The sequence below is a fragment of the Phaenicophaeus curvirostris genome, chromosome 18 (genome assembly GCF_032191515.1).
Source record: "Phaenicophaeus curvirostris isolate KB17595 chromosome 18, BPBGC_Pcur_1.0, whole genome shotgun sequence".
NCBI lineage: Eukaryota > Metazoa > Chordata > Aves > Cuculiformes > Cuculidae > Phaenicophaeus > Phaenicophaeus curvirostris.
This window is the reverse complement of record NC_091409.1, coordinates 1,793,741-1,902,757: the sequence shown is the minus strand read 5'-3', so window position 1 is coordinate 1,902,757 and position 109,017 is coordinate 1,793,741. Positions and strand designations below refer to the sequence as shown.

At 43.9% G+C, this 109,017-nt stretch overlaps 1 protein-coding gene across 5 annotated transcripts; it reads left to right on the top strand.

Annotated features, from left to right (window-relative positions):
• The first annotated feature begins 11,805 nt into the window (after positions 1-11,805).
• On the top strand, positions 11,806-106,432 carry NFATC2 (nuclear factor of activated T cells 2). 5 transcript variants are annotated; one of them, XM_069872095.1, is made up of 11 exons: positions 19,878-20,102; positions 28,205-29,231; positions 30,559-30,727; positions 46,014-46,216; positions 47,680-47,852; positions 58,276-58,416; positions 71,595-71,650; positions 72,557-72,683; positions 74,259-74,954; positions 97,008-97,095; positions 100,386-106,432. In XM_069872095.1, the coding sequence occupies exons 1-10, from the start codon at positions 19,964-19,966 to the stop codon at positions 97,049-97,051; spliced, it is 2,775 nt and encodes a 924-aa protein (XP_069728196.1). In that variant the 5' UTR covers positions 19,878-19,963; the 3' UTR covers positions 97,052-97,095; positions 100,386-106,432. The 5 variants fall into 5 exon arrangements, with proteins under 5 accessions (XP_069728198.1, XP_069728196.1, XP_069728195.1 ...); XM_069872097.1 differs by lacking the exons at positions 19,878-20,102; positions 97,008-97,095 and adding an exon at positions 11,806-11,875 and having other exon boundaries at positions 28,722-29,231; XM_069872094.1 differs by lacking the exon at positions 97,008-97,095 and having other exon boundaries at positions 28,208-29,231.
• The last annotated feature ends 2,585 nt before the right edge of the window (positions 106,433-109,017 follow it).

The following is a 109,017-nucleotide window of genomic DNA, read 5'->3' as shown; positions in this document are numbered from 1 at the left end:
TAAACTATCCCTTTTTTGTTATTAACTTTTTAAATATAAAATAATGCAATTATTAAATAAACACTTCTGTGATGTTGCACACATAAAAAAAGGCTGTAGACTGCAGAAATTACAGTAACAGACTTCACTCCCAAGTGTTACCAATTTCCCATTCTAAATGGGTTACATAAGCCCTAGTTAGTGGTTCTTTTAATTTATGGATGGTTTCTTTTTAATGGTGAAATGTGTAATTAAAAAAAGCTAGAAATAGTTTTTCTAAACTCACTCTGGAAAGGGAAGGAGAATTTCTGCTATTTTTTTTCACCCAAACATTGCATAATAGTAGAAATGTCAAAGATTTCCATGGGGTTTAATTTCGTTCTTCATGGGGCTGTGGTCATACAAGAAGTTTGAACACTGCAGGGGTTGGCAGATTTTTGGAAGATCATGCATCCTGGGATAAGTTTTCAGCCTAGGCTTTACCAAAGAATGACTGGCTTTATTTTTCAAATTGTGGTTGTATTAGACACTAGTGTGTGTCTTTTTTCCCTTTTTTGCTTCTTAAAAAGAAAAAAGGATAGGTGCTGGCTGGTCATTTGGTGTCTTACTATGGCCCTGAGCTATTGTATGCAGATGTACAGAATAGTCCCTTTACCTTAAACTGTTTGGAGAGAAGAAAGCCTTGTTGACCTGCCCTCTGTCTTTGCCTTCTGAAGGCTGAAGTCACAGCAGCCTCTTCTCTGTTGCATTGCCAAGGCATTAAATATTGTCATGATAAATCTTCACTAGGGTAAGGCAACTGCTCCTGTTCCCATTTCACAGGTAGGAGGTGGGGGCAAAGTGGATCTGTGGGCTCCAAGCTGCACCCAAAGTCCATGACAGAGCATGGATGCAGAACAGTATTCTTGTTTTATTATACACTCTCCCCACCTTAAACATTGGTGTCAGGCTGTAGGAAAGTTACTTATTCCACAGAGTACTCAGCTGTCTGGTTTGAAACTAGGAATGTGGTTTCAGGCTTTAAAAAACTGCCCTTATTATATGGAGTATTAATAAATCTCAATCTAAAAATTTTGCAGGGTTCTTCCATCTTAAACCTGGTACTGCAGGTCCAAACTACGTCTGTGCTAAATGTCTTGCAGCTGCATGTGAAAGCGGTGAGTTTCCGAGAGTGTGAGCAGCAGTTGGCCGCAGAAATAGCTTCGCTGCAACTGCAGAAAGGTAATGCTAGGAGAAACTTTTGAGTGTGACAGCACTGAGTCCTTGTCTAGCACCTATTTCAGGTCAATATCAAAACTGATGCTGTGGTTTCCTAGGGCCACAAGCTAGCGTTTCCTGGCCTTAAAACTCTCTGGGTGGTGTGGGGCCTTCTAGGTTACGTGGTGAATCTCTGAATCTTTCCTGCTTGTTATTAAAGTTATACATGATCAGTATCTTGCAGGATCTGGCCTTCAGAAGAACATCCCTCCCTCGGCTGCTCTTCCTTTCTGGCCTAAGACCTAACTTATTGAGTGGGTTACAGGAAAAGGCTTTAAAATCATTTCTTTCCCACTTTAAAGCCTTCCTCTCTTGGCTTGCTGTAATTGTGCACGTAAGGAGGAATATTGTGTGCTGTTCAGATTCTCTCACAGAAAGAAGTAACAAGAACAATCTGTGCAAAAGAATTTAGCGCATTAAGGATGGGGGTAATAGTCATTCTCATTTGTCCTTTTATGTAAAACAGATTTTATTTTAAATGTACACTCTGAGTAGCTTAACCATATCCAGAAACTTGTTTACCAGGGTAAAAGTAGAATTACCCACAATATAAATTAAGAGCATGAGTAGAGGTGAATTGTTTGTCCTGCGTGATTCTGCTTAGTCAGCCCAGAAGCACGCGCAGGGCGCACCGGGGTGGGCACGTGGGAACGGGCATCTCCTGGGCTTGAGATTTCATCAGACAGGAGATTTACTCATGTGTCGCACATCTGCTTCAAAAAAAGCTGTATTGTAGTTCCACTGTGATGTTTCTGTGCCGTTAGGCACGGGTCTGTCCTGTGCTGACTCTTCTGTTTTTAGGACACGTCACTTCAGATGCATTTTGTGCGCTGGCATTTTTCACCAATGTGGGACTTCTCAAAAAGTGGTGCAAACTGCTGTTGATCAGGATTCCTATTTAAAACAGGAACGAAGCATTTGCTAGTGATACCATTAGGTAAAATGCTGTGTAATTGTCTTGATAAACTGTTTACCTGCTCCAGCAGCATTGGTGTAACTGCCACAGCAAGAAATGCAGCTGGGCACCAAGCCGGTGGGAAACGCAAGGGATGCTGATCCCAGAGGCAGAACTCCTCTGCACCCTTTGTAAATTTGAGATTAAGATTTTGAATGAAAAGCTCATCTATAGGGACCAGCATTTCCTCTGTGAGACAGCGTCTTTGCTCCAATGTGGTGATTTCCAGTGAATCACTGCATCTTCCATCTGCCAATGCTCTGACTGCTGTCCTGGACCAGCGCAGGCAGAGATGTTGCTGTCACTTTGGAATGTGAATTGGCTCTCCTGGGTAGGCTGGGTTGCTGATTTGGGCTGGGAGCTCGAATGGTCACACTTAGGATGTTTTTATTACCTTTGGCTTTGATATTGTTCCATGTTGTTGAAGGATAGGACCTTTGAGGGAGAGACCTCTGGACCCTGCAGCAGATGGTGAAGCAGCTTATCCTCTTGATGCAAGGACAGTAGCACTGCCAGTGGTCCTCTCTGCCCCTGCAAGGTAGGGGCTTTGCCCTGGAGGTGTTGCTGGAAATGTTTATTGTTCTCCGGCTTCACTTCTGTTAGGCTGAATCCTGTTCTCCTTATGTTTGACAACTAGCACACCACGAGCTGTAAAATTTCAGAGCCCTTGTGAAGAGCAGCCAGCATTTTAACTGCTGTCTTGCCAAGGTGCCTTTGGCATGAGCCTACAATGCGAGTGAGGAGCTCTCTTGCTGCTGGAGCTGCACTGGTGGTTGGCAAGCCCAGGGAAACCCAAGGAACAGCCTGCCTGGCTGGGGTTCACCTCCTGAATTCCCCTCGGGCATCATTGTGGGTGTCAGCCGTCGCACTGCTTGTGCCTGATTTCCATGTGTGCGCGTTGCCTTTGCATGTACAACTAGTTACAAATGGCTTCATTTGCGCATAAGAGCCTTTCCTTAATTTAATTTTTAAACATAACTGGAGCAATTACATTCTGCTGTTTATTAACATAGCTTTAATTATTTAGTATGCCATCTTGGCTTCATTGTAGCCTGGAACAATTACTGGTCTGGACAAACAGAAGAGAGTTTTTGACATTGAAGGTGAATAAAATTAAACAAGAGCAAGGAAATTTTTTTGCCTGAAGTGTGAGCTAGAAACTTGTGTCCAAGGTAAGTAAAATACCCAGAAAAGGGGAGACTAGTCTTAAACAGGATCTGCACTATCACTGTCTGCTGTGAGCTACCTCTAAGAAGCATTTATCAATTATTATTGGCAGTGTGGTAGTAGGGACCTGGACCTTCTCCACCCTGACAGCTAGGCTGTGAAATAAAAAAGAAATGTCTAAAAGACCAAGGTTAGATGTTACCAACCCCTCATCTATCTTGCTTTATCCAGACATGCCTCTTTCCAGTCTTTGATACTCTTTTATTTATTTGTCAAGATGCATTGCTCCCTTTTAGCTGGATCCAGATAAAGTAACCAAAGTCACAGTTTACATTTGAGGCTGAAACCAGTGCCAGAATTTCTCAGGCAACTTTCTCTAAAGTTTGATTCAAAGCTGCCCAGTTTTGCTTCTAGAAAGTCTTAAGCCTCCTGCTGATCAGATTTTGATATCTTATCTTTCCCATATACAAGGAGAAATGAGCCAGAAAACAAATTTTCTAAGTGAAATTTCTATTTGCAACACTAACCCATAAGGAGAAAATCTTTCTAAAATCAGATGAAAGAGAGTGCGTTGTATTGGTATCTCAGAGGGAGAACTGTGGCTGGTGTAAACGAACAGGTCATGCTCATCCACACATTCACACAATCCTTGGGTTTTGTCAAAGTCCGAGTTGAATTCTTGCTAGTCCTTGTTACTGAACTGTGGAACCAATCTTTACAGGTGCGTATTCACCATAAATAGCCTCCAACAGAAAGAAACATCTTGTATTTCACACGTGAATGACAGCTGTTTCCTTCAACAGCCTCGGTGCCTTTTGTGATCTTTCACTGTCAGGACACCGAGCAGGGCGGTGATTTATAGGGGCTCTCACTCTCCTTTCTTTCAGCTCCTGTTGCCATTCCAGCTACGAAGAACATAATGCCACAAAGCCTTCAGTAAAACCAGAGCCTGGAGGAAATATCAGGTGTTAACATCCAATAAAAAGCTAACACGCTTGAATGAACTGAGATTGCGAGGTACCTCTGGTACAGCCCGAGCAAGGACTGAGCTAATGCAGCAGTTTTATGATGGTGGCAGGTAAGGACTAATTATAGACCCTGGACTCCATCATGAACTGACTTGTCAAGTTAACTTACTGACTGAAGTACCTACAACTACATTTTGGGGGCTTTCTGCTCCTTTGTATTAACTGAATGCAGTTGCTCCTGAAGAAAAGGGGCAAGTAAATCTGAGGTGCTGAAAGAAATACTGCGCTAGAAATTACGCTGTAGGGAACATTTTATATGCTTTGGGGTAAATTAATGGTTGGGTTTGGGTTTTTTAGGGAAAAAAAGCCCAGCAAACTTTGTGCACAAATACATACTTTAAAATATCTTTTCTTTCGAACATCAAGTATTTTAACAACGGTGTAAATCAGATTTTACAGACCACATATTTCAAGCATGAAGTTCATTAAATGTGTGAAATTCTAGATTAGCTGCTGGGTGTGGCCAGAGCCCCAGTAATGAATCATAAATTGTGTTCAGGATATAACAGCAGATTGCCTTGCCCTGGCGATGATATTAAAGGGATAAAAACCCCAACATTTCAGAATAGTCAGAACCTTTATTATCTTTATTTATTTTAGCCATCATATGATATAGTGAATGAATGCATCACTGTTTCCATCCTGAACCTAATGTACAGATGTCTAATTGAATGAGTTCATTGTTATTGTTGTTATTAATAAAGCAACATATACCCTAATGTAATTGAAACTAATGCTATCTAGTTATACCTGCATCTTTGCCAGTGCCCTGATAGTGGGTGGTAGTCTGTCTTTATGTACAAGAATATCACTCTGAACTGTGATTCACTCTGAATTGGAGGAAAGAAAAATCACTCTATACAATGAGAAAGAAGCGTGACTTTGATTTGACATGTTTTGGAGTTACTCATCAGCAGAGCTTTATTGTCTAGCTGAGCTCAGGAGTTGATAGGTGTGAGTTTTTGAGTGCAACTAGCCTGTGACCGTGGTGGGTTTCATAGTGATGGCCTCAATCTGGGTTTGCTGAGTCCTTTCTGGACTGGCTTTCAACCATGAAAGCTTTCCCTTTTCAAAAGCTTGATGAACAGAGGCACAGTCCCACTGGAGAGGCCCTTGCTGCTGTGTGGGGCTTGGAGGAAGGTCTGTGTTGAGGACTGTGAAGCCAGTGGTGTGTGGACATGTGCATTTAGGGGTTATTCTACACCCCCCTGAAAGGGACAGCTGTGGGAAAATGGTCTTAATCACCTGCAATCAGAAGGATCTCTTCAAATCCTAACTTGGTTCTCTACAGTGACCCCTTGGTAGGGGAAGGCGAGTTTAATAGCTGATAATGAGAATTAATTCATGATGCTATTCTTATTCCGCAAACTCTTCTGTGAGCTGGGAGCAGTGTGCAAAAGCGATGAGGTGTTTCCTTGTACTGTTGAAACAACTGTAACTTAGGGGACAAGTTCTCTGTCGTATCCAGCTTCACTGAACAGACCAGGCAGGAGAGGATTCCCCCAGGAAGGGCACTGGACGGAGCAGCTCGGGGGCTGCAGGCTCAGCTGGCAGGCTCCTGCGATTCCACACTGCCTGGTCTTAGCCAGCACATGTAGTTTCTTCCTCTACCTTTTTTTCTGGTGTTATGCAAAGGGAAGGAGGTTCACAAGCCAATTCTAATCCTGATATGACCGATAATAGGACTTTCCCGGGTAAGCGCTTTTGATGGGGCTAAAAATGCAGGGTTAAGAAGCTGAAGAATTGACATTTCTCATGCACAGCTGTTTGTTAGAGATGGCACAGTCTGGCGACAGCAATTACAGTGACTTAAGCTCTACAAGAAACAGGTTAATTTTAGCATGTCATTTACTTGCCTTGCACCTCTCCAACTCCAAAGCATGACTAATGTTCTTCCTAATGGTTCCAGCAATTAATTGCTCTATTTGGCTGTCTCTTCTATTTTTTTTTTCTGAACTTCAGCTTAAAATCCTGGAAAACAAAACAAAAAAAACCCCAAACCCAATGGTTTTATAATCTTAAAGAAAAAAAATCTTTGGCAAGAAGCCAACATCTTTATAGTCTCATCTAGAGTCCTTATTTGTTTAATTAGTCTTGCTTTTAAAAAAGGGTTATAGTTCAATTTTTATCCTACATGCTCATTTGCAAAAAGCCTTGGAGCTGCTAACCTAGTCATTCGTAGTAGTCTCTAAGGCAGTGCCAATCTCAAGGGCTTAAGTGTTCCCTGAAAACAATGTTTGATGTTTGGGTAAAAGCATAAATCACAGCGCATAAACAACCCTCTTTGCACAAGTTTGCTTAATCAGAGCACACGAAGCGAATTTCAAGTTCAGAGTAGACCAAGCACTGTTTGCAATCCAGTAAACCCATGTCCTGCTTTTATTTCCTAGATGTCACATCTGAAACCCACTGCAAAGGTCATGGTCCACTTGCACCTTCCCCACACCTTGTTCCCAGCCCGGCATGGGGGAGCAGAGTGGTGCTTTGACCATTTCATTCACCATATGGGGAGGTAGATATATATATGTACATATACATAAACTCTCAGATTTTCAGCTGAACCGTCAGGTTTGCCTTCTGCCTGTGTGTGAAAAAAGGCCTCCGGGAGCATTGACCCCTTCCGTAGTACCTCACAGGCCATCCCACCTCACTTTCTCCCTCTAAAATGAATTTCCATGCCTCTAAAATTCCCTATCTGGAACTTAGTGTGGGCTTTTTGCAAACTGAATGGGCCAGCGATGATTTCAGTCTCAGAGACAAGGTGGGAGTTGGGGAGTTGGGACACTGGGACGCTGCGGGGATGGTTGGAGATGCTGCAGGGCTGGAGGATGCTGCAGGTCCCAGCAGCTCCCCCAGCTACGGGGCAGGCTGAGCTATTTGGCTTTTCCCTGGAGAAAAAAAAAAAAGCCCAAACAGGTCTGGATTTCAGGAAGCTGAGGCTCAGAATAGGTTTTCCTACAGCTGCAGGTGCAGATCTGGTAATTCTTTCACATGTAACCTGACAGGAGGGTGTTGGACATTTCTGTACGCAAGTGCTTATGAATCCATGTGACTTTTATAAATGTGCTTTGCTGTCTGCAGTCCTACAGATTTCTAGGAGACAGACACGATGATAGGTAAAAGGGGAAATTGCAGCCTAGGATGGTATTGTATAAGGCCAGCAGAATTAATTACATCCTCCTGGTCCCATCCAAGGACACTAACTCAGGAGCTGCCTGACTACAGACAGCGAGAGTGAGGCCCTATTGTTCTATGAGTGAGTTGAAAGACATTTATTTTTTCCTTTACAGGAAATTTTTGAAGGGAGGAGGAAGAGAAAGAATGTCCCCTACACTTTCTTCAATATCTTTTCTATTTGTTGATTTGGTTTTGGGGGTTTGCCTTTGTTGAGGAAAAATTAAAATTAATAAAAGAAATCCCCCTTCACTTATTAAAATAACTGCTCGTGTTCACTGACTGTTTACTAAAAGCCAGTTCTTAGAGAACAAACAAACTAACTAACAATAAACAAACAAAAGCCCCGACAAAACTACTTTAATTTCTAAAAATAGCCTTTAAGTTCATTGAGTTTCGTTGAGAAAAAAAAGAAAAAAACACAAACAGAAAATTTCAACTAATTTTCATTTTAAATGAAAAGCTATTTCTTATTTGGAAAAAACGGTTTTATGGGAAAATATCAAGCAGTTCTAGTTCCAGCCTCGGAGAGCTGCATGTGGGTGGATTCTCCAGGCCACGTGGAGTTTATTACAAGATCAGACACTCAGTTTGTAACTTAATGTAGTGAGTGAGTATGTTATTTAGACAAGTGCATTGTCAGAAATAAGCTTGAGTTGCTAACGTGTAGTGCTGATGCTGTAGGACTGTTAGGAAAAGGGAGGGAGATGTTGGTTTGCATCACTCAGCAGGCTGAGCTGCAGATGTTGGACCCTTTGGTCCTTGCTGGGCTCTGGTTGGGAGCCCTGGGTGGGGTGCAGACACCCCCAGAGTGTGTAAGTCTGGTGTTTAGGTGCAGCCTGACTTAATATCTTCAATACCTCGAGGCTGGGCTTGGGAGAGAATTGGATGTGATGCCAGGTTCGGGGCAAACAGTATTTACTTTGGAAGGGTGAGGAGCTTTTGTCAAGAATACTTATTGTTGCTGTGAGCCTGAAATACCTTTAGCAAGTGGAAAACAGAGATGTCTCCATGAAGTCTATGATGATAAACTCCGGGCAGCTGCCCCGATGGCCCTAGAGTACATCCTCAGGAAACCTTGATGTCTTATCTCCCGGAGAGCGTGAGAATTTTATTAAAAACAACATATTATTTCGGTTTTATTGCCAGTTAACAGTACGGGGAGCGCTCCTTCTCTGGCCAGAGACCTGCCTGGTGGCTGCAAGCAGCCAAGAGAAGCCAGGGATGGGGAGATCCTTGCTCAGCCTCCTCGGCTGGGAGCCTGGTGCTGAGAACAGGCTGGGCTGCTCACAGGGAGAACAGCGGTTTCCAAACCTACCTCTTGAGCTAGAGAGCGGGGGCAGATCAGGAGATGCGCCCTCACCCCTGTCCCTAAAAGCAGAGCATCCTCTTGGCAAATCCCGGAGGATGCTGGGGGGGGGTGGTGGGTCTGTTGTCGGGGGTTAGGGATGCGGTCCAGAATGTGCCCCTGAAAGGAAGAGGAAGTATTCTCCTAAAAAAGGAATAAATAGCTAAAAATATTAGCTATTATTAGCTCCCTACCTCCAAAAATAAAATCCCTTAGTGATACCAAAATAAGAAAGCAAAGGAAAGTCGGAGGTATTTGGCCTTCCTTTGAGAAAAAGAAGCTAAAAATAACTATATATGTATAAAAATTTCTCGTTTCTAGGGAAAGTCTCTGCCCCCGCATCCAGCTTGCATGGTTATATAAGACTTGAACGACATCCCCCTTCTCCTCTGCGGCCGCTCAGAACGCGCTGGGAGCCGGAGCCAGATGGAGAAAGGTTCCGTCAGGAAAGTTTAACTCAGCGGGGAAGCTGCAGCCAGTGGAGGACACGATTCTCTCGCTGAACTCTCCAAAAGCCTTGGAAATCTTACAGTTGTGTCATATGCTGGTTTGGGGAATGCTAGCAGTCCGGAGGCAGCAGCCAGCCCGCTTGCTCTCTTCTTTTTTTTTTTTTTTATTTTATTTTTTTTTTTTGCTTTGCACTGAGTTTAATTTGGGTAGCAGGATTCAGCATTTTTAAGTTGGAAAAAACTTTGTGGAAGAAGATATTTTAGGAAAACCCTGTCATGTGAACTAGCGGGAGTCGATCAAACCGAGCTATTAAAAGAAAGACATTGTATTTTTAACCGGTCCAGACTAGGGAAGCCAACCTGTGCCATAACCGCGAGCTGTGCCTGCTCCCCCGATTATAGCTCCGCGTGGGAGGAGGAGAAGCTTTCCGTGGGGATCGCCCATTCTCCGCTTGCTCCGGGATCCCCCTTGGCAGAGCCCGGTGCCCTCGTCCCCCCCCCGGTCCTGTGTCACCCCCAGGTCGTGTGTCACCCCCCTGCTCCCCCTGCTCGCCCTCAGCCCCCTCCAGCCCCCCTTTGGTGCTCCCCCTCCTCTAACTCCCTCCTGCATCCCTCTCCTCTGCATTTCCCAGTGCAATTAGTACGAGCGATACTGGGGTGACCAGTTAGTGCCACGGTGAAGATTTAGGGTGGCAGGGGTGGAAGTCGGGGGAAACGACTAATTAGACTAATAATTAATTAACAATTATTTTGTTCTCCGAGCAAAGCAGCATCCTCGGATTCCCTTTCATGTTTTGAAGCAGAAATCGAGTGGTTCCAGCTTTACCTCACCCGATGCCAAGAGTGGGTCCTATCATCAAGCTAATTAGCTAATTAGGCATCACCTCTGCAAAGGGCCCAGGGGGGCGGTTGCTGGGGAAGGTGTTTCCACCTCAGCACGTCCAAAAATGAGCCAAGCTAGGAAAGTGAGGTGCGCTGAGTTTCCCTGGCCTGCCGGCAGTTGCTAGCCTGCGGGACAACAAACCCGAGAAGCAGAAAGTTTGATTGTGATACCTCCTTCGAGGTGATTTTGGGACTCCGAGAGTGAAAAATGGAAAGGTGGAGCGGGTGCCAGCGGCGTGATGTGAGTCACCCCATGGGCTCCGGCTCCCCCCCAGCTGCCCCCCAGCTCCTCCGCGGGGCTCGGGGCTGGGATCGAGGGGCTGGGGGATCGAGGGGCTGGGGGCTCTCACGGCCCCGGAGCAGCCTCCTCTATGTGTGTGTGTGTGAACTCTTGATCTCTTCTGCAAAAAAAATAAAATATCTCTAAGCCCAGTTGCACGGAGGTATCGAGCCCAGCACGATATGGAGAGGCAGATGCTCATTAACACGCTAGTGAAAACTATACATTGTAAGGCAGTGCACAGTTCATGATATCTTTGACTTTATTTTCCTGTTTTCTTTTGCTTTATTTTCCTGTTTATATATAGTACGTGTAAACACACAGGGGTTGTCTTGGTTTCGAGGCTTCCTTGGCTATTTCATTCTTGCTCAGCTCCACGTGTATCAATGGAAATCCGTGGGGTTGCTCCTCTCTCTTCTAAATGGGTCTAAAAATAGAAACAGAGAGAGGTCTGTGAAATGCCACCAAACAAATTAACTGATTTTTTTTTTCTTTTAGTTTTCTGTATGAAGAATTGAGCCAGTGGTAATTAGAGGCCAAAACCCGTGCCAGTAACTAGATGGGTATTAATAGGGTGCTGGCGAATTTAAAAGACATCAATGTGAGCTGGGGACCCTAGTTCTCTGAATGATTTATTCAAAGGTAAAGGCAGCAGCAGCCCAAGCCTGTCTCTGCTGGGAAGAAGGAAAACTTCTGCACAGAAGCCTCGTTGCTTCGAAAGGCTTTGCGCTGCCTGCGAGTTTTGTTTAAAAAGCACACACTGGGATTTTTAACATCATCCATATTTCTTTCTTTCTCGCTCTCTAACTTTCTGCTCAACAATCAGGCGCTTGTGCTGCAGACTGAGAAGCCGCAGAGCTGCCTTGGCCCGGAGCTGCGAGACGTCATGGATTCCTGAGTGAGAAGTTTGCAGGAAAGCCCTCAGTTCGGGAGATGGAGCCGGTCCAGGGGTTTCCATGGCACTGGGATAAACAGGAGGAAACAGTGAGGGAATCCCGTTATTTTACAGCATTCAAAGACTATAAACACTCGGAGCAGGGAAGGAAGTGGCCTTTCCCTCTCTAGTAACCCTCATCTCGGAGCGGAGAACTGACTCCACTTCAGGAACAAGCTCAGCCCAGTTCGGATCCCTCTTTGCACCTCCAACCGCTGAGGAGGCGGCTGGCGAGAGGGGTTCCCTCTGTCTGGGCGGCACTGGTTGAACATGGTTTAAAGAAGATTTTTTTTATTATTATTTTTTTTTCTTTCTTTTTTTTTTTTTCTATTGATTTTTTTTTTAAAAAATATTCCCGATGCAGAGAGAAGCTGCCTGCAGGCTGGTTCATTACCACCACATCATGAGGTCTATGGATCAAGGTGGGTCCCGCTCCGCGTGTCCCGCTCCTCCCTCCCCGGGGGCTCCCCCCTCGCCTCCCTCCCCGGGGTCCCCGTGGGGCTCCCCCCTCGCCTCCCTCCCCGGGGGCTCCCCCCCCACCCCCTCCCCGTGTTCTCCTCGCTCGGAGCCCGCTCGGCTGGGAAAACGGGAAAAGTCTGCGTGGCGAGACGGTCCCTCGGGGAAGGGACCCGACAGGCTTCGGGTTTGATGTCGAGCGCTCCGCGAAGGCGACACGAACGGGTCTGGAGGAGCCTCCTCTCAACCCCAGCCCGAGGGACTCCAACCCGTCACCCCTCGAGTGACCCCCCGGCCCTTTAACCCTCCCGGCGCGGGGCTCGGGGCGGCTCCCCCGGGGCTCCCCGCGGCGGCGCTGGGCGGGGGGCTCCCCGCGGCTCTTTTCGGGGCCGGGACCCCCGCGGGGCGGCGGGGCTCGGGGGGGCTCGGGGGGGCTCGGGGGCGGCCGCGCTGCCCTCCCGGCAGTGCCGGGGGCGGCGAGAGTTAAGCGCGGCGAGAGGAGGAGCCTGCGCGCTGTCAGCGCTTCAGCCGCGGGGCCGCTGCGACCCGAGCCGGCACCCCCGCTACCCGCCGAGCCGGGGCAGCCGGCCGAGAGGGGCGGCCTGGGTCCCAAAGGGGCGGCCTGGGCTCGAGCGGGGCGGCCCGGGTCCCAGAGGGGCAGCCTGGATCCCAGAGGGGCGGCCTCCGCCTCGCCCCCTCAGGCCGCTGCGCGGCCGCGGGGAGGGGGCTGCAGGCAGGGCAGCGGCTCCGCGGTGCTGGCGAGGAGCGAGGGGCAGCGGCTCCGCTCCGGGCGACGTGGGGGTCTCCGGGCACCCCGCGCCTGGGTCTCTCGAGGTCGGCTCGGCCAGCGGCAGCGGAGGATGCTCCGCGCAGGGGAATCCCTCCCCGCTGCCGTATGAGCGAGCCCCGAGCGCAGCGGCCCCCCCCGCGGCCCCGGGGGCTGCTGGGGGCGCGGGTGAGGTGCGGGCTCTCCGGGGGCCGCCGGTGCCGGGGGGAGCGGGGGGGCAGGAGGTGCGAAGGGCAGCGCTTGTCTCCCCGCCCGCTGACTCAGAGCCGCTGCGGGCGCTGCCGGGGCCGGGCCGGGGCTGCGGGGCGAGGCGGGGGCCGGGGAGCCCTCGGCCGGGCCCTCGGGAGCAGGGAGTTGTTTTCTCTGGCCGCGGCGAGCTCCCCGGGCACCTGCCAAAAGCCACTCGCTAACACGTACGCCCGGAAGGATCGGCCGAGAGCTCCGAGAGCCGGAGGAGCCGGTGGAGAGAGGCCCTGGGGTCTTTATGCCGCACTAGGACGGGGCCGTTGCCCTGCCTCGTGGATCCTCGGCTGTCTCCAGACTAAACTCCCTCTCCCGAGTCCTTCAGCTGCTCTTACTCGCTCTCACAAAGGTTATTTTGCTGTAGAGAGAGCGGGAAAGGGAAAGATAGGAAACTTCTTGCACTTCTCAGGGCTGGCAAGGTGCTAGTCTCACCTGCAGCAGCGTTTCAGAGCAGAGGCTGCGCTCCCACGGCAGCTGTGCAGCTCCCCGCATCGCTGTGCAGCTCCCCACATCGCTGTGCAGCTCTGCTTTCCCCACAAGTAGATGTTTCCCAGAGCCCTGCAGTCACAGAGCAAAGCGAAAGGCACTGATTTTCTTCTTGCTTCCTCCCTGATCAAACACTTGAGACCCCAGTAGGCAGCCAGCGCAGCCAGTTGCACAACACAGCCCGGACATACTCCAAAAAGAATATGTTCCTGGTACCCAACGTGTATTTCTCCCATCTGCAAACCACTTGCTCCTGCCGATGGCTCCGGAGCAACGGGAGCAGAAACTGGCACCGACTTGCCTTTGTGTGGCAAGTCTGCTCCCAACCATTCCGCACAGAAAGAGCCGCGTGAAACTCCTAGGGGTTAATGGCGCTTTTGGGATCAGACTCTAGCTCTGAGAGGAATTCTGCACCCACAACAAAGTGCGAGAGTCTCATTAATGTAGGGTGTGTAAACGATGATGTGTTAATAATTTTGGGCCCTAGCCTCCTTTTATGATTAGAGCAGGCTCAGCGTGGAGAAGGAAGACGGCATAGCCTAACACCCTGCTAGCAGAGAGATGCTGTGGTAGCTTTGCTCCCCGAGCTGTGCTTCTGCAAGGGTCAGCAGGACACTAGCACGGGAGACTTTTTCATCAGGGGATCGCGAGTCACTGTCATCTTGTTGGCCCATATCTGCTCCTGTTCTGTCACTCCAGGTAGCCCCTTTCTGTCTGTAAGCGCTGCTGCACTTACACCAGTTAACAGTTGGCAAATGATTTCAGAGTCTTTCCTACAGGGCAGGAATCACATTCACAGATGGGACACTGACATAATTGGAATACTCTTTTATAACATTCCAATAGATATTATAACTCAAATGTTTCATCATTCATTTTTCGAAAATAGCCAAGGATAATAATATCCTAGAGCTTCTTTTCCACTACTGGCTTAATCTATTTTTTTAAACTATGATATGTGCATTCCTTTGGTTTGCACTGCAGACTTCAGAACTTAATGGGAACATGGAGATATGAGCAATTTTTCCATTGTCCTTTCTTGCCAAACCACTTTAAGACTGAAATTGGGGGGTAATATCTCTGACTCAACCTGACCCCAAGATTGAATAGTAGTGTGCGTGGATGCATGCCCCTCAAACCAAGTACCAAAATATTTCTCCCCCCTCTGCCCTCTCTCTTTCTCTTTTTTTTCTAATAGCATTCTCCACACTCCAGACCAAGAAGCTACTCACTCGCAGTCTGAGCTCATTTTAAAGACCTTGGATTAAGTCCATGTGCAAGTTTTAGCTGCCTGTTAAATTTCTAATGCCTGCCACATACACGATTAGAACACTCAGATTTTTAAGACTCCATCAGCTCGTATTTTCTCTGGGTTTTAGCTGCTAGATAGAGGTGCAGCATTTTTAATCCACTTTTCTCTACCTCTTTTTCTTTTAATAAGTTTAACGAGTGTATTCCTGTATTACAGATCCAGCGTAGATTACATGTCACGTGGGCCACGTAATAATTAGCAGAGTCACCGTATTTCTGAGAAGATAATCTAAAACTTTCCTCAGCTCAGAGCATCATCTGATCACTTGCATTAGTGAAGTTATTGGTACAGTGAATACAATGGGATGGCATAGGTAGAAATTGAAAATACTAAATGATAACTCATATCTCCCATAAATTTAAACATGGAGAAATATGTTAAGCACTTTTAAAATCATAGTTTGCATGACATTAGAAACTTCTCTTTCTTAGCTTTGTTTTTGGATTCCTCAACCCCTAGTACCTAGGTATTTCAGTATTCACATATTTTTAAAGTTTATTAAAGCAAAGCCCTGCCAAAGGCAAGCACTGATCCAGCTATTTGGAAAAGGACTGCTCCATTCTCCAGTTCCCTGAAATGGCAGCACAATGTATTTCCAGTTATGCTCTCTGTTAGGCTGTTGCAAGTATACGTGGCTGCAATTTTTGTTCACGTTGCCAAGGACAGATTTTGCTTAAGCTCTTGAAACACCTTTTTGGCTCATGAAAGCAGCTTTACAGAAAACAAAACAAAAAAAAAAACAACCCCAAAAAATAAATATAGGAGTTAATGCTGACTCCCAGCTCTCTAATGCGGATGCTGTGAGCCCAAGCGGAGTTGCCACCAGCGGCTGGGGGTTGTTGCTGTGTTGGCCTTCTGGCAGTGGCAAAAGGAGAAATAATTGGAGGATCCTTGTAGAAAGAAAGTGGGTTTGATATGAGAAAGACTGAGATATACGGAAACCATCTACTATTTCTGGTCTTCGGATTCCAGCCTTTCACTCCGGCTCTAATGGAAAACAAGCATTGGGAAGTGTTTGTCACATTGTTTGGGTTTTTCCTTTCATTTGCAGTGACTGGATGTTTTTGGTTTTTTTTCTGACTGTATGTATTGAGCTGATGAATCCACAGACTATTTAAGTCCACTAGTTTCCCTGCTTTTTCTTCATTGCTAATTATTAATGACAGACAGTGGGCAGTATTTGTCAGTTAGGTAGGTGTAACAGCTAAAACTTAAACAATTGGTAATGTCTTATTCTTCTCGTTGTCTCAAGAGCATGTTTTGGGTCTAAACTAAACTATGCTTAGCCTTGGGAGGTATCAAAAAACTACAGCTGTCACTTGAGCTGATTTCTGCAGCTGCTTGGACCCAGTAATGGCTTCATGCATCTCTAATCATAGAATCGTAGAACAGTTTGAATTGGAAGGGACCTTAAAGATCATCTAATTCCAACGCCCCTGCCATGTGCAGGGACACCTCCCACTGGATCAGGCTGCCCAAGGCCCATCCAACCTGGCCTTGAACACCTCCAGGAATATTTAGGTCAGACCTACATTTTGTGGATTTACACCATTTCTGGCCAAAATAACATACTAGTAAGTTCAACACAGTCCATCAAGTACAGCACGGCAACTCACACCTCTGTGCACTCAAAGCCTGTGGAAACTGTTACACTCATACATTATGGCATAATGGTCGTACAGGACCAGTGCCCTCATGTGCCCCATGAGCTGCAGAAGGGAACAGGGGGGATCCAGTTGATTGTCTGGTTTCTCTCATTCCTTGACATCTGTCAAGTTGTGAACTGGGCAAAAGAGTTGAATCCTATAAGCTGAGCTGATTTCTACATTTCTCTAACACTTTTATCATTGCTGTCTTGTCACTCTAATTCCTCGCCAGCGTCAGAATTTATGATTACATGCATTAGCAGCAAAACTATTTTGAATTCCATGGTCATCTTGGAAAGCTAAAGGTACATTTTCCATTTGTATTACTAATTGTAGGAGTAGCTAAGGATAAGTTTGAAACTTCACATGTTTAATGGATTGCAGGCGAGATAGGAAATAAAGGATAAAGAACAAGATAAAGGTTTAGTAGAAGTTGGGGTCATTTCCCCATGGTCTTCTGCCAGTCACCCGTGTCTTACTTACAAAGGCCAATATTATTGTTCATGTCTTTTCTCTTTGTGGCTAATACAAATGATACTATCCAATCTTGCTCCATGTGTTGTTAGCTACAAGGATGACAGCTCTCTTTAGTGCTATGCCAAGATCAGCAAGTATATTTGGTTTTTCTAATGAATTTTAAATAGAAGGGCCAATGATAAAATGCTAGTGCTCCAGCAAACAGTAAGCATCATATTAGAACAGATATATAAGTAGGCCAATTTAATATGTGTTTCTTCACATTTAAACAATTTGGAATGAATCGAGCCCTCAGTCAGGGCAGCACATGTTCCCCGAGGGTCGGCAGTCTCTATTCCCCATGCACGTTCCTGCGGGTATAAGCTCAACTCCATCTGCAGTTTTCTGGGGTGGTCGCATTTCTGAGTGCTGGTAGCCAAGACCACTAATCACCGGCTGCTCCGGCTTCCTCGTCTGTGCCCAGCAGAGCAGAGCTCTGCCTCTGGCCGAACCAGACACTAGGAAACTACAGAGAGCAAGCACCTCGTGTGGTATTAAGAATCGCTGCAGCAGATGAGGTAGACTTGAACTGTGGTCTCCAGCTCAACCACAGAGTGAGCGCTGGATCCTTTTCAAAACAGGCTTGAGCCTGAGAAAGGAGCCACGTTGGGTCAGGCAGCAGCATCCTTGTGCACAAGAGATAGATACAGCCCATGCCTCTTTCACACTGCTTACACACGCGTGTGCATACGCACACAGGGCTGTGTCCTGACCCTGTAGAAACCCAGTAAAGCACTATTCCTGGTTGTTTTGGCAGCGTGTGCAGGAGGAAGTTCAAATAGCTTAGTCCAAGGAAGCTATTGTGTTACGGTGTATATTATGCATTAATGAGAAAAAATGTTGTTCTTTTAGTCTCTGCTGAGTTAAAGTAAGGCATCGACTGCAGTGAAATCACTCATTAATCTAGTGGCTGTGAATGCAGAATAATGGCTTTTCCCTCTCCATTTAAATTGTGCTCCAGCCAAAGTGATTATAGAGTGAATACACCAGTAGGGTTCCCAGTATTTCCAGCTAACCATCTCCTTCTGTAAATACCTCAGTAAAAAACACGGCACATCCCATCTGCAGGATCACTTGTCCTTTCTGCAGCTCTGGTTTCCCTGTCCCTTGGCACCTTCCAGTGACAAATAAATGCCATAAAGGCCTAATTCCAGTCTGTTCCTCACCTGCCTTCATGCAGCCACAAAGCAGCGTTTGTAGTTCCCACAGTCTCGCGCCCAGCAGCGCTGTGCAGTGTTTCTGCTCGCCAATAGGTGCCTCCAGCACTTCCCAGTAGCTGCTACTGGGTGACCGGCTGGCACACAGCTCGCTGCTGGGGTTCTTCAGAAGCTCAATGTAGAAACTCCTTTCAAAGCACAGGAATAGTCTGAGTTCTTGCGCTCTGGCCTGGTAAAGGATGGAGCAGAAGGGTATGATGAGAAGGTGATTTGTCATTACTCAGCTGGCCGCATTAATGATAAAGGTGACAGGGTATAAGCCTAAGGTGGAGATGCTGCTTAGTGTGTGCTGTGAAACAGGCTTTCTGTGACCTTACAGAAGTAACTTAGGGTCAGATTTGTAACATAGTTAATACTGTCCTGCTAACAGGCTTTGTAAATAAAAACAAGTTGAAGTAAACACCAAAATACTTTTTTAATGATCTTGGTCCCTCTGGCTTTGCCTCCCTTCCCTGTCTACAGACTAAGAGCATTTTTCAGACTCAGAGACCTGGTGACAGCCATCCGTACACTAATAAAGGGGACCATACAAACAGGTAAGCGAGGGAACAGAGTATTCTAACCACAGATGCTCTAAGCACACACATTTAGGATCTCCAGTTACCCACGAGTGAAGTCATTGCTGGTTGCAGCAGCCATTGGAGGGACAGCAGGCTGTTGGGTGGCAGCGACCAGCATCCCGTGAAAGCCTGGGGAAGGTGAGGTGAATAGAGTCAATGTGGCAAAGGTGGCTGAGGGTACCTGGGGGAGCTGGCAGCACTGGCAGTGTGGTCAGCAGGGAACGTGGCAAGAGCCCGTTTTGTGAAACGCTGCTTGTGAGGAAGGCAGGAGGAGAACAGAGGCCTTGTGCATGACGGACTTGATGTTTCTGAAGGTGCTCCAGCGGAGAGAGGTTGGCCTGTGATTGCAGAATGAGATGCAGCCTTAGCAGCCACCTGTGATGGGAGGCAGCAGCACGAGGCGCAGGGCAAATGAAGCCTGGAGAAGGCAAGGGCAACACTCAGGCTGCCTGGAGCTGCTGGAGAGCCTGGAAACCTGGAGCAAACGAGGCCTGACTGCTGGGAGGAGGAGGCCGTGTGTAAGACAGCAAGCTATGCTCAGCCTAGAGTAACGGGGCAGAGACTGCTCGCTGAATGGGGGCTGAATGGGGTTTCTGGAGGCTTCCATCCTCGTGCAAGGCCATTTCACGGCATCATAGAATAGTCTGGGTTGGAAGGGACCTTAAAGATCATCCAGTTCCACCCCTGCCACGGGCAGGGACACCTCCCACGGGATCAGGCTGCCCGAGGCCTTGAACCCCTCCAGGGCTGGGGCAGCCACAGCTCCCCCGGGCAACCTGTTCCAGCGCCTCAGCACCTTCGTGGTGAAGAGATTCTTCCTTCTGTCTAGTCTAAATGTGCCCCTCTCCAGGTTACACCCCCTGCCCCTCGTCCTACCGCTACGGGCCCTTGTAAGCAGCCCCCTCCGGCCTGTTTTTCCCGCGCCCGCCCCCTGCCGTGCCCCCGGGTCGGGTCGCTGTCCCGGGGCAGCGGCGGCCGGGCTGGGCCCGGTGCGGGCCGGGCTCCTCCCCCCGGGGGCGGCCCCGCGGCAGGTGGCTGCTCGGAGCAGGAAGCTGCCGGCGCTCGGCGCTGCGAGCCCCTCGGGAGCCGCCGCCCGCACCCCCCGCGCCGTCGGGGCCGCCTCGGCCGCCCCCGGGACAGCTTTCTGCTCGCCTCCTCCGCTTTTCACCCCCTGTCCGCTCCCTCCCTCGGCTCTCCGCTCGCGCTCGGAAGGATCCCGCCGGGTTTCGCGGCGGTGACCGCGCTCGGGGCTCCGTGCGGCCCCCCCCCGCCCCCCCCCACCCCGCGATGAGCGCCGCCGCCCGGGCTGCGGACCCCGACCCGCGGGAGGGGGGGCCCGGCCCCGACCCGGCCCGGGGGGGCAGCCCGCAGGAGGAGTTTGACTTCTCCATCCTCTTCGACTACGACTACCTGAAGCCGATCGAAGGTTGGTTGAGGAGCCGGTGCCGCGCCCCGACGGGGCGGCCGGGGCTGCCTCTGCCGAGCGGGCCGGGGGCCGGGCCGGGCGCCCCCCAGAGCCCCTCGGAGGGGACCCCGGGGCACCGTGTGCCCCTCTGCCCGGCCGGCAGCCGTCGGGGCCGCTCGCTCTGGCGCCGCGAACGGCCCCTGCGGGCCCGGGGCTCGGTCCTGCTGGGGCCGGAGCTGCCGGGGGGCCGGGACAGGCCTGGTGGGGGCCAGGTTGCGGCCGGGAAAGGAGGAGAGCGCGGCTCGGTTGGTCACCTGGGGACCATCGTCGCGGTACAGGGTGTTCTGGAGGCTCAGAAAGGCAGCTTGAGCGTCGGGATTAGGGTTCCCAAGGAGTTTGTTGCCTGCGGGGAGTCTCACCATCCTGCCTGCAAGGCGAGGAGCCCATGAGACCGTTTCTAGTTTGGGTCCAAACACCAAGGAGCTGATGAGATCCAGTTTGGGTCCAAACGCCACAAGCTTTAGTGAAGATACCAATAAAAAGGAAGTATCTGCAGGCTGTTTTCTGAGTTTACACAAGTCTGTGATACTAAAAGCACTGTGGAAGCGTTCCCCGACTTTCTAAGTCAGGAATCTATCTGATGATGATACTATGAAGTGGTATTTCCTATTCCATAAAAATGGATTTGTGTAAACCAGACATAGCCGAAAGAGACAAGACCTGGAGAAAAGAACTGCTGGGATATCGTTTCTAAGATACGTTCATCTTGACTCTGCACCGTTGAGAGGTGGCATTTCTCTGGGGCGTTTTGAGGAAGGGAAGCTGTGTTCCTAGGGGACGGTGCAGGAGGAGACCTAGGAGGCCTGAACTGTGGTATCATTAGTGAAACGGAGAGTTGTTACGGAGTTTTCTTCTTGGTATGCTTGTTGAAATATACAGGTGAGCACCAGCATCAAAGCGAAGTGAGGATGGTTAATGTTGTCAAATGTACAAGGCTGAATTTTCTTACAAGCTTTAATGTAGATCAAACCGTGCTAAAATAAACCTGTGATGGGAAGAGGTTAGCGATTTTAAAGAAAATTCATTAAAACTCAGTGGAAGCTTCAGATACTGGGTATTTTCAGCCCCCCCACGTGTTTATGGTAGAGAGTACTGCTGTGAAGCCTTAAGTGGGAAGTTCCACAGAATACAATAGTACGTAGGTGGGGGTAGAAAGTTTAATCTTCAAACCACATAAATGCAGAGCAGTGTATGCTTGTAGTAGAGGTAACTTCCTTCTTGAGCCTGCTTTCTCCACATTTGAATGACTGGAAACCATAACTAGTAGTAATTTTATTTGTTCCGAAGATGGAAATCATTAGCATAAGCAAAAAAAGATTACAACCATATATTGTAGCATTTTAATCTGGAGAACATTCTCCCTTGCTTTGAAAAGGCACCAGCTAGAGCCTGTAAGCAATCCAGTGTACATCTGTGACCTTTAATGTTCAGAATATTAAAGCATGTTTACAGGAGAACAGAAAATGTTCAAATTTTGAGAAAGGGCTTTGTCCACATGCCGGTAGTAAATGATGCTCGTTGTTAAAGTGCGATTCTGGCCTCGTCTGAACTGCGGTTGAGAAAACAAGTCCTGTTCAGTGGAGGATTCGAAATGGAACCAAAACCATAGGAGTGTCTGTGGATCCCAGTACCTCAGTCTGGTTCCTACATTCAAAGAAAGAGGCTCTGGTTTCCACAGCCTGGCCTGTTCCACCCACCGCTCACAAGTCCTATAATAGCAAATAAACATGCTAAAAGTGATTTTTAGAAGTTTTTTTAAGGGAAAAAAATATGTACATTTTGGGGCTGCAGGAATGGATTGAGATGAAAGTTTGTCTGATAAACAATTTTTAAAAAGGTTGGGATTTGACAGTATTCACTTAAGCTTGTGTTTTAAAAGTAGGATCTATATCACAACTTGTTGCCATGGAAATGCCAGAAATACCCTTACTGCAAGCAGCTGGCACTCAGGAGTGCTTATGTGTGCCTGAGACAACAGGAACATGGCCTGCTATAAAAGCAACAGGGGGAGAAAAGGGTAAATAAAAATCCTACAGTCAATATTATTAATATTAGATATTCTTCTTTAAGCCAACCGTTTCCAAAAGCAGGAGTGCTGTACAAAGTGCCCTTTTCCATGTGCCTTTTACTTTTGCCCTTTCTTGCCAGACTTCAATTAGCTGTCTTCTTCTCAACATTTGCAAACAAGAAACAGCTGCCTCCAGCAGCCGGAACTCGAGATGTGCCCAGGTGAACAGGCTTTGGGAAGTCTGGGCAAAGCAGATACCCTGCACTGTAAGGTTGGAATTGTGATTTCACTTAGGCATTGAAGATGTTTTCTGTCATCCTTTTAAAAAAAAAGTCTGTTAGACACATTCTCTTGAGAGATACATGCGGAGCTGTTGCTAGAGGTATCTCAAGTTCTAGCTTATTTCAGACTTGAAAGGTGCTGAATATCCTTGTTTCTCAGTGGAGAAGACTGATGGGAAGTCAGTGAGCATTTGAACTAGCTCTACGAACAGGGCTCCCAGATGAATAAGTTCTGATAACTGCTTTGTGTATTATTCCATAATACCTGTTGTTGGTCACTATGAGAGACAAAACTCTGGAAGAGCCCAACAATTGCTCTCATTCAGCAGCTCACTGTGTGTGTTTTTGTTCTGTGTTCATCATGCAATTATCTACTGATAAGTAAAGCTTCCACAGAATATTTAATATTTAAGGTTAACCCTTCTGAGGATTGATCCTTTGAGGGGTGTTTTGAAAGTTAACGTCCAAACAAAACCCAACTTTAAATAAGATTTCAGACAAAATCCTGCCCTAAGATAAGAGGTGAGAATGGGTACTGAAAGCCATAGTTTCTCATAGGTTCAAGCCGTTGCTGTAGCTTGGCACTCTTGCATTGCATCTGGTGATATGAATCTACAAGGTCCATGCATGTATAATATAGAGAGGGGAAGCGGGGAGCTTCTATGAATATTAATATTCCTCTAAATGCTTGTTTGCATGTAGACAGGCTCCCAGGGACGCTGCCATGCCTTGTAGGTGTCAAGCGCTGTATAATTTGCCTTGTTCCTTCTTTTTCTCTCCAGTACAAAGCTACTGAAACATAAAAAAATAAAATAAATAAATGTTTGTGGCTTGGTCCTGGGGACTGGCTCAGTAACACAGGAGGCAGTGTTCAGCAGCAGCTCTGAAGTGAAGAAACAAATACGCACATGTAACAGTGAATACCAGATTTCACTCAGGAAACCAACTTTCACTTTGAGCTTCCAAGCAGCCAGTGTAAATAAAAGATGACCTGGCTTTTGGAAAATACGAAAAAGCTCTGGACTAGCCCCTTCAAATGATAATAAGCAAATTAATAAAAAAAATTGAACTCTCTTACTTATGCAAATAAGGGACTACATTTAAATCCCAGGAGCTGCACAGCAGCAAACAGATGTGAGGTCAAAACTAAACTTCTCCCCCTGCCTTGTCTGGCACATGACTATCTTTAGTTTTTCCTAGATGATGATTTGTATAAACCCCTTGTGGAATGCAGTTGCTGGGGTGATCTGTTATTCCCTAATTTCATGCTAATTGGCAAGGTCACATTTGACTGGCTGAATGGCTTTGAAGTAAGTGCCTTATTTAAAAGGCAGCAGAGGGTGGGCCCCTGCGAAGTCGTGTCTGCGCACGCTAGCGTGCATCCTGTCCAGTCTGGGAAATCCCTGAAGCCCAGCAGAGCCCACCGTAGATTTTCCTTTCTGCCTTTGAGGTGTGTGAAAAGGGTTTTTTTTAAATCAAGGGTTAAGTCCTTTGAAACTTAAATCCCTTGATCTTTTTCACCTGTGTTTTAACTCCCTTTGCTAATGAGTTCTGATGTGCTGAAGGGACCCACCTGGAGAGGCTGCCCAGCTGCCAGGTTATTGGTGTGTCTGTAGGAGCTGGTTTGCTGTTTGCTCACAGTGTGGGAGCACACGAGAGCCCTTCTTCCATCCCCTGTTGTGAGAAGAGGAGAGATGTTCCTGTGAACAAGAAACTGGGTAAAGATGGTGGAAAAAGGGGGTAAATAGGAGCTGGCAGCTTGGAGGCAGTTTGGATGGGATCCTAGGAGGCTTAGAGATGGGACTTCCCTGGCTACCAGGCTTGGGTGACCCAGGGGACTAGGCTGTTTGCTGACAGTGTAGCTGGCTGGGAACATGAGGATGTGCCGGTGTTGTCTGGGTGTGAAGCTCACTTTCTTGTAACCCTCTTTTAAACAAGAAGGATCTTTTGGTAATGAATCAGAGGATGATTCAGCAGTGAAACCTCACGCTGTGAAATACCCAAGTGAAAGGACATGGGAAGCGCTGCAGTTACCCGTGCAGAGGGATGTCAGGGAAGCTGTGCTGGAGCTGCTGTGGGGCTCTCCAAGATGCCCAGGAAAGCAATAGAGAGGACAGTCCTTTACAGGAGTATTTAGGTCTGTGTTCTGGGATGCAAAATGCAGGAAGGGATGAACCCTTGAAGGTGGCACAACCTTGGGTTCGAAGCTGTGCCTCTGGGGCGTCTTCACAAGAGTTTCAAAGCTGCTTCAGTTCTTGGGAAATATCTTTGCTAAGCTAATCTGTCACATAATTATTCTCTTGTGAGGGGGTGCAATGGCCTCTCATCTCCCTGGGGAGCCCAGCTAGTGGGTGGCTGGGCTGCTCCCTGCCATCTCAGGGTGGCAAAGGGCCAGCGGTGGGAAGTTTTCTGTCCTCAGCCTCTGCCACCCTAACCAAGCTGCCTGGAGCCATTCCCTTGGCCTGGGCTGCTCCGTGTTCCTCTGGTACTTGCAAATGGAGAGAGAAAGCATCCAGGCTGCTGGGGAGCAACCTCTCCCTGGTGCCCCCCTCCCCACCCCAAGGCAGGAGCTTGACATTGTTTACAAAACCAAACTCCTGTGGTTCTCACCTGGGGAAGCTGGAGTGTTGGCTCTGTTCTGCCCCCTACCTTGAGAGGATTCCAAACCCCAGCCTGCCCCAGCCAAGCTGGCCAGGAGCTGGATAGTCAGTGCCCTCCTCCTGAAGCAAAAAGCAGAATTTCTTCTGATTTTGATGGGAGAGCCATTTATTTCCAGAGAGCAGCATTTAGTGCTTCACCCAACCGCCTCTTTACCCTCCCCCGGTGAGGTCAGAGCCTTGCGTTGGAGCATCCCTGGCATTTCCATGGCGACAGACCGTGACATCGCAGGCGTGGGCAATAGCATGTGGGACAGTGATTTCATTGTACCTCCAAAGTTCTGCAGAGCTGGGAGATCTCCCCAAGCCACGGGTCCCGATGAGGCTGCGCTCATGACTCAGGGCCGGCCGCCTCTTCCCTCCCTAGACACTGCATCAGCCTCTGGGCATCTCTGCCCAGCGTGGTTCCCCAGGCACTCTTCAAACGAGGCGAAGTTTTCTCATCTGCAGTCTTGCCCACATTCCAGCGCCGCTGCCTGCTTTATTGATAATTTGCCATGTGGGAGGTGGAAACTAAATATTTTCGCTCTACAGAAGGTTGTGGGTGTTGTCTGCTTGGCAAAGGGCGCCTGCCTCACTCCCTGCCTGCGAGTGCTGGGTGAGCAATCTTGGTGTGCGCGGCCCGTGAAGCTGCAGAGGAGCCTCTGCGAGAGTGCTGCATGAACGCAAGGGCTTGTTGCAGCTTGTTGTTGTGCGTAAACATTGTTATTAGTATCTGAAACACGGCTTCTCTTTGGAGAGTGGATGCCAAGGATGAAAGTGCTCATTTAAACATAGTGTTTCAGAGGAAAGCAAAGAAAATTTGTTTTCTAAAGCCCAATTTTTAATGGGCAGAAAGTGTGAGTGATGGTGGGTGTTTATTATTCAGAAGGCTTTAAAAATGATGCGTGCGTGTACAAATATGTTTGCCCTTAATACAAATCTGTACACACTAGCTTTGCTCCCTAATGTGTTGTGAGTAGTTTTAATTCTTTACCTGTTGTCTGTGTATCTGGCATAGATAACATGGTTTAATGTGTACGATGGGGTGGCTTTCACTGTAGATGTGTTGAATGGGGAACCAAAACAGTTGCTTCTTCCTTAATGTGAAGCTGTTGAGCCTGGAGAGCTTTTCTGCAATTGCTGATCGTTGTACGAATCCTGCCTTGAGTCCTGGCATCAAGCCTTGCTCTTCTTGGTTCTGCTTTTGCTCCCTTGCATCAATTTAAACGAGAGTGATTATTCTGAAAGCAGCGGGGGTGATGTTTTGTGTGACTGTGGAGGGGTGTGTTTCTTTATTGAGTTTGAAGGAGTGATGAGTTTTATTCAAAGAGAATCGTAGCATCAGTATCTAAGCTTGATGTGTCAGAATTTGAGTGATGTAAATGACTTGCTAATCCTGTGAATGCCAAAGCTCTGATATCCAGGATCAATGATGCTAAAAATATGTTTGGCTTAATATTGAGTTACTCCTTGCTGTTTTCCCCATCTCCAAAAGTGCTGGGATTAAAAGCCAGAGGGAACCTTAAGAAATCTGCAAGCTGGACTCTGCCAGTTGTCTCCCATCCCGTCACATAAATATTCTGTGTGTTGGTTTGTTTGGTCGGCTGTCGGGGTTTCCCACTAAACACAAATGCTCAGCAGTTCCTGCTACATTTTTTATTTTTATGTAATTTTCGGCAGGTTGTGCAAAAGTTGAGCTCAAAAGGCAGTAGTCAAAAATCAGTGGAGGATATTGCTTTCACACTAAGAAGCATTTAAAACTGAAAGTGAACTGAACCCCTCTGAAAGTAAATCACAATCTCTGTGTGTAAAAGTTTCACTACAAACTTGTTTGCTCGTGGGAAATGCTGCCTCATGTAGTGTAGGAGTTACAGAAAATGCTGGAAGAGTTATTTAAATATTCAAATGAAACCCTCTTTGCCTGTGACACATACTGATCTGTGCCCAGGGGTGAGCAGATAGTGCGAATTAATCTCAAACTGTGAAGCTGGTTCATATATTTCCTGCTCATTGAAATCTTTAAAAAAAAAACATAAAAATCCTGGTAGTATTTTGCATGCTTTTGTGTGATGACAAAGTTATTCACCTCCCAGGCTGGCGAAGCTAGAGGAGCTGGTGTACATTGAGGGGTCTGTCCTGAGAATACCTGGCATGACTCTGCTCTCTTGGATGCTGCTGGCATTAAGCACCTGATGGAGCGCTGGGATGAGGTCAGGACTGGGCTCAGCAGTGCTGGTGGCAATTCTGTATTGCCTAGAAGCATCCTTATACTCTGCAACCTGGGGACAGTTTGCAAGCTGGGAATCTCTGAAAATTGAGGAATTTTTCTACTCGGAGAGAGGATTGCACTGAGGACTTAGCTGTAATTCTGTACTTTATAATCTCTCTCTGGCCAAAATGTTCCTTGAGCTGAAATTGGATAGTGATTACTCGTAACCATGGGGCTGGATCCTTTCTGTGTCTCTCTTTTCTAACATGTATTTGTGAGTGTGTTTTCTGATCATCTGGTGCTTTCTTATTTGAAACTTGTTGACATGATATGGAGCCAAACAAATCACCACACAGAACTGACTTTTTAATATAAGAGCCTGAACTCCTTTTCTGGCTGGATTTTGCTATGTAAGAAAGGGTTTTTCTCCTTTCACCAAAAGCTATTCCACAATCTTTTGGTTTTACATAGAGCTGTTTGGATGTGGTTTTGTGACATGATGGTCTCAGTCCGGCTCCTAGTTGACAAAAGCTGACTAAAGTCACAACACCCCAATTGGCACTAAGGGATGTATTTGGCAGAAGGAGGAGGAGGGCCACCATTTAAATGGGCAAGAGAGGCTGATGTGGTGCTAGCCCTTCCAGGCGATCCCTCTAGCTCAGGGGTCAGGTAGCGGGAGCCCGGCCAGGTGGTGTTGGAGGTGTTTGCAGTGCTTCTGTCCATGCAGCATCTGCTCTGAGCACTTGAACTTCCCTGGCTGTTAATCCAGTACTTTTCACAAATGTTAATTGCAGTTAAAAAGAATTAAACAAATATTTACCTAATATCAGACCACAATCAGTTTATAAATATGCATTTTTTAAAACCATGATTGCTCAGCTTCTGTAATAATATCTATAGTCTTAAAGAGACCCTTCTTTTTCCAGAAGAACCGACTCCACATAAAACCACCAGCCCACCCTCTGGAGTTACATACGCTCATGATGTCTTGGACTGTGGCCTCAAGCCATGCCCCCTGCCTTTTTCTAACCTTTCTGCAGATCCCATGGGCAGATATGGACAGCCAGATAGCATAGGGACAACACCTACACACCCTATCAACACTGCAGGGGCCTCTGCTCCGAGCCCTAGGATTGAAATTACTCCATATCATGAACTGATTCATTCAGGGGGTCCCTTCCGCAGCAGAGACACAGATGTTCTTTCGGTAGAACATCAGTCAAACTCGGCTACCGCTAGCCCAAGGGTTACCCTGCCTGTCCCTGGCTTTGAGGGCTACAGAGAACCACTGTGTTTGAGCCCAGCTAGTAGCGGCTCCTCTGCAAGTTTCATTTCAGAGACAAATGTATCTCCTTGCACATCACCATGTGTTTCACCAAATAATGGTCCTAGTGATGACCTTTGTCCACAGTTTCAAAACATCCATACTCATTATTCTCCTAGAACCTCTCCAATAATGTCACCACGAACAAGCATCACGGAGGAAACCTGCTTGGGACGACATTCACCATCACCCTGTCCCAACTCAAGGTCTTCATCACCAGGTGCAAAACGGAGGTACTCTTGCACTGAGCTCTACAGTACTCAGCTGCCTTCCACTTCTCCACGACAGTCAAGGACCCCCTCTCCACAATCCTCTCCTCGCATCCCCTTGAGAGAAGACAACTCTTCAGTTACATACACACAGTTGCCCAGCACTCCTCTTTCCATGGATGCTATGAACAGCCTTCCTGCGGATCCTTCCTGTGGTGTTCCCACGAAAATTTGGAAAACCAGCCCCGATCCTTCATCAATGTCTTCCCACAAAAACAGCATCCCATGTCACGTCTTTCAGACTGTTGACTTCCATGGGCCCTGTGAGCAGGATGACAGGAGAAACTCAGCCCCAGAATCAATTTTGTTGGTACCTCCATCTTGGACAAAGCAATTGGTGCCTGCGATACCAATCTGCAGGTATGTAGAGCTTCTTGTGGTTGTGTGTGTTCACAGGGTACAATGTCCTTTATCATACATGATGATCCCTAGGGAGTGTTTCCTTGGGCAGATCCTGCTGTGATAGGACCTAAGTGCTCAGGGACAGCACTGGATAATGGGAGCCCAATCCATTATGATTCCAAGAGATGAAAAAAATTTATATTTGGAAGAAACATCATCAGTGGTTTGTCAATAGCACAGCATACAGAAAATTCAGTTTTCCAAATTATTGTTCTTAAAAACAGATTGCAAACAGCCTTTGACAAAGGGTAAACACTCTTGATCCATCTTGCAGCTTTTAGATAAAATAATTTGGTTGCTTTCCTGAATTCAGGGAATGTCTCGCTTACTGATTTCTATCTTAAGTATTTCCAGATTCAAAATAGGTTATGCTGCTTCAAGTCAGACTGAGCATTCAGTCAACTCCAAATGCCTTATTGTTAATTTGTTAATTGTTGTCCAACACAAATCGCAGCTGTTGGCACTGTCCTCATCAACTCCCTCCCTTGTCTGGACCCTGACGGTGAACATCTGCCAGAATGGAGGTTGCCAAATGTGTGACTCCACTTGCAGTCACCGTTCTCATCCTGTCAGCGCTGCCATCCTGCTCAGCAGCAGGTTATCCCATGCTGCTCCTGACCTGCTAAACACAAATTGTGGGTGAGAGAACGCAGGCTGTGACTTTTCTTGGCTTATTCGATTGGTCCTGCAGGAGTTTGTCTCCTAACAACGTGAGAGTTGTTTAAAATTTAGTGCAAGCTTTAGTTTTACGTTGCAATGCATTAATTTCTAATTATAAACCTTTGTGTATTTTGGTAACAGGAAAACTAGCATCGGGTAAGAATATTCAGCATTTTGTATGCATTTTAATATTTATGGAAATCATAAAGATTATTAATTCACACAACTGGTAAGTAATAGTAAATGGAGTTAATGTTTCACAATATATATTTTGTGATCGAAATTTAAGATGCACAGCAAAAGCTAGATAAAACGGGGGGATCTTTGAAAAACAATATAACTACTACAGATATTTCTATTTAGGAATTAAAAATGTCTAGGAAATAGGAATATTCTGTTCTCTCCTGCAAGGAGATGGACCCACCGAAATTACTGTGTTCGTCCTGCAGTTCAGCAGGGTTTGTAATCAAACAGGAGCAGGAATTCTTCTCATTGAAATTAATAGCAGACCCTTAAACGCTTCATGTAGAGCAGCCTCAGTCGGGCACTTGGAGGAAGAGGGGATCAGGGCTTTGAGAAATAAAGTTTTAGAGGGTTTCAGCTGGTGTGGTCTCTCTCTGCCCAGTTTGCCTGTCCAGTCGCTCCCGCCCCTCGAGTGGCCGCTCTCCAGCCAGTCTGGGTCTTACGAGCTGCGGATCGAGGTGCAGCCGAAGCCCCATCACCGGGCACACTACGAGACAGAGGGAAGCCGGGGGGCTGTCAAGGCACCGACCGGAGGCCACCCTGTCGTCCAGGTAAGGGACTGGAGAACAACTCCATAGAGAAAAAGTGGGGAGCGAGTTCATTTGTGAATGTCTTTACTCTGAAAGAAGAGGACCAGGTGAAACCTGAGTGTGCTTATAGATGTGCATGAAGTGTCTGAAATTTAGCTGTGGTGAAGTCCTAGGTATTTGGAAAGTTGGTCTGGTGAAAGCTTTGAAACTTAGGCAGGATATTTGTCACCTTTTCTGGGCTAGATGTTAAACTGCCTGTGACCCAACTCTGCCATAAGGTTCCCTGCTGTCCTGAAGTCCAGCTGAGCCCATTTTATCTTGACGACAGACTCTTCTGGGCAAGCTAGGGCTTTTTGTGAGGTTCTAAATGCACGAACACTGAGCCTGGCTTTCAAACTCCATGTAGCTTAGCAACCTGCCAACCTCAGGTTTAAAATAACTAGCAGATCATGTTAGATCTGCACTACCATGTCCTTCTGCCAGCAGTGAATGAGGGTTTTGGAGCTGTGCTCCCCCAGGTTCCCACAGAGCAAGTCCATGCGGCAGAGTTGCTACCTGTCCTTCTGGCTGTATCTTACCGAGGCTCTTCTCTGGTCCATACAGCCAAACTGTACACAAATCCTACACATTCACTTGAGATTTAAAGAAAAGCAGCCTTCAGTAACCTCAAGGGGAGCTGGATTAGGAAGTTATGGATGTTAAACTGGAGTTTTCCCAGAGTTAACAACTGCCTTTTGTTAGAAATGTCTTCCATGCGTTTGCTTTTTCCTCAGCAATATATATTTTTTTTTTAATCTGTCCTCTGGTTACGTGGTAGAACTTCTAATTTTAAACCCATTTAAATTTAGGTCAGAGAATCTCACCCATGTGTAATTCAAGCTCTCAGCACATCCATTTCAATCTAGTGCCTGGTTTATATGTAACTTGCTGATGCCGTGTCTCATGTTGCACGTGGTTCTGCTTGTCATCTGTAGTGACACTGCCTTCTTTTTGTCCTGGATGTGCACCACCAAGAGGAAACCTGTACTAGCTGTAATACCTTTGTGATAAGAAGACAGCAAGCAAGATAATTATGTAGCAGTGGGGGTGATTTCAAGAAAAAGGTGGGCTTCTATGAAGCTGTAAATATAGAGGACACGTTTGTCAGCTTTGTAATGCTGTGGAAAAGCAGTGAATGAGTTTAGGCAGGAGCTTCCATGTGATTTGAGCTAGTGTTGCTATACGAATAAAATTTTATCTCTTTTGAGATGTCATTTATATTACCCTAAAAAAATCCAGTTCTGGTCCTAGCTATACTTGTGAGAAGGGAATTCACCCTGCTGGAACCAGTGAACCAAATCCAAGCTGACAGTGATGGAGGTGACAAAATTGTCCCTTTGCTGACCTGAGGGGTGCATGAGCTGAACCCTTATTCTGTTGCAGAGGGTGAAGGGCTTTTCCCTCCCCTTTCAAAGGGCAGTGTAAAATAAAGGCTGAGTAGCCACACTGTAGCCATGTGCGGCCATATTAATTCATTTCCTTTTAATTCATTTCCTCCTCATTTCGACCAGTGCTGTTCAGGAAGGAAAGCCAAGCTTTCGGTCAGGGCTGCAAGGTGTCAGTGTGATATTGCTGTTAGTGGTGTATGACAGCTGTATGGGTCAGTCACAGCTCCAGCTTTCGCTCAGCAAAGTCAAGGTGCATCCTACAGATGTTCCTGTCGTGCTCGGGACTCGCTATGGCAAGCGTGAGCCAGGGAAATATTTAAAGCACATGATCAATACCACCAATTTCACTGGGTTGATTTGTGTTTAACTTCTAACATATGTTAGATATTCCCCTGCAGGCTCAGCCCCTTTTAAAATCAAGCCATAAATTGTTAAATCAATGAATTTGTTTACTTCAGTTAAGCTGAACTTTCATGGATGGACTGGATATTTGAGTAAGGTGCAGGATAATAATAAATAGTAATCACATTTGACATACTTAAATATATACAATCTTTTCAGTTTATGAATCTGACAAACTTGTAGCCCACAGTGGTGTGTTTGAAGCTATGTGGATGTATGAACTATATGGCCAATCAGCACTGTCTTTTCTCAGTCTGCTTTCAAACACACTATCATTTACCTTCCCAATGTATTCCTATCAACCGGATGTTTATTGCAATGAAGGAGTTTCTCATGACATGAGGAAATATAAGTGCTTTGTTTCCTTCCTGTAACTGAAATCAATCAAAGAAGGATTTATGTTTTCAGTTGGAGACAGGAACTAATATTCCTAGTTTCATCATAATTTGCCATCAAGCTTAAGGATCTTAAACTATAAATTCAAAGCTCCATGTTAGTGTCCCAAGCAGAGATGCCTTTGCTGTACCTGCATATGGGAAAAATATGGGCAGTTTCTCTATGAAGGCTTATTATAAACCTGGAAGTATTCATTGGAATCGTGCTCACTTTAACAAGGTTCACATGGGTGCAGAGCAATGATATAGTTGCACCTGTATGGTTTATGACATCTGAAACTAAGGAGGGCTAGTAAAATCCAAAGCTTTCATGTCATAAGTTATTTGGCTTCAAAAAAAATTTTTTCTTCTTTCCCCTCAGTGAATTTTAACTTTTGTGGTGTTGTCAGATGCAAACAGTACAGAAAAAAAGAGAAAATAAAGCAGGAGATACATTTGAAAGGTAGATGATGTGTTGAGGAAAGTTAAAGGCAACTGGTTGTAAGGAAATGAAATTAAATTTGTTTTCAACAAGTGCTATCTGTGTTTGGCCCCCAAGCAGGAATGACAGTGCTGACCCAGGGGTGACAGGGCTGGAGTTCTCTGCAGGCTGCTGGTGCTGGAGACCCACAGCACTTTCCAAATGACTGATGTGAACACACCACACTTGGGATTTTTCTGGAACATTGGAACTTATGCATAGCAAATTTTCTTTAAATCCAGTACTGTCTCTAAAACACTTGGACTTAAATACTGAGAAGCCAAGCTTGCCCTGAGTGTGAGCAGCCCACAGAGTGATGGGATTTATACTGAGGCTGAATGTCCCATTCATGGCCCATGCATTTTACAACCAGTTTGAATAGAGTGCTATTCCATTATTTTAATTACCTTTTCTAAAATATAATGTAGTTTTAATTTATTTTCTGAATTTTCTTATTTCCCATTAAATTAACCCTTTGCGTGACTAATTGCCCAGCTGAATCTTCTGGAGGAAGAGATGCTGGCTAGTTTTGCAGCATGGTGTCAGCCTTTAAGATTTATTTTTTGAGAACTGTATTTTGCCTGCAAGTTTCTTCTTTTGAGTGCTCTAAAGCTACAGACCAGCAGATCTCATATCCTTCAGGCCTTATCTTGTGGTTTATCTTTGTGATGCTGCTTCCTCTTCTTCACGTGTCTAGCCCTGAGAGTTTGTGCACAAGACTCTGCAACCAGTTGTGCACACTAAGTATGGCAGGAGGAGAGTCTTGTTAATCAAAACCTCTGAGAACAGCGATGAAATCCTGTGTAGCAAGGACAAAGCTTAAATTTGCATGCGTATACTGTCTTACAGATCTGTCTGGTCACTGAGACCACAGAGAAAGGGTAGATATGGTCGTTTTCCTCTCCAGCTCTTTTTGATGTTGATAGGCAGCTGCGTGTTTGTTCCCAGCTGCTCCAGTCAAGGCTTTGGAAGAGAGTATCCATTAGGAAAGGCAGTGACTGCTCCTGTGCAGCGAGCTTATAGATGTGGTTAGGACCAGAGGTGACAATCCAAACACAATCCTAGCTCTGTCCAAGTTCACCCTGTAGCAGCACAACCTGACTAGAGGGGTAAAAATCTCTATCTTTGCATGTTTTTAGGCAAACATCTGTTAAAAGCACATGGATATACTTGAATTCCACTAGTGACAGGAGAGATGGACCGAGTGATTCATTGAGATGTCTCCCAGCATTGTTTTCAATAATCCTGGGAACTCCCACCTCTTAGAGGAGTTAAGTATTTTCAGTTGTTGGCATTGCTCACTATCCTGCTCTTAGTGGAGAAACAGGGTATGTGGTACTGCTTGAGTAGCACTGGATGCTGGCAGAGGTGTCTTTCACCTGCTGTCCACAGTGGCAATAAGAACCTTTCGGCTTCAGGAAGTGACACGTTTTCAGAACCAGCAAAGGTTCTCCCGTCTTTGAATTGTTTAAGGTGGTCATTAGAAGGAAAGGCCTTTTCATTAGCAAGGGTTTGGTTTGGGTGAGCCTCACCTGATAATCAAGCATAGTCTCTCTTAGTGATCTCTTAAGAGCCATCAAAATATTATTTGAAAGATATTCATTAAACTTAGTGTTTCTGGTTTTGTCCTACTGCTTTGCATGAAGCTAGATATCTTTTTTTCAAGATGGCAATAGTATTTTGCAGGAATGTGTAATATTTCAGTGAGTTCTAAGCAGAACCCTTGTCAGCCCTTTAAGGAAGTGGAAGGGAAAGGCAAAGCTTTTAGGGAAGATGAGTATTTGACTTATGTAATGACTGTCCACGTACTCCAGATAGCCAATCTGTACTTGTTTCACTGGAAGTGGCTACATTTACATGCGTTGCAGCTCATGGGTATAAATGAGACAAACCCATTTCACATCATAATCTTTCCACATTATGAAGTCCTCTGGGGTGCTTGGAGTTTAATCGGTGCTAGATAAATGGATGATTTACTGCTACGTTCATCTCATATAATTGAGAGCAGTGACATGGGGCATCAGTTTCAGATGTGCATCTGCCACAGACTCTGGAAAGGCTGAATTATATGATTTTGTTAAAAGTCTGTTTATGAGAATTTGGCTAAGAGTTGGGGTCAAAGAAAAAATATAAGCCTTTTTCCTCCTCTTCTTTTTCTTATTACTTGTATTTTTTTCCCCAAGAGCCTATGTGTTTTGGACTTGCCTTGCTGTAAACAATCCTTGGGAAAACCTTTTTTTTTTTTCATGGCTCTTCAGCACAGTAATTTGTACTTATTTCCTCAAAGGAGAGTGCCTAACTCTGGCACTTTGGGTTTTTTTTTTATTGCCATCTTAGCAAATCCTTCCCCTGATGTATTGTTTCTCTGATTTATCTCTACGAAAGACTCAAATACTTCTGAATGAAAACCAGCCCATAAGTAATCAGTAACTCATTTGCATGTCTCGCTTTGTTTCTCTCACTTCCACCGCGTTAACTCAGTTCTTCATCAGCAAACCTCTTTTTTCCAGTGCTTATGTCAGATAATTGAATCCATTCAGCACAAACTGAGGCTGCAATGTTCAAAAGCAGCTGATGAAGTTGGTCCCTCAGGCCCCAGTCTTCCAAGGTAGCACCTTTCCCAAAGCACACCCAGCATCGATGGTAGTTGACTCGGTGTGGTTAAAACTCACTCTTCAGCCAGACAGTTTGCACCTTTGTGCAGCGGGAGGTTTGCATGCTCGAGCAGACGGCGTTGAGCTGGCTGAGCCTGCATCTGGGGTGAGCGTTGCTCAAACAGTCTTGGTGACAGGAGTGGCTGGTGGAGCCTCTGCCCTATGCCTTTAGGTGACTGGTGGTTTGGGCACTTCCCCAGGAAGCGGTAGCCCCGGGCTCATGCCCACCTCCCCTTGTGGCTTGCACAGACTCCCAGTCCACCTTGCACTGAGGGACATCATTTTTCTCTGCCTGTGCCAGAGCCATGGTCTTCTGGAGACAGGAAGGCAAAAGCCCTGCGACCAGCCCAGCTGTTGCTGCCTTCTGGGGTCTTTGTTTAGTAAACACAGGCTGGGAGAGAGGAGGGAATAGTTCCTTCAAGTCAGGGTGAAGTCCTCTTTACACATCTCCCTGTAGCAGGAGGAGGAGATACCACAACTGGACTGAGACTTCAGTCCCTGCCTGCTGATGCTATGGTAAAATCACCTGAGGAGTTCTATTTGTTTAACAAAAGCTTTGCCAATGCAAGTGTTTTGGAAATCAGTGAGGTCGTTCTCTTCTGTTCTTGGCACCCATGTCACATCAAAAGCTTTGACAGTTCCTCTAACAGAGGTTCAGGAGCAGCCTTCCAGCATGGCACTAATGGGCAAATTGGGCACAAGCTGGCCTTCAGCTGGCAGCAGTGAACATGGAAAAGGGTGTCTCCCTGTGGGCTTAATTTCAGAATCAAAGAGGAGGGGATAATTCTGGTATGAGCTGTCATCCTACTGCTGTAATTGCATCTCCTTTACTAGCATGATTGTAGTGGTAAACAGGTAATGTATTTTATTTTTAACGTGGTACAACATCCAAATGTAGACCAGGTCTACAAAACCCCAGTGCTCATGTGGAGGGCACAGGATACCCTCGATGCATCATGCACCTGTGTATTCTAGTCCCCTCCTCACTTCTCTTCAGTGCAGGAAAGCTGTACAGAGAGGAGCTCCTATTCAGCACCGCTGACCCAACTATCCCCTGAGTTTCAACTCTTAGAGTTTGGGTGACTTTTGCTGCCTTTTTTTTTTTTTTTAACTAAAAGCTGGAATGGTAGAATTGTTAATGTAACAGACAGGAGCTGCTTTACAATATAAAAAATATGTTCTACTTTCCTTTTATATTTGTACTTTGCCACATGTGTTTTCTTGTGGTTTCTAAATCAAAGGAGACATTGTTTTCTAACCTAGACTTCCCATGGGGCCCTGACTTAACTATATGTGACTTCCAACATTCAACTTATTCCTTTGCCTACTAGCAAAACCAGAACCTTTGATGGAAACTCAAAACCAAATCACAGCTTGATGCTGTGATTCACACTCTCACAAGTAGGTCTGGGCTGGAGGTGCACTTCTGAAACCAAAACCAGCCTGCCCAGGAAGATTTACTATTGAGGGCACACCAGAGGAGTGAATATGTCCTCTTCTGCCCATCTTCCCCTTCACTGAGCCAGGGGAGTTGGGAAGTCCAAGGTCTGGGATGTAGCCCTGCATGTTTGCAGCTCCGTGGACAGGCTATGCTGGACTTGTGCTGGGAAGCTGCCTCGCACTGTGCAACTTCTTTGTGCCATTCTCACGGCCTTCACTTCCCTTTTCCAGTGAGCAGGAGCCTCTTGCAGGCTCTTGGCAGCCTTCAGCTCTTGCAGGGATTTCTGCCCCCGTCTTGAGAGCAGCATATGACAAACTGCACGTTTCATGCCTGATTTACCTGCAGGACTGGACTACTGGGCTTGTTTGCGCAACTGTGGTGTTTATAGGTGCCTCTTGAGCTTTGAACTGCTGGATCATGGATGTATTTACTGTTGTTACATGTGCTAATGCAGGAATAGATGTGCAATGCTGAAAATGCAGATTTAGGTACATCTGGGTATTGTCTTCAAAACTGCTATCAAATCAAATGTTGAAGGTAGGTCAGTCTGTACCCCTCATACTCCACTGCTAGTATGCTGGTAGCATGGTTGTACCTTGAGATCTGCCTATCTGAAAGCTCAGTGGAGCCACTAAGGATATTAAATTGCTAGGTAAATCAAAAGTAGTGTAGGAAAACACAGATGTGCTTTTGTTTAAATGCAAGACTGGGCTGATAAAACAGGAATATCAACTATGATATTTAACAATCCAAGATTAGAGGAAGAGCTAACCTGTATCCTTTCTCTAAATCAGGAACAGAACTGCTGGATAATGGTGTTACAGTTGGGATGCAGCTGGGGTACAGAGGTTCAGGGCAGGTAATCAGTGAACCATATACCTCAAGGGAGCTGGGGGATTTTCCCACAGGCCAACCTGCTTTGAGTTAGAGCTGGATGAAAAGTTCTCGTTGCAACTTTTGAGCCGAATTCAAGATATAAGTACATTGCTTTTGGTGGAAAGCAGTTTTGGCAGAGGTGAGAGGAAGGAGACTATACCAACTGGTTTGAGTATATACCTCTAAAGTGCAGGCAGCCCGAGTTATTCCTTAGATTAGAAATATGCCTGGATTAGGCAGATGCAAGAGTTAGGCTCTTTCACATGTGATCTTCCTGCAGGACTGTATATGGGGGAGTCAGCACACAGTAAATCTGAGTTCAAATTTATTGCCATGAATGTGGACACTTCCAGTGCAGCAGTAATACTGACATAACTCATCCTGTTCTGGGCGCACTCAAGTGTCCATAGGAGAATTTCACACAGGGTGTATAATGTCCTGTAAACTCACATATGAACTCTCTGTTCATGGGCTTCACCATTCTGCTAAGCCTCTAGTTCCTCACATCCTCTCTCAAAACCAACATCTATTTAACTGGAAGAGCCTCACGCCAAGCAAGGACTTACAGCTGTCTCTCCTGCATCCAAGGGACCACTGTGCTTGCTGGGCTAATGGCTGTTCAGGGGGAAAGGGACTGAACTCCTCCTGCCTGTTACTGTTCGGTGAAAATTTTCTAGGGTCTCTATTTCACTCTGAAACAACTGTTGAAACCTTGATTCTTCAAGCAGACCCAAGTTATTCTCTCCCTGTGCATACCTCGCACTGGGGATTTCAGCGTGAGAAAGAAATTGAGGAGGAGGGGGCTCCTGGGGCTTGCTTATTTTTCTGTCTTTTTTTCTTCTTTACTTTCTTTTTTTTTCCTTTTCCTAGAAATGCTTTTTGATCAAGTCTTTTTCAAAATCTGGCTGACATTCAGTCAAATAGCCAGTGCCTGAGCAAAGGCCCTGGACCCCAAACCCACCTCAAAGGAGGTTCAGCCCTTAGCCCTGGCAGGGGGTTGAGCTCTGGGAATTTGGTTCAATGCAGTTCAATCATCTCAGGCTGAACTGAAGTGACTCCAAGATTCTCATGCTGCTCCCACTGTCCCATCTTCCCCTTTCTCGGCATGGTTGCTCTCAAGCTTTAAGCCGCATCTTGGTTGCACAGTGTGGTGCTCCTAGGGCTGCCTCTGAAGCATCGTTGCCTTGCCTGTCTGCCACGAAGGATGAACCGACTGTGACAGAGGAAGGTGCAAGGTTAGATGATAAGAAGGCAGCCCTGCTTGCCGCCCTCTGTCAGTTCTAACTGGGCTGAGGTTGGTTCCCACTGTGCCTCCTACAGCTGGCAAGGGAATGAGTTTAAGAGCTGGTGGCAGAGCCCCTTGCTGAGGAACTCCCCCACTGCAATTCTGTCAAAATAAGCAATGTGCATCCTCTAATTTACTTGTGGCAGAGAGAGTTTTGTCGTGCTGGGAGAAGTTTAAATCCTTTGTCATGAATGCTCATGGAAGCTCTTTAATTACGCATCTGGTTTTCTTAGTAGGAAAAATAATCATATATTCACCCAGCTATGAAAATCTGATCTCCAAAGTCCTGTATCCGTACATGTGTGGTAGTCAGATGCATAGTGACTCTTCTTTAAAACTCTCGGCCAAAATAGTCAACACATCTTGAAAATAGGATCTGCTCTTGTAGGAGTAGGGAAACTGAGGCACAGAGAGGAAATAACTTGCTTACGTTGCAATGTAAGGTTAGTTTCAGGACAGCCAGGAACAAAACTTCCCAGCTGCATTCTCCGAAGTGCCACCATCTCTGTCTCAGATCTATATTTTAACCCTGTATGATAACAGAAATCTGGGTTAGACACTGGCAGTCTGGTTGTCATTCACTGTAAGGAACAGCAGAGCAAATGAGAGTCAGTCCTTGGAATTTTGACAAAATTGTCACCAAAATAAAAAACACTTCAAATTGAGTATAATAAAACATCCTCATTTAGTAGAATCATGTGTTCAAAGGATTATCTTTGGAGGCTTTTTAGACTGCTTCGGTAAGGAGCAAAAAGAACCAAGGCAGAGATTTCCTTCTGGTTTACATTCTTTTGCTATGTTCCAAGTACATTAAATTGAACAAAAACATGTGACAAGTTTCAACTTTATTGCTCAATGTCAGCTGTAACTGAAACAGGCAGGCAAGCTGCTACGTGATACGGTTTCTCGATGAGGTCTTTGTCTTAATTACTAGAAGCTATTGATAGGGTACCCTCCCTGAGACAACACTGTTAATTTTTCCATCTTGGAGGGAGTATTATTGAGTAAAGATTCCCCGCCCCTTTGCCCCCCACTTGCAAAAGTCCTTGAAATTGTTGCAGTTAAATGGTACTCATGATGTGAATTAATGATCAAATCTAAGATGCAAAGTTCCTTCCACCAGGAAGGGAGCTGAATAGAAACCGCAGAAACACTGTGCCAGGCAGGGACTGTTCCAACAAGCACATCTTCCTCTTGTCCGTTCTGGAGTGTCCGAAAACACTTGCTGTCACGGAAAATAGCCTCAGGACTGATGAAGGGGCTGAACAGGGAATAGTTTGTGGTGTGAAAAGCTTTGAGAGACAGCTTTAAGACCGCAGCCTCACGCTGTTTCTAGAGGAAGGTGGGTGTTAGGCGAGCTCCATCCTAGGGCAGCTAGTGCCGCAACCACGTGCCACTCTTGGCGAGCCTTTCAGTGCTTTCTTATCTTCTTGTGTACAGCAGGAAAAGGGAAGCAGTAGGAGGAAGCGATTTCTCAGGCGGCTTTGTATTTGCTTCTAATTAAATGCTGCCAGTTGAGTTTTGTTTTCCCGCTTTTCGCTACGGGTCAGGGATGGTCTGTCTGAATCACCCCAGCACTGTTCTCAAAGCTGACCACACACATGCACACCCCGTTCAGGGGGAAGCCGGAGTGACTTCCACAGGGAGATAGCAAGTAATAGGCAGCAGTTAATGGACTAAACCTCTTGTTACAGTGAGCCGAAACAAGCAAGAGAGCCTATTACTTTCAAGCAAATAAAATCACCAAGACTAGTGAATTAATTCCCCAGTTTTATACTTTCCTTCTGGCAGTAGCTTGCAATGTCTAGACAGGAAGATGTGTGCCAGCAGCTTTAAAGATGCATCTTTATACTTCCCAGGAGAGAAAGACCTAAATTCCTGACAAGCAAAGTTCTGTTGGGACAAATGGGAAACAAATAACTCCCTTCTACTCTCTAAAGCACTTGGTATCCATATCACACAGGGCATCGTTCTTTCTCACTGGGGTGCTTCAAAGGTGCCTGTAAAGTTTGCAGATACTCCTGCTTTTGCCTTGTAAAGCCTATTGCTAGTTGCATGCAGACTTTCAGATATGCAACACCCAAACTAGAAATTGCCAAGAGAATTTGGCTCTGAAACCCATCGGTTAAAAAGGCAAAGGCAGAAGCTTGCAATATTAGTGGAAGCTGAGGTGCTGTACCTGGTAAGTGGTGTTATCACACGTTTGTGCTCTTTGTAGAGTGAGGTTGGCCACCCCTGCAGCAAGGCAGAGTGCAGGGGCGTGGGGATCTCAGATTTCTCACTCTGCTTTGGCTGCTTGTCCCCTGTGGGACCCAGCAAATCACTGCACCTCTCTGCCCTGGCTTCCCCATTTAAGATAAAAAAGTTATCTTACTTATCTCCTGTGAATCCTCTTTCCTCTTGCTAATAATGTAATTCTAGATAAAATATAATAACATTTAAACTCAAGTAAACATGTCCAAGATGCAAAGATCTAAATTCCAAAAGTTTCAATAAATTTCCCCTATATATGCATGTTTTATCTGTAGGTGACTGCCTACAGAATCTTAAAGGAATGTGCCTTTCTTTCTGACTCTGCTGTTAATTTATCACTTGGTTACCAGACAGCGTAACTAAGCAGCGTTGCAAGCTTCACTTGTGCAAAGAAATTTGTTATTTATGCAGCACAGCAAAGGTGAATCTGTGTTTTTAAATCTCCATGGCCAGAAGCATTGCCAGCTGCACAGATGCAGGGTTTGGTTCACCTGAACATTGGGGTAGGCACTGATTTAGATGTGAATTTAAGACTCTGGCTTTAAATGCTTGTGTATTTGGAGCTGAGTTCTCAGTTTGTAAGAAGACCTGTGATTTCAGACACTGCAGGAAAATATTGTGTTGTTTGACATCCCTAATGTGTGATCTTGATGGCTGTGGCTGCTGGTACTGTCACAAAAATTGGGTTCAGGTGGGTAACTGGACTGCTGATGCACAGCAGCTTAAAGTACATCTGCTCCTTTTATGTGGAGAATTGCGTGTGCTTTTCTGCAAATGGCCCTTAAGTACCCTCTTTCTCCAAATTTGACTAGTATTGATCCACAGATGGAGTGCAGAATGAATTTTATTTATGCAGAGGTAAGCCAATTATTTTAATCAAGCCACACATTTCCATTTTGTTTAGAAACTCAATCATAGCAGCAAACCAAACAAGAAAAGCTGCCTTGTTTTCTGAATGATGTTATTTGTTTATCTGCCAAAGTACTTTGCATTTCCTCAGGTCACAGGCCAGCCCATGTCTGGCTATGTTAATATTACAAGAGTTATGCAAAAGCAAAGTTTAAGAAAAAAATCTTTCAACTGAAAGAAATAGGATCTTAAAATCCCAAAATAGAGTATGGAAAGGTACACATCATGTCTGGCTTCTCTTTCCCCTTGTGGCAAATGTGACTCAAAGGACTTGGGTTTTTTCCAGCTCGATCTGTATACAGTTTGGGGGAGTTTTATTGTGAATAGGTCACCTTATAATACACAAAAATGTTTCCTTCCAGAGTTCTGTATTCATAAATCTTTTTCAATTCTCACTCTTCTGAAACTGAAATCCAGATGATTTCGTTTTCTTCATGGAAAGAAGAGTGAAAAAGATTACAGCAACACCTTGGCGTGGGGCTGATCCTCTGTTTTCATCTTTGCTGAGACTCCTGCTGCAGGGTTTTAAGCCTTTGCCTCAGGCAGCTGCGGGATGAGCTGCTGTGTCCCTTCTCGTGAGATGATCAGAGGAGTAGGACTGAAATATTGAGACTTTTGAGCAGCTTGGTTGTTGCTAAGGGAGGAGAAAATTAATTTCTAAGTTGTTATTTAAAAAAATGTTTCAAGTTTTCACTTTTCTGTAGAGTTCTTTAAGGTTCACCTTTCTCCTTCTTTGCTCCACCAAAGGGAAGTTCAGCCTTATGGTTAAACACTAAAGCAGCTGCCTGGCATTTGTGGAGGTGTTTATTGAGAGCAGCAGTCTCTAGTAATTCATTTTTGAGGAGGGACATATATCTGAAGGGTACCTTTAATGTGTTCTTTCATTTTACCTCACAATGAATTTTTCTATCACCTGTATTATCCTTTAAAATGAAATCAGTTAACTTAAGATAAGGTCACACACTTTTAAACGGGGATACTTGACTCATATATGTATTTTTCTCCTTGTATTTGCATTTTATAATGCTGTTTTGATTTTACAATGATGTCATCCCAAAACATTGCCATAATGCCATAAATTTCCAACTTTCTTCCACTGATCAAACAATTGATTTAAAATCTGGTCCTGTGGAGGACCAGACGGCTTTTTACTATGTGTTTTATACCCCCTCATCCATCAGATGATACAAACATTGCTGTACGAACAGACAATCAGTTCCTCTCTTCTTTAAGTATGCATACATTTATACAAACACACACCCACAGACACATATTATTAGAAGACCATGAATAGTTTTGCCTTGGGAACTCATTCCATATATGAGCAAACACCACATGAAATTACTTTTAAAGGTGGCCAGTATTAAAAACTGTGTATGCAGCCAGTTCTGTTACAGCTGCTACTCACTGTGCTCACTGGGGGCAAATTTTCTTCTGTAATTTATTATCCGTTTTCCTCCATTCCAGTCTCCCACCTATAACTCTGGGATTTCATTCTGCCAGGACAGAGGGTAGAGCAAAATCTGCTTTGCTGTCACTGTAATAACTGTTCCAGTCCAAGGGATCCTTTCATCATCTTAGCTGGATCTATAAAGAATTACTTTGTCAGACATGACAATAAACATGCTCAGTACTTAAAAACTACTCTTCTCCCTCTCCCCTTGTAAAGACAAGGCAGCTTTTGGTCATACAATAGCTTTTCATTGAAGGCCAAGAAATCTTGGATTTTGGAAGTACCATACTTAGGATGAGTTTCAGTATGGCTCCCAGCGGACCCAAGTTTAATGGGGCTCCATGGATAAACAGGGGGTGATTCCTACATCCATGCCCGTTCCCAGCAGATCTATCATTTTGGTCTCTGTTGCCTTTAATCCTCTGTAGACAGCATACATCTCTAAATCTCCCCATGGCTGCCATCATGTTTATCACATTCTTGGCAATGCTGCTTCTCTAGTACCAACCTTTGTGTGTGGAGTCCAGCTCCAGTCCTCCTCCATCTCGCTCCCAGAGCCAACTGTTGTATTTGCACAAAGACTCATACCCTATTTTCTCTCCTCACAATCTCCCAAAGTGCTTGTGCGAGTGAGTTATCGTAGGTGTCTGAGCTGCGGCTGGCTGGGTTCTGTAATTCTTTTTTGCACAAGCCCTACTTAAGGCTTGTTGACTTCAATGGAGCTATTCATGAAAGTGGAGGCTGCAAATTCAGGCCCTTGGGTTGCAGGGTCTCTGGGGCATAGGCCCTGTCTTTGTATGCCTTGTAAATATGTGCTAGATGAGTAATGATAGCTCAGAAGAGTGAGTGTTGCTTTACATTTGCCATACTGGAGGAAGGTTGCCAGGATTGTGTTGATGCTGCATGTGGTCCCCTTCCAGGGGGCAATTAATCCTTATATGCAAAGATACCTCCTGCTGACTGGTGAAAAGAAAGAAAGGAGAAAAAAAAAAAAGGTTTGGCCATGAATACCATTAGGTTAATCTTCCTTTTCTCTGATCTTCCAGTACTATTTGCTTTGTATGGCTTCATCAAGGTTTTCTATGTGGACAAAATAATTGAAAACAAATTTAGTGTGTCTCAGACCATGAAGTTCCCTTCAAGCTAGATCACTGCCTATGTGGTAGATAAATGCCTGGCTTTTGTTTTTGGTTATGTGAGAAATTTAGAATGGTTTGAGTTGTAATTCTGAATGTTAATAAAGAAGGAGAAATTTCCTTGTCTCTTGGCCTACAGGGGCGTTCTGGCTTTCTTGCTTCTCTTGCAGCAAATGCTGTTTATAAAAATGTTATTTAGTACAGAAGATTCCATTTATGTCCTTGGTCCTTAAAGCCCCCAGTCTCTAAGGTCAACTAAGACCTCTTTGTGCCAGGTACGGCACAGTCAGAGACCAAAAATGCCACCTCTTCCCGTACAGACGGTATTTTAATGCAGTGTGAGAGGAATGGCTGAAGATGAACCAACAACTGGGGGAAGGATGAGTTTCAAAGAGCAATGGGTCAACACTGGTCCACAGGGTGATTTCAGGAGAGCAAGAACGTATTTCCTTTTAAGACTGTTAAAGAATTCTGCAGAGAGGGTGATGTGTAAAGTGGAGATGTAGATATTAAAAGGGAACATCAGCCCTGGAGGAAGAGGCTGATGTATTCGATTTCCTGACATGTAAGCATTGCAAGCCCTGTGTGTGCTAATAGATTTTTAATGTCTTGCCAGCTTCATGGTTACATGGAGAACAAACCCTTGGGTCTTCAGATCTTCATTGGGACAGCAGACGAACGGATACTTAAACCTCACGCTTTCTATCAAGTCCATCGTATTACAGGAAAAACCGTCACCACCACCAGCTATGAAAAAATCATTGGCAACACCAAAGTTTTAGAGATCCCATTGGAACCCAAAAACAACATGAAAGCAACGTAAGCATATTTCTTTTTCTTATAGAGTTAAAGAGGATTGAATCAACATGTGAAGTTACTTCTCTTTGTAAAGGAGTCACTTAAATGGATAATGATACCTGCTCTGGAGGGCCTTCCCTTTCCAAAGCATTGGCATAATCTATGAGTGTAAGATCCTTTCTGCAAAAGCATAAAGCAGCAGTTACAAGCACTTGGGTTAAAGCTGCTCAAAGAGTTGACATTCATCAGCTGACCATGCAGGCATTTTTGCTCTTTACCCCAACTGCTGCAGGGACTATATTGTAATCATCTGTCGTCCTCAGAGTCAGAACGGGCTGGTATAGCACTAAGAAAAACAGGACATGCGTCTTAATTCTATATGCTGCAGGGATGCAATGTGAAACAAGAAGTAGTAGGCAGTAGAGTAGAGGTGTACGATTCATTTTACAGCATTTAATGGGATAGAAAACATCTCTTCTGAATTCAGCCAAGTGCTCTGGCCATGAAATTACACACTCATGTTGTAATAGGTTAACAGAAAAGCAAGTAAAGATACATCTTTTCTGTATTACTCCTTCCAGTTTTATGGAGGCAGAGGGATGAAGTGGGCACTGGTCTGAAACTTAAGGCTTGAATGCATGCCAGGCAGTATGAGAGTGATTGCTCTGCAGAGGGAAGAGCTGTATCTCCATCCTTCAGAGGATACTGGACAAAATTGGCAGAGCAGCTATGTTTTTAAGCCCCCCCAACTTCATTGCAAAATCCACATTCTTTATACATTTTTTTTCCAGAAAATATACCTCATTCCTCCCTTTCCTTCAAGCCTCTCCTTCCCTCTGCACCCAAGGAAATAAATAAAAGTCCACATCTCAAACTTAAGCAGCCAAGTGCCGAATGGAACACAATTGTCTGTTCCTTACAAGTAAACCTGGAATAATAAACCCTTGCATACATGCAATGGCAAGGAACAGTGTGGGTGTAGTAAACAGCCTGGGGCTTATGCCTCCTGAAATGTGAATTTAATTCATATCAAAAGAAGAAAAATGGTATATCTTTAAAACTGATACCGAAATGGATTGCAGTACCTATTTAATAACAGTGCTTGCTGCACCCCTCAAGAAATGTTGCTGAGCTGAAGATCTCGGATTCTATAAATACTAATTTGCACATTCTTGTAATGTAGTCAAGTGTGTTTACTAGGTTACCCTGGGCTCTTAAGAAGTTAACTTGCACTTACACCAATATTGATTACAATGCTGATTTGAATGATCCTAATCCTTTCGTTGCTACTCAGCCCCGTCCTGGTCCCTACATCCTCCTTTGCGCGGCGGCACAGTGAATGGGAGCAGAGAACCATTCTTATTGCCTTATTGGGAGCTTAACTCAGGGACTGAAGCAAAGCAGCTTAATCCTTTTGACCGTCACCTATTTCCAGGCTGTTTGAGTGCAGAAATGTTAAGCTAAATGGTGTATGTGTTTGGCAGCATTGACTGTGCAGGGATTTTGAAGCTGAGGAATGCAGACATTGAGCTGCGCAAAGGAGAGACAGACATCGGCAGGAAGAACACTCGTGTCCGGCTTGTCTTCCGTGTGCACATCCCTGAGTCCAACGGCAGAATCATTTCTCTGCAAGCAGCATCAAACCCCATTGAATGCTGTAAGTAGCCCTTGAGATTTTCTCCTTTTCTGTCTCTTGCAACGATGATTGTCTTGTCCCTCTGCTCCAAGGTAGTGCTGTGGGGAAAAAACTCAACGTGCTCAGATAAGTAAATGCAAGGTGCTCTGCTCTTTCTGTGCTGGTCAGGTCTGTGCCACCATTTGAGTGACTTGTGGCTCTTTACCTGCCTGCATTCCATTTCCTGAAACAAGCTTTGGCAGCAGGTGGATCTTCGTGGTTCTTAGAGCTTGTGAGGATGATGAGACACTTCGGGGCTGTTGCAAATTTTATTTATTAGTGTGCTGCTGCTGGATCTTTCTGGCTAGCAGGTCTGTTCTGGGAGTGGGGAGCCAGTGTGGGTGTGCATATAGATGTGTATGTACATTGTCCCTGTTTGTGCATAAGTGTGCAAGCTGCCTGCCTTCCTGGGAGTGGTTTTCTTTTGAGTGGGGGCACAACCAGAACTTTTTGGCCACAAGCTGATGGGTGGTTAGAGGTTTTTAATTCAAACCTGGGCCAAATCATAGCACTATGGCCAGTCCTGTCTGCTGAAGGAGTAACTGCAGTCCTCTCATTTGAGCTGTGGCAGGAAAACAACTGAAATGGAGAAATTGGTTTGATTTTGAGGCTCAGGTGCATCCTGCTTATAGTTTTTTCTAGATGTCAGTGCTAAGGGGTGTGCAGCCTAGGAGGCTGCTGCTGAACTAGGGAAAGCCCAGGTTGTTCTGGTATTCCCCTGAGGGACAGAAGAAAACTTGCAGTTTTGATTTCTGGGGGACAAATCCTATAAGTGTGTAAGCTGAGAATGCTGCATCTCCCACTCATTTTAACGTCCTGGATCCTGAGAAAGAGAGGCCTCCTGTGGGGTGCCCTCCCCTGTTGCAGTCATTTCTGGAAGGGCTCCACCCACTTTGCTGGTTCATGTGCATCCTGTGATGCTTTTTGTTGGTCAATGGTGCCTTTTCAGTGGTTTGGGGATTTCACAAATACATACTGAACAGTTTTCCTCTCCCTTTGCTGAATGACTCACCCCTTTAGCAGAACCTGTCTTGCCATAAGTCAGGTTAAGAAAGTTATTGAAGAGTTTCTCATGTGAATTTTATTTATTGAGATGCAGGCTTTACTTAAAAAATAACTGCTTAGAATAAGAAAGAATCCAATTTTGGGTGGGAAATAGAGAGAAATTGTGGCTACTGAATTGTTGATGGCAGTTTTGAATAAAACAGTAGAAATTAATAAACAAGGCAAGGCTAAGGACAGGATGATGGATATGTACAATCTCTTGGCAATGTTTATGAGAAGATACCATCTATCAGAGCGTTTTAGCAGCTGAGTGAATTCTCTGGGCACTGTGATGGGGAAGGGAGAATAGTAGAAGTAGTCACCACCTTTCTCTATAGGAAACAGTTACACTTCTCTGTGGGACCAGGTGGCTGAAACAATAGTGGCCTCCACCCCAAACGTGTCCCTGCTGAAACAAAGGCCCATTTGCCAAAGGAAACGTTCAGCAATCTGCAGCTTCTGTGGATAGGAAAGGAATCATGGCAGAGGATCACCTGGCTTCTCCTCGAGTTTCTTTTCCAAGTGGAAACAGCCCATTCTTGCCTGCAATGGAGAGTTACTGGGGTGGGGAGACTCCAGGTGTAACTCCTACATCCCCTGTACAGAAAAACAGCACCCACCCTGTGCAGAAGGTGGATGGTCCTCAGGCCCCACAGATCACAGCCCACTTACTCAAATTCTCCTCCCGGAAAAGCAAATAGGAGTTAGCCAGGCATTTCTAAGACCCTTCCACAATCTCACATTGTATTTGTGTCCATCATCAAAGAGCGTTCAAGCAGAAATCCAGTCACGGTTTACAGAATAAGATCACCGTTTTCTGAATTGTATGCACACACCTAATTTGCCTGTGCAATGACTGCTGCTTGCGATTGCTTGTCTAAGATGTCTAGGTATTTATACTGAGAGGTTTTTGCTTTGATGAGTCTTAGAGGCATAAAAAAGCCAAGTGTGGAGAAAATAGTATAAGTGGCTCATTTGCATTTTTTTCTTATAACTAAAATATAAAGATGCTGGCTGCATAGCAGACAGCAAAGGCCCTATAAGAAGCAAATCTAGTAGCTCCCCAAGAAGAAAAAAAAAGAAGAAAGTTTTATTTTTGGAGTACTGCTATAGTGGCAGTTTGGAGAGATATGTTAAGGACTGTGCTTTTCTGAGCTCATGGAAAAAGAGTATAAAGTAATCTGGTCTAATAGACCTATTCCATTTAGAAGGTATGTTGCATATTTAGCAACATTTGCATTTCAGTAGCACTTCCTGATCTCAGCCCAGTTCTGGGAAGATGGTTAAAAACAGTAGTTGGTTCAGCCAGCATTAGTAATGCAGACTCGGTTACACTAGACATGATAATCTCGGTCTCTCCCAGACAATCTGTGCATGTTACAGAGCTCACAGCCTCAGGTAAGCTCAGGTGCCCTGCTGAGAAAGGGAATGCTGGGGCTCTGTGACATTTTCTCCATGTGTCCCACCTTTGTGTGCTGCTATGATTATCTTTTTTTTTGTTTCCTTTGCTTTGCTTTTTTTTTTTTTTCCGATATGGCCACTTGGGAATCCTTGTCCTCAGGGACCCTCCTTTAAGTTCTCTCCTGTCTGGTAGCTGTTAATAATATCCCGCCGGGAAAGCCTTAGTAAGTAGCAGCTTTAAGATAACTGGCCATTTCCCTACCAGTGGGGTTCCCTCGAGAGCACTGTTGCTACCAACAGAATAGCTGAGTGCTCTCCTCAGCAGAAGCTGATCTCAGCTAAAAACTCCCACCAGTGTCAGCAGATCATTAGCTGCAATGAAGCAAGAACTGTGAAGTATCTGCTTTTCAGGGGGCAATTTGGTTCCACCTCATCTGTGTCACATTCAGCACTTGACAGGTTTTAGGAGGGGATTTCACAGGTTCAAAGCATCATCCGGAGCAAGTTCCTCCCCAGGCAGCTGTGTGGGAGGACCAAGGAGGTGATATGTAGTTAAATGATCAGTTATGCCTCAAAATAGACCAACATCCAGCCAAGCCTGCACATTCAGCAGCTTGCAGCTTTTTTTCTGCTGTTACTTGTTGACTAGTTCTGAAGCCACTGAGGAGGCAAAGGCATCTGAAAGTCCTCTGATAATTGTAGCAACAGGCCATCTCTTACTTAGAGATGAAAAGCCACAGTCTTGTAGGTGTTGTGCAGGAAAGGTGAGAAAAATCCCTTCTCCTGGGTGTTGCTCCTTGCTGAGGCTGTGGAATGGCAGCAAGCCCCTCGGGTGCTATGGGAGGTGTCCCCAGGACCTACAGCTGGCAGCGCGCTGCTTGGCCTGGCACCCTGCTTGTGCGTGTCTGCACCCCCCGGTGCTGTTAGTCGCACCCGAGTTGTGCACATGGGAACATCTGTCCCTGCTCATGCACGTCTGTGTTTTAGGCACAGGCAAAAGCCAGCTTGTGTTGGCGAGGTGGGAAAGGCTATCACGGAGCTGCTGTCGCAGAAGGTGGTGAAATCAGAGATGTGAAGTGTGGCTGAGTGAACTTGTCCCTTCAAATACAGCCCTAATAACAACAAGCCACTTGGCAAATTGCCCATGTGGGGCTTTGATATTTGCAGGCCTGATAATTAACTTTTTCGAACCATTAAGACAATTTCTGTAATACCAGTTTTGTCCATTTGCTGTGATTTAGCTTTCATTGTGAGCTGAACCTCATTTCTCAGTGAGTGACTGATCTCTGGAGTTGTTTCTAGTCCTTGGCTGAAGCATCCGTGGCGCAGAGAAGAAGCAGTATTGAAGGGAGTAGCCACATAAGCACCCGCGAGGCAGCTTGTTACTCCATGCTGTCAGCAACCAAAAACTGCTTTATTGAAGTGTCTGCAAGGTGCGAGTGTAGGGCTTAGGGGTATCAGCCACACTATGTCACAGTTTTTATTCTAATGGATCCTGGTTAAACCTTCCTGAAGTGTCTCACTGTTCTTTCATATAATCCATGTTTGCTAATACTCAGCTGTGCTCTTGAATCACTTAAAACACAAATAATTGCACTTGTCACGAGTCAGGGAGTCTAAAATCTTGTTCTCATAATAGATATTCCAAGGTGGTAAAAATAACAAAACAAGCAAAACTTATTACTGAAGAATTATGTGTTCATCTGAGGAATTTTAATGGTTTCTATTATTGACCATATTTTGTTCCACTAAATTGGGTCAAATATCTTATTTCCCTTTAATCAATTTCCCTGGAAGTTTCCTTTATTTTTCTCTCCTTCTAGTAGCTTTTCCCATAATATTAGACAACCTGAGCCTATGATATGTGACACATTAATAACTATAGAGGAAAGAGCTAGTCATGTAAAAGAATGTTGTCTTGGCAAGCCAGTGAGTGCTTTTCCTCAGCCGAGAGCTGTGCTGGTTGGGATACAATGGCAGGCAAGAAAGAGCCCTAGTTTATTAAGATAAAGAAGCAGAAATGAACAGTATCTTTGCTCTTGGGAGATACTGATTTGTAAGTTTAACCATAACTATGATTGTTATGAGAGTAGCAGTTGGGTGAAAGGAAGCTTCCCCCACTTTAATTTTAACTTCAAGACAGTCACATAGTTTGCCATAAAAACAAATGACACAAACCCGGCTGCTTTTTGTAAAGTAAAATTTTTCTCTCTCCTAAGGCGCAGAATTGAAAAGTTAATTCTGACACCATTTGCTACGTTTAGCATGCAACCAAAAGGCTTCAGTCTGGAAAGCCCAAACCAGACAGAAGGAAAATGCTCGCCCTTCTTGCAGGCTGCAATCCTTACTATAAGGATAAACTCCTGCTTACTTTTTGCATTTGCGATACCGCTGTTGGTAATAGCAAGCACCCCAGCGTATTACAGAGAGCATGAATTTCTGAGCATAATTTCAGCTCCTCTACAAAGGATTACAGGGAAATGCTGTGCATACCCACAGAGATGATTGACAGAGAAGTGAACCGAGGCCATGGTTTTCCTGTCATTAATCACAGGCTGGTTTGGTGAGCTGGCTGCAGTTCATAGAAAGTATCATACTTATCTGACACTGTTGCCATCAGTGCTTGTCACTCCTCCTTCGCGAGGACATCGTAAAATAAATCACGTGCAGAGAAGGAGGTGGAGGAATGCCCTCTATTTTTAGTGCTTTTTTCTTGGATGGCTCTACACAAACTGCTGATTAAGTCTTGCTGGCAACAAATTTGAGACTGTTGTCATTTATACCTGGTTGTTTTCTTCATAGCATTTAGATCCCATTTTCAAGCTTTCCAATCAATCGGGAGGTCTGGAAATTTGCTTTATTTACTCGATTCACTCTTAAGCCTTCCACTGCCCCATACTCCTACCAGGAGGTAATTCCTCCCATCCCTCTGATTTGAAGATCGCTGCTCTCTAGGGCGCCTTAACAATGTGTACCTGCCTGCTAGACATGTCTCCTGCCTTTGATCCTCCCCTGGCTCCCACACTGTAGCTCCTCAGCCTTTGCTTCTCCTATGAGAGAGCTCAGGATACTTCAGTGTGTGATGGATGGGATCAAAGTCCCTCAGGACATTAATGTGTTGGATAAGCATTGAGCACAGGAGCTCTGCTCCAATCAATCCTACCTCGGGCAGGCAGCTCATGGTAAATAAACACAGTGTGACAGAAGGAATGAAATATTTACTTTGGCTGGTTAAGGTCTGTGCTGAGGTGGAAGAATTAGTCCCACAAAAAATTACGTCTCCGCTATTGCTGCTAAGGTTCGGGGGTTTTTTTATCAGGCACCCAAATCTATCTGCTCTTCTCAAATCTAACAGAAATCAGTGGCTGGAGCCAAGAGCCTTTGAGGGTCTGGAGAGACATCTCAGGAGTGGTGACTCACAGCTTGAAGGCAACCAGCAAGATGGGGTGAGCTGGGGCTCCTCTGAGTAGGGTAAGGACAGGGAGGGTCCAAAGAAGTACCTGGACTTTTTGTCCTGGGGATATTGCAGTGCTAGGGGTAGAGGTCATGACCCCACCTCTTTCAATTATTTACATTTTTTGGTTTACTTGACTTGTGATGGCAATTAGAGGTAATTAGAGGTGGCACTAGCTTTGTCCTCACTGAGCTGCAGGTAAATCTGTCTTGCTTTTTTGTGACTGCCTGGGATAAGATCTCTCCTGAACTGTGGTCAGCTATGGGGACAGCAGATAAACCGAAGCTCTGGATCCAGTGTTGCAGATGGCAGAAAGATGGCATGGAGCAGTTTTCACTCTAGCAGCTCTTCTTTGGCCTTTTTTTACACAGAGGTTTGCATGGAGGTCTCCAGGCGCTCTGCAGAAAGTGGCACTGAGATAGTGTGCTGATACACAGAGGATGTAGAGCGTCTCTGCTCTGGGCAGAATTCATAAGCCTGTTCCTCCCGAGAGGCAGATCACGTTAGCGTTTTTGCTTTGCCTACATTACCCGATCCAGCCCTTGTTGTTATTGCACATGCAGGGAGAGAGCTTGCAGAGATCATTTCTCTCTGGAGGCTGTTAAGAGACATTTAGCTTCAGTTAAGACTCCTCATAAAACAAGTCAGATTTTGGGCAAGACAAGGCAGTGCTTGGAAGCTTTCCAAGCCGGTGGAAGGAAACGTGATGCTCAGGGAGGGCTAGAACTAATCCCAGGAGAGATGTGCAGGAGGAGTGCTGATGGGGAGAGCTGGGCAGTGCAAGAGGGAGGGCTCTCAGGTGAAACTGGGGTTACCTAAGGAGCACATTAGGGGATACAACTGAGGTTGTCACTTCGAATCTGCTAGCAGCTATGGGCAACATTCTCCTGGGGGAGATTTGGAGCTGCAACAGACTCATTCAGGTAATCACTTGTCTCAAAATATCCCTTTTTTCCCTAGAAACCAGATAGCCTCTCTGCTGGAAAAGGAAGAGTCATAGATGCTGTGGACAGGTGGGGAAGTAAGAAACACCTTAGCCTTGCCTTAGCATGTTTCCTTTCATTCAGCCTCCAGGCTTGTGCGTCCTCTGTGAAGCAGTCAGCCTGCTAGCCCACTGGTTTAGGCTGTCTTCACCTTTCCTCCAGCTGCTGGCATAGGGAAGGCTCACCCGTGGGGTGGCAGCCTGTGTCCGTGCAGCGGATGTGTGTGAGCCTGCCGGGCGATGCGGCAGAGGACTCAGGGCAGAGGCTTTCTCCTTCCCAGGCTGAGGCTCACTGGAGGGGGTGCAGCACCCCAAGACAGCAGCTCCCTTTCTACCTTGTGTCACTGCGTTACTTGTATTTCTTGGCACCGTGCATCCACGACAGCTTGATTTGCAGACAGTCAAATAAAATAGAAAAATAATGTCCCCCGTTAATAGGCTGACACACTGCTTCAGGCCAAGTGTGAGTATTTCTATAGCATTTGCTTTGCTGCTTTATGTCAGTAACTGTTGCTATTCAAAGTAAACACCCCAACTGGTTAAATCAACAGCGTTTTGTTTATTCAAAGCTCATAAACTCCAGTAGCTGTAGGTCACTTTATGAAGTGCCAGCCCCTGGGGGAAGAGAAGGAATAGTGTGAAATTATTGCATGCAGTCCACCCATCATGGGCCTTAGAGGAAGGGGATTTATTGTCAATTAATATTTCTTGCAGAGGAAAAAAGTAATGCTATTGAGGCAGCTCCACACAATCTTGAGCCTGCTTACTGGTGGGAATGGGGTAAAACCTTCCTATAGGTCTTGGTGAAAACAAAAAAAGAACTTGGAAAATAAGAAGTGGGGTTTTTTTAAGAAATGGTTTGCAAACTACGTAGTTAGAGGAGAAGAGTGCAGGCAAAACAGGGTAGAGGAAACCCAGTGCTTAGTAGGTGTCTGTATTACTCCAGCTTTCCCTTTAGCACAATATCTGCATTGAAAAACTCAGCTGAAACTCTTCCAATGGCATTATTCTGCAGCATATATAAAGCACATGTGGGTGTTGTACACCTACAGGCGTGACTAAGTCTGGGTGAGGGTGAAAGCCAGGTGCCCGTAGCTTGCTGGTGCTGTATCGGTGCCTGAAGAGCCTGCTCTCCATCAGCCGTGGGGCCGTGGCAGCACCAAGCTGCACTGGGGTACCTGCAGGACACCTCTGCCCATCACAGGCTTCCAGGCGGCACTGCTGAGGCTGCCCCAGCTCAGCTGAGAGTGGCAGAAGGGTTCTTGGCATTTTCTAAGAGCCGAGGAGCGCATTCCCGGTGAACCAGCTGTCCTTCCCGGCTCCCTGGTAGGTCACAGCGTACACAAACACTGTGCTCTATGGAAGTTGGACAGAGCCTTGGTCTTCAGCAGCGTTTTCCAACTTGCCGAGATCCAAATGTAATTAAGATGAGTCAGACAGTTATTTCCAGGCTAAAATTTGTCCTTTCTTGTCCTGAAAAAAGCCTTGAAAACCACTGATCTGTGGGATGTGAAGTACAAAGCTCTCTACTAACACACTGAAGTGAGATGTAGGTTAATCTGGAATTTTGATGAGTTGGGATGCTTTGGAAGTGAAATTTGGGTATTGAATAGGAATAAACTGTGTCCAGGGCAAAGCTTAAATATCTTGACAATTATAGCTATGTTCTTGATGATTGCTATTTACTTTTAAGCCTTTGAGGTTATCTGTTTCAGTGATAAATCCAGTTATGAACTCATAAAAAAGTTTAATATTTGGGGAAAGGAATTAATCATACAGCCATGTGAAAGAAGATAGCAGCTTCTGTGAAAATAATCCAAATATATATTCTTAATTGGCAGTATCTTAGCCCAGCTGTTGTTATATATTTGAAGGGAACTATGAGTCATAAGGTTGTTTTAAACAGACTTTAAAAATGGCTCTCAAACAGTACAAGGCAGTTATAAATATTGAATTATCTATCACTTTAATAAGAGCAAAACCTCTGTGTTGTGACTGGTAAAAGAGGTTCAGCTGAGCTTGCCCTTGGTAGAAAAGTTGCTCCCCACTTTTACAGACACCTCTCTGAAAGGTGCAACGCGTGTGTTTTCCCCCCAGATGCTCTAGCTTTTTTGTGCAGCAAAAGAATCCGTACAGCTCTGACTGCAGCCAAGAACTGTTGTTTTTTCATCTTTCTGAAGGATGCACACCCGTGAAAGGGTGCCAGGACCAGGTCACAAAGAGCGCAGCTTTGCCTGTGTGCAATCGGAGACCCAGCGCCTTATTTTTGGCTCAGCAGCGAACGGTGTTCAGTGAAGGGAAGACACAAGTGCTCAGGGTCTCCTGGAGCAGGCTTTTTGTCAGAGAAAGTTAAAATCCAGCCAAGGCAGCTGTTAAATAGATGAGCGGTATCCTCTAGAGGCCTTTCCAGTTGGAGTGGATGAATCTGGAGGAGTTTGAGTGCAGGTCGTGAACTCACAGTTCACCAGACCCAAACTGCTGCCCACCTGGTCTGGTCACAGGGAAGTTCATGATGTTTTCCAGCTGTCTGCATTGTAGGGAACAGTTCTCACATCTTCACTTTCTTAGTCTCCTGCCACTTGTTAGCAAACAGTTGGAATGGGCTCGCAGGGATGGTGACCAGGATTCTCTGAAGCTTTTCTGACCATGCAAATGGCTGTTTAAATGGAATGAGAGAAAAATAGGTGGGGAGGTGGTGCTGTCTTGGCTTTCTGGCTGGGAGAAGAGAGCACAACTTGCCAAAATCACACTCCAAGTTTGTGGCCAAGAACATTAAAGACCTTAGAAATCCTTGATCACATAAGCGCCCGTCTAGATTTCAGCCTACCTTTTCTTCTTTGCCTTTCATAACTAAACTTAGTCTGCAACAGAGGGTTATGCTCCTCAGACATTCAGGCCTCTGCAAAACGTGCTTGCAAGAATCCTAAGCTGCAGCAAAGCCCCAGTGTGACCCTTCCTGCTCACAAACACATCTTCATGATTGTACCTCTTGTTGCATGCAGAAGGCTTGGTGCCTGCACATGGAGACAGTGTTTTTGTTGGCAAATAGACTGTTCCAGGTCCAGCGTAGTCCTGTTCTGTAAGAGGAAATGGGCTTTTGTAGAAGAGGTTTATTTTTATTTTTTTTCTGAAGGAATTCAGTGTTATTCAGTGGAATCCTCTCTGCAGGTGGAATTTTTGGGCTCCAGGGCTGTAGTGTGCCTGCACTTGAAAATTTGGCCATTTCTTTGGAAACAGAGATGGGCAAGTTCCAGTTCATTCATCCAAGCTGTCCTTTCTCAAGGACAAGGAGTAAGGCCAGCACAGCTGAAACGCTGCAGCCAGCTCCTGAATGTTTCCAAATAAAATGCCTTGAGTAAGTTTATTTTTCCCTCTCAAACCTAAATTTAGCACCCTGGAGAAGCTGCTTTGGCAGTCAACAGACGGTAACGATGACAAGATCTATCTGTGGATAGTTCTGGGAAGATTTGGAAAGTCCTGGTAAAACAGAGTTGGTTTCATTCATGTCTACAATTTGTCCACAGCCCAAAGGTCTGCTCATGAACTTCCAATGGTTGAAAGACAAGATATTGATAGCTGCCTCGTTTATGGAGGACAACAGATGATCCTGACTGGACAAAATTTCACAGCGGAGTCCAAGGTGGTGTTCACAGAGAAAACATCAGGTAAGGCAATTTTTTTTCTAATTGTCCCAATGGAATAAGGCAAATCTGTAGTACGGTTGTGTCTCGTGGTCTCACCCTAAGATTTGTGCTTCTGAGTAACTCTACTCAAGTGAGTAATCTCATCCAAGTTCACAGGAGTAAAACCAAATCACTTGACTTAACCGTGTGAGTAAAATTAGACTCGGGAGCAAATATTTGAGTTATTTGCCTTTCAGGTATTGTTGAAGAGTAAATCCAAGCCATGCTGTGGGGAAGGTTCACAAGAATACAGGCACTGGCAATCAGTTATGTTATTAAATGGGATGGCTGTTACGTGTTGCTCTATGCCCTTTTAATCTCATGGTTAGGGAACACTACTGTAGAAATCGTAATTGAAATGAACATTTCTTTATCAATGTAAACTACAGGCAAAGGTTGTGTTTTCTTCCCTTTAGAAATCTATGGGGAAGAAATGTGCATAATATGGATTTTTATATCAAGGTAAATTATTTTTATACACATATTGAAATACAAGAATACATCACTTTATCTTACAGATATTTTTATATAGGCTCAGACTGCAGCAAATCAAATCAAATTCAATTCAAAGAGAAAAGTCCTCTGTTACAGCCAATGTTACTTTTCAGTAGAGCTGCTTCATTTAAACATCTTCGGCAGAAGTTTTCAGATAATCTTGCTAGCTCTTCAGTAATCATGAAAGGGGAACAAGTGGCAGATTGTAGATTGTCTCTTTTCATCTTGTCTGCTTATTTGCTCAACTAGTATAGAACTCGTATAAGGTGGTCCCAGACTCTGACTGTTATGGGATGAATAGGAATAAACAGTGGTTACTGGGAGTTATTTAGTTGCTTAGCATCACGTCTGCTGCGTCTGCTGAGCTCTCTTACTGTGTTTTCAGAATGGTATGCTATAATAAACACAACTTGATTTCTAATGCAAAGAATACCCGATCCTAGCAAATGTGCTTAGCATGATCTAATGCTTAACGTGGGCAACAGAAGTTCAGGTTTTCTTGTTTATAGGAGGAAATGCAAATAAATGCATTCCGCTGTAATTAGTTACCTGGTTTTTCAGAGCGGAATTGTTTATTTTCTAATGTCATATGCATACAGGCTTTTAATCTCACTTAAGCAGTATATGTGTTTTATTGGATTTTCTAAGGCTTTTGCAAATGGACTGGATTTGTTTAATTTCCCCTTCATTAGGCTTGATTTTTGTATTCTAAGTAGTGTGCTCTGCAAGGGTAATAAAAATGTCCAGGGATCAAAAAAGCACAAGAAGGGCCAGACTCTGTCATCTTTTACTTCTGTTGATTTCAGTGCGACAAAGGATTCTGCAGTATAAAAAAGCAGCAGCCTGTTTTATGTAAACTTTGTGTTCCTTTTGTGCTGTTAAGAAAAGATATTGCTCCTGATTTCTGTTGGTAAGCTAAGGTAGAGGCGGATTAAGTGATACATCCAGAAATTGCATCGCCCAAGTGAGCAGCATCTGCGTAATTTCTAGGGTAGTGCCTTTGGCAGAAGTAAGAATCGAGCCAAAAATAAATGTATGTGGGCATCAGCTGGTGATGCGGCAGGGGAGAAAGCATGCTGTGGGTCCTAGTTTCTTTCCACATCATCAGCAAGCCATGCCGTTTCACACCAAGAATGAAAGGCTCTGGGCCTCTGAACTGTGATGGTTCAGATGAGCCTGTGCAGTCAGAGCCGTTTTTTTGGCACCCTTTATTTCCTTTCAAGCCCATGTATTAATTCCTTCCCACTGTGCTGCCGCTGTTCCGTCAGTGTCAGCAGATTGTGAAGGTGCATGGGAACATGGTTGGCAGCCCACAACACTACCTGTCCCAAGAATGTTTTGCAGTAACTAAAGGAGATGATACACTAAAAGGAGGTAGCTTTTAATGCCATTTCGAGGAAACATCCGAAATGCCCTGCCCCTATTTCCATATAAGAGCAGAGAAGGCTCTGGCTGGAATAGATGTTAGAAAGTAAAATGAACAACAACATTTTCCACACTAAATCTAAAGCTTTTCTTCACTGCTGAGGAAACTGGTTTTTTTATTTAGTTTTTTTTTTATCTCCTGGTAGTGGAGAGGCATGACTTAATCCAGCGGCAGTGCCCAGTCTGGAGTAGGGATTTGCATGCTGGTGTTCCATATCCTGCTTCCCCTGCTACCCCTTAGCCTCTGCAGGCAGTCTGAGTGTGCTGGACTTTGAAAAATGATTGGCAGAGGGGGATTTAGGGAATGGGAAGCCCAGAGTCAAATCTTTGGTCTGAATCAGAAGTCTCTGTAGTTTGCAGTGGGTTAGACTGTGCTTGATGCTGAAGGCAAGCTTGTTCTCTGTGCATCCATGCACTGTTTCATAATGCAGCGATACCTCTTACAGTTATGCCCTGAAGTGCTTTTAAGGTGAAGAGTGCTTTCTTTAATAGGTATTTCTTAAGATGAGGAAGGTCAAGGAGCTGAGCTGGGTGTGCGAATCATGCAGGGGCTGATCAGACTCTGTCTGACTGCGGCAGATTGAAGATTAAGCCTTTGTTCTTGGGTTGTCAGAGGTTAATGAGTGTCCCAGCCTGCCTGGAAATTAGGATCTTATGCACCTGTGACTTTCAGCTTCCCTCTTTATAAATTGTAGACAATTTTAATTATCATTATCATGTCCATACTTAGTTCTTGTAGCGTTGGGCTGCATGAACACAGAACAAAAAGGCCCAATTCTGCAGTTCAGTTTGTCAATTACAAATGTAACTTGGTGGAAGGAGGAGGTGGATCCTGCACTCGCCTTGGGGAGCTCGCTTGCTGCAGATCCGATCTGCAGAGCACCTTGCAAAAAGCACTGATAAGCTGCTCAGAAGCAAAGCAAGCCACAATAAATATCTGGTGAATCGCTGGCATGACCCTATCATTGCCCTCCTCCAGAGCACGATGCTACTAGGGGGACCCTGTGAAAGGATCGCACCTCTGTGAAGACAGGAAGATGTACCAGCTTTCAGGCGAAACATGGTTTTCTTTGGGTTTCATTTTAACAGTCTGTGCTAGCGAGTGGTGTTCAATTTCCCACTTTTGCCACCAGTTTTAGCTCTACTGATAAGAAGAAGGGTGACAGCAGTAGTTTAGATAACCATGTACTAGCTTACGGCTTGCTGTACTCCATGGAGCTCCTTGACTTGTCTTGTTTATGCAGTATCTAAGGTGAGACTGGCAAGACATTTTTTTCCCTGATAAACTTTGTGCAGGTATCTTTGTGCAGTGAGATACTCCCCTGTTAATTGTTTCACAGAATCCAGAATGTAGATGCACCTTGAATGTGGGATCTGGATCAGTGTCTGCAATGAAGCGGGTGCTGAGAAGGTGGCAGTCAATGTACCTTTCAAAACAGAGGAAACTGCTTTTGGGGCTCACCATTGTAATTTAGGCTTCTTCCCTGAAGCAGACACTCAAAATTTCAGTTTCCTCTGGATCTTCTAGGCAATTCTTCACTCACTGCTAGCAACACAGAGAAACGTAGAACTATTCATATTCATGGCTGAAATACAACATGATTCTAAGGACAATACTGAATAAGTTTTATTTCTCTCTTACACAGCACTACGGATATGTATATTTTTTCCAAGAAATACCTGGAAAATAAAGACTATCCCCCAAATCATGCTGGACCTCAGTATGAAAGTAACTACTTTGTTGTATTACACGAGCTACAAACTATTGCAATGAGCTCGCCAATGAGAAGTCTGTAAAAGGCTCTTTATTTTAGGCTTGTGACAGGAAATGGCAGTGGGAAGCAAACGGAAGGGGCTGGAGCTCTGAGCTCTGTGTGCAAGCGAGGGGAATAAAGTATTTGCGTTTGAAATGGTGATGCATGAATAGCATCCATTCTCTTAATGATAAGGTTTGCCAACGTGCAAGTGTTACAGCTTTGAGTTCTTTTTAAGATTACCTTTTCCTGATGAAAGTTTGTAATCTGTAGGTGCTGTAAGCCAGGGCAACTCATGAATTTGGTATAGTCAGCCCAGCACACAAAAGCAGAGTTTGGCTGAAGGAGTTTTAAGAGCTGAACTCAGAGAAACATAACTGAGCCCAGCTTAAAAAAAAATAGGTCAGGGGAAGCAACTAGATTGGATTGTACAGACAGAAATGTTTGAAGTGCATGTATTCTTTTAATTTTGATCTGGAAGACAGACTGAAAAGCAGCCTTTTGGCTATCAAGGATTTGGAATATACTAAAGGTCAAGGGTGTTAGTGTTTGGTTGAGGCCCAGATCTTACAATGCAGTTAAAAAAAGAAAAGGTTTGGAATTCCCCCTTTTATTTGTTTTAATTGTCATGTAGTAATTTGCAAGTCAGATGTTGGTTGCATTGTGTTTACTCCCATTTGTGTACTGGTTACTGCTGCTCTGCTGTGAGTGATAGAAGAGTTTCATGTTTCTCTGGGAGAAAAGTGCAAATGGACAGTGCTTTCCCCTGCCAAACTCTTATGGTGGCCACATGGATACCATGAATCATCGCTAGGACAATGTGGGTGGTGGAGGAACAACCCAAACAGAAAGAATATATATTTGGAGGAGATCCACCATAAACCTTTCAATTTGGCCATGCAGTGTGAAGAGAGGAGGTGGTGCTCTCTCTGCCCTTTGAACTGAGGCAGCTGTCAAGGCGTCTGAAGCGTGGACGCTCTAAGTCCATTTGACAAAATAAATCTTTCCAGCTCTAGATTCAAGCAAAGGAGTTACAGTTTCTTTTTCAATTGAGTTTCTGCATGTCTGTCACCTTGGTGATGCTTTTCTGATGGTAGTTTCTTAGGATGCTAATAGCTAGAGCAGGTGAGTTTGAACATATTTGAATGTCTACCAGTTTTAGGAGCACTCACCACAAGGCAGGATCAGGACCACTGTGTTCAGTGTGTTGATGGCAGATTGAGGCTTTCATCTGCACAGAGTTCAAAATGCTGTGTCTGAATGGAGGCACTTGCCTCCATTCTTGCCTCTACCCTAGAAATGAATGACAGAGCCTTTGCCAGTGCCAGGATACCACGACCCACGAGCCTTTCTTCTTCCCTCCCTCACGTTCCACCTTGTACCTTCTCTGGTTCTATCCTGTACCCTCTTTGGCATACTGCTTCACAGTGTCTCTCTAATTCCCAGCATTTTTTTCCATCTCTCATTGAAGACGTGCTTCATTTTAACTCTGGGCAATGGATTTAATTTCTTCTGAACATCTTACTTTCACTTTTAGAAGCAAACAAGCAGGCTGTACAGTGGTTTTGCTCTCAAACTTCCACTTTTCAGTATTCCTGCTGCATCACAAGCTAGCAAATAGGCACAGCAGTGCTTTCTGGATTTGGAACTTCTGTTTTCTAGAAAAAAGTCTTTTATATAAAGCACAATAAGTTGGACCCAAGGATGCTATCAATCTTCCTGTACTTCTGCTGCAAAAGTTAAAAGGAAATCACAGCGCTCTAGAAAGGTTTTATATTCACAACTTGTAGATGGAGAGAGTGAAGGTTTGTTAAAGATATTTTTCAATGTCATCAAATTGCACAATAGTTTTAAAAAATATTAAAAAATTAAGAAACCTAAATTCCTGTTCATAGAAAATTTTATTTATGGAGGACTGAGAGGAACAGAATGTATCTTAGAACTAGGGTCATAATTCAGCTATAGATGCAAACCATTGCTGAACATGCATTACAGTGTAGGTTTTTAAAGCATCTTAACCTGAGACAAAAGCCCAGCATCTGGGGAAAAGAACCCAAATTGTTATTTGTTTGGGGGTTTGTTTGTTTGTTTGTTTTTAAAATTAGAAAGGCTAAAGAAAAAAGCTCAAATATGTGAGAATTGTTATAGAGTTAGCAAAATGCAGACTTGTACTGTAATCTTAGGTGATTCAATTTGTTTGCAGCGCAGGAGGCTCTACAGAGAGTATTGGCAATAAATTTGCTATCTTGGTATTCTCTTGATAGTTTAGCAAGAGCACTTTCTCTGCTCCACGCAGTCTGTGGCTGGAGTCCAGCATTTAAGGCTGGATGGGTAGCTTCTCCACTAAACCTGCAGAGCCATGGGATGAACCAGAGGAATAAATTACAGATGTGTCTGTTGGGAGGCACACCTGATTTTTGCATTAGTTAAAGGTGATCACCTTCCAGGTTAATGTCCCCCCTAATGCCTTGCCATAAGACAGCACCAAAAGTGGAGCACAGGGCCTGCTTCTTAGTTCTCTCTGTGAAAAGATGTCAGAACTGGGGAGGATCAAGGAGATTTTGCTCTCTTTGAGTTTCTGGGTTTTTTTTCTCTTTCTAAGCAGAAGAGGAAGGTGTCTCAGCAAATCCCACCACATGTGAAAGCTGAAGAGTAACAAGTATTAATCGATATGATTAGATTTTGCCATCTTTTGCTGTGCAAATTAGAGAGTTTCAGAGCAAATGGGACACCTTCTGCTTTTCCTTGCCATTACAGCTGCTGCAGACCCAGCAAACCTCTCTGCCCACAGGTTTACCCCTGGCTGAAGTGTGCCACCTGCCCTAGGTGTTCTTGTAATCCCATGGGACAATTGTCAGACACTAAACTGGAGATCCCAGAAAAACACTGCAAAACAGGAAAAAAACTAAGGATCACACACACAAAAATGCAAAAGATTGTGGCTGCAGAAATGGAGTTGCCATAGCTGTTAGAGACTCAGTGAGACAGGGTGGAATCCAGTGTTTTGGAAGGTTTCCCCGTATGACACAAGATTTTGGAATTTTACAGCTGGTAAATCCTTATTAACACAGGCAGCCACTACTGGCCTGGTTTCCCTGGCTCACTGTTTACTATGGGGGCGCCTGGTGGAAGTATGCCTGGTCCTGATTATTTGGCTCTGAATCTTAATTGTTTAAAGAGAATATTAAATAATAATAATAACACTTGGAATAAACAAAAGGCAGAGCAACAAGCTTCCATCACCTGTTGACAGAAAATTGATCATGTAGAAAGCTGGCATGAGGAGTGGAATTCCCTATTCTCCCACTTAGTCATCGCATCCTGGTGTGACTCATTTTATTACATGGAGGTTCCCAGTGGTTTTATTTTGAGAGGAGCTTTTGTTTAATAATTTATACGCACACACACACAAACACACATATAATCTTAAAAAAATAACATATCTACTTTGATGAATTGACTTAAGGAATCATTTGGAAGACCTCTGTAATGACAGACGGCCCCTGCTGCTTCACTACTAAACTACTGTATGTATGTTTTATTTTAGTGTGATTTGAATTCCTCGAAAATAGATGGGGAGAAATCTCCTCTAAACTTGTTCTCACTGTACAAAATGTCAGATTTGGGGCCGGGCTGGATGGCAGATGACTAATCCACTGGCCTTTTACCTCCCAGACCTTGACTTGTATCTTTGGCCTTGGTGACTCAAACTTTTGTCCTCAGTGAAATGAAGGCACTGGCCTCAGCTCATCATTAAACAGAGCTTCATTAACTGCAGTGGGCATTCTTGCTTCAGAAAAAAAAGAAATCCATGGAAATCAAGTTCAGTGAAAAAGTCAATAGCTCTGCTTTTGTGAGTTGTAAATTCACTCATGCTGTGTCCGCTCTAAAGTTTGCAAACTATTCTGAAGTAAAAGCTTAGAAGGAGACAGCTGCTTAGGACCAGATGCTGAGCATACTTGCACTGATGTGAAGCAGAATAACTTCCCAGCTGAAATCAAAATTCATCACCAAAAGAGCAGCAGAGGCTTTGTGTGAATGTTCCCCTGTCTGTGAGGTTTCTGCATCTCAGAAGTGGTGTCTGTTCTGCTGAAAAGCATTCACTGTTGCTTCCTTTGTTCTTGGGGTGGCTCTAAAAAATCTTGACTGTTTTCTAGAGATGCCCATCATCTACTGATAAAAGCTTACAGAGATGATTGTTGTGCTTTTTTGGAAGACCTTCCAAGAAACACAGTGAATAGGGGCAATTCATTGCAAGCCCAGAGGGAACTGCAGAAATGTGTAGTCAGACCAGCTGTCCCACTAGCTACCAGGCTCAGTTTCTTTGGGGAACCAGCATGGTTTGTTGCCTGGGAAAAGGTAACAGGTTGTTAATTAAATAATTTGTGTAATGCTTGACTAAAAGGCAATGTAGATTTTCAAGCATAAAATCACATGCAGGCGCAGACTCACACACAGAATTGGCACAGTAGTAAACTTGCTCTTCAACTGGAGAGAGCTGCAAAGAAAATTCTCTGAAATTCTCAGTCCATCAGTCATGCTTGTTCAAATAAAGCAGTAAGTTTATTTCTCTACTAGTTACTGACCCCAAAGTCATGAGTAAGGGATCGTGAATAATGTGTAAAGGCTGTAACTGGTTCAGAAAACCTTTAATTGGCTAATTAAAAAAAGCCCTATAAGGGGCTGCAGAGAATCACCCAAAATGTTCCTAATGCAGACTGACGTTTTGATTTTCCCCAAAGTTTCAAGCAAGACTTTGGTATGGTCACAGTTTGAGTTAGAGAGGGTAGAATTACTTCTTCCAACAAGTCATTCATTCCTCCAAAGAGTGCTGACACAATCAGATCTCTCATCAGGGTTTAATGCTAAGTCTCATAGCCCTGAAGCAGCACAAAAATCTCTATTTCCTGAACATTTCACTGACCTGTGGTGTTAAAGACTTGCCAACTAAGACAAACCATTAAATGAGCAGGGAACCACAACAGTAAAAATATTGCATGAGGTAGACATGGCTGGTAAGACCTCAGGGTCTAAGTAAAAAATATTTTGTCATCTTTTGTGGAACTACTGCTTTTTTCAGGGGCACTGATTGAATTCCCCATTGTAGAGGTAGAGTTTGAGACATGCCACACACATGGACCTGGCAACAAGCTCCCATGTGCTCCAGGCACGTGTTGGCACATCTTGCAGTGCTCTGGCTGGTGTGCAGCACTGCTGAGAGCCGAGCACTGACTGCGACTTTCAGAGCACACGCTCACCGCATCTGTGTGCTCATGTTCTTGCAATACTTCTACAAAAATGATGCTGTTGCTCTTTTGGTTTTCTTATTCTCCACTGGCAAAGCAGATTTAATTTTGTGCAATAAACATATCTATATTTGGAGACTTTAGCTTGAGTTATCAGTCAAGCTGGGGCTTAAGTTTTTCAGTCTGCATGCAAAGAGAGGACCAGTCATTTACCCCGTTTGAGCCATGGTAGAATTACAAGATATTTATGAACAGAAGGAACTCCAGGAGGCTGTTGAGCCAACCTCCTGGTCCAAGGAAAATGCATCAGAAGTGTTTAGGCATCACACTGGCCCTGGAGAAAAGGGGCTATTTCTGAGTACCCAGGTCGTGACACTTGCCTTATACTGGAGCTGTACTCTACCATCATATCAGCATGATGATTTTTAGCATATCCTTACAATAAAAATCCTGGTTTTGCTGTTACTTTCTTTAAGCATCCACTTCAATTTCCTCCTCAAAAATTTCTCATTTATGCACATTCTAAAGGTGATAAATGTTTGGTGCAAGTCTTCTCTGTTCAAAATTTGCTCTAATTGTCCTACAGATGGGCCTGAGACCTCAGTTTATTCCTCCTGCTCTTCATTAACTCTGAGTGTACAGAATCAAAAGACTTCTTTTTATTACCAGGAAAAAGGATAGGTTAAAGTAGAGAGACTTCTGGATGTGGTTGTATTTTTCATTTTATTCATGGCTTCCCTCATCCTTCTGCCAGAAGCTCACCGTAACGTGCATATCCAGAGGGGTTAAGGAAAAGCAAATATTGATTGTGTTGAACTAAAGTTTGTACATTTGCAACTATAGAAGTGAAGCAGTGAGACAGATGGAGTCACATCATGATATTTAAGCATAAAGGTCAGGGAGTGAGCTGCAGAGTGATTATATTCAACAGGGCTTTGGTGCTTAAAGAACAGTGTTTGCCGCTGCTGACAGATTTGTTAGAGACCTGTTTAGCTGCCATGAGCATGAATATATCCAAACAGAAGCATCTATCATCATTACAATGATAACCCCAAATACATTTATTTCTTGTTTGGTTAGTTTTTTCTCATTCTTACTCTTAATCCCTGCAGACTTTGGACTCAGCCTAAACATCATTTGATTTTTATGGTTGGCTTCATTAGCTTTTAGTGCCGTTTCAGTGGCTTGGTTACTAAATCAAATCCACCATGATTGTGGTTGCATGTGCTTCACAGGCCTCTTGAATACAGTAGATGACTTGGAAGCCCGTTCCTCCTTTATTTTATGTGTTTTGGACCAAGAAATCCTTTTGATTTCTACCTTCTTTGTGTAGTTAGTGCTGTTGTATCTGCACAGGCTGTTTGAATTTTACAGTACAGAAACAAAGATGAAAGCATTCTGCCTGAAGAAAAACCAGTGTCAATTATTCCTGCTTGGCTGTCCTTGTTGTTAGGACATCTTCATATTGCATTGTTTAGACAGTTCCCAGTGTGTGTCTATCAGAGCTCTTCTTTTATGACATATTTTGTTGTTTCCTTTTCCCTCCTTTTTTCCTTAGAGGACTATAAAAAAAAATCTCTTGAGTTTTTTGGGGGTTGTGTGTGGAGAGGTTCATTAACACATGCCATGATAGTTACTTTTCTCTAGGATCAACTAGAAGAGGAATTAAGTATTTACTACTTTGTCATCAGACAATGCATTTAGTATTTGCTGGATTAAACCCCAGATATTTGCTGGCTTCCCCCTTCCCTGAGATATTTACCATTTCAACCATGGTGAGGCATTAACTGCATTGATAGCGTTATAGATTTAACCTGCAAAAGTTCCGAGCAGTAGCCAAAGCAAATGCTGATTGTTGAATAATGGAGTATTTTCCATTCCTTTGCACCGCGGTCCGTTGGGATGTGAGGGCTAAACAGCACATCAGGCGAGAGCCTTGCTGGCTCTAATTACGCAGCTTGGTGAGGCCGTCTCTGCTCCGGCAGTCTGTCACTAATCCACATGTTAGCGTAGAAAAGACAACTGACTCACTGTAGAGGAACTTGAAACACTTAATAAAAGAGAAAAAAAAAGTTGGAATTATTTAGCATTTTCTCCTTCTGCCAGAATGCCGTGGCAGTAGCGATGTGAGGTGATGGAGACCTGGGCTCTCTGTCTCCTCTATCCCCCCATAAGGCTCTTCCTCACAGGTAGGTGATGGATGGAGCCCAGCTCCCAGCTTTCCCTCAGTTGCCTCAACTTCCCCGGTGGGAAGGATTGAGGCGAGGAGGCCCAACCAACACTGTGTGCCCAGTCCTGCCCCAGCACAAGCCAGGCCCCCTGCCCAAACACCCTGGGGCCAGCCCGTCGTGGAGGAAGAAGGGGCACTCTCTTGGCGATGGACTATGGGAAAAGCTTTTTCTCCCTTGTGTCTGTTTAGGGGCCAGAACATAGGAGAGGAACCTGAGGTGCAGGGTGCTGGAGGAGGCGAGGTCCTGCCGGGTGCAGGGGGCACACAGTGAGGGACCCGGGGGCCGCAGGATGTGGAGCTGGGGCCGGCGGGAGAGGCTGCCCAGAGAGCCGGGCACATCTGTCAGCTCATTGTCTGCACAGAGCCGAGAACAAAGAGGAAAACAACAGAAAAAATGCAAAATGCATTTAAAAATACTCTTTCATTTCCCTTTTCGCCAGAAGCAGAAGTACTTAAATAACAGAGGACAAAAGCAACTCTTGCAGAATTTCCAAGAATCGGGAAAAATAAAAAAGTCCTGTGAGAAGGACTGTTTTTAGGAGGCTTCCACCCCTGTGCTGCCAGACCTGGGCGTGCAGTCTGGGGAACCCCTGCAGAAACGTGCCCGGGAGCTGCCTCCCCCTCTCCAAAGCAAACAGCAGCCTTGTGGCTGCAGTATTTCAAGTCACATCGATTCGTTTGGATACGTGTCCCCTATTCATTTTAAAATCAAGCTTTCGGAAAGGTATGAGGCAATTTTTTTTCCCATCAGTATTTTTCTTCTGCAAATTGCTTGGCTAAAAGGCTCAGCAGAATATAAAAATAAAAGAGGGTAGAAATTAAAATCTAAAAAAATAGTAATAAGGGAGGCATTGCTAAAAGATGTTTCTGGGAAGTGTGGGCGACAGTAGATTTAAGAACTATTTGTAGCCAGATGAAGCACCCAGTCTGTGTACGAATGTCGTGTCGCTACTGATGCACTTTTATATAGCTTGGGGTTACTTTGATGGTATTCCATACAAGGGGATAAATTTTATTTTCCTCTATAAATACAATTTTGTGTAACAGAATGGAGATGTGTTGTGTGGATGTAATTAAGAGCAGAAAGACTTCCAGTGGTTCGGAGGCAGAGGCTGTCACACATGCAATGAGGTACTTTTACGCTGAGTACAGTGAATATTTGGTGCTTTATAGTGACTTATAGTGTCACAGCTCACAGTGCTGAGGTGCCCGTCTACCGCCAGAGAAGCTGGGCCTGTTGTTCCTCAGTCAGAGGAAAAATACTGCTAGATACCATGTCCTGAGGTTTCAATATTGCACATGTAAGAAATGACTATAAATAGCAATAAGGCATGCATGACACAAATTAAGCACCCTTTATAGCTGTTTTCCCAATTTTGCTAAGAATCTGTCCCTGTTGAACTGCTTCTAGAAAATCCTACGCTCCCATGAGAATTCAGAGCATCTGCCAGTTGCGCTGTGTAGCACCTCTGAAAATCAGCCTGAAGTGGCTCTGTTTGCTTGCTTCCAACTCCAAGCACCCCATATGAGATCTGGATTTTTAGATAGTCCTTCCTCCACCTCTTCGCCAATTCCACCACTTACCACACTGGTGGGGAGCAGTGTGGTCTTAGCTTAAAATAGTGGAAAGTTTGCTGAGCTGCTCACCGAATGTGACCATTAACAAGTTATCTGACCCTCTGTTGCCCTCCATCAGTCAAGCTGGCTGAAATCAAGTCTGGTAAAAAGCAGATGTTGTACCTGTGCTAAATATTTCATTCCTCAGTTCAGCTAATTTCTACATAAACATTTAATTTTAATATGTATGTAAGCTTTTTCCTGGCAAGAGAAGTGTTCCATGATGAGTTTAAATTAAGTGCTGTTGCTTTTAGTTAGGACTGGGAAAGTGCTTGAAATTAAGTCCATTTTGAGATCTTTGCTAACTCGATGCCTTTAATTTGTCTCCTTTTTTATAGTCAAGCTTTATATATAAATAAAAGCTGCAAGGTTAATGTTGTGATGTTTTTCTAGATGGGCAGCAGATCTGGGAAATGGAGGCAACAGTCGACAAAGATAAGAGCCAGCCTGTAAGTATGCAGAACATTGGATGTCCTCGCCTTGAGCTTCTTAGACAGCAAGTTGTATTCAAGGAGTAGTTTTCAAAGAGCGTCTCAAAAGCAGAAAGAGCAGCTATCTTACTGCTGTGATGAACAAATGTCAAATGCTTCAGCAGTAAATGTATTGCAAAAAGAAACTATTCATTTAGCAGTAACCCAGAGAAAATTGAATAACTGCTAGATTTTGTGTTCTTGCAGAAGACTCCATTGTATCAGCCCAGTCCTCTGCAGGATGCTGGCTGTCCTGACTTCCTTTTGCCTGTGTGGAAGTCTTGGGTGCACTGTACTTGGAAGGACAGGATTTGCACAATAGTATTTAAAATGAACGTTGATCTTTCAAGGGAATGAGCTTCTTTGTTCACTTTGCTTAATGGGACCTTACTGTAGTTGTTCAGTGCGTTTAGGAGCTAGTGCTTGCATTGCCGTGGGCCATGCCTGCCTGCCTTTGCGGAAAAGAACAGGACACTCGCTGTAAATTTCCGTGGAAGTGGGATCCAGCTGTGTATAAGTAAAAAGCCTACAAAACAATCAAGTTTATTCTAACAAAAAGAGGGAATTCTGCAATACATACTTGTTTATCAAGCACAGTGTGATTATCAATGCTGCTGCATTTATCATCATTTTGTGTGTTCAATTTGCAGCTGAAACTTCTCTCCCCAAATTCAGGATGTCAAGAATCCAATTAATAGATACCAGCTTACTAATACCAAAAATTTTCTAGTCTTTCATCATCTGCCCATTTTTTTTTCCTTTCTTCTTCTCATACCATTCTTTTTAGAAGATTTCTCTTCCTTTATGCCTGGACACATAACAGGAGAAATGATCCCCAGTCAGCCTCAGTTACTAATGTTATATTGTCACCTTTTGTTTTTTCAGAGCATGCTTTTTGTAGAAATACCAGAGTACCGTAACAAGCACATTCGCACAGCCGTGAAGGTGAATTTCTACGTCATCAATGGGAAAAGAAAAAGAAGCCAACCCCAGCATTTTACCTATCACCCAGGTAATTCTCAGGGACAGCAAGTTGTTGGCTAGTTCTGATGGGCAAGATTCTGTTGTCTGCTATGTTGTTTTCTCGCCTTTATTTGAGGATCTAAATTTTAGTAATTTAATTCAGCTGAGTGCAGCTAAGCACTCAACAACTGTTTGGTGTATAGGATGCCTGTGATTTATGATCAGGAATTTCCATAAATTTGAGGAGACAGTTATCTTGGCAATGGGCTGATGCTGCCCCATTCACTTGATGGAAGCTTGCCAACATCCTCAGTGGGAGCAGACTCGGTCTGTGACATGATGTAACCCTGTGAAAACCATGAGCGCTGCCTTCCCCAGCTGACACGAACAGCAGTAAGATAACATCAGATCCAGGAAAGTAACAGGGGCTTGGTATGGAGGAAGATGAGTGATATATATTCTTCAGAATGAGGCTGGTTGAGAAAAATATGGATGCTTTCCTAATGTTCTTCCTCTTGGGAATTGTTGAACCATGTCGCAATGAATGGAGTAGGATTACTAATGAGATTCCTGGAATTTTTCAGCTTTGGCTGGGAGAAAATTATTGTGAGAAAATCAGAGTATTATGTTTGTGGAAACCAGAAGGCATAAAATAACAGTACCAGATTTTATGGAAGCTTCAAAATGATGTCTTAATTTGACTGGTATCTAAGGACAGGCAAACGTTCATTCTGATTGTTATTCTGGTCTCCTCCAGCCTGCAAATCTCTGGTCCTCTCTCTGAATTTATGAACTGTAAAGGGTGTCGCCAATGTGAAGGTTTTATACAGTTGCTAAATTGTTCTGCCATGGAATAGTATTCAGATGTGCAATACTGTCTCAATACGATCCCTAAAAGAGATCACTTTGGAGAAGGAATCCTTATGCTTCCAAAAAATAACTCTGTTGCACAACCATTATATGGTTTCCATTTTATGGTATTTTTGTACTGAGTTTTGGGGAAGATTTGACAAAAAATCATTAGAAATGTGAGCAGCTTTTTGTTGAGGACCATCATTTATCCATACCGAGATTCACACAATTCTTACTAAATCGTGGTCTTTTAAATTATGGTGTCGGAAAGGTCTTTAACTCTCAGTACTAAGGAATTCACATGCAGCAAAGGAATTAAAAAGAAAGCCCTGAAATAGTTCTACTTTGCCTTTAGTCACTAGTTAAATGGTTGACAGAAAAATGTGGAATTGTATATGTCATAGGATTTCAATTTATTCAGGTTTTTCTTTGAGATAGAATTACTGCATAATACACCTATCTATGGCTTCTTACTTTGCTTATGTTCCAGAATGGGCCTTAAATGAATTAAAATATGGGCGAAAGTACTTAATTTTTGAATTTTTAGAAATTTGTGGTTAAATAGTTCATTAAGGATTTTCAAGAACCTCTTAGTACAGAGTGCTTTCAAGAGAGACTGTCACGATTTCATATACATGACTTATTAAACTCAATGCCAACAAGATACAAATGAAATCTTGTAAATGGCTTCAGTCTCTTATTACTTCAAGGAAAACCTCTCTGTTTCTCATGAGCTTGTTACAAATAATGTCCTTTGCATGCTTTATTCTAGTACCATCAATCAAAACAGAGCCCATTGATGACTATGATCCAGCCTTAATCTGCAATACAGTGCACAGTGGTCTGGGAACTGTAACACAGCCTTACTATTCACAGCACACAATGGTCACCGAATCCCCTTCCTGTCTTGTGGCCACTATGGCCCCTTGCCAGCAGTTGCGCTCAGGCCTTTCTTCTCCCGATTCTCGATACCATCAGCAGAATCCTGCCGCTGTAATATACCAAAGAAGCAAGAGCCTTAGCCCGAGCCAGCTGGGCTACCAGCAATCCAATCTGATGGCCACGCCAGTTGCTATTTCAGATGCCCATAGGTCGGTGCTGGTGCACGCTGGTTCTCCAGGCCAAACTTCAGCGGTGCTCCACCACTCTCCAGGCAACCAGCAGTCTTCTCCAGTGATTCACTATTCTCCAACCAACCAGCAGCTGAGGTGTGGAAGTCACCAAGAATTTCAGCACATCATGTGCTGTGAAAATTTCACGTCAAATGTTGCAAGACCCAGCCAGCCCCAGGTCAGTCAAGCACAAAGGTTAAGTCCGAGTTCGTATCCTACCGTGATCCAGCAGCAGGCAGCCTCAGGCCAGAGAGCAGCAAAAAATGGACCACCGGTTAGTGACCAGAAAGAAGTGTTACCAGCTGGAGTCACCATTAAACAGGAACAGAATCTGGACCAAGCATATCTGGATGACGGTAAGCGATGCTTTTCTCCTGTATGGGTCGGTTTGTTGGAGAGGCAGTTTGTTGGAGGTTTAGGTCTTAGAACTCCCACCTGTTTCTCAGCACAAAACCAACGTGGCCTCCGTTTGATGAGTGTGGATATTTGCTGGTTGCTTATGCTGCATTTTGGTCTTTCATCAACTGCATTTTTGGTAAATGACGATGTATTTTGGCAAGTGAGCAAAAAACGTACTGTTCTGCAGAAACCCTCTGCCTTGCTTCGTGCCATGGAGCGAGCTGTCAGGTTTCAAGCTGCTGCCATTTTGCTTCCATTTGCCAAAGGTTAGTTTGGAAAATGGAGAATCTGAAACAAAATGCGCATTTTTATTATTTTTTTATTATTCATATCAGGGCAAAGTCCACTTTGTTAAATGCTTTTGTACATTTTGTACCAAAAAAACGCCCATTGAACAGTGTATCAAGGCCTGTAATGAATGGGGTAGTGCTGCAGGCAAAACTATTGCAGATGTTACAGATGAACAGTAGGACATTGATAAGTAAAACAATGCTGTTTCTTTGTTGTGAGCCCAGCATATTTAGCCTTTAGGAATGAATATAAGTTAGAGTAAAGCTTTCTTTGAACATATCCTGCTTATTCTTAGGTAGGCAGCTATTGGCAATCTGGTTGATTGGTTCTTTTTTTAAAGTATGTTCCGTGCAAGAGGAAATAAAAGTTAATAGTGCAGCTGGATGTTGCAACATATAGGCTAGTAGCAAACCTGATGCTGATTTTAGTGGAAGCAGAGTGAGGTTGCTGGACACATTGCTGCAAATATAGGGTGTTCGTGCGTGTATGCATGAGGTACCGACGTGATTTTCACATATATTCACTGCTGCTGTCCTCTCAGTTTAGGCAATTGCATGCATGGTTTGATCTTGTGAACGTGGACTGTTATGTGCCTTGTAAGCACCCAGTAGTTTGGGATTTTTACTGCAGTTGCTCACCTGGAGGTGTGAAATTGTGCCCATGAAAGTTTTACTTTATTCAGCTGTGGTACTGAGGCTGCAACATGAACAGTCCTCATTGCTGCTTTTGTGGGCAGGGTAGAGTTTGGATGGTTTTCTCTGTTCGTCAGCATTTGAAATGTGGTTGAGATAGCTTTGGTGCCACCACAATAAAATCTGGAGAGTTTTTACTGGTCCCCTTGTCTGAAGAGGAATGTTGAATTGGGTTTCAACAGTGAATTTGATTTGGGAGTTTTGCTGGATCTGCAAGAAAATAGCTAAACAAAATCCACACTTCCCATTCAAGGAATGGGGCATGATGACAAAGCAAGATAATCTTTCTAATAGTAAACCTGAACACTGTGTTTTAAGGTACTTTTACTACTAAAAACAGAGGTTCTTGCATGTTTATGAAAATGCTTGGTGTGAACCACGTAAAAGAAATTAAAAAGAAAGAATCTTGAAGGTAAAGCTATCAAACTTCAGAACTGAACCACAGTCCGCTTAAATGAACTCCCAAAACGAATTGCAAAATTAGTTTCACTCGGTTTCGAATCAGCCAGTAACTTCTAACTGTAGCATAGCTCATAAGGGATGCGCTCAACCTCCATGCTAAGAGGAGCCATTAGGCAAAAAACAGCAAGTTAATGATGAAATTCCAGGCTTCTGCTTTACTGACTGGATCATCCTGAATTGATTTCAATTAAGAGATTCATGTTTCAGTTATGCCACCCAAGTCAGGTCAGGTGAGGTTGGTCACATGCAGTCTCTTTACTGGCCTCAGTGAGTTTACATTAGCTAGAAGAGTGACTTGGAGAACTGTGATTTACTTTAGGACTTTGCAAAACATTACATTCTGAAACGTTCAGGACTTGAATTGAAAAGCCACTTTGTTTGCTGCTGGGGAAAAGTGAGTCAGAATATAACAAAAGCCATATTTTTCCTAACTAGAAAGTTTATTTTTGTGCTTTATAGTACTAAAAGAAAGCAAACCCAAAGGATTATGGAGGCTTTACCCTCAAATCCCTTTTATCCAGAAAACTCTTTTGAGATAAAGCGAGCTGTTAGGTCTTGCTCTGATTTTTCATGGATAGACACTGAGATGATGATTCCCCAGCCAGGCTTGGCATGAGTGAGCTGCACCGCTGCTGATGCACAAAGTCTTAGGCAATCACTGTTCCTGTGTATCTCGCTTCCCTTCACTCTTCTTCCCTTCCCCCATCTTCCTCCTCCCTTTTCTTTGTTCTTCTTTATCCATATTTCTGCTGACAGTCCAGCTTTCGTCCCTTTCTCAGTCGTGACCATCTCTCGTCAACTCTTGTCCTCTGCCTTCGTGGTTAACATGCAGCCTTGTTGTTCTGGACTTTTGCTTCTATTCTGAGCTTTGCCACAAACTTCTTAAGTGACCTGGCACAAGTCCTGCTCTGTTGGTTCCTCATTCCTGAAGCTGTTGCCTCTCAGAATGGGTATGCTGTCTCAGTCTTTTTGCTCTCCTGGCAGTGACCACAGCACACCTCATACCTCATGCAATTGCTATTTCTCTTTACCTCTTCCAGCTTCCTGCTTCCACTGCAGGAAGTGAAAGCTATAGGATGAGAGAATGTTCAGCAAATTTCAGCACTGAGGACTCATCTTAATATTATTCATAACCAAAACCACCCTCAGTGTTAAAAGTTACACAAACATGCGCGGAAATATGTTGATGAATAGAACTTAGTTCTTCCAGGACCTTCAGAGCAATCCAATTAGCTCTTTAAAGCACAAACCCAGTTAAAAATTTTGCTATTTGCAGTGCAATCCAAAATCCCTTGGTGAGGCAGGATCAAGCAAGAAGGGGATCCGGAGCTTGGGGTGCTGGTCATGCCCTGAACTGCCCATGGTCGTGCTGCAGAGCCAAAGGTTTTCTCTGTAGCTCTGGGGAAGCTGCTCAGCTGCCGTGTGCCACAGTTCCCATCTGCAACACAGAGATATGAGGATTGTGTGGCAAGAGCAATAGGAGGATAAATGCATCACAGACACTAAAGTGCTCAGATGTGACATGGTCTAGAAGTGCCTTGTAGAGATTGAGTATCAAGTGTGGTGTTAGGCTCTTTCCACATACAAATGATGGATGTGTAGCTGTTGTCTTGAATGCTGTTAACTTGCCTGCCGTAGATTTAGTTCTTCACTTCAGCTGTCAAGTTGTGTAGTTTTTAACTTTACAAAGAAAAAATTGTCATTATTCAAATAGTAACTATCTAACCACATCAGACGCGCAGAACTGTCTGTTTGATACAACAGCTCTAAATTATTTTTGGTGCACCAGTAATCTTTAATGGGGAGGAGAGAAGCAAGGATGATGGTCGTGTAGTGGTTTATCAGACTGCCGATCAGCAGAAATGTTCTATAGCGAACTGGTGTATTTCACAGAAAATTTCAGACACAGTGGATATTTCTTTAGAAAAAGGATTTGCAGGGTGTGCAATGTGATGCTTGTAAATCACCCAGCACTTTCAATCACCTTCACTACAAGCAATGTGTTAATTTGTGCTGTTTTGCTCTCCACCGCAGTAACCATCACCCCAAACATGGGTCTCGTTCCCCATCATTTGGAGTGTGTTAGGTTCATGCATTCTCCTTTTGTGTTGTTTCATTCAATAACAAGAAAATCTCCCCACAACGGCATGAAATGAAATTCAAATCCCTTCTTCCCTCCATGTTCAGGAAGAATCTTCCTCATTTTTCTCATTAGGCTGATAGCTGTTAGGCACAAGCCTGAGCAGCGTGTACCTCCAGGAAACCCCGGGTCTCCTGGGGACCCAAAGGAAAGCAACTGTGTCAGCCGTGAGTAAGCGGCAGTTGGGACTGAGCTTTTTACTACCAGCTTTGGTCTCTCCCTGCCTTCCCCACAGCGCACAGCACGCTCTGCATCCACGCTGGTCCTGTGTGCTCCTCGGGGAGCGTAGGCACACATAGGTGTGTGCCTATGGATGAAAGGAGAGGGTCAGTCCAGCCAGGAGGGAAGGCAGGATACAGGCCCCCCTTGCAGCTGATGTGGTCCTTAGGGCTTTGGCTCTGGTGCTGGCACGTCATGAGCATCCTGCTTGCTGTCCCCAGCCCCTGCACAGCGGATGGAGGGGATGGCCCAGAGCCAGCTCTGTCAGCTTGCAGCCAGCTGGGGATTTCCCTGCGCTGGGGAACCTCAGCTGCACGGCGAAGGCAGTTTTAAGCCCTGGGTTCTGTAGAGCAGCGGTGCCACACTGGCATGGGCTACGAGTCCAGCTGCCTGCCTGGCTGTAGAGAAGCCACTTTTCTCTCTTAACATTGCATTGATTTCATCCCCAGAAAGCACAGAAGGTGGTTGCTTTAGGAACGTTTCTAGTTTGATTTGTAGTTGTTTTCATCATGTGTCCATGCACAGAGTAAAATAGTAATTCAGGGCAGAAGGGGAAATATTCCTGTTTCCTGGCATTTTAGACAGGAGTGAATTTGAATCTTGCAAATAGTCTGTGGTTCAGTTAGAGCAACAATTTGCATCAAAAAAAAGACATGCTCTGTTTTTAATTAGAACTACTTTTCATAGGTGTGGTCATTTCTGCTCAGGCAGAGTTTGACTAAGAGCGAAGCATGTACGTTCTCCAAAACATTTTGCTCAATGCTCTAGCAAATCTATGTATTCATCAGACTCATTCTTGAAGCTCTGACTCACTTTCTTCCAGATATTCTGTTCTCTCTTGGGACCTTAATGCACTCTGTGGATACACTACATGCTTTATTTTTGGATCACTGCTACTGTGGGTTTGTGTCACATTAGGATCTAAGTGCCCCAGTCATATGCCGGAGTCTCACTTTTTAGAGGCTATATGAAAAGAGAACAAAAAGATGGTTCTGCTCCCAAAATCCTGTTGTCTGTTGACAGGAAGTAGAAAGATAAGTAAATCAGGAGGAAGGTCTCCTGGGTTGCATCTGAGCCTGGCCTTTCAGCAAAGTATTAGCTTCCCTGTATTTCAGTTTAACTTTATTAAAATGTATCTTGTTATCCTTCCCTTCAGTACAGTTAAGCATTTAATTCATTGTGTTACTAAAACTCGTGTAGATTCTCAGAAAGAAAGTTGCGTACCTGAATAAGAACTAAGTACTTGTGTTGTCATGGCAGGCTGGCATCTGATGTTCTTCTTCACCTCTAGAAATAATTTGTTATTTGAAAATTCAGACAAATCCAGCCCCATTTCAAGGCTGCCCTTTCCCCAACAGTCTTTCTGAGCAGCTGTCCTGCTGCCTAAAAATATGCAAAACAAAACAAAGCGAGAAAAATACAAACCCATACATCTAAAATCAGCAGTGGAGGAAGGAAGAAAATGAATCAAGTGATTAAAACCATAGTTCCACTGGCACCTCTTTGTTCTCCAGCTCAGGAATCTTTAATTGGTGCAGTAAGTGCCCACAGGCAAGTCATGTTACAAAGCGTTTCCTGTTCAAAAGAACATGCAGACTCCATTAGGAGACCACTGGCATCGCTGCCAAGAACTGGCACTGCAGGATGGGTACGTGAACACTGCCTTCGTGCCTCGGTGGGCAGGGTCCCACCACGAATTGATGCACCAAGACAATAAACCCCAATTCCAGGGATTTGCCGGTGGAAGGCATGCCACCATTTGAAGGCTAAACTAGCAGACTGTTATCAGCAGGAAGTGCTCAGTTTTCAGAAGGCATCAAACAATTTTCAATGATCATTTTGAAATAATGGCAAAGCGTTGCTCAAAAAAAAAGAACTTGTTCATGCAGTTGGGAATTGAAAACTTCTAAACCACAATAAAGTCCTTTCCCAGACTTGCTGTCCATTTACTCCACGCTCATGGCATTCCTTAGACGGTCTGAATCACAGACAGCAGACAGCTCTTATAAAGAAGACCATAGACACCCATCTGTTGGAAGACATCTGCCAAAATAGACCATACATTTACTTTTATTCCTTCAATCCACTTTCAATTTAAAGGGATAACAACAATAATATTTTTCAGTCCAGTAACACTCTTCATCTAGTACAGAGAGAGAGTAATGAATTAAAATAATTCAATTGCAGAAAGAAGCAAACAAGCTTTCCCCCCAGCTCTTACAGATAGGCGAAGCAGGGCACAGAGCTTTTAGGTGACTTGCCCCAGGTGATGCAAAAAGTCACTGGTAGAGCTGTAACTTGCCTAGGGGATCCCAGGCTGCCAGGTTTCACAGCTGCAGACCCCACTCAGATGTGTGGGTACCAAAGGGACATGATGCTGTTGCCTGGGTGTGCAGGAGCTGGGACAGTGCTGACTCTGTTGTAGGTTGTTAAAACACGTGTTACCCAAAGTGGGGGCTTTGGCAGAGCTACTCTGTCCTTTTTCTGTCTTTCCACCAGATTCTCTCAGTTCATCCTGTGTATATCAAAGAATACTATCTGCTTTCTAGAATTGAATAATTGACTGCTAGCAAGTAATATGCTACCTGTCACCGGGAACAGGTGTATCTAGTATCTATTAGAAAAACCCTCATTTCTTAGGGCAAACTCTGGAGACAGAGCAAAGCCGTCATGTGAGCACAGGATGCAAGGAAAATGAATCAGTGGTCTTCCTGCCAGCTTGGCGTGACGGTGGATATTTTATGCAGAAATTCTCTTAGTTCAGTCAAAATCTTCACTGTTTTGACAACATTTTTTGAAAATGGGGGCTTTGGCCACGAGAAGCAAGAAATGTGTGGATAGGAAATGGCTTATAACAAAACTGTGCAAAGCAGGAAAGGATGTTAATTCCTTCTAGAGCTAAATTCACCATTTTGTATTGAACCAGAGCAGCATTCTTTGGAAACCTTTAACAAGGGTTGTTTTACACTCAGGCAGCTTACCACATAACTATGCTGGTTAAGGTGGCTGATTTATTTATTTTTTTTTTATTTTGCTAACACAGCTATTATGGTAAAAGCCCTTGTATAGACACAGCTCTGTTGGTGTAGAAACACTGGAATCAGCACAGCGTATGCCAAGTCAGGGAACCACCAGCAGCTGTTTCATTGAAGGCCTTTTGTACTGGAATGACTATGTCTGCGTTGGAAAAAGGGTTTCACCAGCAATGCCAGCGCGGCTAAGCTGGCTAAACTTGTATGGGTAGCTACAACCTGTGTAATATAAAGGATTTTCACATGGGCAATAATTGCATGAGCTCAGTCTCGTTGGTTTGTATATTGAGCACCTCAAAATGAATCCTAGTGTTAGTAACTTCCATCAAAGGTGATGTGATGGATTCATTTATTAGAAAGATGCTTTGCCACGAGGAGTTGTACCACCCTTGACAACTATATAAAGAACTTGTAGCTAGATATGTACTATTTGTCTTCACCGTTTACCCTGTTATCTCCCCTTTAAAATTAGCACAGTGAAATTGAATAAATATAACCAGTGAACTGGCTTAGCTCCACATGGCTGCTCAAAGCTTTTGCCAATTCTTTACAAATTCATTGTGAGTTTTGCAATGTTTATATGTATTTAGAAGTCCCTGTGCAGGTGGCTGCAGCAAAATGGGGATAACGTTTTTCTTAGTGATCTTTTTAAGTCCGATCCAAGAAAAACCAAGCCATTAAAAATACAAACCTTGGTGTTTTGGTCTTTCAAAATCTAGGCAGACAAAAATGATGCAACTTGGAAGGGGTGGGGTGGGGGATCGACTGCAGTATTTTAAAACCAATCTCATTATTATTAGAGTCCTGACTCATAAACTCTGTATTCTTGGGTTTGGCATTGCTGCTTTTCGCAGTTTCATTTGTTACAGATCGTGTTAATGTAAAGAATATGTGAAGGTGGGAAAAGGGAAAGGGTCTTTTCTCCCTTTAAAGTGCAGTTTGCTACAGGGGAGGATTCAGTTCCTGCTGCAAAGGCTAGTGAAAAAGCAACTTGAGCCATTTTCAAACTGCACTTCTGAAATCTTGCAAGCAGCTGCAAAGAGCCCTGCTGCTTTGAAAAGTTTGGACAACATCTGCACATTTCTTTAACTATTGTGAAATAAAATGCCTGGCAAGAATAACCATCTTAAAGATATACAGTCTGTTTATGGTGTAAACTGAAAGCCAGTTATAAAGTCTTGTACTACAGAAAAATGACTGGATTCTCAGCATAATTCACACAAGCAGAACTTTTTCAGTTAAGATCACATCCTGCCAGGCAGCATGGTTGGTGGTGGGGGACTTTTTGTTTGTATAGATCTTTTCTCTCACAGGAATCACATATAGGTGGTAAATTTTAAGCCCATTTTTCTTCCACTGGCTTGTCATAGTTTGTTTCTTATGAAAATATAATAATATTATTATTTATAAATACCTAGCTATTTTTAAATAAAAAATTGAGGGTGTGTCATCTGAATTTTCCATCAAAGTTAGTTTTCTTATGAGAACTCTAAATAGTGCGAGCCACTTCTACTCAGCAGAAGTTGGTATGGCCTTATACTCCCTGGTCATTTTATAGTGCTGCTTACTCACCAGCTCCTAGAGGCTTCTGTGCTTTCTGTGCCCCTGTGCTTTGGATGCAGTATATTTTCAGAGGAATTTTAAAAGCAGACTGGACAAATGTATGAGAAGACAATCCTGCACTGGCTATGAGAGAAGCCAGATGACCTAATAGGTCATTCCCACTTCTATGATTTGAAAAACAAGCAGCACATCTGTAGTCATGCCAGCAGGAAAGTCAGAGATACGGGAAGAAGAGCAAAAACTTGAAGAGTGTAAAACTCCCTTCCCAGCATATTAGCTCCTAATTTGAATTTTCAACCAGCTACTGGCTTTCACACTCTTTCTCTCTCTCATTTTTTAATCTAACTTTTTCTGTGTTTACCAAAAAGAAACCAGAGGAAGGTAAAAGCCAACCTAAAATGTATAAACAATACAGTTGTGTCTGGATCACCACTCCAAATCCCCACACTTCAGCTTTGCAGGCACAGAAATCTGGGCATACATCCAGCTGTGAATTTCACAGGTGGAGCCTTTCTGTGAAAAGGGTCTGCACAAAACTCCTAAATCCAAGTACTTCCAACTTTGCGAGCATATTCTCCAGTTTAGGTGCACACCTACTAGGAATACTACAGTCTGTTTGAAAATTCAAATTCTGATCTCATGATTCGCATGACTAATAGTCTGATAACAGTGACTATGAAAACTTGGGTTTTAGCTGGATTTAAACAGTGTCAGGTGTAACAGAGTTAAATCTTCAGCTACTGTTAACTGGAGTAAACCCAGTGAAGATCAAAAGGCTTCACCAGTGATGCCCTTGTGACTCAGTGAAGCAACACTACTCAATGAGAAACTGGTCTAATGCTCTTCATCTTCCTGCAGGTTCTCCAAATTCACACAGTTCCCATTTTAATCAAGCCATGTCCTTTTGTGGGTTTTTAATTTGGAAACTTTGCATGCCAAAACACAGGCTAAATGCTGCCCTCAGCTGAACAGATGTAATTTCTTTAGAGTGAAATCATAGTTTAATGAGATTTAGTGAGAGAAGTATTATTGACTTCTGACTATGGATGCTGGAGTGGTAGGTTGCATCTGAGGGAGAATTTCACCTGCTGGATAACTGTCAGATGTGGAAGTAAAGGTCAAAGGGGACTGTCCCTTGCTTCCACTCAGCTGCGTGCTTTTGAGCACACTTTGACTTGTTGGTTGTGGGAGGGTGTTGGCAGTGCAGTAGCCACGTGCCAGATCTGTTTGTGCACCAAAGCATCTGCACTGCATGACCAGAAAACTTGGAGGCCCTGCAAAAATAGCCAGAGGATATCACAGCAAAGTGAGAGCATAGTTTAGTCCTTTTTTCAGTGCTTATGTGTTGATTCACTCTGCCTTTGTGCAAGGACTCTGAGCCTTTGCTTTTAACATGCAAAGAATAATTTGGGCCAGGGTGAAAGCAGCAGTAAATTAGAGGAGTGAGCATTTGCAGCGTTCCCTCTGATCATCTGTGCCAAGGGGAGTCTTGTCAAAGATTCCCAAATTGTGGTGTGGTTTGGTTTCTTAATGATGAATGACTTCATCATCCATGAATGAATCGAGTCAAATGTAGGACAAATAGTGAGACACTTGAATGACTCTTATGACATTTGCAGTGTCTGAATCGATGCTGGTTTATTTAGGTGGTTTCTAAGTTTCTTTGGAAAGACTGGTAATGACTAAATGAAGGGGGAGGCACTTCAGAAGTATGGGAGTCAATGGTGAAAGTATTGTGACAGTTAAACCTCCATGGGTTAAATATCTGTCATTATGAGCAACACAGCATCGGTTATTTTGTGAGAGCTTGATTCCAGGAGACTCTGTAGCCACAAGGCCAGAGGAAGCTTGCTAATGTACCCGACATTTCATTCCCTTTATGGTCAGACAACTCCTGGTGCTCATGCTGGGTCTTCATCAGCCGCTTTTGAGTTTCTGAGTCTTACTAGGAGGTAAGCCCTGATCAAGATCATTACTTTCCAAGAATTTAGGTTGTTCTGATAATGGTCTTGGTTTAGATGTGGCATTAAATGCTCCTTCAACTTCATATATCATGCAGGAAAGCATATTTGCTTTTCAAAAACCACTGCTGAGTGCAAGTGTCTGCAGAAAAGCTGAAAGAAATCTCTCCTCTGTGTGACGTTCCAGTGCAGCTCTTGCTCTCCGGCACACCAGCCGTGCAAATAATCTAGCCCTTAATCACGGTTAGGCTGTAATATTTGCTAGCATTTCAGCAGATTGTGGTCAGTATAACAAGACATTCATTTCCTCCTTTGTATGCAAGGAGAGTTGCACACAGTTGATGGCTGGTTTATTACAGGAAGCTCGAGTTGCCGCACGCAGGCACACAGCACTGAGACTAGCTCAGCGTGAGTGGCTCAGAGCTGAAGAGCGAGAGTGATTACCCAAGGGCAGCCTCTCCCCTAGGCTCTGCAGTAAAGGTACCTTGCATCGGTGCCACAGACCAAAACCTCTCAAGGATTTTTCAAGATGCACGCTGCATTGAGCCGACAGGCAGATGCACCAGTTATCTGGATATCTAGGGAGTCCCTGGCTGTGGCACCTAGACAAAAATGCTTTGGCAGACAAATAAGTGAGGAAATTAATTTTCTTGTCTTTAGAAAATAGTGCGCGCCATCACGCCTGGATAGATCGAATTTGTTATGATAGCAAAACAAGTTCTATGGAAACCATTGTGAACCCTGGAGTGAGGCTGCCCAGGAGAGTTGGGGAAAGCCGCTTTTGTTTGTTGTGCTTGGCATCGTTTTGCTCTGGATGAAGATGCTTTAATTTTGTGGGGAGACCCAAGAGAGCATTCCTCTTTTTCCATACCAGAAAGCCTTCCAACCTGGCATAAATGTCCCCTCTTTCCAGCTGCTCCTTTCCAAACACACTGCCTCCTAAAGATAGTCTTTACAGTGGCTGGGGCTGGTGGAAAACATGAAGCCTGCATGGATTAGCACAGGAATTCATTTGGGCTGACGAATTGGGTTTCCCTCTATAAACAGCACTAGTGTTTTCATCTTCTGGACAGCACAGCAAACTTCACGTCCTCTTGCTCCTTGCCCCGCCTCTCCTGCGCTGTGAAGTGCCTGCATCCAGGCCAGTGGTAAAAGACATACTAAGGCTTTGGGGAGATGGAAAACGGCACGTGTTCAACCAGGCGTTTTCAACTATCTCCCTTCTTAGACAGGTTTTTTCCAACCCTTAAAAGAGGTGGTGGGTTTATTTTGGGTTTTTTTGGGTTTTTTTTTTCAGTTTATTTTCCTTTCCAAGTAAAAGGGAAATTAAAGTAACCCCTTCTCCACTGATTTAGTGACTTTACAAGTAGCCCACACTATATATTTTCTTTTCCTCTTTGTTTAACTTCAGCTACAATGTGCTTATCGTCTGCAGGAGTTAGGGATTCTCTGAAAAGGATTTTGTCTACTCCTTTCTCTCAGAGCTTTGGGCAGGCAGAGGCTGGATCACAGGAGTGCATCACTGCCTCTAGGCACTGTCCTACCCCTGCCAGGGATGCACCCCCAGCACGCTACTGAACGCCTCTACTGCAGCAAAAACACTTTCATATTACTTATACTTTCTTTTGTAGCTTACTTGGTAAATATTACCATCAGGGTTTATTAATCACCCAACATTGTTGCCATCATTGCTTGGGAGGAGAAAGACATGTAGACGCCAATTATGTGATCAGACTACATTGTGTGATCCGGCCAGCAGCAGTTTGTATTTACCTGACTATTCAGTGATGGATGATGTTGACCATGTCACTGAGTAAATGACCATGGAATTATAATTGTGTGGATGAAAATGGGGCACTTGGGATTCAGCTCTTAAATGAAGAATTATTTAAGTAATGAAGCCCTGTCCCTTAACTTTACTTAATCACCATGTTTCCACACCCCATCAAACGTTTGTTCCTTGGAAATAAGTCTCAGCAAGCCCTCGCCTTCTTGTAACATGCTGCAGTCTCTCCTGCTCTTTCAAGGCACTCTGGATCTGGCTGTTCTCCACCTCTAGAAGGGGTGTCTGCTCTGGGAAGGGGGAAGGAGGAGGAGATAGTTGTGGCCTTGAGAGAAAGCAAGGAAGAAATGCACGGGTAAAGACATTACCCTCGTTCTTCATGTATAACCTGCGCTGTTGCTGAATCACAGTCTTTGTGTAGATAACAGATCATAGTCATGACAACATGGGATTTTAAAAAACAACCCTACAGAAAAGCAGAAAACCTGAAAGTGCGTAGCAATGCTGTTGTGTTTTGGGAGTTTATTGATTTACAATGTTTTTATTACGCTGCAGTTCACAGTGTAAGCTTTGCCACGCATTCAGAAGTTGGAGTCAGGATGTTGTTGGCTGCGACTAAAATATTTTCTCTGCCACATGATTTGATGTAGATACCTATTTGTGCAGCTCTTGATCACCACAGTCTCATCTGGTGTGGTTGCAATGGAATTAAGCATCGTTCCCATTATAGTGTCGAGGCTGCTGCCCAAGGGGAGACCCTGGGTGCTCCCAGGAGAGGAGGTGCAGGTCAGGACATGGGCTTTCATGTATAGTTGATTTAAGCAGGCTCACTGGCTGCCAAGGGTTTTGCAGCTGGAGCATCAGCCGTACTGAACCACATGAGGAAAACAAATCCCAGCAGATTTCTGAAATGCTAACAGCTGGATGCAGATGACATTTCTGAATCAAGGAAAAAAAAAAAAGCCCAAACCAGCCACTCTTATGTTTCTCTCTGGCCCCCATGCAGCAACAAGGCCAGGCTGGGTGCCTCACACAAGCAGGTATAGAAGAAATGCCTCTGGGGGATGTTTCTGGGGCACCTAGCACAGATAACGAGAGGCAGGAGAATGCCCACTGGAGATGGTCACCCTATTGAACCATAAAAATTGCCTCTGCTTTTGTGGCCAAAAGGCTGCAGCCCTCTCTATCTTGATCATCTTTCAGTTCTCAGCCAGGGTCACCAGTGACCAAACTCTCTCTGGAGACTCTTCTGGCTTTCACTATTAACAGTGGTGATTTCCAGCCCAGATATAAACTGTGCTGTTATTTTTAGTGTTGATTAGAGTCATGTCAAGAGGACCCCTGAGAGGAAAGCCCCGTTGTGACCTGCAGCACAGCTGGGGCAGAGCACAGCTCCCCTCACCCTCTGTGCCGACAGGCCCTGCAGTGATGTTGGCTGCTGGCTTGACTGTGAAACATAACCAATCTCTGCTTGATGGGGCTCCCCCAGGGTTGTTGGTTGCTGTCAGTACAAGATGGGGAAGGTTTCAGTTCTGCGATGCTCCCTCTGCCCTCTCCCAGTACCCACTGTCGCATGGGCCAGCTCTGAAGTTACTGTGGCTTAACCACCCACTTCAACTGGAGCACATTTTAACTTCTTGGCTGAAAAGGGGGGAGACCCAGTCTCTCGGATAGTTTATCTTTTCCCACCAGTAAGTTACATTAAGTTTTAGGTCTCTTGATGTGGTATTTTTGTATTACTTAGAGTATTCCCTCTCCTTTACTGGGCACCTGCCTGTTTTGGTGCTGCTGGGCCCAACAATGCCATGGCCAACAGGTAATTCCACTGTGTTTTGAACTGTTGCACCAGTGCTTACTGCCAGGCAGTGCTGCCCTGCCGAGGAACACTGGGAGCCAGAGCTGGCTGGGTGGGGACAGGCTCCGCAGCACATGCTGCAGCCCACAGCCAAGTTTCCAAGCCTCACAAGTCACGAGGGAGCACAGGTTAGGATGGACAGCCGTCCTGTTCCTTCAGCTGGATTTCTCCTGACCGTGGCTCTCCGCTGTCCTTTCCCTCTACGCTGAGCCTGCAGCAAAGCACAGCAGCTGGTAGTAGTCACCCATCAGAGCTGTTCCCGTGTCCTAGAGAAGAGGCTGTGGCAGCACTGTGGAGTGTCACTCCACGATGGTGGTGATGGTGAAGTCACATCGTGGTGCCACACAGACACGCTGTGAGCCTTCCTCATGCTGCTGCTGCAAGGAGGACGCAAGGAGGCAGCTTTATCTCCCCACCAATGAATCACCCCTTACTAGTACAAACGCTTCCACTCTCTACTCAGCATCCCAAAGGACAGGCCCCAGTTCCTGTCACAGAACAGCTGCTTTGATGTTCCCCAACACTTGTTCCGTCTCATCTGTCAGGGAAACATTGGATACAGTTTGCGCTAGATTCTGAGAGGTGATGCACGCTTGTCTCTCTGTGTGTTTGATCTTTTTTAAAGTGGATGGATGTCTAATCCACAGTGATTTAGTTGAGAGTTAGCTACCAAAATACCTTTAGAAATTTGTTATTGTGGAAGATAGCCAGTGGCTTCATATAGTTTCATTATGCTGCATCTGTTACCTGGGGCATTTCATTTGTGTTGGCAGTCCCTTTCCTTCCAAAACCACTCAGAAGGAGTTATGGTGATCTTGGCCTTCAGCTTTGCTGCTGCTGTGTCTTCCAGCTGTCTGTGGCTAGTTCCCCAACTGTAGGACAAACAGTATTCCCACTCAACTTTTATTCCTAGCTGAGAGGATGGCCTGCCAGTTGCTTCTGAATGTGTTCTGTAGTCAGATGAGATCATATAAAACATAAGCAAGTTTTATCTTTATTTTAGGCAAGAGGGTGTTTCAACATGATGTGGTTCCAAAGCCTTCATTGTTTGGTTGGAATTCACCCAGGAAGCGTAGCAATGGATGGTTAAATGCAGACTAATAGATTCAATATGAGCTACAGATGCAGAGCTCATGAGGTAGCTCTGCAAACTTGTGTATAAAGGATAACGTTGTCATACAGCTGATGAGAACTTGGGAGTGAGTAGGATGGTCTTGCTAGGTAATTGCAGCGTCTTGCAGCATCCCCTGAGATACTGCAATGAGCACAGTATTTCACCTCCTGCCTGGGTTGCATGGGGATACACTCAGCTTTCAGACCTCACAGTTGGAAAATTTGGGATGGCTCATCATTAAATCCTGGGAAGGATTCCCTGGGGCAAGCTCTTTGGGTGGTTGTTCCTACATCTTGATCTGAATTTGGGATGGGAGGTCTGCAAATAATTGAGGGCTGATTTCTGAACAAATGTAGGTTATTGTTGTTGTGGTGAGGTTGAGAATTGCCCAGCTTCAATAGCACTGGCTGCGCTTCAGCTAAAGATAGTCACCTCAGCAACTGTTGGACGCTGAGGAGTTCAGTTCTATTTCTGATAATTTGTATCCCCTTTTCTTTTCATACTGAGAACAAAAGTTTTCTTGCTTGTGTGATTGACTCAAATTGAAAGTTTGAAGTCTTTGGATGATGCATATACGATTTTCTTATTCTCGCGAGCTATTTACGGTCAGATGTTCCTGGTCTTCTTAAGGTGAGATGCAAAGTCAGTTACAGTATCTGCACCCCATAGTCTTTTGCACTCCTTTTTCTAGTTATAGGCATCTCTTATAATTAGCTGGCTCTCTTGGTTCAAAATGGTCTCTAGATTTATACACCCACTCCATAATTTTATGTAGTATTTTTATTATTACGTTACTTTATGTTAGAAACCCACACACAGATGAGAACTCCATTGTGGCAGATGCAGTGTTGACTCCAAAGGAAAAAAACAACAGTTCCTGCCTCAAAGGACTTACAGTCAAAGTGCAAAATAAAAGCAAACAGATGGATGTGGGCAGACACGCAGTATCTTGTATGTGGCACCTCCCTGACATTGTTAGATGTGAATTGTAACACTCTGTCAATAACCACTTAAATATTTAATGGTCTGGATTCCTTCCAGCTAACTTGTAACTGTAGCCCCAGAGTTAGGTGCTCAGCTGTCCTGGACTCAATTGCCCAACCCCCCAGCCCTCTCTAGCAGTGCCTATCGCTTTCCATCATCTGCAAAAGCCGTTTCTGATGCCAGGGCTCCTGAAACAGCGCTTGCTATTCAGTCCCTGATGCAAAGAGGGGACGAATCTGGTCACAAACGATCATTTACTGAAGGATGTGGAGTCATGATAGAAAAATAATCTGTGCGCAAAAGCGTTTTCATGTGTTCCCCTGCTTAGTGTTTTTCACTATGGACAGTGTGCCTATTGCCCGTGGTTCTCTTTATTTTAAAGCACGTAAGAAACATATCCCTGCTTTGCACTCACTGTGCTGAAGTTGTTTGTGAGAGCAGAGTAATTGCAAGCAGAAGGTTATTTGCATGCATGTTCCAGAGAAGAGCTTGGTTTGTCTGGCAGAATTGATTGCAGGTCACTTGTACATCTTCCCTGTTACCTTGGGACACTGATTTTCTGCTGCCTGTTTTCTCCTGAGAACCAGGCTAAAATTTGGTTCAGACGTGTTTGGAGGGCAGCCTGGTTTGCTGGAGAGGCCTGGGTTCTGCAAGAATCCACAAGCCCTTCAGCAGGGACATGTGCAAAGTTAAGATGCAGCAGAAGATAAGATGCCAGAGAATAAGATCCAGTAAAGAGTTTTGTGGATTAATAGACATACGCACTAGTGCTCAAGGGGAGAAAATAGATTACATTATTGACTGTTCATCCCCTACAAAACTGCCTAAAGAAGGGCAATATGGTTTGTTTCCCCTTGCTTAAATATTTGAGCTGGTAGTTCCTTTGTGTCAGAAGTAAAAAAAGCAGCAGCATTGCCTATTCTTGTTACTTTCAGCTAATCCTGAACATGTTGTAACTGTTCTTTGGTTCCTACCCCCCAATTATTTCCTGTAAAAAACAGCTTTCTCCCGTCCGTTCTCTTTTCTCTCTCCATTTTTGAAACACTTCACTGAATGACTCATTGCCTCTCAGTAAATAGGTTAAGTCTAGGAGAATGATGAAACTGCAAAGTGACATGTGAATAAATAGTGCTATCGCTTGTGTGCTTTTCCTGCTGGCAGTTACTATTTTAGAGGCATTGTGGTATCTATTACCAGTTTCATTAGCTTTTAAACCATGAGGTGCAAACTACTGTAGGAAAAAATCATCGCCAACCTCCTTTGGTTTTGCTGTTTTTAATCTAATAGAAATATGTCTTAGTACCAAATGGCACTGCTTATCTCAGCATTTATGTAGCAAATTCATAAGGTCCAAACCACGCACACAAAAATAGATGCGAACACAGTTTACCCTTGTGCTTTGCAGCAGAAGCAGCTGCCGCAGGGTTAGATCAAGAGCTAGGAGTGACAAAATGAAGCCTCTTGCATCGTGATCCTTAAGTTTCAATCCATCAGCCTAATATTTCTGGGTTGGTTTAGCCAGTGAATGTGGTTTAAGAAAATAAACTCCATCCCCTTCTGGTATAAGGTTTTGTATATTTATTTATTATGTGCGTATTCCACTTGGAATATTTTACTTGGTCTCATTGCATGTTAACTAAAACTAAATATGAACTTCATCTTTTCTCAGTAACTTTCTATCAACTAGAGAGAGCCAACTGCATGACTCAAACACGTGTCCCTTCCCGTACAATTTCAGCCAAAACTATCTGGCATCAGAGTACTGCAAAATGAAAGTCATATCTAAATATATTTGAGCAGAAAGAAAGTCAGTTAAAAAAAGACTTTGTTATGGAAAGCTACTACAAACCGAATCCACGGTGGCCTGGAGTTCCTCATCACACCCGGGCTGATCTAGTTTTCCACTTTCAAGGTATGCTTCCCAAAGTGGCCGCTGACACTCACAGAACTGCTTATCACATCTTATTGCAGTCCCTTTATGCCTTACATGTAGTGAGTAAACAGAATTAAAGGCTTTATCTAACAAATAAATAAACAGGATTTTTATAATATTCTCAGCAAATTTAATAATACAAGTATTTCGCTTCGCATTCATATGCTTCTCGGTGGTGTCAGTATTAATATCCAGTGCCATTCTTTGTCAGGTAACCTGTGAATGGGACTGACAGTGCCTGGCACCGAGTGGCACCCGGAGCACCAGCCCTTGGCTTCAGTTTCAGTATGTGCAGCACTATGGGCAGGGCGAGAAAGGGTTCTAAGAATGGAATTTAAAGAAACACCCTAGTTCAGTGGGGTGTGTCTTCCCATTGCACTCATGCAGTGACTAAGATGCAGCTCCTCTAAATTAAAGGGTTTTTACACCAGAGGGATGGAGCCTCCAAATGAGCTCCAAAGGCTTCCCCCAGCGATATGGTGAAGCCTAAGAGGGCAGGAGGGAAAGGGCATGAAATTCTGCCTGAAGGTGCCCTTTCCAGATCACCAGCTGGTGTGGATTCTTCCTCCAGTCAATGTGTAGGCAGAGTTTGTGCCTATCTTAAAATCTTCTGATAAAAAATTGATGACTAAATACTGAAATCCATCAAGCAAACAGGAAATCACACTTTGGAGTAAAAATTACTCTTTCTCTTGCTGTTCCAGTCAACAACCCAGGATGAGAAAGCTCGTGCATGTGTGTTTGCATATATCACATATCCCCTGTTTCATGGAGAAGGTGTCTAGAAAACTCATTGATTTCCAATGGATTCAAACAGGAATCAAATGGATGAAATAACTGAAAGCACCACAAACAGCACCTGCTCAGCCATAGAATTCCTCCACTCAGCTCACTTTAGATCAGCATTTGGCACCCGTTTCTCTCGGGGGCTATGCCATTTGTAAGCAATATAATTCTCCCATATGATGTTTGCACTTCAGATTTCAGTCCTCTTGCTCTGGGGTCTCAGTAAACTGGTCTTGCAGGGAATTAAACAACCAGTTAACACCCAGTTCTTTTCTTAACTGATTAACTGTGTGAAAGTCCTCTGGCCATGGAAGTGTAATGATTTTTTACTAATCACTTACAGGTTCAGGTGCAACTTATTACTGATTTACAAGATTTTAACCATTTGTGTAACAAGCTGAAGTGAAGCGTGGCAAAATAGGACAAGCGTCCAGCAGCTCTGTGCAGGGCAGGTAGTGCAGGGAGCGCAGCACAGGTTTCAGTGTCTCCACTACACAAACTGCTCTGTTTTCCTTCCCTTGTAACTGGTCACTGCTGCAGGGAATTGCAGAGTACCAACTTCTGTTGGAGGGTAATGCATGAATAAACAAAAGCAGAGGGTTGTTTGTCTAAAAGAAATTGTTCAGGCTACCAACTGTTAGGGGATACGAGTTCCAGACTTACCACACAGCGGAGAGAGCATCTGTGCAGCTTCTTATAAGTGGTACCCCAATGTGTCCCAGGACAAGTCAACCCTAGGACTGAGGGGTGCTCCTTAGTCTCATGACTTTAAATGTTGTAGAGCAAAGCCAGAACACATGTCTTCAAAGTGCTCTTCGTTACCTGTATTGGTTCAATTTCATGATAGAAATACTTAGGACCTAATTTTTAGAGGTATTGGGCACTCCAATTGACTGACATTTACTGGTTTAAGGATTTTAGGTTGGTAACAAAAATTGTTGCCTATTAGGATGTTTAGAGTGCCTGAGTGAGCTCAGTACCTCATGCCTGTGACTAAAGACTTTAAAACATTCCTATAGGGACTTTTGAAAATCATTGCTCTTTACTGCATCCACACACAGTACAGGTTTATTCTATGCAGATCATTATCATTTCAGGCTTTTTCTGTTAGCTGGGCATGTATTACTTAGGTTTTCTGAGTGTGAACTTCACAGTCGTTCTGCATTTTTCAGACCAAAGCAAACCTGTAGTAAATCTCATCCTGCAGGGTTACTTTGGCCTTGACCAGAGCCATATGGCACGACAATGATATTCCAGAGGTCCTGATTCTGGAGTCCCACTACCCAGTCTTCTGCTTTAACCACTAGGTCGTGCTTTTTGTTTTGTAGTGCTAGGCTATTGATCTTTTCTGGAAGCCCACGGACAGTAATGAAAGCACTTAGAAAATCCTTAAAATTTCTGGGCTGGTGTCACAGACAGATTTGTGTTTTGTGTATTTCCTTCTTGATAGCTTTAATCTGTAGTGTGTTTAGGACGCTGATTTTTTTTTTAGCAGAAATGCTATCTTTGTTCTCTGCGCTTTTCTTACAGACGCACCCAGCTTCCTGAGAAAGATTTTGGGTAGGATAGTGCCATAGATACTGACAGTTTTCTTTTTGCACCTCACTCTGGATCTATATTGAAATATAAGGGAAGGATACTTAAATGTTGTGAGTGAAATCCAGATCCTGTGAATCATGAGGAGTTCAGATATTGATTGCAGTTGGGACAGGCTTTAGCCAAAAATATGCATTTTATTTAGATTCTGGTTTCCATCACATATCTGTCTTATGATGTTAAATTTATGGAAAGATGCCGATGGGTTTTGAGCCTGTTGAAACTACTAGTGAAAAATGCATCATGAGACATGAATTGCCACTTAGTTTGAGAGCAGTATCTTCTTCCAAGAGTTCAGTTCATTAGCAGAGATGATCTGAATGCTGTTGGGCGGGATGACATTGAAGAGGTTTATTCTTTAAACAGACCACATGGATTACAAACAGGACAAGGAAGAAAAGCTGCAGGGTGCATCTATTGGTATTATTTCAATAGACTAAAACATTTTTTTGGCGTATAATGAAAGTAAAGCTTTATAGCTAAGAACCTCTTAGTAGTCATGCTTCCCCATTTTACAGAAAAAAGCCTTTCATTGCTGCTGATTTATAAAATAACCCCATTACCCATACATGGTATTTTTACCTGATGTGGTTTGTTGGATTTGGGCTCCTTGTGCCTTATACACCTAAGTTTGTATTTACCAGTCAATTAGTTGCTCTGCTTGCATGTGCAAAAGCTGATTTTCCAGGATGCAGAATATAAAATAGGCTGTGTACTGAGAGGTAGGTTCCAGGGTACAACATGTGGCTGCACAGTCTTAGGGAGCCAAGTAAAATATTTCTCTTCTATATATAGTCACCTGAAATCCAGCAGCAACGACACTTCTGAATCTTGCACTCAAAACTAAGTTACTTTTTCAGGAGTGCTTTTGCCTCTTTAATATTGCAATTATCTTTTTTAATTTTCCACATGGTTTTGCGGAAGTGCCAAATGCTTTCACAATGAATTCGAAAGAAATCTAAAAACATCAGACAGAAAAAAAATGAAACAGAATTTTAAATATTGCCATTTTATGAGAAAAAAATTGCCTTATTTGTGTTTGAAGCAAAGACATAACTTCCATAATTTCTTTGCACATATCTTTCCTATTCTTTACAATTAAGGCAAAGTCTAACTTGCATGGCCACTGTGATTAGATCTCTTATTTAAAAGGGACCGACTTTTGATCTAGCATGAATGTGTCATGTTTTATTTGGGCCACTAAAATGATAATATAACTGAGTTTTGTAAAAGGCAGTGACTAGTCTTTGACCTGACTACAAGATGCATGGACCTCCTGTGCCTCTGAAGTCTCAGATCGATTTATCAGCATTTTGCATGTTTTGTGAACAATTGAAGAGTGTAATTTTTTTGCACATTTATTTTTAGATAATATCAGTTGAGAAAAGAGGGGGAAAAATTAAAATCTAGTGCTGGATCTGAGCAAATAGAAAGGTCAGGGGTTACGTTCTGCCTTATGTATTGTATATGCTGAAATGTCCTTTTAGTAAATTGAACCGCAAAAATGAAAGAGGAGCTGAAAACTGTAACGTTTGACCTTGCAACATAGGTCAAAGGTTACCTTTTTTTCTCAAAAATGGTTTTGCAAATCTTTTTCAGAGCTGATAGATACACACCTTAGCTGGATACAAAACATTATATGAAAAAGAATGACTGTGATCTTTGATCCAAGCAATCAAAAAGAAAGGTAATTGGTATTTTTCTGCCTTTTCTCCAGCTGTGTGTTTCTCTTAACCTTCATTTATTTATTTTTTTCAATTAAAAAGTCATGCCCCTTTTTATTTGGCTTAAAGGGTTTAAAATCTTATTTACTTTAATTTTTTTTCATTCTTTTTCTTCCCCACTTGTGTACCGTAGAGCTGTCCTGACGTAGCTGGGGCCTGGTGGGCAGGGAAGGAGAGATGGGGTTGTGCATGCTGGGCTAAAGCCTCCTGTTTCCAGGCAGCATCTAGAACCACGTTAGAACCGGGGTTTGCCTGGTCGTGATTTGAAGGCACACTAAAAGTTCAGGGCTAAACTTTCCTCCTCAGTCCCTGTTATGCCACTAGTTCCTCCCTGCATGTCCTGTGTTTGCTTTGCATGTAAAAATGCCTCTTGGCCACATCAGTGGAGCAAACATGGAATATTGCAGGATCCCTGCCTGGTGCAGGGAGGAGCCCGCTGGAGCTGAGCTTTGCCTCCCCTCATGAGACCCTCACCCTTGCAGGATCGCCAAAGGGCTCAAGACCCCGGTCCCTGCCGTGGGTGTAGCACTGTGACATCAACTTCATCAGTGTTGCTCCAGATGTTTGCATGGGATAACGCGAGTGAAGTTGTTGCTCCGATGCGTGTGTGGATGTGTGTGCACACATGCATGTGAGCGTGTGTGCGTGTATATAATCAATTACAAGGAGCCTGACTCGTTGCCAGCTAAAACTGGAGACTGTTTTCTGTCTCTGGACTACTAGTTGAAGCTTGGTATTTAATAGAACCATCATCCCGCAAGTGAATACACTCCAGATTTCTATCTGAGAGGATGTGAATTAAGAGTCTTAAATGTCTTTGAGGACTGGAGCCTGAGCGACTGGCTCTAACTCATCAAAGCTGAGTGATTAGAAGAACACAGACATTCTCCCATGATTTCAGCCAGCCTCTTGCATTCAGCTAACTTGAGGATCTCCAAGCACCAGGGCTGTTGTAATACTCATAGGACAGCAGTGTCTAACGGAGGATATGCTGGAGGGATTCAGGCCTAGCTAGGTGTTTCCTTGGACTGGATGGCTGACATCAGCTGTTATTTCAATATCTTTTTTAATGCTTTAATCTTCCTTTATTGTTTTCTATTTCCTCATGGCCCTGCTTAATCAGTTCTTTCTCATTAAATGGATCAGTAGCAGTGTGCCAGAGTTGCAGCGTGCCAGGCAACTTAAATAACAATATTTCATTTATTATTAATAATCTCGATTTCCTCTGTGTAGAAATGAGCAAAGAATGAGAACCAACACTTGAGATATATTTTAACCAGGTTACCTAACAAAGGTAGATGTGAGTTCAGAACAGTTGCAGGTTCAGCACATGGTCTCAGCTTCCTCTGAAGTTTAAACACATTTCAGTTTGCTGATTTTGTTCAACCTACTGTTGAAACCCAAGTCAGTGAGGTTGCACCGGCATCTGCATCCATGTGCTCCCAAATCTGGAGAGATCACCAGATGTGTGAGTTCACTAGAGTCGGTCTGGAGGTGACGCCAAGATATTTGCCTTGGGATCCATTCCCATTATGTTTATATATCAATTAGATTTAGGGTCTTTGGTTGTAGATTGGGACTTTTTGTGCTGGGACAATCATTGACTTACACATCCTTCCCTTAGAGCTCCCAGACTAGTATTGCCCCACTTAAGCTACACCTAACTCCCCTCACCACATAGATTTAGCTGAAATTCAGGGTGATTGCAGAACATTCAGGGCAACTGAAAGCAGGAAACTCTCTTGTCATTCAGATGCTTGCAACAAATATCCAATTTGCCACCTGTAAGAGCTCACACAGACACCAGTTGTGCTCATGCACAGCCCTGCCGCCTGCCCCTGGGGTTAACGTTTCATACTGTTCCCCTGCAACTTTTTAGCTCTTTTCAGACAGTAGTCCCCCTATAACCTCAGCCCACAAACCCCACGTCTGACCTCCCGTGCAGCACACAGGAAGGAAAGTGAAGTTTGCAGGCTGAGTAAGACCGTTACCACACGGTCCAGCCTGCCCAGAGCCCGCGAGCAGGGGTCCCCGTGCTGGCAGAGCTTCGGGCTTGCAGACTGCACGATGGATTTCATTTTGCCTAAAACTCAGGCTGGGAAACAGAACCAAAACCAGACCCCTCGAAAGATTGTAGGTTTAGTACACTCCATTGAATTGCCTACTCATTTTTCACTGAATATTTAACCCTTCCTAGATGAACATGTCTTTTGGCTCTGATGTTTCCACAAGTCGTGGCTGTGTGAAACGAAAAGAACCTCGTAGGTGGTATTTTTGGTACAGTGGCTGCTCAAACAAACTTGTTGATAAATAAATCGGCTCGTAGTCTCAGCCCACTTGTTTTTAGAAAGGAAATGACCCTGTAAGAGTGGGTGCCCACTTCTTTTACCTCACTGCTATTTTTAGCTGAGGCTGTGAAAAATTTCCATTGAAGACCTGCTCCTCTCATTTCCTGGGTAGAGCAAACAGGAAGCTCGAACTGAGCTGAAGGAGGATATTTGCCTGAGAGTGGACCAGCCTCACCTCCCACTGGCTGCTTGCTTGCACTGCAGAGCAGCAACACACCAGATACCCCCCTTATGTGCTTTATTTGCAAGAATTCACTCAAGAGGCTGGTAGAAGCCAGCAGGTGACAGTGGCAGATAGAGAGCTGGGCAGCAGGGCTGGACAGGAGCTGTGCTGGCAGCTGTGCTTTTTTGCCTGTGCCCTCTCCAAGAGGCACCAATCTCATTATCGGGCATTTACTGGCTGGAATTAAAAAGAGCTGAACTCTGGGGTGTTAACAATGGGATTTTTGAGCATGGACGGGTGGAAACTTCTTTGTGTGGCACAGACTATGAGGTCCCTTCAGGAGAGTTTGCTGTACTCGGATGTGCAGGGGATTGTCTCTCTGCTTCTCCCATCAAGCGCCTGTGCCGTGCTCTGTGTGAGATTCTGTGAAAGAGGGCAGGTGGTGTGTACCTAAGGGATGTCGCGTGTACTGGACACATGATACTGCTTCTCAGTAGTGTTTGTATGGTACTTGAAGCACTCTGAACACAGTGTAAACCCCCTCTCTCCACTCCTTCCCCTTGCTTTAAAAAGAATGTGTAGTCTGGCAAAATAGGACTAAAAGGTTTAGATTTTAATAAAATTATATTATGAATACAGAAGGGACGTTTCAGCTTAACAGCAAACTGCCCAAGGATTGCTTTTACTTTTTACGATTTTGAAAGTGTTCTAACATTTTTTTCCTCTTTCTTTTATTTTACAGTTAACGAAATTATTAGGAAGGAATTTTCTGGACTGCCTGCCAGAAATCAGACATAGAAGAAGAGATTTGTGAGACAACTTTTGCCAAATCCTTCCATAACTGACCTCCTAGATCCTTCCAATGCCCCTGCAACCTCCTGCTTCCTTAACTGTTCATCTCAAGGCACCAATTCAATGCAAGGAACAATGTATTGGCATCAAGCTGACAGCCTTGACTAAGCAACTCACCACCTCTCTCTGTAAACATCGAGAAGGACACCCTTCCTTTTGACCAAAGATCATATTGTTCTCATACAACAGAGCATTTGTCTGAGGAAACTCTTCAAGCCTGCTGCAAAATATCTATCTATGTATCGATCTATCTTAGTAATAAGGGAGAAGTGATATGTCACTCCCGAACACCTCACAAAGCAAGGGAGGTTATATATTAGTGCTTATTTGGGTGGGGTGGGAAATGGGGGAAGAAAGAGTAATATATTCCATAAAAGAATAACGACATTTTGCAGTTCACTAACAATGACTTGCCCTCCAGGTCTTGAAGCCCTTTGAGAAATTTTGTTGTTGTAGGAAACTGAGGCAACCCAAGCTTGCTCAGCCTTTATCTGACCTGGGATCAAAAGCCATCTTTTTTCTGACTCTGAGCACTGTGATCAGTATTTCAAACAGTAGATGTCTGCTGAATTCAGGAGTTTTCTTCATCTTTCTTGTCATACTGGATAAGAATTTGAAGGAGAGAGATACTCACAGAGAACTGGTGATAAGAGCAATTCAGCAGGTGTAACACCTTCCCAAGGTAAAACAAAACCAGATAAAACAGATTAATATATAGGAGTCACAGAAAATCCAAAGATTTTATGATTGATCCTTATTAATATTTAGGCAGTTTATGAACACATCTTTGATATTTTATCTCTAACAAATTGTTGCTGTTTCTTTTCATATAGAACCTGCTATTGGCTTGTAGCTTGTCTCGTTTAGCAGCCGTAACATTTAAATACACAAGCTGCAGAGGAAAATAATTGTGTCTTACAGAAACCATATGTTCCAGGAAAGGTATACACTTACTTATATTCACCATGTCTCTTTAGCTTTGCAAAGCTACCAGCAATTTCTGGTAAGGTTAGATTTCCATGTGAGTTAGTATGTTTGTTATGTTTTGCTTCATGTGTTAGAATACACTGTACTGACACCTGCTTATCATGATAAAAGTTAACCGCTGCCATCTGCACAAGTACAGCAAGGAAGTTTATAACATTTTGGTTTGTCTTTGCTACCATAGTGTGATAAAAAGGCGTCATGTGTGGATAATCAATATACAGTAAAAGGTAGCCATAGTATCGTAGCAAATACGTAGTAATCTTTTCTGGTTTCGTAAATGAGGAATGCTGATGTTTTTAAGAGTACAGAGCTGAGCTTTATTCTAGAAAACACAGTGAATCTATCTTGTTTTCAGTTGTTTCACAGTAACCTTCGATGAATACCCACATGTGTGCTCACAGCAGGGATCAGGTTCTATGAATACAGCAACCTAGCAGAGCAGCTGTGTAATTGGTTCCCCAAGACTGAAAGAAAGATCTTGCACGAACCCTGCAGAGTATGTGCTTGGTTCAACAGATATATATTCAGAATTATTGAGTGTAATATCTTTTCTGCCACTGGTGCTTAAACTCTGCAAGGTCTTTAGTTTTAGAGTGGAAGGCAGGAGCATTAGAGTTTCCCAAACACCTGACCAGGTCTCAGCTACTTGGATCTTAAACTGAAATCTGAATGTCACAAGAGTGTCTTTAAGCTCTGGATTCACCTGAATCCAAGTCTAGACCCAGAACCTTTCCTTACTGTGTATCCTAAACTGGCATTAATAACACGGCTTGAGGTGTTTGCTTTTTTTTGTTCCCCTTGAAATACTGCTGACAAACTCCAGCAGCGCCACTGTAGGGTGGTGAGCGTTACCCCACTTTGTGAGATTCAAGTGTTTTGTCACAAAATGAGTCTCCTGTTTCAGCAACACCAAAAAATCACCGAATGCCTCATTCTGGTGCTTATATTGTTAGCTCTGCATGTTGCATCACTGTGAATGGTGAGATAGCCGAGCCTCTGCCTGTTGCCCACAGAGGTGAAAATGACCTTTTATTATTGCTGACTTTTACAGAAACAAAACTGAGGCTCAGACTAGCTGAAATAACTTCTGCACAGGGAACTTACTTATGATTGTAAAAGAGCACTGGTATAGTACTTCAACTAGCTTGCATGCCTCAAATAAGCTATATTGGATTGTTTTAAAACTGCCAGTTAACCAGAATCTGACATACAGTACAGATTTTTAATGCAACCTGATGGTTTGGATTCTTTGAAAAATTCTTTAGGTCGAAAGGCCAAACGTTACCTGTCAGAAGTTCTTTGCTGCAGCTGAGTAAAAGAACAGACCGAATGTGTCTCCCAGTTTCACAGAATTCACACTTAGAAGGACCAAAAATGACCATCCAGTTCTCTGTGATCCAACCTGTAAAGCATAGGAGAAATTTTAAAAAAACAAACCAAAGACCCATTAACAGAAAACCAGAAATCCAAAATAACAGACAGAAACTTTTTCTCTTGCTGGATTTTAAATAGACTATCAAAGAAGAACATGAACTTCTTTTCAAGTATGTAGATGTGCTGGTGCAGTCTAAATATACGACTGTGCATCTGGTGATTGTCCACAGCAACTGCTGGTCAACAGTCTCTTTATCCAGATGAATGGCTGATCTTGAAGTCAGATAGCTACACGCCAAATCCACTCGCACCCTTCCTCCTGCAATGCCTGATTGCTGTTTGCATGTTCATGATGCGGGTTTTTATTTTAATATTTTTATTTTTTGCCACTATCTCCCACTGATTATTTAACCATCTTTCTCCCCTTTTTGCTATAAGTCATAAATCTTGATATTAGACAAGAAAAATACAGTCTCTTATCAAAGGCTTTTCAGCATTCAGAGGGACCCAGGCAGGCAAAGCGCTGTGTCTCTGCAATGCTCCAGCAAAGCTGCTTTGCAGGATGCACCCATGAAATGTGCTCTTTAACTGAAGGTTAAATTTCCACTGCTTTTATGTGTTCCTTCACACACTTTACTCTAGAGAGGATTTTTTTTTTTAATCTGCTACAAGTGCCTTAGTCGTACTCGCATTAGCTGTATTTCTTCCTCATTTGTATTGCATAGATATTAGTCTGTATGTGTGTTTGTGTAGGTGCATATACATGTGTATTTATATACTATAACCATATAGATGTGTGGATATATTATATACATATGATTATATGTGAAGACACACACGTTCACCATGTTACAAACTTGGGTCACGATCCTTTAATTGCGTCCAGCCAGCCAAACGCAGGCACATGAAGTCAGCTACTGGATCGAGGGTTCATAAGACGTATATAACATAGACTACATTTTAGTGGTTTTATTTACAGCTACACGAGGTCAGGCTGTGCTACTCTAGCTGCTTTTACATGCAACTGTTAGTTAAATAATGTAGCTTTAACTAACTTTATATTTATTTCTGGAGAAAAGGAGTGTCCTCAGACATAGTATTGCGCGTTGTTGTCTCTTTTTAAAAAGAAAATTGATATGTTAAAATTATATAGCTAGGATGAAGAACTTTGAAATACACAGTACTAAATTATTTCCTGCTCTTGCTGAGCAGTGTTTTTCCAGTTGTTACTTCATAGAGCTTGCTCTCTGTCTGTAGAAGCATTAGCTTAGCCTTGGAAGAGTTAATACCATTTTGTGAGTAATTTGTTCTCACTTTATCTGGAAGATAGCCATATTTGCACATGAGGAAATTCTGTCTTTCCTCAGTTATCTGAATGTTTCACCACAGTGCCTTCCTGCCATTGTACCAAAGGCCTCCAAATATATTATCTGCAGGGTGAGCGACTCTAATGCATTTTCCACCAAAGTTATACCGTGCATTGGAACTCAAAAGTTCATCTCTGATTTTTTGTGTATGTGTGCATCATTTTTTGCTTCCGTTTTTCCATCCAAGCTTTGGCTGCAAATACAGGATGAGCTTCTATAAACTTCTGCATCAAATATATGAATGCGTAGGATAAAAATCATCATTCATGATATGTAAACAGTCCGAGAGTGGAGTGGGAGTGGACGGATATCAGGAAGATTTTTTTTTTTGTCAGTTATGAGTGTTGGAAGTACAGTTTGCCAGGAGAGTAATTGCTCGTGAAGATACTTGCAATGAAATATGAAGTCCCATTTTTTTTTTCTCCATGAGAATGAGCAAAATGTAAGATCTGAACAACAGTGATGAAAGTGTCTAATGTATGTGCTTTTATTGGTAGCAAGAATGTAGAAGAATCATGGGGTTTGCACTTGCTTTACTTGTATCCATGTAAATATGTATCACTTCCATTCTTCTTGTAGGAATACAACATTTTCTGAATGTAGAATATTTCCAAAACCAGCACTATATTATTCTCTATTGTATAAAATGCTGCTGCTTAATAACATATCTAAACCGGTTCTCAAATTAGCTAGCATGTTTTTTAAAGTATATTTTATAATCCATATCTTTACAAAACTGTCTATGCTTTTTTGTCTGACCAAATATGCAAAACCTTTTGGAGTAAGGATAGTATTTATAAAGGATCAGTTTTCATTTTCTGAGTTTATTAATTTTCTATGCAATAGTTGTTGACTTGTTATTGTCCTAAAAAAGATGTATTTGAGAAATTTTCCAAAGACTTCAAAGACAGCTTTAAACACTTCAGAAATATGTTTCTAAATACTTCAATCCAACTTTTTCCCCTACATTTATTTTCAAATTGCTACTTAATAGGGAACAATTATCTGCTATATGGGATTCAGGAAAATTACTGTCTTAATTTCAAATCTTGAATTGATTCAGATCGTCATAAATTTTGCACCACTTAAAGTCATCTGATGTTCCAGTTTAGCTGTAATCCATATGTTTGTTATTTATATTACATATTCCTGTGCAATAGGAAGAGACATAAATGTTGAGCATAGACCAGATGAATTGCAAACTCTCTGGAAATCAACTGTTTTCCTTATTGTTTACATTGCAGTGATTTCTTACCTGTAGCTGTAAGGTATCTATCTGCCATCACACATGGAAAGTTATAAATCTTTATTCATCTCAGTTCAGAATGAATAATCCACCTTTTTGAACATTTGACGTAAGATTGACATCTGGTTTTTAATATCTGCTACTTCATAACTGCAGCAGGTGGCACCTGATAGCAATTTGTATAACTGCCACTCAGTATCAAATCTGCTATGATCTGTTTAAGATTTATTTAGCCGTTTTCATTGTTCCTGGGGTACAAAAAAACCCTGTAAATTGGTACCTGACCCACATTGCAATAAATTTCAAATGAAGGGGCTGGTATTTTAAAAGATCATGTAGGCTGCAAACAAGCGGTTATCTGGGGAAAAGCTGGTATTCCGAGTTTCTTTTCAATAACTCATAAAATAGCAAAATTGGGTAGAAAGTTCTGGAATGACCGAGTCACAAAATGGAAAAGGATTTATGTGTTTGCAATAACCCAGAAATCTATAGATATTCTGTTGGAATAATCAGTTATTCCTGGATTAAACTGCCATCATTTTACTGATGCTGATCACTACTGTACAACACAAGTTGCGTGGTGAGACCTGGGAACAGAAACTCAAGGTACAGCTCAGTCTTAACGATGGTGGCCTAATTGGGACTTAGGGATTTGTGTGTGATTATGGAGTGATCCGTCCCTACAATCCAGGCCTCCTTGCTGAAGCCCTGTATGTTCAGGTAAAACAGCACATTAATAGATACACGAGTGAGCAATTGCCACTCAAATCATCCTAACAGATGTCCTTTTGATCAAACTGTTCAGAAGTCTAACTTTAAGAATTGGAAAGGGGTTTATATCATTCACATTCCTGCAACATTGTTAACTTTCTACATAATATGACTTCTTTGCTGTCTGTAAAATATTTTTATATATTGCCTGTACTATGGTAGTTTAGCAATAAATGAAAGGATATCACCTGCTGCAAGAGTGTTTGGTTTATTCTTAAATACCTTTATTGCCTCTGCTAAGCTAATACCAGTGGGTAGGTGACCCATTCCTTAGTATTGTCCTCACTGCCCTCCTGAACTCTCACAAATGGGATGCGCGTAAGGAATTCAGAGTATCATGTATTTTGTGAATGAGATACCCAGTAGCTCTTTGCATCAGGCTCCCATTCAGTTTCTGTAGATAAGACAGACTGATTTGTACAGTGACAATTACGTGGACTTCGTTTTCTCTTATCATCTATTTTCTCTCATTTAATTTTTCTATTCCCACCAGCAGCATCCCAATAACAAAGCACAAAATGCTCCACATCAAGAGATATTCCACAGAGTTCTCACCTTTATACAACACTAATTCCCATCACTGTAAATGTCCCTCTGCAATCAGTATATGATTTTTGGAGTCTGGGCGTGTACTCTGTTTAATTTTTGTCCATCTAAATCTTACTTTTGCATTTCTCTGCCTGGAGGCACCAAAAGACAGATCTTTTCATACTTCTGTGCTGGAAAAATGCCCAGAGCCCATTATGTGTCAGTAAGAGTCAAGTTCACATAGCATACAATTAAAGACATTTACCTTAACAAAATCAATATTATCCTTTGCATTTAAAACCAGAGGATTTGAACCATCTTTGATGCATTTGTTGGACATGGAGCAAGCGCTTTGCTTATTCACAAAAGCCTCAGAGCAAGCGCCATGTGGAAGTTCTTAACTCCCAGTGCACTTTACAAAGGCTGGGAAGCTCATAAAGCAGACGGGCTTCGCCAACAAAGAAGCTGTTACTGGCTAGGAGAGTATATTTTATGATAAGCAAATATACGGCACACAGGATTTTAGCTTTATTCAGCAACAGAAAAATTTAAGTACATTAACCTGGAAATTCCACAGCTAACGGCTGAGAACTTGACGCACCTGACCTGATACTCTGGTTTTAATTTATATCTTGGGTTCAAATTAAGAGACAACAATAGTACCCCAGAGTTTTCATCTTAATGGGAAATTCCCTGGATTTGGTAGACTTAACTCACTCCTTTATACTCCTTCACCATAGCTGACTTCTTTCCCGGTTTTCCTTTTCATGGTAGCAGCAAGGAAGAAAAAAACCCCAAATCATGCTTCTAACGAACATCTGGGTTTTGTACGAGAACTCATTTGCTCGCGTGCTCCATTGTGTAAATATGTGATTTACAAGTTCGGTTGTTTTTTTCTTTTTATTACAAACATAATTTACTCAATTTAAGACGCCGCCTTTCAGCTTTGTGCCAGATTCTTTACTAAATAAATCATCACTAGGTTGCTCAGGTGGCCACGGTCAACGGGGCAGCTCAGGGAGCTCCCACCCAGCATCCTCCTCCTCTCCCCGCTCACCTCCTGTGCCTCGGTCGGACCGTCTGTTCATGCGAGCAGCTGTCAGCTCTGTGCACTCGTACTGTAAAGGGGTTTGAATGATTTTTATTTAGGGGAGGCCACAGCACAGGACTTGAGCTCCTGCTAAACCAAAGGGCAAGACGGCTGGCACAGCAAAATCGCTGAGGTTGTGAGGAGCCCCTTAACCTGAAAAGCTCAGGGGGAGGGGGAGAGGCTGCAGGAGCCGCGCTGCACACCAACTGGCCAAAGGCAGCTCTTGATTCAGTAGACGGTGGGACTGAAATTGTAGCTGAAATCAAGCAGGGCAGCAAAGAGGGAGACAAGGCAAGAAAGGCAGGCGTGTAAAAGAAATATGACTGTTATCTGCCACTCAAATATATTATAAATACAAGAAATACACATAGTAAAAGGATATTTGTGCATTGCAGTCTATTAGCTATCTAACTATCTATGAGAGCCCAGCTCTCCTCGGGATTTTTGGTTGAAATGGGATATAGGGAACAAGCAGCCAGCATTTACGGTACCAGCCTTGTTTTCTTCAGAAACCAAGCTAAAAGCCTAACATACCTTCCTCAGCCAACTACAGTATTTATGCATAACCATGGGAGTGTGTGCAACTAAAGAAGTTGTTTCTAGGTGTTATTAATTGCCCTGAGGGCTGGGCTGTGTCCGGGGTTAAGATAGTACAAAACCAGCAGTAAGAAACTGCAGCTTAACTCTTCAGACCTTGGGGCTTGACACGGGCACCCATCCTGGCTCCTCTGGCAGAGATGAGAGACGTGCAGCCCGGAGTGGGGAGCAGAAGAAACGTGACCCAAGGGTTCTCCCAGGAGCAAGCAGCAGCTATGAGTGCCTATCCTAAAATACTGCCGAAGGTTTAGAGTGGATTAGAGTGTCTGCTTTTGGAAAACTCCCTCCAGAAAAGCCACAGTGAGTGCCTGCAGAGACATCCCCTCCTGGCCCGCGGTGGGGGCCAGCGGCAGAGCAGCATGCGGTACAGCCAAGGGGAAAATATTACACCCCTGTCCCTCAGAGCAGAACAGAAGGGAATACTGTGATTTTGTGGCAGGCTTTAACGACAGCCTAGGAGTAATCACTGAAGGAGTCAAGTGCAAGTCTTACTAGTTTTGACAGGGTATCAATGATTTTTTTGCTAGCTACGTACTTCCCCCACCCTTTAATTTACTTTTTT

Excerpts from the sequence above, each read along its gene's own strand:
- NFATC2 (XM_069872093.1), top strand. The coding sequence starts at position 19,964 with ATGAGCGCCGCCGCCCGGGCTGCGGACCCCGACCCGCGGGAGGGGGGG. Across the intron at positions 20,103-28,204 it reads CTACCTGAAGCCGATCGAAG|AAGAACCGACTCCACATAAA; the intron begins GTTGGTTGAGGA and ends TTCTTTTTCCAG. Across the intron at positions 46,217-47,679 it reads AAAAACAACATGAAAGCAAC|CATTGACTGTGCAGGGATTT; the intron begins GTAAGCATATTT and ends TGTGTTTGGCAG.